Source organism: Clytia hemisphaerica, unplaced genomic scaffold (genome assembly GCF_902728285.1).
Source record: "Clytia hemisphaerica strain Z4C2 unplaced genomic scaffold, Clytia hemisphaerica genome assembly, whole genome shotgun sequence".
Taxonomy (NCBI): Eukaryota; Metazoa; Cnidaria; class Hydrozoa; order Leptothecata; family Clytiidae; genus Clytia; species Clytia hemisphaerica.
Genome location: NW_027104122.1, coordinates 86,660 through 230,838, shown reverse-complemented (window position 1 = coordinate 230,838; position 144,179 = coordinate 86,660). Strand labels below are relative to the sequence as shown.

Here is a 144,179-nt window from a genome sequence, read left to right as displayed (position 1 = left end):
TGTATACCATTGCTAGCAAGTAGCCAATTTTTTGAAAGTCGTTTTATCCTATCTTCCAAAGAAGTAACTCTTGCTTCTCTATATAATTCAGTTATCCTAGTCCATCTAGGTTTCCCTAAGATAATTCTTAGTGCCCTATTTTGTATTTTTTCCATATTGTACATCTGAGCATTGGAAATAGAAAGTAGACAAATATGCGAATATCCTAACCTTGATCTCAAAAGGCTTTTGTATAACATTAATAATTTATTTTTGGACATGTGATACTGATTTTTTAGTGTTTGAAGAAAATTTAAAAGATGGTATGATTTATTAATCTTGCTTGTTACATAGGAAACCAGATTTAGTTGCTTGTCGAGTTGGAGACCTAGGAATTTGATCTTATTATCTTTTTTGAGTCTCACATTTCTAACCCAAATTGACATTTTACTCCTACCGAAATTCACATGTTTGGTTTTATCCATATTGACTACTAGCCCCCATTTACTAAACCATTCAAACAAAAGTTCAATATACTCGTCTAAATTTGAGTCATATACTCTCTTATACCTTTCCCAGGCAGCCAGATCGTCTGCAAACTGGGTCATCTTTGTTGTATCACTAGATGGTTTGGGAATGTCACAGACAAAGAGAGAAAAAAGGATAGGTGAAAGACAGGAGCCCTGAGGTACTCCTGCTTTCAAAGAAAAAATGTTTGATTTAAAGTGAGAGTATTTAATATAAGCCTTCCTGTCTTTAAGGTAACTATGAAGGATGTTTAGGAGGTATTTTGGGATACCTAAAGAGTTTAGTTTAAAAAGAAGAAGAGAGTGGTTGACTTTGTCAAAAGCCTTCTCAAAATCCACAAAGACTGCATGCATTCTTTCACCCTTGATAGTCGTTGAGTAAAAGGAAAAGATTATCTACTGTACTTCTTTTAGCTCTAAAGCCAGACTGCTCCTTGTTTAAAATGTTGTTATTTTCAGCCCAATTGTATATTCTATCTGCAAGGATTTTCTCGAAGATCTTACCAATAGTAGGAAGAAGGCTAATTGGCCTATGTTCTGAGATCTTGTTTGTGTTCACTACTTTGGGGATCATCGAGATTTTTGCAGTTTTTAATCGGTTTGTGTAATTTACGATGCGCGATCCAACGATTCACGATGCGCGATGCACGATCCATGCATATATTATGTTAATTATTCGAATTATGCACGAATAAGTTTTCATAATGCTAGCTGCAAATATCATATAACAATATCGGAAAAACAATTAAAAAAAGAAGGGGAAATAATTTATCATAATCAGAATGATTAAAATAACTTATATCTTCTGTGATGAAAGAAACAAAAATTGATAGCGAGAGAAAGAAAATGTTCGCCGCATGCCTCACTCGTTTTTAAAATGAAAGAAAAAGCCTTGACGTCATAGAAAAGTTTTAGCGCGAAGAATTTATTAAAACACAAACTCATTTTTGTACGTTCATTATTTTTTTAAGAACAGTGAATAAGGTAAATAAGGAATCATTGGCTACATTATTACTTTTGTCATGTTCTTATAAAAACCAACTGAATTGCAACTGGTGCTTTTATGTATTTGATCTTTTTCTTTGTTTGATGATCAAGTTAATTCATTTGATCTTTCTCAAAAAAGGTGAGTTTATACACGCGCCCTTCATTAAAAAACATCTTCCCTACTTTACCACAACATTGTAAATTTTTGTTTATAACCCTGTCTCAATCCAATGCATTTGGTTGGTTTAATCGGAGAAACGTTTTTTTAAATAAAGAAAGCAAAAAGGTTACAAGATATTCAATTCAAAGCATGGGCAAAAAAGTTTATGTTGTGATTTGATTTGATTGTTGAGGTTAAAATATATACACGCATACTTTACATTGATTACAGGAATACAAAAGAAGGAATTAAAATTATGTGATTACTAAAACCTGTAAATGCATAATTAGAATAATTAACATAATATATGCATGGATCGTGCATCGTGCATCGTGAATCGTTGGATCGCGCATCGTAAATTACACAAACCGGTTTTTAATGAATCTGGGAAGATGGAACCAGTCATTAAAAAGAGAAGTAAGTGGTGATATAAGGAGAGGAGAGAGTGTGGAAAGAAGTTTATTTTGTATGGCATCATGGCCAGGTGCTTTGTGGACTTTGAGGGACTTTAGAACATTGTCAACCTCTTGATGTGTTATTTTTTCTTCGACTTCAAATCTAGTCAAGAGAGGATCAAACATGTGATAGATAGAAAAACGTTCTCTTCTATGAAAAAGAGTGTTCTCAAACCAGTGGTCGACAATATACTTATGCCTTCTGTCAGAGGAAATATTTGGTTGGAAAATTTTTTCTTGTCTTTCTTTAAAGGAATTAGCTATGTCTTGTTTATCTTTCACCTTAGAGCCATCTTCTTTGACAAAAACTTTATCTTTATGCTGTGTGTTGCATTTTTCACCATCTAGAATTGTTTTAATATATTTCCAGGTCTTTTTGGTTGTTTCTCTAACATTAATTCTTTTCTTCATGAGCTCGAATCTTGCATCATCGCTATCTCTTATATGTTGTTTGATCTGTCTGTTTAATTCTGTTTTTCTGCTTCTCAAAAAGATGTTATTTTTATTTTTTCTTAACAGATTGATTATACTTCTTCTTTCTTTTATCAATTTTCTGGTTTCAATAGACATACCCTGGTTTTTACTTGGTATCAACTTAGTTGGTACATGTTTATCTATGTCTTGAAGGATGGAGATCAGTTTGTTCGTTTTTTCTTCGACATTCTTTGTTCCAAAAGTTTTGTCACAAGAAAATTGATTTATGATCCTAGCAGCAGTCTCAAGGTTAAGTTTATGGTAAAGTTTAACAAAGTTTGATTTTTTAGGTGCTGTAGGATCAAAGAAAGAAAAAGAGACAGGTAGATGGTCAGAACCAATGGATTTAAGCGAAGTAATGTGCTCAATTTGAAAGAATCTAATAGGAGATGTTATAACTTGTTGTATAACTTCTTTAAATTCACCTTTTTTGGTTTTAAAGTTTGGTGGCATCACATATGTTTCAAAGTTGTTATCATCATACAATTTCCTAAAAGTAGTACCTCTATGATTGTCTTTTATACTGCCCCAGGTATGGTGTTTAGAATTTAGGTCTCCGACTATGATTGTATTTGGAAGAAAGAGAAGTTTTAAAACTTCAGTATCTGCTGTAAAAGTAGGTGGAAAATAGCAGCAACAGAGATGAAAAGATTTTGACATATTTAGCGAGTCAGGAAAAATTTTAATTAAAAGCATTTCGTATTTCCCTATTTGATATTTCCTTATCTCATCATGTGCAATATCCTCTCTAATTAGGATGGCTGTCCCTCCTCCATAAGATTTTAAAGTTCTTCTATTCTTTCTATTGTTCATGATAGCTGTATAGTGTTTGATTTTGATGGTCTCTTTGTTAATTAGCTTTGTTTCGTTCAAACAAACTATGTCAGGTTTTTCTTCAGCTAAGAGAGTTTGTAGATCTTGTTTTTTCGATTTAAATCCGTTAAGGTTTAATTGGATTATTTTTAAGCTCATCATTTTGGAGATAGGGACATCGGTGGTTCTTCAAGAATTAAAGAGGTATTTCTGAGTTCATCTAGGGAATTCAGGAAGTTTTCTTTATCAAATTTGTTATGGTGTCTCTTCATGATGGATTGAAGATGAAAGCAAATGTCAATGTGTGTAGTCATTTTCTGTTGCTCAATAGCATAGCAAGCTTCAAAAAGAATTAAAGATAGAGTTTCGATGTCAACCGATTTTTCATATACTGAAAGAATTTCTGAAGAAAGTTCAGAAGAGAGATGTTCTTTGGTTACATAGTTGTCTTTGACTTCAGATAGAGTATGGCAAATGATTTTATTTTGTTTTTCTAAATTGTCGATTCTGGATGTAATAGAAGAGAGGCTGTTACTGATTTTGCTAACGGTTTTCTCTAAAATATTGACGTTTGTAAAAAGGGTTTTGGTGTTATCAGAGATTGTTCCTAGCAGAGTAGAAATTTCAGTGACTTGTGATTGTATTGAGTCCATTCCTTCCATACAGGTTTTTACACTGGTTTGTAGGGTGACAGATTCTTGACTAAAGTTTGCAACTTGTGCATATGTCTTTTCAAGTTGGCTGTATGAATTTTTACTTCTTTAACAGAATTATTGATTGCAGATATCTTGGAAGACTTTTGTCTGTCACTACGTGTGACAGTAGCTTTTTCAACTAAACTTTTATAAACACTACATCCTCTATAAAAAGACGAATGGTTTTTTTCACAGTTCACACAACATTTCTGAGAACACTTCCTTCTACAGTTTTCTTTACCACACCAACTACATAAAGGATTTTTAGTTTTACAAATGGATTGAACATGACCAAATTTTAAGCATTTTTTACATTGGATAATGTAGTTTTCGATAGGATCATATTTCCTGACAAAGTGCTTACTAACAGAATTGTTAGCCTTTATGGTAAGTGGAAAGTCGTCTTCTATATCAGATTGTATACTTTGGTTACATAGTATTCCAAGTGGTCAAAAACAAGTTGGAGGCTGACAGGTGGACCAGATTCTGGTTCTTTTGCTAGTTTATTTATGCAATAACTATCCAGAAGATTTGATTTTTTGTCGATATAAATTGATTTAATTTTTTCACTCCAATTGTCTTTGTCCAAAAGGAATTCTATTTCACTAAGGGAGTGGTCAGAAAGTATCTACTAGGGGGGGGGTGGAGGATTCTAGGGGGGGGTTCCAAATTTTTTTCGAGGGTTTAGGGGGGGGGTTTCAATTTTTTTTTGAGGGTTTAGGGGGGGTTCCAAATCTTTTGGGCAACTCAAGAGAAAATGTAGGAAGTCTAATTTCATAGTTTTACGTTTCAAGATTTCAAAAATTTTTCGGCCTGACGGCCGACAACTCAGAATTTATTTTATTGGATATATGTACATGTCATACTAACATTATTTGGGCATCATCGCCTTGCTTTTTGGGTTTTTAGCATTGAGCTAAATGAGGGAAGTAGATTAGTGGCTTTCACAGCTCATCAGAGTGGTTTGAAAAAGTACTTTTTAGAATGAAATTTAACAAAACAAAGTGTCTTATAGCTAAAATGGTGGTGAAAAACATCGACATTTTCTCCCGTCGGCGCAAACCATGGTTGTGCCTCCTTAGTCTCTACTAATATCTTATAAATTATATATACACAGAGCTTTGACAGACCCTGGAAAACCTGAAAATATAGGTTTATAGGGAAATTTCAAATTTTCAGACTCCTTTTAACAACAGAATAGCTTGTATTTTAGGGTCTCGAGTACCTGATCTTCAAAATTTTCTCCCTTCGGGGCCAACCATGGTGGCCCCTCAGGATATTTTGAGTAATGCCTCTGTAATGTAGGGAGATTATGTATCAGGGAAAATAAGCCGTAATTTTCTCCCAAAACTTTGGGAAACTCAGAGAAAATAACTCATTGATTCTTATTTTAACCCTGGACTATTCCTATAGGAGATCTACCATTTTGATTGACTTTTACACCACGGGTTTTTTTCTTTTGTTTACTTCAGAGAAATTCCGTCGTAACCATGGAAATCGACGGAAAAAATCCCGTGGTGTAAACGTCAATCAAAATGGTAGATCTCCTAAAGGACTATACTCAACTTTACAGGGCTAAACTATCTCCCTTACCTAATTTTGACATAAACACTGTCATACAAACAAATAATACTCTTTGTACCGCATCTGTATGAATTCTTTTTTTGCGTAAAAATTTTTCTAGTGGGGGGGGGGGGTGCGAAAAAATATTGGGCCTTATGAGGGGGGGTTCGAAATTTTTTTTCCAGGCTAGGGGAGGGGGTGCGAAAGTATTTTGGGATTTTTCAAAATATCCTCCACTCCCCCCTAGTAGATACTTTCTGACCACTCCCTAATGTCTATTTCACAAATAAGAGTAGTGGTTTTTGAGTGTGCTTCATTAGCAGAAAGGAAAGAAAAATTTTTGACGTGGGAGTTTAATTCCACTAGATTATAAGGTTTTTCAAAATTGTGTTCATGGAGAATGACTTTGATCTTTTTCTTCTTTGGTGGTTCTTGAAGAATAAGTGGATTGGGTTTAGATCTATTCGTTTCAAAGCCAGATTCCAGAACAACATTTTCTTCAGAAGAGTCAGCAGGTTTTTCTTTGGTGTTTTTAGAAGAGGAAGAGGTGGAAGATGATTGTGAGTTTGAACGAGGTTTTTTGATTCTAGAAATACCAAAGTGGACTTTTTGTTTTTTCTGCGTAATGAAGTCAGTTCTTAGATCTTCAATGCTCTGACTTACATCTTCGAGAGGTGATGTAGGTCCTCTTTTTGTACTATTAGACATAGTAAGAAGAAGTATGTAATAGAAAAGGTAATGTAGATAAGTTTAGGAGAAAGTAATCCAGAAGTAAACTTGAGTGACCAAGACAGAAGTCTGGTCCAAAACAATGCACAAAAATAACGAAATCTGATGATATGACTGCACTGGTAGCGCCAAACCGGGTTCTAGACCGACTTTCAACAATTTTTCTGTAAAGTGTCTGAGACACTTTTAGGCTAATTTTTTTTATGAAAAACAACTAAAACGTTGCAAAAAAGCAGAAAAGTATATGGGAAACAATTAAATATAGTAGAAATAAAAGTATTTTTATGGTTTTGTGTACTAGTAATTATAATATATATGTATATCTTGCCAGAAGCAATTTTATACGATTTGAGGTTAACGGTTTCAAAATCGTGTGTCAAAAATTTTAAATCAGTAACTACAAAGAGTTACTGGCTATAAATTATACTATAACTTTGTTATTATGTAAGAAAAGAGTGTACAAAGTTTGAGAACAAATCTTTGCCTACTCAAGAAGTTATTTATAAAAAGGTTGTTTCGTGTAATCTTTTACGAAAAGTTATTGTACCGCTTTAACTTTCAAATAGGTATAGTTTGTTATAAATTACAACACACTGAATTCTTTATAGTTGAATTCAGATCACTAACAGAACAGGAGGCCTTGGACATGAATACCAAGGAGACAATCACCCAAGATGGGCTTCTCAAAGAGTCGATTAGGGTTTCTTGACCCAAGGGGCCAAGAAGTCCTAAAAACCTTTCCACTTGTTTTTGTGTTTACTATTTCTAGCCAAAGGAAATAGTAATGTTTATCTTTTTGTTATAGAAACACTTTCGTCAAGAGAGATCGAAAGTTAAAAAAAAAAACAGTTTCTCAGAGCACGACCGCACGCACCGACGGCAAAAAGAAAACTGATTAAATTAAAATTTTGAAAAGGGTCCAAACATTGAAATAAAATTTTTCCAGGAAAATTAATAATTTTTTTTTCAAGTAATAAGAGGGTGTTTTAGAATAGGGCGAGGAGATATGTATTACAACTATCAAAAGTTGAATTTGAACTTCCATGGTGCAGAGCTAAATTTTCACAGCCTATTTGGGAAAAAAGCGGAAGAGAAATTCGGGATAAGAAAATTAAATTGAAAATAAATTAGTTTTAGTTTCTCATGTCAAAACTGTTTTTGAAATACAAAGGGAATACAAACAAAATATGAACGTAGTAACTGAATAAAGAAAATAAATTCTTTTGTTTTCCGTTTCCCCTCCTTTTCTTACATATCCTTTTAGATGTTTAATTTCAAGCCAGTTGGATTACCCTCTTGCATTGAAAAACTTTTAACAATAAGCGATCACTATAGATAAAAATTTTTCCAATACCTTTTCCAAGTTTGTAAATTTGTGAAGAAAATTTTGAGGAAAACGATTTTTTGCTAACAAGCATATCGAGGATTTGACCTTTTTCGAGGGTTGCGTGCCCTCATGTAGAAAAAAAATAAAAAACGATAAAAATAGAAATTTTGCGGTTTGCAAAAAAATTTCAAATTTTTCGCAGAAACTAATTTTCGCGAATGGGCCTTTTTCAAATTTCCAATGGGACTTATTTTCGCGGATGAAACCCAAATCAGCAAAATCCGCGAAAATTAATCACCGCGAAAATTTATCCCATTAAAGTACTCTATCGGCAGACACGAAATGGAGCCTCACATTACTTCATAGCTTTCCAGCTAAGGCTTGGTACCAATTTGATTCATCGTAGGGTTTCTACTCGCTGAGGCCATCCACATTGTAAGAAAGCACTGTTGGAGAAGGGTTTCACAGAGGAGGGTAAGGTTTTTTGTCTCAGCAACTTTTCAAAGCTTTTGGACCATTTATTAGAAACTTTTCGTATTTATGGTCCCAATTGATTAAATGGCAGAATTTCACTCTCGGACGAGGTGATGTAGGCTTTTGGCAGGATTTTGTTTCAAAAGGTTTCCCACGTACTTATACAAAATCTATTGGTGGCAAAAGAGATTAAAAAAGCAAACTAAGAGTAAAGACGTCAGGATTTCTTTTTTAACCATGTTTTAATATCAAGGTAAATAAAAAGAATTAGTTAACGTAAATATTATACAGAATAGCGTGAAAATTATCTAATGAAGTTAGCCTAAAAATATCAAATAAGTAAAAAATAGAGGCGAGTGGCTAGCAAGTGAAAATTAGGAGGTACAACAACTCATATATTTTTTCTCAACAAGTTGCACAACTTCAATAAAAAAGGGTAAGATACAAGTATACTGGATATAAAACGTAATATAAATCATCAAAATAACAAACTGATTATTTCTATAAATGCAAGAAAAAAAGAAATTTGCAAGGATGAATAACTAAGACAACTGACAATGTCTGGCATGTATTGGTCACCATATTGTGAAATCATTCTAAAAATAGTTATATCTTTTAACCGTACATTTACTTTCATGATGTTCTTTGTACTTAAGTGTTTTGTGTCTCTTTAAGCAGTGTCTGCAAAGCCATATTCTGACGTCTTTGCCTGGTGTACTTTTACAACGTGATTCATGCTTTTTCAAAGTCCAGGGATAAACGAAATGGTTGTTGCAATGCTTGATTAATTGAATGTTCTTTTTTTTAATGGAGAATTTGTTTTTGATTACTTGTAAAACTTAAGTCGCAATGACAACATTTTTGTAGTACGCCAGAAAGGTGTTTTGATTTCTGATGGTACTTCAACCCGTTTTGAGACTTGAATTGATCAATCCGTACAATACCATGTTAAACCTTCGTGGGCAACTTTAATATGTTTATTATGTTCATAATTTCCGCGAAATCGCTTGTCACATTTATGGCAGCCGGCAGTCCCGTCATCCTCAGCTTTATGTTTCATTAAGTGATCGATTGATGATTCATGAGAAATTCGTTCACCACAAAAGGCACAAATAGGCATCATGAATTCTATTTTGTGTATTCTTTTTCTATGTTTTTGTTTCCTGAGAAGAGAAAAAAGCCATGGAATATTAGATCATAAAACAATGTGGATAAAACTCCTAAAATTTTCCAAAATATTTTTGTCTCGTTTCAATGCTCCAAAAATGTAACTTTGTTAAGTTCAAGAGTCTTCGAATTTTAAGGCAAATGATCACGTTTATGTGATTATTTCAAGACAGTCGTTTCATAAAGTTAAAAACAATATAGAATTTGGAATCGAAATACTATCAAACACACATTATTTTACAATTCAATAAAATATTATTCAAATCAGCCATGTTAACCCATGAAGTGCCACTGTCCTGACGTGAGGGGTGCATGTCACTAGTTCGAAACTTTCTAGTCCGACAGTAAAATAGTCCGAATCTATAAGATATATTTACAATTTAGGAGTCTTTTTTCCGACGTCACTTTTGTCCGAAAACGAAAGATTTTAGAGTGTCGATGTTGAATAAGGGTTTTTCAAACTTTAATTCCGCTCCCCCCCCCCTCCGCCAAAAGAAGGGTATCGTAGAAACAGCTAAATCCAATTTCTTGACTCTTGAAAACCTAAGGGGCCCAACCTCAAATTCGAAACTTTGGATTTTTATAAGCACGTGGTTGCTTATAAAAGATGTGCCTCCTCTTCGGCGATTCATATTTCGTTTTATATGTTATTTTGGACTCGTTGTCGGACAAAATTGTTGTCGGAATACTGACGCATTCGTCAAATCCAACGTCGGACATTTTTACTGTCGGACTAGAAAGTGTCGGACTACTAGGGACCTTACGAATCGACGACGCCGCTATAGAAGACGTCGTGAGAACCAAAGGTTTCGAGCGGCGTCCTTTTAACAACGTCTTCCTTTTATATCTCCCTACGAATTTTTCATCGAGGACTTCTATTTTCCCACGATAAAAAAAGCCCGCCATTATAATGCGCCATATTTGTTTACATTTTTAGAAAAGTTTTCGTAGAAAACATCCAAAATACTCATTCCAAGAAAAACACAAGTTTTTAACCATTTCCAGGAAAATCAAGTCAATGTTTGCAGAATGCCAGCTTTGAGAGATGTGAGAAATGCTCTGGTACTAAGTTATGCCTTTGACATGATTGATGATTTTCAATTTGCTGCATTGTACGATATCAATCGTTCAAAGAATCCAGACTTTCCATATTGGATTTATGAAGGTTTTGATCTTGACAAATTGACAGACGACCAAAGCAAAGCAGATTTCAGATTTTTCAAAAATGATATTTATATGCTCAAAGAAGCTTTACAAATCCCTGATACTTTCATCTGCAGAAATAGACTTCATGTCGATGGAATCGAAGCTTTATGTATACTTTTAAAAAGATTCTCTTATCCAATTAGATTTGGTGACATGGTCCCTAGATTTGGCAGATCGGAGCCTCAATTATGTATGATAACAGGAGACATTACAAACTTCGTTTATAACATGCATCATCAAAAACTATCGGATTTCAATCAGCAATGGCTTTCTCCTGCTAATTTACAAAACTTTGCAAATGCTATACATCAGGCTGGTGCACCGTTAGATAATTGCTGGGGTTTTGTTGACGGAACAGTCAGGCCTATATGTAGACCAAATCAATTACAAAGAGTTGTTTACAATGGACACAAATTTCAATCGATTGCTGCCCCTAATGGCTTGGTAGCAAATCTATTTGGACCTATTGAGGGAAGGAGGCATGACAGTGGAATGCTGGCTGATTCGAACGTATTACCTCGTTTGAGACAAATTTGAAGAAAGAAGAAATAATCAAATCCCACTTTGCATCTATGGAGACTTGGCTTATCCTTTGAGACCAGAACTACAAAAACCTTTTCAAGGGTTACAACTTACTCAAGATCAAAAAGATTATAACACTGCTATGAGCAAATGCAGAATTGGGGTCGAATGGGTGTTTGGTGAAATTACGAACTATTTTAAATTTATGGACTTCAAGCGAAATTTAAAGATCGGACTTTCCCCTATTGGAAAAATGTATATAGTTTGCACTCTTTTGACAAATGCTAGAACATGCATGTATGGCTCCCAATCTTCCTCATATTTCAGGATAGATCCACCTACTGTATAGGATTATTTTCAGTAATGAAATATGCAATGTATATTATATTTTAAAATAGTTGTGTTTTATTTACAAGGATAAAAGCAATGTTGTTTAAAAACAAAAATAAATATTAACTGTTAATTTAATTGCATGGGTTTATACTGTATTTACAAGACTACAAGAATGCAAAACAGGAACTAAGAATTATTGATACCTATTTTCATGTAGTTTTGATTACAAATACTCAACTTATATCTTCACTTGAATGAATTTTTTCAGCTTTGAAGTTCAAATAAACAAATGGGAACGCAAATACACTTGTAATTATTCTTTTCATCAGTCATTCAATGTCAAATTCCTTCTAGTAGATAGAGACAAATTTTCCTTTAGAACGAAAGAAAACAAGACAAAAAATCTATTTGCCATAGTTTTATTAAAAATAAATAAATTAAAATTAAAAATAAATTTTGATTTTTTAACAAGACAAAAAATAACCTGCTTTTTCAAAATGTCAAATACTTACAAATTTCAACGTAGAATCATATAAGCAACATCAACTTCAATATTATAGAGTGATAAAAAATGCATCACCAAACGTCAAGTCATAAAAAGCAACACCAATTTCAATGGAAGTCGTAGAAAGCACAGCCAATTTCAACGTACAAAGTCATAAAAAGGAACCACCAAATTCAACGTAAAGTCATTAGAAGGACCAACTCATTTATTTGAAGGGTTTTTATTGTTCATTTGTGATAAAGCTTGAATAAGTTGTAAAGAAATTTGGTTTTGTTGTTGTTGATTTGCCTGTATTTGTTTCTGTTGTTCAATTAAAAGTTGTAATTGCTGTTGTTCACGTTCCATAGTCATTTTCTTCATTTCTAGTTCCTTGTCCTTTGTTTCCTTATCGGTTTCAAGTTTTGCCATCAGAAACGAAAATGTCTCAGTACCAGTATTGCGGTTACCTTTAGATGATGATGGGCTGCCATCGTCAGCTGCTTTCCTCTTCCTTGTTTCTGCATGTGTTTCCATAGCTGTAGCACGAATTGCTTCAGCATCAGCCTTATATTTGTCTTCCTCTTTCTTCTTGTTGGAGGATGTGGCTTCATGTTTCTCGGATGTTTCTTGCATTTCAGAGCTTATCTCCTCCCATACCTGGTCCATTTCCGTTGGATTTTCCACTGACCCAGATTCAGCTATTTGTTGACGCATTTTTCGTTTGTGGTTGTTTATTGCGATCTTCGTTCTGTCTCGAACTGACTTCTGTGTCACATCGAACTTGACCTCAGTGACCTTGCTTAAGTCTTCTGCAACTGCTGTCCAAGCTGAACCGCTATCTCTGGTACCAGGTTTGAAATTATATGGCTTCATGAATAAGAGCTCATGCCCCAACAAAACATCGTGCTTATCATCCCATTTCATGATGCTAAAAATGTGAAAACATATGCCTGATTAATGCTTACATATACAATAATTTGTGTCATTTTACCTTCTTCAGATTGTATATAAATAGCCAGAAAGTTGCACATTTAAATCGAAGAAGTGATATCCAATTTGTTTCCAAATCCAAGAGCAATCAAGGCAAAAGGCATTCCTGTTTGTTTTGGTTTGAAATTTGGAAAATTTATGCCCAAAAATATAAAATAATTGGTTAGTTTTTCAAGCAATTATATTTTCTAAATGAAAATTATCAAACTCCAATGGATTCAGCTTAAAACTTACGTTTTTTTTGTCAAAGTTTCATCAGATTTTACTTCAGCCATGTTTCTTCGAAGGACGACGTGAAAAAGACTGTTTTGAAGGAGTTGACTTCACGAGGCTGACTTTTTGTAAAAGGTGATTCCCGGGCACGCATGCGCATAAGGAGCAAAAATGGCGCATACATATGTGAGCTTTGAAATTGATAATCATTTTCTCAATTCAATTCAAATTCAAAACTTATTTATTCGCCTGCATGTCATTAAAAATTTACATATTTAAGTTTGTATAAATTAGGGGAGGGGAGGCAGGCCAGGAGTCCATCCAATAGACGTTTCCGTCTAATCATATGGAATGGCTACCTGGACGCAGATTTTTTTTCTGTGGGGTTGATATAACTATTCGAGTAACAATATTCCAAATAACAAAGTAAAAAAAAAAAAAAAAAAAAAAACTCAACGTAACTATCGACAAAAAAAAATATAGTTATATAAGTAATCTTTTGTTTTAATAAATCAAATTAGAGTATTTCTATATCTATATGGACTTTCATTTTTCTGGTATGCAAGAGGTCAATTTTGAAGGAACTCGCTTATCTTTTTTTTGATCATATATCCAGATAATGGTTGTAGATCGATTTTAGTATGTAATATTAGCTGGTTCCAGTTTAAAAGAGATTGGTACTTAATCGATTTCAATCCATAGTTTAATGTTTTGGCTTTTGGGCGCTCCAAAAGTTTCAGTTCGTTATTTCTAGTAAGATAATTATGAGACAGAGTTTTGAAGTTTAAAATGTTCGTAACAGCTTCAGGAGAAAGATTAGTGAGAGTTTGATGTACGAGTCGGATATTGAACTTTGTTACAGTATGTGGCAAAGTTGGAATATCCAGGTTAATGAAAAGAGGAGCAGATTCTGCATTAAAATCTGAAAAAGTCAAGATGCGCACGCATCTTTTTTGAAGTTTGCCTATTCTAGAGTTTTGAGTGAGACTTTGCCCCCATACGATTATTGCGTATGACAAATGAGAGTGAAAAATAGCATAGTATAAAGTTTTAAGAATGGTCTGTGGAACAAAGTGACGCAGTTTGGATAAAATGCCATTTGACCTTCTAAGTTTTGCGGATAAATGATCAAAATGGAAATTCCACGCTAGACATTCATCGAGAAAAAGACCAAGATATTTTACACATTTCGAAAATTTCAAGACATGCCCATCAAGATTGAGATTCATTGTATATGGTACAGGTTTATTTTTACTTCTAAACAGGATAACCTCAGTTTTTGTAGTATTAAGAGAGATTTTGTTGGCACGAAGCCAAGAGGAGAGTCTGATTAAGTCAGAATTCACTTTCGTCTCAAGTGAATTTAGATTCGAATCGGAAGAGAGAAGACAGGTGTCGTCAGCAAAGAGGTTTGTTTCGCTATTCAGAATGGCTTCAGGAATGTCATTTATATATATTAGAAAAAGTAGAGGCCCTAGGACAGAGCCCTGGGGGACTCCGTGTCTGATAGATCGTTTTGAGGAATCATGCCCAGAAATTGAAACATATTGTTTCCTCTCAGTCAGGTAAGATCGAAACCAGAGGTTCGCAACGCCACGTATGCCATAGTGATGAAGTTTTGATAGAAGAATTTCATGATCTACTGTATCGAAAGCTTTTTGAATATCAATGAATACCCCGCAAGAATACAACCCTTTGTCAATATTTGACCGAATTTTTTCTGTTAGATTTATTAATGCGTGAGAAGTAGAGTGTTTATTACGGAATCCAAATTGGTTTTTGAAGATGCTGTTGTTAATGTTAAGAAAATTTACAACTCTGAATTTAATTAATTTTTCAAAAATTTTATCAATATTAGAGAGGAGCGAAATTGGTCTAAAGTTGTTAGGATCGTATGGGGAACCTTTATTTTTATACACGGGTATTACTTTTGCTACTTTAAGAGTTGTTATGAACTTGCCTGTCTGTATTGATAAATTGAAAATTTTAGCAAGGAGTTGAGCTACCTCACCAAGAACCGATTTTAAGATTTTTGGTGGAATGCTGAATGGTCCATTTGCCTTAGGTTTAAGAGCATTGATAATTTTTACGATTTCCTCAGCTTGTATCTCCTCGAAAAACAGAGAATTTATTGGTGAATTTACAAGAGTTTGATGAAAGTTCGCTTCCTCATTATTAACATTTATAGTTTGACGTATTTTATCGGCTATTGAAGTAAAATATTTATTCAATTCCTCGCTTGTTACTTTAGGATCAGATGTTACTTGTCCGTCAATATTTAGAGATATTGTTGTGCTACTACGGCATTTTTTACTTTCGATCAATTCGTATACGCCTTTCCAGATATTTTTACTGTTCTTTATATTTGTTTGAAAGTACTTTTTATAATGGTTATTCTTACTTCTTCTACAGAGCTTAACAATTTGATTTCTGTAAAATTTATATCTGATGTGGAGTTGGTGTTTAATAGTATTGTCCTTCTCTCGCGTGTAAGCCTTTAAGAGTTGATCTCGTTTAGCAATAGAGGTTTTAATGCCTTTAGTTATCCAAGATTTAGCTCCCTTTTTAATTTGCTTATTGGTGAGTTTTTGCAGAGGTGCGTGTATATCTATTAGGGTATTCATTCGATCAAAAAAGCTGTTAAAAAGAAGATCTATATTATCCGAGTCAGAATGCAAGATGTCATTCCAATCTACTCTGTAAAAGGATTCTTTGAATTTATTGTTATCAAAATTTTTCCATCTCCTGTAATATTTTGTTTCCTTGCAGGAGTTAAAATGAAAATTCTCAAATATCAGAAATTGAGGCAAGTGGTCAGAAATACCTGAAAGAAGATTTCCTGTTAAAGGTTTGTATTTAGAAGGAGTGAAGAAAATGTTATCAATGAGTGTCCTAGACCTATCAGTGATTCTGGTAGGTAGAGAAATACTAGGTAAAAGAAAAAAGGATTCAAGAGAGTCTACGAAGTTATTTACATGTGGAGAGGTACCACATTCTAGCAAGTTGATATTAAAATCACCCATAAGCACAAGGCGCTTATTTTCCTTGTTAGCTTTTTGTAAGAAGGGAATGAAGAAGTCGTTTGTAAAAGTTTCGATTTTCATTGTTGGATGTTTATAGATACATCCAACAATTACATTTTCTTGCTTCTCAAACAAGAGTTCGCAAAAAGTAGATTCAAGCTCCTTTTCTGAGTTGAGAAGATTAGAAAGGTCTTTTCTAGGTTTGGATTTTAGCTTGTCAGAAATGAAGAGGGCAGTGCCGCCGGCACTCGCCTTTGTATTAGTAAAGAATGATTTATAGCCATCTATCTCAAGCCTGTGTGGGATAGACGAATCTGTAAGCCTAGATTCCGAAATTCCTAAGACTTTGAATTCGTGATTTAATGTTTCTAAGAGGTTATTATACTCATCAAAATGTTTCGGTAAAGAGCAGATATTTAAGTGAAGAAAAGAGAGGTGTGAAGATGTATTAGAAAAAGCAAAGTTAAAGTCGTCACAATCTAGATACCTACAATCAATAGTGTTTAAATTGTACTCTGAATTAGTTTCTCGAATTTCTTCTATAGTTGTTAGATCAGAAAAAGAAGGATGAAAATAGTTGAACCTGAAACTTTCGTCATCGATATCGTGACAAATACTGAAAGGGAATATATTGCAATTGCAGTTTACGCACGCGCTAACTTGCGGTGGCTTAATCGTGAAAGGTAGATTGCACTGATGATGAAACCATTTCTGGCATAAGTCACAAAAGAAGGAAGGAGCTCCTTGAGTTGAACCCTCGCATACCGTGCAAATTAGGTCCATGTCCTAGATATGAAGTTTTGCAAATGTTTTGAATTTTTCAAAAAAGACTATAGTTTAACTTTTGAGGCTCGGTTAAGAGTTTTTAGAGTTTCAGAAGTTTAGCTCAATTCAGCTTAGCAGAGTTTGTTTCTTAAATTTTGATTGATAAATTTGAAGATATCACATTATTATATATAGAAAACACTATTCGTAGCGATGAAGATTTTCGATTTCAAATACCAGTTCTGATAGTTCATTCTCAGAGTAAAAATTGTGGACAAACCTTCCATTTAGTTGTTCTTTAAAGCGTACCTTCATGTTGCCGTGAACATCAGTATAGAAAAACTCCACCAAATCACTTCTTTCGAATCTATTTCGAACATCATTTAAGGTATTTATCCGGTATTTTGTTAGAGATGGTTTAACACTAATCTTCTTGGTCGATTTGCGTTTATAATAGATTTTTTCCACCAGTGAATGTTTCTTGAATCTCACGATTGTTCTTTGTTTGTTGTCTCTGATAGGGCCGATCCTATGGGTCTTGTCGAAGTTAGCATCTATTTCAGATTTTTCGATCCCTAGCTCTTTCGTTAGTGCGGCAACCACTTTCCCCTCCAGAGCCGGTATGGTTTCGTTGTTCGAAAGCGTGATTCCTTCAAGAACGAGACAGTTTCTTCTGCTGTACTGCTGGTTTTCTTCCGCTCGTGTCTTCAGGTTCTCTACTACAGAGGTGAGTACCGCATTTTGGTCAGTGAGCTTGCTGATTTTTAATTTCAGTGGCTCAACAGTGTTTTCAAGAGATTCGACTTTTTGATCAAGAAGTTCTACCTTGTTCTCAAGCTCAAAAATTCTTTCCATTAGTCGTTTTTCGGCTGCAGTACGGGTTACTGCAGGTGATTGCGGTTGTTTTTTTCCTTGTTTTCCCATGATATCTTCTTTTGTTTTGATTTTTCTGCTTTGCTGAATTGACGTTAAAAGTTTAAAAAATGCTCATAAATGTTGTTTTTCTCCACGAATAATTCTTCTTTTCGTCTCGTTTTTCCACAGCACCTTCAGTTCTGGTTATTTCTTCTTTTTATCCAGTTTTTGTTACACGGTAACAAAATTTTAAGCTCCAAATTCCACAAGAAGAACACTTTTTTCTCTGTTTTATACGGCGTCATCTAAAGCGGCGTCGCCGATTCGTAAGGTCCCTACTGACGACCTCCCGACGTGAGATCGGCGGCGCTTTTTTCTGTCATGTACACATTTTTTCCTGAAAATTGCCAAAAAATGAAGTAACTAGACTTCGCAACCCAGGCTACAAAACCAAAATCCTGATTTAGTAACTCCTGGCTTGAACAGAAAATTTGAGTTGCCTAAAAGTGTCTGGTAAAACAAAACTTTCTTAGTTTTGACGTGTACGTACATTTAAAATCAGATAATATTTTGAAATGGAAGGTTAGGAAGTGATGGCATTTAATAAATTAAATCAGGAAATTTACAAAAAAGACTGAAAAAGGTAGTTCTATTGCTATGGTTACAGTCTTTCGTCCTTCTTTCAGCTTCAACTCTTCATGCCTGTAAACAAAGCGGATTTTAATAAATCGTACGAGAATGTATGTGTGTCCCACAAGGTTAAATGTGCATTATTGCCATAATGAAATTTATCACTCGCTGGCTCGACTTCTTTGAACCATTTTAGACGAGCAACCCAAAATATTTTCAGCTCCGTGTCGTCTCCAGATGCTTCGATTTCAAACAAATCCTGGATTACTGCAGGGCGAAACTCTTTCTTGTTTTCCTTTGAGTGCCACCGAGCAATTACATAGCTGTATGGCAAAGAACTACAATATCGATTACAAGCGTAAACTTGGTATCCAAAAGCAACAACTAAAGCACTTTTGCCAGATGGTGAAATTGTTGTCATACCTTTCATATTGCAGTACGATTTAAACATTCTCTTTAAATCGTGGAGGTCTTCGCTGTCGAAAGTTACCCTATGGGCTTTGGATCTCAATACCTCGATCTGCTGCTGGACGGCCCTTATTGGCGTTATTTTTCCGTCTCTGGCGTAATAAGGGCCGGCGTAAGGGGTCTGAATTATATTACGGTCGGGCTAAAAATGAAAAACACTGAGCTTTGTCGTAACAAAGGCCGGCGTTAAATTAGGGCAGGTAAGATATAAAAAGTTTGAAAAAGAGATTTAAAAAAAAACAATATAGCTGGGAGTTTATCAAAAAAGTATTATCCAAATGAGATTGAACGGACTATACAAACCTTCGGACACGCCTGACATGGTTTGACTTTGTCATAAATGTGATTCTGTTTTTCACATTTACATTTTATATCGTTTATCGGGGTGCACGGTTTGTCGACTATTTCATTACGTTTGCACGGTGAACATTTAAGAATTAAAAGTAACTTTTCCGTCCATGAAATCAGTTTTGTGTTATAATTATCACCACAAAAATTATACCATTTCAAATGCGATCATTAGTAATGAATAATGTATGCGAAAAAAAGACGAACGTACCTCATACAGGTCTTTAAAAAGCCAACATTCGGATTGAAATAATTGTCGTCACAGAGCCGACATACGGTGTCTGTTCTACTCGTGCACATTTTGCTTAGAAAGTAACCCACCTGGCAGGGGGTGCATGCCCTAGGTGGCATGATTATTTTTATTTAGTGCCTAGAAGAAAATGAAGATCAAAATTAAGAATACTTTACACCTTACCATGAAATAACGTCAAAATAGTAAACCGTTTTTTGACGCCAATCGTGGATGAACCCACCAGCTGATTGGTTGAAAGTGACGTATTGACGGGATTTATGCCACTTACAACCAATCAGCTATTGGGTCTATGATGTAATGCCAGAAGACATTGCAATAGTCAAAATTATGAATAGAAATCATTAAGCGACTTAAACAAACTAGTAAATGCGCAGCCCTTTCACGATTTAAGCGTTGAGATGTGTATTGTAAACCAATTCACCGAAATAAACCATGTGACAGCAGAGTAATTGGAGAGAAAGCTCTTGATATACTACATACATTTTTGATTAAAAAGACTATGTAGAGGGAAAGAAAAAAATTAACATTCATGATAAGTTTGTACTATGAATAACACGAAAGAAAGTCCGAAAATGTCCATTTTGACTTCTCAATACATGAAAAACAACAACATGAGCTTTTTTTAAATTACAATATTTCATACTTAAAACTAGTACATCATTCAGGTAAAAAGTTCTCTTAAAATAGTTCTCTTACTTCTCTTATACACTCTTGTACTATGAACCATACATGTATGGTCAATCAAAATAACAAGAATATACATATCATACACACAGACTCGTCTTCACTGTAAAACAAGTCGAATCCCTTACAAATGGAAAAAAATCTAAATGCAATCAAGAAGTGGTTTAAACGTAATCCAACTCATGATATGATTTAAATGTAATTCGTAATTCCTGAAAAAAAAGGATTACATTTAAATCACAGCAAATATCTTTGCTATATAATTAAAATGTAATCCAATGAAAGAAAAAAATCGAATTACATTTGAATTACATCAATCAATTTCATGAAGTGTTTTAAATGTAATCCAATTTAAAAGAAAACTCTAAATTACATTTGGATTACATTCCATATTTTCCATATCAGCATTCGATAGTGAAAATAGATCTGGATTACATAAATATTACATGCTTCAAATTGTAAGGCCTGTCTGCCGTTTCTTGCCGTGTCAAATCTAATAGAAGGGTCTCGAATTAGTTTTTTGATTTTTAGCGTTTTATTTGCTTTGATTCCATGTAATATGTACGAAAAATCAAGTAAACAGAACAGAAAATGGTTTCCATAACCTATCGACCTATTTGTATCACACCATTTAGATTATTCTCATAAAAACTTTGCTACCAACTGTAGTCTAGTCAACATTCATAGAAGACAACCTATACTTTGATAGATCTACCTAGTTATGAAAATAAAATTAACCTTTAATAACAAAAAAAAAACCCTTGAACGACGGGAAAAAAGCAGGAAAAAAGCATGAGCCCATCAACCTTGTCTAAGAAAATATAAAATATAACAACCACCCAGAAACACCCGATTTATCAAAGTTTCCATTTGCAAAATTACCATATTTCAATAAAATAAACTTGCCTCAATCCCATCCTGAAAAGGAATGTGCAGGGGAAGGAGGATAAAAGCTCTTTCACCCACCCGGACAGTAGTTCTACCCCTGAACGAAAAGGTAACTTGACCCCCGTAAATTTACCTCTGGACATGGGTTGATTTCCTGTTAACCACATATCCTACATCTCCATGCTCAATCTTTTTTCTGGAAAGGCCCAATAGACTCACTAATTCAATAGTTGATTGTTCACCAATGGGTGAGTCTCTCTAAGATGTTCAGTAGCTGTCAGTAGCTTAGTTAACAATCTCCGCCATTCAAATTCTCCGACTTGATCAGTAACATCAGCGATCCAATCATTTATTATTTTTTATCATTAGTTATTATTTATTGTCTATAACAAAAAAAGATTACCAGGTTATTTTCAGGACGAGTGATAATGTGCTGCTACAATTATAGATTGAGTATATCCCGTATCCCACCTCGAGAAGACTGTGTAACTAGTAAAATACATTTCATGTTAACTGTTATACCGTTCTGTTTGATAGGCTTATGGGGGTAGATATCAATAAATACTATCTAAAAGTATTGAATATTTTTCATGGCTAGCCACTTAAAATACACTATCTTTTTTAAGCACACAGGGAAAGAAGTGTGCTTAGCAAAATTTCGTTTAGTGAACTTATGAAAAATTTTTATTTAATTTCTTTCCACTTATTTTGATTTTTAGTACGTTGGGGATAGAAAAATTATGATACTTTCAATTTTTATTTCGATAATTATCAGAATAATAATTAAAAATTATTACCAGAAAAATACTTATAAGAAGATTGCTGACTAGCAAAATTAAATTGACAGGAAATTTTTGAAATACGCCTTTTCGACCGTAGCTGCTAATTGCCGTGCGGGCATTTTTTACCACCCTAAAACCGTCCTAGTCTTTTTTCGCGCCTGAAGACAATAGAAAAAAGTGTAAAAAAAGGATTGAATCGAGTTTAGGGTGATTAAAAATGCCCGCGCAGCAATTGGCGGCTACGGTCGAAAAGGTGTATTGTATTTAGAAAGGAAACCCACCCTATATCTTCTATTTTTGTAGATAATACCGTTTCAAGACCACTTTTAGCTGATTTCGGGCTCATTCTCGAAATTAAATCCACTTTCAGGAAAATGGCACAACGAAAACGTCGAAAAATGGCCTAAAATTCTATTTCTTCTTAATCACTTTCATTACTGTTCACAAAATCAACTAAAAATATAGTGTCGTTCTTGGTTAGATAAACTTTTTTGTCCAAAATGCTGCCTACTTTGATAGCTACATACTCATCTGACCTAGAACAAAGAACAATAATTAAGAAATGATTTCAGAAGGACTAATCTTCCTGGAGCAACAGATATATATGTTATACCACCTCTAAGATGGACATTTACTTTTTTCCCTTATTTTATATTCTGATGTTATATTTTTATTAATAAAAGAGTAAAAAACGAAAAAAAACGAATGAGGCAAAAAACGAATAGATATACCTTTTAAAAGACTTTATGTGAGATACATGGAAAGTCTCATCATTAAATTTTCCGTAAGGAACTTCATCTACCATCGTCAATAAATTCAAGACAGCCAAAATATGCTCACGTTCGTTTACCTAAAACATGAAATATTATCTATAAATCTAAAACTTCAAATCTTTGGACCGAATAGTTCGCTTAACCAAGATACATATGGCAATGTCATGCTGAGTGAATTAATACATTTAAAATACATCAGTTTCATGCATTCTTTATTTCTTAAAAAGGCCTCAAAGTTAATACAAATAAGTATATGTCCCAGTTTGGTTTAAAAATCTAGCATAACAAAATTTGACATTACACTGTGTCTGTAAAAACACGGTCAAAATTTTGACTACATAAATAAATAATTTTGTAATTAATTTAATAATTACATAATTAAGTACAAATAAAACATTGAAATTTAATAACATATTCAGATTTAGAATCTCTGTGAATTACGAGTAAATTAGATTGAAATCATGTATAGTCTGAAGCTGACCGTGTATTTACATGAAAATTTTATGTACACATACCTGTATAAAATAGTTAATCAAACCAAACTTGTTGTCACCATGAAAATCGAAATGAATGGCAGCGTTGTCTCTTGATGGTGAGCGGGTATATTTTTCGGATTTAAGAGCAAAGCATTTTGTTTGTAGTCTTTGGAATTCATACAAAGTATCTCTAGAATAAAATGCAAAAACCTCAATCAAAGTAACTTTTACTCACGAGAAATAAATCATAAATTTGTTAATCAGGAGTTCTAAAATCTCTAGCAAACTATTCAGCCCGTCTTCAAGGGCTCTGAGATCTCCTCTGAATTCGTTTTATCAATTTGATCGGGAAACTTTAAATCAACTTTTGCACACGATAAAACCTATGGCTAAAGGTTTTGGTATGTAATATATAGTATTAATGTTTGATTGCCTTGATTGACAAATTCCTTGAGTTGAGGAATGTTAGGGGTCTCTGTGAGAGTTGTGAAGGGTCTATGACATTGAAATTCATTTTCAGCATCTCTAAAGTGTTAAAAAAATCAAATAAATGATAAAAACCAAAATTGGAACAATTCTATGTAGTATTACTGTAGATACTGGTAATACTGTTGAAATAAATAATCTAGCATGGTAATAAAATAGTGGGGTTGTGGTTGTTGGCACATTTTCATGCATTTCTCATGAAAGAAAAACGTTAACTCGTAGTTTCTCCCCCTAATCCTAGGGGTTTGTATTTTCAAATATTTTTGTAAGGGGTCGTTTTGCTTTCAGCTTAAATACATACCTTTTTCCAACTAGTTTGTTATAAAAACTCTACTCTGGTGTCAAAGTGCTCATACTTGAAACTAACTCTGAGAGTCTCATGTCTACATTGACTGATTTAACTACCTGAATTAAAGCAAAATATATATGATTAAAACATAAAATGTTTAAAACTTTCATGACAGATGAGAAAAAAAAAGAAAATACAGTATCACAGTTTTATACCTGTTTTTCAATCATCTGTGTTCCATGGAAATAATACTTGAAATCCCCATTCCAATTTTCGTAGTTGAACCCTGACATTGACGCCCAAAGAGGTCCATTAATACGTACTTGACTTGGATAGTGAACTAGATTATGAAAGTTTGCTTTACATTCTGATTTACCTAGTAAGAAAAGTAATAGATAATGTAGAAAAAGATAAACATTGTAAAATCAGTATCTTTTCGGTGTTTTTAGATCTATGCGTGGACTTAACCCTCTGCATTTACTAAGCTTAAATGTATGTATGTAATGTTATATATTCAATGGCTATACAGATTTGAAAGCATTTCAAAGAAAGCCTACCGAAGCCTTTAAGTATCTTTAACGAATCTCCTCAAGAATTTTTCTGCTAAGGATAGATCACTTTCAGTTACTTCCTCTTTTTGAAGAACGAAAACTCCATTAACCAGAAGAAGAAAATTATACCATTTCAAATGCGATCATTAGTAATGAATAATGTATGCGAAAAAAAAAGACGAACGTACCTCATACAGGTCTTTAAAAAGCCAACATTCGGATTAAAATAATTGTCGTCACAGAGCCGACATACGGTGTCTGTTCTACTCGTGCACATTTTGCTTAGAAAGTAACCCACCTGGCAGGGGGTGCATGCCCTAGGTGCCATGATTATTTTTATTTAGTGCCTAGAAGAAAATGAAGATCAAAATTAAGAATACTTTACACCTTACCATGAAATAACGTTAAAATAGTAAACCGTTTTTTGACGCCAATCATGGATGAACCCACCAGCTGATTGGTTGAAAGTGACGTATTGACGGGATTTATGCCACTTACAACCAATCAGCTATTGGGTCTATGATGTAATGCCAGAAGACATTGCAATAGTCAAAATTATGAATAGAAACCATGAAGCGACTTAAACAAACTAGTAAATGCCCAGCCCTTTCACGATTTAAGCGTTGAGATGTGTATTGTAAACCAATTCACCGAAATAAACCATGTGACAGCAGAGTAATTGGAGAGAAAGCTCTTGATATACTACATACATTTTTGATTAAAAAGACTATGTAGAGGGAAAGAAAAGAATTAACATTCATGATAAGTTTGTACTATGAATAACACGAAGAAAGTCCGAAAATGTCCATTTTGACTTCTCTGGTAATACTGTGGAAATAAATAATCTACCATGGTAATAGAATAGTGGGGTTGTGGTGTTGGCACATTTTCATGCATTTCTCATGAAAGAAAAACGTTAACTCGTAGTTTCTCCCCTAATTCCTAGGGTGTTTGTATTTTCAAATATTTTTGTAAGGGGTCGTTTTGCTTTCAGCTTAAATATATACTTTTTCCAACGAGTTTGTTATAAAAAACTCTACTCTGGTGTCAAAGTGCTCATACTTGAAACTAACTCTGAGAGTCTCATGTCTACATTGACTGATTTAACTACCTGAATTAAAAGCAAATATATATGATTAAAACATAAAGTGTATAAAACTTTAATGACAGAGGAGAAAAAAAAGAAAATACAGTATCACAGTTTTATCCTGTTTTTTCAATAATCGTGTTCCATGGAAATAATACTTGAAATCCCCATTCAAATTTTCGTAGTTGAACCCTGACATTGACGCCCAAGAGGTCCATTAATACGTACTTGACTTGGATAGTGAACTAGATTATGAAGTTTGCTTTACATTCTGATTTACCTAGTAAGAAAAGTAATAGATATATAATGTAGAAAAAGATAAACATTGTAAAATCAGTATCTTTTCAGTGTTTTTAGATCTATGCGTGGACTTAACCCTTTGCATTTACTAAGCTTAAATGTATGTATGTATGTAATGTTATAATTCAATGGCTATACAGATTTGAAAGCATTTCAAGAAAGCCTACCGTAAAGCCTTTAAGTATCTTTAACGAATCTCCTCAAGAATTTTTCTGCTAAGGATAGATCACTTTCAGTTACTTTCTCTTTTTGAAGAACGAAAACTCCATTAACCAGAAGAAGAAAATTATACCATTTCAAATGCGATCATTAGTAATGAATAATGTATGCGAAAAAAAGACGAACAGGTCTTTAAAAAGCCAACATTTCGGATTAAAATAATTGTCGTCACAGAGCCGACATACGGTGTCTATTCTACTCGTGCACATTTTGCTTAGAAAGTAACCCACCTCGCAGGGGGTGCATGCCCTAGGTGCCATGATTATTTTTATTTAGTGCCTAGAAGAAAATGAAGATCAAAATTAAGATACTTTACACCTTACCATGAAATAACATTAAAATAGTAAACCGTTTTTTGACGCCAATCATGGATGAACCCACCAGCTGATTGTTGAAAGTGACGTATTGACGGGATTTATGCCACTTACAACCAATCAGCTATTGGGTCTATGATGTAATGCCAGAAGACATTGCAATAGTCAAAATCATGAATAGAAACCATTAAGCGACTTAAACAAACTAGTAAATGCGCAGCCCTTTCACGATTTAAGCGTTGAGATGTGTATTGTAAACCAATTCACCGAAATAAACCATGTGACAGCAGAGTAATTGGAGAGAAAGCTCTTGATATACTACTTACATTTTGATAAAAAGACTATGTAGAGGGAAAGAAAAAAATTAACATTCATGATAAGTTTATACTATGAATAACACGAAAGAAAGTCCGAAAATGTCCATTTGACTTCTCAATACATGAAAAACAACAACGTGAGCTTTTTTAAATTACAATATTTCATACTTAAAACTAGTACATCATTCAGGTAAAAGTTCTCTTAAAATACTTCTCTTACACTCTTGTACTAAGGATTACATTTAAATCACAGCAAATATCTTTGCTATATAATTAAAATGTAATCCATGAAAGAAAAAAATCGAATTACATTTGAATTACATCAATCAATTTCATGAAGTGTTTTAAATGTAATCCAATTTTAAAGAAAACTCTAAATTACATTTGGATTACATTGCATATTTTCCATATCAGCATTCGATAATGAAAATAGATCTGGATTACATAAATATTACATGCTACAAATTGTAAGGCCTGTCTGCCGTTTCTTGCCGTGTCAAATCTAATAGAAAGGTCTCGAATTAGTTTTTTGATTTTTAGCGTTTTATTTGCTTTGATTCCATGTAATATGCTCGAAAAAATCAAGTAAACAGAACAGAAAATGGTTTCTATAATCTATCGACCTATTTGTATCACACCATTTAGATTATTCTCATAAAAACTTTGCTACCAACTGTAGTCTAGTCAACATTCATAGAAGACAACCTATACTTTGATAGATCTACCTAGTTATGAAAATAAAATTAACCTTAAATAACAATAAAAAAACCCTTGAACGACGGGAAAAAAGAAGGAAAAAAGCATGAGCCCATCAACCTTGTCTAAGAAAATATAAAAGATAACAACCACCCAGAAACACCGGTTAGTGTAAAACGCAGGTCACAGGTCACAGGTCGCAGGTCACAGGTCACAGGTCAATAAAGTGCAGACCGGAAAAAAAAATAAGACCATAACATATACATAACATAACATCAATACATAGCGCATTAAATAATAAAAAAGTAATACATGCTATTTAGATATTATAAAATGACAATTGAATAGAATAACAACCTATTTTGACATAGTGACACTTACTTACAAAAATAATGACAAAATCATATAATATGATGCCTAACAAGACAAAAGCACGAAAAATATTTATAATACAGAATGTGATGTGGATGGTGTGAATGGATATAAAATGACACCAAACATAAGCTTGCAAGGACCCTAAGAGAGTGGTTTTAGAAGGATGGAACTAATTAATTATTCAGTTATTATTTCAATGTCTTAATGACAATTTTTGACAAAAATATTAACAGAATCATAAAATATGATGCAAAAACAGACAAAAAAACGAAAAATATTTATAATACAGAATGTGATGTAGATAGTGTGAATGGATATAAAACGGCACCAATCAGAAGCTTGTGAGGTCCCTAAGAGAGTGGTTTTAGAAGGATGAAACTAATTAATTAGTCAATTGTCATTTTAATGACTTAATGACAATTTTTGACAAAAATATTGACAGAATTACCAAATATCATGTCTTACAAGAGAAAAACACCAAAAATATTCAGCATGCCGAATGTGATGATAACAATATGGCTGGATATAAAATTACACCAATCAGAAGCTCGTGAGTTTTCTGAGAAGGTAGTTTTAGAGCGATTTGTTTTATTATATGTAACCATCATATAACATTATAAACATTACAATATGTAATATACCTGTTATACGTATAATATGATTTCAAATATTTTCTGGTCTGTGTTATACACGGCGCAAACTGCGAAAGATCGATAAAAGCACATGGTTAAATTTTGATGTTTGAAATGGTTTTATATGGATGAAATTGCTAGAGAATTATGTTTTTGATAATTCTTTTTGTTTTCCAAACATTTTCCTCTGCAATGACATTGATTAGAGTTAACCTGTCATCACTGACCTGTGACCTGTGACCTGCGACCTGTGACCTGTGACCTGCGTTTTACACTAACCGCAGAAACACCCGATTTATCAAAGTTTCCATTTGCAAAATTACCATATTTCAATAAAATAAACTTGCCTAAATCCCATCCCGAAAAGGAATGTGCAGGGGAAGGAGGATAAAAGCTCTTTCAACCACCCGGACAGTAGTTCTACCCCTGGAAGAAAAGGTAACTTGACCCCCGTACATTTACCTCTGGTTGATTTCCTGTTAACCACATGTCCTACATCTCCCTGCTCAATCTTTTTTCTGGAAAGGCCCAATAGACTCACTTATTCAATAATTGATTGTTCACCAATGGGTGAGTCTCTCTAAGATGTTCAGTAGCTGTCAGTAGCTTAGTTAACAATCTCCACCGTTCAAATTCTCCGACTTGATCAGTAACATCAGCGATCCAATCATTTATTATTTTTTATCATTAGTTATTATTCATTGTCTATAACAAAAAAAGATTACCAGGTATTTTCAGGACGAGTGATAATGTGCTGCTACAATTATAGATTGAGTATATCCCGTATCCCACCTCGAGAAGACTGTGTAACTAATAAAATACATTTCATGTTAACTGTTATACCGTTCTGTTTGATAGGCTTATAGGGGGAGATATCAATAAATACTATCTAAAAGTATTGAATATTTTTCATGGCTAGCCACTTAAAATACACTATCTTTTTTAAGCACACAGGGAAAGAAGTGTGCTTAGCAAAATTTCGTTTAGTGAACTTATGAAAAATTTTTATTTAATTTCTTTCCACTTATTTTGATTTTTAGTACGTTGGGGATAGAAAAATTATGATACTTTCAATTTTTATTTCGATAATTATCAGAATAATAATTAAAAATTATTACCAGAAAAATACTTATAAGAAGATTGCTGACTAGCAAAATTAAATCGACAGGAAATTTTTGAAATACACCTTTTCGACTGTAGCTGCTAATTGCCACGCGGGCATTTTTTTACACCCTAAAACCGTCCTAGCCTTTTTTCGCGCCTGAAGACAATAGAAAAAAGTGTAAAAAAAGGATTGGATCGAGTTTAGGGTGATAAAAAATGCCCGCGCGGCATTTGGCGGCTACGGTCGAAAAGGTGTATTGTATTTAGAAAGAAAACCCACCCTATATCTTCTATTTTTGTAGATAATTACCGTTTCAAGACCACTTTTAGCTGATTTGAGGCTCATTCTCGAAATTAAATCCACTTTCAGGAAAATGGCACAACGAAAACGTCGAAAAATGGCCTAAAATTCTATTTCTTCTTAATCACTTTCATTACTGTTCACAAAATCAACTAAAAATATAGTGTCGTTCTTGGTTAGACAACTTTTTTGTCCAAAATGCTGCCTACTTTGATAGCTACATACTCATCTGACCTAGAACAAAGAACAATAATTAAGAAATGATTTCAGAAGGACTAATCTTCCTGGAGCAACAGATATATATGTTATACCACCTCTAAGATGGACATTTACTTTTTTCCCTTATTTTATATTCTGACGTTATATTTTATTAATAAAAGAGTAAAAAACGAAAAAAAACGATGAGGCAAAAAACGAATAGATATACCTTTTAAAAGACTTTATGTGAGATACATGGAAAGTCTCATCATTAAATTTTCCGTAAGGAACTTCATCTACCATCGTCAATAAATTCAAGACAGCCAAAATATGCTCACGTTCGTTTACCTGAAACATGAAATAGTATCTATAAATCTAAAACTTCAAATTTTTGGACCGAATAGTTCGCTTAACCAAGATACATAAGGCAATGTCATGCTGAGTGAATTAATACATTTAATATACATCAGTTTCATACATTCTTTATTTCTTAAAAAGGCCTCAAAGTTAATACAAATAAGTATATGTCCCAGTCTCGTTTAAAAATCTAGCATAACAAAATTTGACATTACACTGTGTCTGTAAAAACGCGGTCAAAATTTTGACTACATAAATAAATTATTGTAATTCATTTAATAATTACATAATTAAGTACAAATAAAACATTGAAATTTAATAATATATTCAGATTTAGAATCTCTGTGAATTACGAGTAAATTAGATTGAAATCATGTATAGTCTGAAGCTGACCGTGTATTTACATGAAAATTTTATGTACACATACCTGTATAAAATAGTTAATCAAACCAAACTTGTTGTCACCATGAAAATCGAAATGAATGGCAGCGTTGTCTCTTGATGGTGAGCGGGTATATTTTTCGGATTTAAGAGCAAAGCATTTTGTTTGAAGTCTTTGGAATTCATACAAAGTCTCTAGAATAAAATGCAAAAACCTCAATCAAAGTAACTTTAACTCACGAGAAATAAATCATAAATTTGTTAATCAGGAGTTCTAAAATCTCTAGCAAACAATTCAGCCCGTCTTCAAGGGCTCTGAATTCGTTTTATCAATTTGATCGGAAAACTTTAAATCAACTTTTGAACATGATAAAACCTATGGCTAAAGGTTTTGGTATGTAATATATAGTATTAATGTTTGATTGCCTTGATTGACAAATTCCTTGAGTTGAGGAATGTTAGGGGTCTCTGTGAGAGTTGTGAAGGGTCTATGACATTGAAATTCATTTTCAGCATCTCTAAAGTGTTAAAAAAAATCAAATAAATGTTTTTTTTGCCAAATCTTGAGTAAAAACCAAAATTGGAACAATTCTATGTAGTATTACTGTAGATACTGGTAATACTGTGGAAATAAATAATCTACCATGGTAATAAAATAGTGGGGTTGTGGTTGTTGGCACATTTTCATGCATTTCTCATGAAAGAAAAACGTTAACTCGTAGTTTCTCCCCCTAATCCTAGGGGTTTGTATTTTCAAATATTTTTGTAAGGGGTCGTTTTGCTTTCAGCTTAAATATATACCTTTTTCCAACTAGTTTGTTATAAAAACTCTACTCTGGTGTCAAAGTGCTCATACTTGAAACTAACTCTGAGAGTCTCATGTCTACATTGACTGATTTAACTACCTGAATTAAAGCAAAATATATATGATTAAAACATAAAATGTATAAAACTTTCATGACACTCAAGGAAATCAATGAGGTGAATTTTGCGAGTCTGTAGTTTTTTCCGTGTTTAAGTCTAAACAGAGCTTTACGCCGAAAATACATTCGAATTTTCAAATGTAAACAGCGCTTTGAAAATCGAATGTTTTTGAGTGTTCACACGAGCGTGCAAATGTTTTCGAATGTTTTGAAACAATTTATTTTAGTAAGTACGTTCAATCTGGACAGTCTGAAAAATGTTGTTTGTCACTCGATATTTCGAAATCATTGAAATCTTTTTTTCTGAGAGGGGAAGGACTCTGATATTTTCTTTTTCTAAATGTTGCATACCGGTATTATTTTCATTTAACAGAGTCAAAATGTATTTTCTTTCAAAGAATTATGATTTATAATCAGGAAACACTTCTTAGTAATTTTAACTGTATTTTGGATGCACAAGTTTATTGGAAGGGCATTATTTTTGCCCAGAGTTATAGCTTCAGTTTTCATTTTTATTCACTTCTTTGTTGTTTATAATTCTTTATTTTATTCTCCAAAAAGCTTTAGATTTTTTTTGGTGTTGTCAATGATGATGATGTTAGTGCAATTTAAGAACGAAGAAGATGGGAAGAAGAAAAAACCGAGCTTTCTTCAGTTTTGAGATGTTTTTGAATTTGAAATGCGTGCTGGAGCTCAACTGCAATAAAACAAAGGTTAGTTAACTTTTATTAATTGTGGATTCTTGATATTATTCAAGTCGCAGATGACAAGAGCAAGAGAATTCTCTCACTTTCAACTGAAGAAGGAGTTGTGGTACCACCTCAAAATTGGTCGAAATTCATGGAGAATCCAGCCTGACTCAGATCATTATTATTTGCTGGCAAATGCTAAACCCCCTTCACTCTCCTCACTTTAGATATTTAATTTCCCTACATAAGAGCTAAGGCTCTTTCATTTTCTAATATCCCTGTTCTGGCAGAATGTAGATTAAAATGCTATGTTATGCTATTATGGTCTTTTTATAAAGAGAATGGAAGTAAAAGATGGGTATTTTATGCTAACCATCCCTGTCTCACTGAAAGTTTTATCTCTAAGGTTATGGATTGATGACACAAATCTTGATTTATATTATATTTATTTATATTCTTTCTTTTTCTTCAGGATGTAGAAAAAATGGATTTCAGATGGTTTTGGAGTCATTTTTTTCTGGATTTTTTATGTCTGAGCTACAGAAAGTTTAAAATATATTGTGCATTGTGTATCAAAAAGTCACCTTGTCTCGTTCTTCTAAATCTGATGTCTAGTCCTTCTAGTTTAGATACATTCCCATCCTATGAATGAGCTATAAAATATTTCACAAGAAGAATAAAATTCATTTCTTTCCTTTCAATTTTTGCAAGTTTCTTGATTTTTGAAGTTCATTTTGAGACATTTCGCCTCTTTTTCTTCCCCGCCTCCTTCTTAAAAAAAATTCACTTTTTCTACGCCAATCAGATCTCACGTCTTTTTCCCGATCAGCCAATCACAATGGCTTGTAGAGGGCATTGCGTAATTTTTTGTCTGGTCTGTAATTTTGATGTTTTCTCGAATCCAATGAATTTTCTTTAGCAGAGTAATGGGGCCCACTAAACCTGCAAATGCAGCGATTGTATTGGCTATCAAAAAGCCATTTTAGATTTTCTTGAAAGCCAGATAAATTGCGGACCGAACCGTGGGTCGGGGCTATTTTTTCATGGTCCCTATCTCGAATAACAGGAGATCAAAGTTTGGACTTCGAAGATTCCTTTGACAAAATAACTTCCTGAAGAAAATATTTAAGCCATAAAATTAGCCCCGACCCTAGATCAGGTGCCCCTATGTGCAGGCCACCCTAAACAGTTGTTTTTAACCCTTAACTCTCGGCCGAGTCGTTGCTTTTTTTGATAAACAGCAATTTTGGGACCTTACTTCAGTGGTCGTTTACTCGCGGTTTTTGACAGTTTTAACAAAAGAGTTTGCCCTAAACTTCAGTTAAAAGGTTATATTTTCACAATAAATCAATTACACAATATTCTGAACTTGTTTATACGTTTAAATTTGAGCTCAATACTCTTCATTATGAAAATCGCAAAATTTGATAAATTTTACAGACCAGAAAATTCACCTCATTGACACACTCGAGTAGATGAGAAAAAAAAGAAAATACAGTATCACAGTTTTTATACCTGTTTTTCAATCATCTGTGTTCCATGGAAATAATACTTGAAATCCCCATTCCAATTTTCGTAGTTGAACCCTGACATTGACGCCCAAAGAGGTCCATTAATACGTACTTGACTTGGATAGTGAACTAGATTATGAAAGTTTGCTTTACATTCTGATTTACCTAGTAAGAAAAGTAATAGATAATGTAGAAAAAGATAAACATTGTAAAATCAGTATCTTTACAGTGTTTTTAGATCTATGCGTGGACTTAACCCTTTGCATTTACTAAGCTTAAATGTATGTATGTATGTAATGTTATATATTCAATGGCTATACAGATTTGAAAGCATTTCAAAGAAAGCCTACCGTAAAGCCTTTAAGTATCTTTAACGAATCTCCTCAAGAATTTTTCTGCTAAGGATAGATCACTTTCAGTTACTTCCTCTTTTTGAAGAACGAAAACTCCATTAACCAGAAGAAGAAAATTATACCATTTCAAATGCGATCATTAGTAATGAATAATTTATGCGAAAAAAAGACGAACGTACCTCATACAGGTCTTTAAAAAGCCAACATTCGGATTAAAATAATTGTCGTCACAGAGCCGACATACGGTGTCTGTTCTACTCGTGCACATTTTGCTTAGAAAGTAACCCACCTCGCAGGGGGTGCATGCCCTAGGTGCCATGATTATTTTTATTTAGTGCCTAGAAGAAAATGAAGATCAAAATTAAGAATACTTTACACCTTACCATGAAATAACGTCAAAATAGTAAACCGTTTTTTGACGCCAATCATGGATGAACCCACCAGCTGATTGGTTGAAAGTGACGTATTGACGGGATTTATGCCACTTACAACCAATCAGCTATTGGGTCTATGATGTAATGCCAGAAGACATTGCAATAGTCAAAATTACAAATAGAAATCATTAAGCGACTTAAACAAACTAGTAAATGCGCAGCCCTTTCACAATTTAAGCGTTGAGATGTGTATTGTAAACCAATTCACCGAAATAAACCATGTGACAGCAGAGTAATTGGAGAGAAAGCTCTTGATATACTACATACATTTTTGATTAAAAAGACTATGTAGAGGGAAAGAAAAAAATTAACATTCATGATAAGTTTGTACTATGAATAACACGAAAGAAAGTCCGAAAATGTCCATTTTGACTTCTCAATACATGAAAAACAACAACATGAGCTTTTTTTAAATTACAATATTTCATACTTAAAACTAGTACATCATTCAGGTAAAAAGTTCTCTTAAAATAGTTCTCTTACTTCTCTTATACACTCTTGTACTATGAACCATACATGTATGGTCAATCAAAATAACAAGAATATACATATCATACACACAGACTCGTCTTCACTGTAAAATAAGTCGAATCCCTTACAAATGGAAAAAAATCTAAATGCAATCAAGGAGTGGTTTAAACGTAATCCAACTCATGATATGATTTAAATGTAATTCGTAATTCCTGAAAAAAAAGGATTACATTTAAATCACAGCAAATATCTTTGCTATATAATTAAAATGTAATCCAATGAAAGAAAAAAATCGAATTACATTTGAATTACATCAATCAATTTCATGAAGTGTTTTAAATGTAATCCAATTTAAAAGAAAACTCTAAATTACATTTGGATTACATTGCATATTTTCCATATCAGCATTCGATAATGAAAATAGATCTGGATTACATAAATATTACATGCTACAAATTGTAAGGCCTGTCTGCCGTTTCTTGCCGTGTCAAATCTAATAGAAAGTTCTCGAATTAGTTTTTTGATTTTTAGCGTTTTATTTGCTTTGATTCCATGTAATATGCTCGAAAAAATCAAGTAAACAGAACAGAAAATGGTTTCTATAATCTATCGACCTATTTGTATCACACCATTTAGATTATTCTCATAAAAACTTTGCTACCAACTGTAGTCTAGTCAACATTCATAGAAGACAACCTATACTTTGATAGATCTACCTAGTTATGAAAATAAAATTAACCTTTAATAACAAAAAAAAACCCTTGAACGACGGGAAAAAAGAAGGAAAAAAGCATGAGCCCATCAACCTTGTCTAAGAAAATATAAAAGATAACAACCACCCAGAAACACCCGATTTATCAAAGTTTCCATTTGCAAAATTACCATATTTCAATAAAATAAACTTGCCTAAATCCCATCCCGAAAAGGAATGTGCAGGGGAAGGAGGATAAAAGCTCTTTCAACCACCCGGACAGTAGTTCTACCCCTGGACGAAAAGGTAACTTGACCCCCGTACATTTACCTCTGGACATGGGTTGATTTCCTGTTAACCACATATGCTACATCTTCCTGCTCAATCTTTTTTCTGGAAAGGCCCAATAGACTCACTTATTCGATAATTGATTGTTCACCAATGGGTGAGTCTCTCTAAGATGTTCAGTAGCTGTAGCTTAGTTAACAATTTCCACCATTTAAATTCTCCGACTTGATCAGTAACATCAGCGATCCAATCATTTATTATTTTTTATCATTAGTTATTATTCATTGTCTATAACAAAAAAAAATTACCAGGTTATTTTCAGGACGAGTGATAATGTGCTGCTACAATTATAGATTGAGTATATCCCGTATCCCACCTCGAGAAGACCGTGTAACTAATAAAATACATTTCATGTTAATTGTTATACCCCCGGGGGGGTACTAGGGTAAAATGGGTTACGGGGATGCTCCGCTGGTCAGGGTACCTTTTTTAACCTCCATGAGTCCCTGGTAGGGTCGCCAAAACACGAGAATAGAAAAATCAGTCCCTCGTAGGGTGCCTATTTTTGGAGAATTTGGGGAAAAAGTAGAAAATTTTGGAATTTCAGTCCCATTCAGGGTCACTTTTTTCGCAAATTTCGAGTCCCACGTAGGGTCCATTTTTCGAACCTCGGCGGAGCACCCCCGTCGGTCGACAAGGGTAGTACCCCCCCGGGGTTATACCGTTCTATTTGACAGGCTTATGAGAGGAGATATCAATAAATACTATCTAAAGGTATTGAATATTTTTCATGGCTAGCCACTTAAAATACACTATCTTTTTTAAGCACACAGGGAAAGAAGTGTGCTTAGCAAAATTTCGTTTAGTGAACTTATGAAAAAATTTTATTTCATTTCTTTCCACTTATTTAGATTTTTAGTACGTTGGGGATAAAAAAATTATGATACTTTCAATTTTTATTTCGACCACCCTAAAACCGTCCTAGTCTTATTTCGTGCCTGAAGACAATAGAAAAAAGTGTAAAAAAAGGATTGGATCGAGTTTAAGGTGATAAAAAATGCCCGCGCGGCAATTGGCGGCTACGGTCGAAAAGGTGTATTGTATTTAGAAAGAAAACCCACCCTATATCTTCTATTTTTGTAGATAATTACCGTTTCAAGACCACTTTTAGCTGATTTCAGGCTCATTCTCGAAATTAAATCCACTTTCAGGAAAATGGCACAACGAAAACGTCGAAAAATGGCCTAAAATTCTATTTCTTCTTAATCACTTTCATTACTGTTCACAAAATCAACTAAAAATATAGTGTCGTTCTTGGTTAGACAAACTTTTTTGTCCAAAATGCTGCCTACTTTGATAGCCACATACTCATCTGACCTAGAACAAAGAACAATAATTAAGAAATGATTTCAGAAGGACTAATCTTCCTGGAGCAACAGATATGTTATACCACCTCTAAGATGGACATTTACTTTTTTCCCTTATTTTATATTTTGACGTTATATTTTTATTAATAAAAGAGTAAAAAAAGAAAAAAAACGAATGAGGCAAAAAAACGAATAGATATACCTTTTAAAAGACTTTATGGGAGATACATGGAAAGTCTCATCATTAAATTTTCCGTAAGGAACTTCATCTACCATCGTCAATAAATTCAAGACAGCCAAAATATGCTCACGTTCGTTTACCTGAAACATGAAATAGTATCTATAAATCTAAAACTTCAAATTTTTGGACCGAATAGTTTGCTTAACCAAGATACATAAGGCAATGTCATGCTGAGTGAATTAATACATTTAATATACATCAGTTTCATACATTATTTATTTCTTAAAAAGGCCTCAAAGTTAATACAAATAAGTATATGTCCCAGTCTGGTTTAAAAATCTAGCATAACAAAATTTGACATTACACTGTGTCTGTAAAAACGCGGTCAAAATTTTGACTACATAAATAAATAATTTTGTAATTCATGTAATAATTACATAATTAAGTACAAATAAAACATTGAAATTTAATAATATATTCAGATTTAGAATCTCTGTGAATTACGAGTAAATTAGATTGAAATCATGTATAGTCTGAAGCTGACCGTGTATTTACATGAAAATTTTATGTACACATACCTGTATAAAATAGTTAATCAAACCAAACTTGTTGTCACCATGAAAATCGAAATGAATGGCAGCGTTGTCTCTTGATGGTGAGCGGGTATATTTTTCGGATTTAAGAGCAAAGCATTTTGTTTGTAGTCTTTGGAATTCATACAAAGTATCTCTAGAATAAAATGCAAAAACCTCAATCAAAGTAACTTTTACTCACGAGAAATAAATCATAAATTTGTTAATCAGGAGTTCTAAAATCTCTAGCAAACAATTCAGCCCGTCTTCAAGGGCTCTGAGATCTCCTCTGAATTCGTTTTATCAATTTGATCGGAAAACTTTAAATCAACTTTTGAACACGATAAAACCTATGGCTAAAGGTTTTGGTATGTAATATATAGTATTAATGTTTGATTGCCTTGATTGACAAATTCCTTGAGTTGAGGAATGTTAGGGGTCTCTGTGAGAGTTGTGAAGGGTCTATGACATTGAAATTCATTTTCAGCATCTCTAAAGTGTTAAAAAAAATCAAATAAATGATTTTTTTGCCAAATCCTGGGAGAGAATTCATACAGTCAAAAGGAGTAACTCTCATCATCACTTTTATAACCAGATACTTTCTAGTCTGTGATATCTGAGTTAATTTTGGCTTATTACTGATCATGCCTTGTAGTGACTAAATTCCAACCTCCCATTCTGTTTTGAAAATTTATCAGAAGCTGAAATTCAACAAAGAAAAATCGAAAGAACAAATAAAGTCCACTTACCTTCGAAGTAGTTTTGGTAACAGTAGTAGTTTTCTCTGCAACACCAGTAGAATTTGTTTCGACACGTTTAGCAGGTTCATCTTTTGTCTTGCTTTTTGACGATTCTTCCTTTACTTCGACTTCTTCAACGTTCACTTGTTGTGCCTCTTGTGGCGTTGTTTTGATTATATCCTGTGAGTCCTGGGAGAAAATTCATACAGTCAAAAGGAGTAACTCTCATCATCACTTTCATAACCAGAAACTGTCCGGTCTGTGATATGTGGAGTTAATTTTGGCTTATTACTGATCATGCCTTGTAGTGACTAAATTCCAACCTCCCATTCTGTTTTGAAAACTTATCAGGAGCTGAAATTCAACAAAGAAAAACGAAAGACCAAAGGAAGTCTAAGAGTGTCAAGATTTTTTTACGTTTGTGCTTCTGGGGTACCTTTTTATAATATTTCGACTTGCCAAGTGCTTCAAGATATCTCGCTAAACTCAACTTTCGTGCTCATAAATTTTTTAAACCGCATGGCTTCATTTTAATCAGTTTACAAACCTCTAAGATTTCAATAACACCATTATGACTTCTTGATACCAAATTGAAATCGATTCCAGAGGCCTGTAAAATCAAATATTAGGAACATCAGTATGACAGCTTAAAGTTTAGGCTATCCCTAAAAATGTTTCGATTGTTTGGCTTAAAAACTACACTATTCGAACTCAGAACCTGAATTGTTTGCAGAGAGGTATGAACTCCCCTGGTACCCATCCCCCTTCTGTAATTAAATCTAATTTCATCTCCCCTTTTTTTACAGAAAGTCCATTTCGATCGAAGGAAACTCGCTCTATGCACCACTTACCAAAATGATAAAGAAAGAGTACAGTGTATATTATACAGTCACAAGTCAACAATTTCACACTAGCGTTATTATTAACATAATACCTTTTTGCCATCCATTATCACATTTTAAAATCTAAATGTTGCTATGTTGAAAGTGCTTATTTAGTTTACTATCAAGTTAAACGATAGTAGTGGACTTGAGACTGAGAAACAGACTGACTGAAACAAACATTTCCAGCCCCCCAGTTTTTTTTGTAAATCTTGGTACCCCTTCCACAAAAGCCCCACAAAAAAAGTTGGCATCCCCCTATTTAAAGGAAGTTGCATTTATTATGACCTAGATTAAGGGAACCTTTTCTGGCGAAAACTTAATTTTGGCAAGCATTTTGGCGAATAGTCAAATTTTTTAATTTTCACAAGAACTTGTGATAGTTGTGCTCTCCAATTTAGAACTTTCATGCAATATCCGAAAAATTAATCAGAAGCTAAAATTCAACAAAGAAAAACAAAAGAACAAACAAGTCCACCTACCTCCGAAGTAGTTTTCTCTGCACCAACAGTAGAATCAGTTTTCTTGGTTCCTTTAGCTGGTTCATCTTTTGTCGTACTTTTTGATGATTCTTTCTTCACAACGACGACTTCTTCAACGTTCACTTGTTGTGCCTCTTGTGGTGTTGTTTCGGTTGTGTCCTGTGGGTCCCGAGAGAGAATTTATACCGTGAAAAGGGGTAACTTTCATCACTTATAAAGCAGATACTTTCCAGTCTGCGATATGTGAATAATTTTGGCAGATGAGAGGCTAAATCTGTTCTATTTTGCCTTATCACATTGGGGAAGTGTCTATTTTGCATCTATTGTTTTATTTTCAAAACAAAGTCAAAGCACATGCGTGCATTTTTATTGTATAGACTATTAGTCGTTGTTCTCTGCAAAACAGGGGTGGTACAGTCCATTGAATTTAAAGCCCGAAGGGCTTGAAGTGAATCTTCTATGTAGGATTTGAAGCCAGTTATTTCCTCCATAACCATGGGGTTGCACAGCCAGTGTAATTTCACAAAAAATCGGCATTTTAAAAGCTTCACTTTTTTTGTCTAAGAAAATTTAAATTCAACGGGAAGGGAACTTTCGGTCGGGGTTGTGCATGGTGTAATTTGTCGTTTTTTTTTAATTTGACATTCTCGTACTTTTTTGTTTTGTTTTTGTTTTTATAACCAAAACGTACTTCAGAATTTGGAGATGACATCTGGTTACATTCTGGAGACAGCATTGTTTGGTTTGTATTAGATTCAGGAGACGCCTAAAACAAACAAAATGAAAATTGGATTTTTGGAAAATTAAGCAGATATTTGACAATAAAAATTGGATATCGAGAATTTTTCAGTGGAACTTGATGATAATAAAAGGCATTTTATTTTTCCCTTTTTATTCAGTCTTTTATGGCTTTAAGATGTTATTTGATGATATCATGTTCACCGTTCTTTCTCTTTAATTAGAAAACATTTCTAATTTCTTTTCTAAACTGCGAAAGAGTGACATTGTATAGCAATACAACTGATGCTAAAACAAGATTCCACAATCCATGGACACTCCAGAAAAATGAAAATCAAACTTTAAAGGTTCTCGGACATCCGTTCAGGATGCTGGCACATCCAAAATCCTCTCACAGACAAAACTTGTTTTTTTCTGACATATAAAAGTGTTTGATAAAATGCAATCTTCTTTTCTCTCAATAGAACGTGATGTCTTTTGACCAATGAAATTTCGAGAATATTACTAGTGCAGGATAACATTTGGAGAATGTCAACTAAAAGTTCAGGGTTTAAACAATTTATTCCTGCTAAAAAAGCAATTCCAAATTTAGACAAAGAATTTCCATAAAGAATTGTAAATATTATGTTGAAAGTATGAAAGTGTGAATTCCTGTCTAACTAGTAAATTCGTAATTAACTTCCTTAAAGATAGTACCTAAGGAAACTAATTTCTGAGGGAACTAAAGTTAGTGTTTTTTGCGAATGTAGCCCCAAACCGCAAAATCTAGCTCCCAAAAAGTTTAACAAGTACAAAAACAATGGCTAAATAATTTACAGAGCGGTTAAACTTTTTAACACGTCTATAAATCCCCAAATTTAAATTCTGCAAAAAATCTCAAATTATTATCTCAAAAATTATTCCCCGCAAAAAATAGTTCCCTTAAGGTACTTATCATAGTTAAAGAATGGAATCACATGAAACTGAATAGACCTTTTCGCCTTTCCATCCGCCATCTTGAATTGTATGCAAAAATACAGGAACGAAAAAGCCGTGGTTGGATTTAGTTGGAAAATATGCAAAACATATGCAAGTTTACACAAAGATTAAAAAGACAACAAAGCATCTTATAAATAAATTTTATAATCATTAGAACAATAAAAGATGGAATTTCTTAACCCAAAAAGAATAAACCAGCCGAGGCTGGAAGGTCAGCCAATAGAGCTTAGCTATATAGCTTTAATAAGTAGGTTAACTGATGTAAGAGATGTACTGAAACAGAGTAGACTAAAAATGTTGAATAATGTAAAAAATGTGAAACATTTGATAACTTGATTTAAAATTATTTAAAACAAGCCTGAGAGCTCCTCCAACCCCCTACCCCCCACGAGAAGATCAAAGTATACTTCTCTTTAGCATTGTAGCACTGTTTCTATGACATCAATAGAGCTTAGCTAGATAGCTTTAATAAGTAGGTTAACAGATGTAGGAGATGTACTGAAACAGAGTAGGCTAAAAATGTTGAATAATGTAAAAAATGTGAAACATTTGATAACTTGATTTAAAATTATTTAAAACAAGCCTGAGAGCTCCTCCAATCCCCCCCCCACGAGAAGATCAAAGTATACTTCTCTTTAGCATTGTAGCACTGTTTCTATGACATCAAACAATTAAGCTATAGTTCATTACTATAAAATAAAAGAGAAACATAGTGTAATTAAACTTTTTGTTAATTTTATTCCAGTCAGTTCATGATACATTTTTTCTGTTGAATGTAGACAATATCCATATCTGACCAAAGTGTTATCTAGAAATAAATAAGAAAATTGCCAAAACGTCAGAACCAAAATAAAGATATCCATCAAATATACATAGAAACTGTACTTTTTGTTTTACTTGATAAAACTCCAAGAACACTTTAAACTAACAAGCTACAAAGCGCAAACTCCAGAAAAACACAACTTGCATCAAAATCTTTGCAAAACGTAGTTCATATTTATAACATTTCAACAGGAACTGTATTTTGGTAGACTTGGTCAAATTACAGAAACCATTTGTCAGTTGTCTGCAAGGCCAATGAGGTACGTAAAAACTGACTGCTATTCAGTCAAAGCCAAAATTTGGCAAGCCCAGAAAAACATAATTTACATCCAGTCTTCGTAAATAAATTTTGTAGTTTAGTACCGTCAAGTTACACAACATGCACACAACCATCTTGAAGACTTTGCTGGTCGCAAATGATAATCGAAAGCAAAACTTAAAATTCATAACTATGCAGGGAAGCTCATTTTTCCCCCATTTTGCTTTAAACTCCCTTTTGATTGGTCTATGAATTTGGGCGATCGCTTTACCGCCTTGGCGGAATAAACACACAACCATAATAAATAAATTCAACAGGGCAGCGGAGTAGCAATTAATTTCAACTGGGAGTCCTCTCTTCTGTGCCAAGCACTGGCAGTGTTTTTTTAACTTTAAAACAATGTTAAATGAAGACCAGATGGATCTGTTTGTTATGACTTTGCAAGTTGTGACGAGAGTGTGCATGTTGTGTAACTTGACGGTATAATTCATTAAATTCTAGAAACCATTTTTCATAACTTTCTGCAGTCCGCTTTCTGCAAGTCTGATAAGAGATGTATAAACTGTTATCGCCATTCATTCTATTCCATCATTCAGTCAAAACGTGCGCCAAGGTTAGAAAAGGTTAGAAAAACACAATCTGCGTCCGGAACTGCGTGAAAAATAGTTTGATCAATTTCAACAAGAACTGTATACATTAATATTAATATAATTGATCAAATTCCAAAGACCATTTGTCATAATTTTGCAAGTCCAATAATAGGAGATGTAATGTCATCATTTGGTTCCCGTCATCTGACCGACCCTGGTTTACGGTCAGCAGGTAGAGTTGGAGAGTCGAAAAGCTTTCTCGCTGCTTTGCTGGATTTCCACTGTCGACCTCTGCACGCTCTGTGTTTACAAGTTTTCAAATCGAAGTAGCGAGCCGCATGCTAATGGAGAGTAAACCGAAAACCAGTTTATCCACGGTTTCTCAATTTCTTAATTCGGATCAGTCCACATGCCCATGGATTCCCTTTCAACAGGATGTAGCTGCTTTTTAAAAGAAAAATATTTTTGACCGACCGACCGAATGACCCCGACTTTTTAAAGTAGAAATGACGGGAACCAAACAATTTTTGCGATTCGCCTTATCAAACACGTCCAAACCAAGTCCAAAAAAGCACGGTTGCATCCAGTCTTTAACAAATTTAGACAGTAGCTGTACTTTTGTAAACTTTATCAAATTCCAACAACATTATAACACCATCAATCCCACCTAGAGGCAAACAAGAAAAATATGTTTTTATTGCAAAAACTAATAAAAAGCAGCAATAAAAAGTATCAGAAAATTCAACATAAACAAAAACTTGAGCAAACGGCTTTAAACCTTCAAAAGATGTAGAAAAAGAATCCACTTGATGAAAATCATGTGTTTGATTTGCCGAGTTAAAAAAATAAATGACATAAATAGAAGCTTGCAACAGATTTTACACTGGAAATACTTTGGTACAACACTGACTTATCACATCTGACTTATCGCTTGAGCCGCCATCTTGAAACACCACTTTATGAAAACAACGCACGCTAAAAGTACCCAAAAAGTTAACCCGATCGGAAGGAAGAAAGTTTAGAAATCAAAGTGAGATCGGGAAATCGGATTTTTTTTTTGCCGTCTTATGATGATTATTATTTATTATTATAATGTAACAAAGTTCTAGGCCACGAGGGCATCTGGAACTGATCGTGATTATACGTATTTTACAATTGTCTTGTGTTGAATCTTTTCGGGTGTTTACTCCATGCAGTGTTGAGTCTTTCTTTGAAGACTTTGACTGTCTTTGCCTCAGCGACATCTTTTGGCAATTTATTCCAGGTTGGTATAGTTCGATAAAAGAAGGAATTCGTTTGTACACCACGGAGTCCATCGCTTCCAAAGTTTGGAATCATCTCAAAGTTGTGCCTTCTGTTTGGTCGCGTTCGACGGGCTATCTTGTTTGGGATGGTATCTTTTTCGTAATAGTTGATGTGCTTGTAAATTTGGACCATGTCACAAAAGTGTCTTCTAAACTCGAGCGTAGGAAGATCTAATTCACGCAATCGTTCTTCATAAGACATATCACGACATTTTTGAACAAGTTTTGTTGCCCGTCTTTGAACTCCTTCAATCAGATTTACGTGTTTACGTAGAAACGGAGACCATACTGACTGAGCGTACTCCAGATGCGGGCGAACAAACGCACAATACAATGTTTTAAATGTACTTGTACTCATATTTACAAATCCTCGATTGATTATGCCAAGTATCGCGTTTGCTTTTTTGACTTGCTTTGCAATGTGTTCTTCAAATGTAAGTTCTGAGTCAATGAGGATTCCAAGATCTTTTTCTTCAAAGACGTGTTCCAATTGGCGTCCATCTAGGGAATATGGATGAGCATGTTTGATGTTTCCAAACTTTCCTAGCGTCAGAACATGACACTTTTCAGGATGGAATAGTAATAGCCAGTCTTTCGACCATTCTACAAGTGTGTCTATATCATTCTGAATGGAAACAGAGTCTTCGATGCAATTGACTTCTTTGAAGATTTTGGTATCATCAGCAAACAGTAGGATCAATGAGATGACCTTTTCAGGAAGATCATTGATGTATAGCACGAACAGCAATGGTCCCAGTACACTACCCTGTGGAATACCACTCACTACAGGGTCTGTAGTCGAGAAGGACTGGTTCACTTTTACTGATTGAGTTCGACCTGTTAGAAATGACGTTATCCATTTTAAGATTGAACCGTTGATGCCATATGCTGATAGTTTCTTGCATAGTCGACGGTGGGGTACAGTGTCGAAAGCCTTCGCAAAATTGAAGTAGACACTATCAACAACGTTTCCTTTAGAGATGCTCTCATAACATTTATCCAGATAGTACAAAAGCTGTGTCACGGTTGAACGGTTGTTAATGAAGCCATATTGTTTGTTCGATAAAAGATTATGATCAGAAAGGTGCTTCATGATATGTTTCCTCAGTATTGATTCCATTAATTTGCACACTACTGATGTCACAACCCGTTATCACCGTTAAATCAACGATAATCATTAATTTCGCAAGAGTCTTAAATCAATGATTATCCGTGATTTTTAAGTGCCGTGTCCGCCGCCTTGCGCTCACTCCTCCTCATTTAGTTTGCGCTTTAATAATGGTATCCTAGTTGCGTAAGATTTCCCTGTATTCTGCTCATACTTCATTCAGTGCCAATCGACTGTGCTCTTATATCCAAATTGACAAACACACATTGCTAGTTATCTCGTTATGGATTCTAATAAGCAAGAAAAAGGTTTGTTTGTTTTATTTTTTTCAAATTTCATCACAGAAGGATCATCAATCAGTGGGTATATAATTATCTGGACATCTGATATCATCCACCAATCGATATAATAATATGGATATCTAATAATATGGATCAGCTTTAGCTAGTGCTAGTGCGCTAGTTAGCAGGATGATATGGATTGGTCATTATGATATGGAGATCATTGTTGTAGGTCGATTGATCATCGTTAGGTTGATGGATCAATAGGTCGACAAATTGGTTGGTTGACGTATTGGTTAGTTCCAGACGATCTCAATCAAACGGAATCGACGGTCGAACCAGTCGAACCAAATCGAACGCAATCAACCGATTGAAATTCGATTGTCGAACGCAATTGAATCTCAATCGAACGTCAAAATTCTGGGTAATATTCGATTGGTTCGATTGTTGTTTGACTGGTTCGATCGTCGATTCCGTTCGATTGAGATTGTCTGGCTTTATTCTTGCAGCTTCCCAACATCCAAGCTCTCAAACATCACAAGCCCAATGAAATTACTTTCGATTTCCCGTAGAAATTATGCGATGAACTATCCGGGGGTCAATGAATCGACGATCGAACGCAATCGAACATCAATTGAACGCAATCGAATATATATCAATCAAATCTGAAAATTGCGGTAATATTCGATTGAGATTCGATTGCGTTCGACAATCGAATTTCAATCGGTCGATTGCATTCGATTTGGTTCGACTGGTTCGACCGTCGATTCTGTTCGATTGAGATCGTCTGTTTAGTTGGCTGGCAGGCCAATGGATTGGTTGGTTAAGGGATTGGTAGTCAATGGATTGGGTATAGGTCAGCGGATTGGTTGGTTGATGAATTTAGTAGGTCAACGAAGAAGGTAGGTCAACTAATTGTTTTTGGTTGACGAATTCTCAATGGATTGCAGGATTGGTAGGTATATGGGTTTGTTAGTTGATGGATAGGCCAATGGATCGTTTGGATTGATAGGTCGGCGGGGGAATGATGGTTGCTCAATGAATTGGTGGGTGGGATAGATGAATGGATCGGTCAACGAGTTGGTAGGTCGATGGATTGGTAGGTCAACAGATTGGCTAGTGGATAGATCACTAGGTGGATAAATCGTGAGGTTGTTTGATCGTTTAGTAGTGCGATAATCAAAGCGCTAGATAAATGCCCACTGAAAATTGAAAAGTAGGAATTTATTGAAATATTTCACTGAAGCATCAAACTTTTTTATTTTTTTATATAATTATGAATTAAAAGTTTTAATTTTTTTAGAAATCATAGGATAATTAAAGTAAATTTAAAATGATTGAGTGAATTGGGTGGACGGGCATTTTGGAATTATGCTTTGTCATACTTCTAAACAACTGAAACCATCCGGGGATAAGTACCGTGAAGTCAAAATACAGGCTAACATGCATAGCCCTCAAATAAATGACCTGGCTGTTCATTAAAAAACAAAGTTAAATCAAAACAAAAATGGTAGAGTAAAGCTGCGAGCGGAGCTGCATAGTTGTATTTTAATGACCAGCCAGGTTTTTATTTGAGGGCTATGCATGTTAGCCTCCACTGATGCAAGTTACCCAATCTCTTGGTATAGAAGCAACAAAGCCAATTTTGTATTCGTAAGAATTGAAGATAAATAAATTATGAATTAATATTACATACATTATTAACGCCCCTGTTTTTTAGTTTTGTCTAGTTTCCAATCTCGGAATATGATGAACCCTCGACTGACCGAAATTACAATTATAAATTATTGTGGAATTGAACATGTAAGGCGAATGTTGCACTTTGTTATGCACTGGTTAGGTTTATGGGTTGGTAGGTTGATGGGTCGGTAGGTTGATGGGTCGGTAGGTTGATTGGTTGGTAGGTTGATGGGTCGGTAGGTTGATTGATTGGTAGGTCAGCAAATTAGATGGTTGATGGATTGGTAGATTGATGGGTTTGTAGGTTGACAGATTGGTTTGCGATGAATTGGTAGGTTGATGATTGGTGGTTGGTGGATAGGTTGGTTGATAGATTGGTTGATGGATTGTTGGGTCGATGGATCGTTAGGTTGATTGATCATTAGGTTGAATGACCGCTAGGTTTATGGAGTTTCTGTATTTGCTTGGACGAGTAAAGCCTACAAACTGTGACTTTCAACCAATCAAAAACTGCAGTTTGATTCTGCAAACACACCTAAACCATGCTCTGTAACCAGAAAATAAGATGAAAATAGCCTTATTTTGTTGTTTATTTTTCTGAGGCCATAAAAATGTGCCTTTAAAATTCCTTGTTTTTCTTCCTGATCTCTCACTTACAACCTAGAAATTCCCAAATAAAAAGGAGTAAAAGAAAGATATATTTCTTTCAATAATTTTTTTTTGAAGTTTCTTTTTGATTAAGTATTTCAAGTAAAGTAAAGACTTGTTTTAAATATAAAAATCAAACGATGTGTGAAAGAAACTGGTTTTAAACTTTGAGTACAAATGTAGATGATTCAATTAAATTGAGGAGTAACTTATACAAATTTGAAATTCTTTTTTAGGTTATTTATGATGTATTTTATATTTGTCAGGAACAACTAACAAGAGAACCTTGAAAGAAAACCAACCATCATCAGTTAAAGGTATACATCATTGTTTTTAATGTGATGTTCTTCTTCTTAAAATCTAACCATAAGCCGATATCGGAGAAATACAAGAATGTCTTGCTTTCCAATTCTTTCCCCTAAACTCCTTTAAGAATCTACATGTTACTTTTTGTACATTAAAGAAGGGTATAATTAGTTATAATAATCATTTTTAAAACATTATTGAGAGACCTTAATAAAAATGAATCAGGCCCTTTTTTGAAGAGAAGGACGAAAGGGTGAGTTTTTTACATAATATTGAGAAGGGAGGTTTTAAGATGGGCTTTGAAGGGTCCAATGACACCCATTATGTTTCAGTAAAATATTTTTCAACCTTTTTTCAGCTACAAGTAAATACAGTAATTCAATAATTTACTTGTACAAATTACTGACCGATTAACAATCTAACTAACTAACTGACATGACATGACATGACATGACATGACATCAATTACTAAAATCACGATGACTTTAACATTGGACAATTCGACGTTGGACAATTGACTGGGAGACTTTACAAAACATTTTGACTTGGAATGTAAGTTTTGAATTTCAAAGTAAGGAAAATTTAAAACGGTCGAAAGTTAATCGAGTACCCTTAATAAAAGATGAAGCTTTGAATGAAGCTCAAATTGTTCACAATTTGTTTGTAAAACTTTTGATAAAAAATAACCCTTGTGTAGAGTGGTTGGCAAACGACTTCTCCAACTCCAACCCTGACCCTGACCCTAACTGATAATAATGAAACTCCTGTCTACAGATCCACAGATTGCAAAATAGGCTTGCATCCTGAGGTATGACATCGTTTGCTGACCGTGTATATCATGTGGCTAGTTGATTCATATAGAAATAATGTTTACAGAAGGTTATTAATTTTACTTTTTAGATAGTTGTACAGTAAATTTGGAAGGTGTTGATCAAGGTGGATCGTCTTTAAAAAAGCAGAAATTAAACAAGGTAAAATGATACGGCTTGATCTTAGAATGCTAGCCATTTCTATATAGGAAAATAATTTTGAACCTCTTTTATTAATGTGAACATTCTTTTAAGATTTGAAGTTAAAATTTTTCTCAATTCACGATTTCCTGTAATTTTTTCTCAGATAGAGATATAAAGATATAAATACTTTATATTATTTTAGTTCTAACTGTCACCTCTTTTCCTTTCATCTAGTCTTGTCAACACTGTAAAGAACCGCTGAACATTAATGCCTGCCAGAAATGTGGTTCTTGTGGCAAAAAGCAAAACAAGGTGAGAAAGATTCTTTTGTGAATGTATTCTCTTAAGTTAGGATATATAGCAAGATTTTCAGTTCTCTAATTTGATCTTTCAATATAAGGCTGTCTTACAGCAAAATGTGTGTATCCATAATTCAATAAATTCCAAAGGGGTAAAAGGAGTCGAACCCTCGATATCATGGTAGTAATTTCAAAACTTGTTAAATATTTTTATGGCATTCTTTTCCAGTGTTGTCAACATTGCAGAGAGCCCATGCCCAGTAACGCATGTAAGAAGTGCAGTCTCTGTGGAATGCAGCAATCAAAATTGACAACCACAACAATGGATGACATCCCAAAAGGAAAAGTTGACCTGTGCCAACAAAAAAATATTATCAGAAAAAGAGTAAGTTAAAATATTTTTTGTTGAACCTTTTGCTGTTTAGAAAAAATAGCCTAGAAACTTTGCAAATGAATGGGTCCTTTTTTGTTCTTTTTCATTATTTACCTCCTTAGTATAGCCAATAATACAGTAAACTTTTAAAGGTTTTATAGATAGATAGTAAATGAGCTTGATTCTTTGAAATTTTTTAAATAATTTCATAACTAAAAATGTTATTCTCAGCGTGTTTCTCTTCTTATCTCTAGTTAAATACCCTAAACAAGAGGTGTAACAGCCATTGCGTTGTGCTTTATTTGAGTGGCGAGCAAAGGGTCCATGTCGATGGATATGCGACTCCTGGCTTTGCCACTCATTTTATGGAAAGCCTGGTGGTGGAGAATAATGTTGTTTTTGGTGATGTTATCAAGGAGACATTAAAGATGGCATATAAAGGTATACTTTTCACTATCTAACAGCATCTGTTTTCCCTTAAAAGATTTTGTTTGTTTCAGCCTTAAACTTATTTTCACCGATGTTTTTTTAGATTATCGTAAATCTCAATCTGTGGTTACAACACCTTCTGATGAGGCTGAAACATTATCGGACAATGTTGAAACACCTTCTAGTGAGGTTGAAGCACCATCTGACGTTGTTGAAACACCCTCCAAAACTGTTGGTCCTGGTACTGAAAGTAAGTTCTTCCCTTTTTGTTGGAAAAAAATTCGACATAAGTGTGTTGCTTTTTCAACCGAGCTTAGTTATTTCTCGCATTTTTTCGATCCTTTTGCTAATAGGACAAACGTAATCGTGAACCGTGATGCTTTGGGTATTAAGTAATAATCATTGTTAGATTTGCCTTTGGAGAACTGTTCTTTTTTGTAAACTTGCTTTTATTTATTAATCAGGAATGTCCGACGAAAATAACGCGATGACAACGGTGACTCTTTTGTTCGAAGGTACGAAATGAAATCCTGCACTGTTCAGATTCGTCGTTTTACCATTACTTTTAGTTTTAAAATAAAGTTATCTTTTTTAAGAGCCTTCTGATGCGTTAAAAATGATACCGTTACAAACTATTTGCTTAGCTTATGAAAATTTAAAGGCTATAAATCTGCTTGTTTATCAGACTCTGATGTACCCCAACGTTGTGTGCCAAATGAAACCGGCGAAACCACGCAAAATGTGATTGGTAAGTTAAATGTGTTCTCTGGTTTTTGATAGCCGAAAAAATCTTCACCTCTATGTGTCAAGTCAATAAATTTTCTATAAAAAATACAAAATTTTAGCAAATTCAAATACTGCTCGTTTTTTTATAATGCTAATTAATTTCTACTAACCCGTCTTTCATTATGACGTTAAGCGTTTATTAAAATTTAGAGCAACCCATTTTCTTGCTCAATTTTTCATCTACAATGTATTGATTTGATTTTATTTCAGTGTCAGCAGAAAGTACTATTGAAGAAGTGCAGTGCCCCACTCAAACCGAATTAAGTACCCAAGGTAAGGAATGTTAGAACGAATTGGTTGGAATTGGATAAACTTATCTATATTGTTCTGTTACGAAATTTGTTGTTGTATTCGTTCATCCAAAATATCTTAAAGCTTGATCTTGACGCCACACCATTTCTATCTTTCTCGTCTATAAAACTCCCAAAGGATTTGTTCGCAACAGCCCTTTTTTTAATTTAAACTTAAATTGACGTCCGTCTTGATCGAACTTAAAATAATATTACTCTGACAATTGTAACAAATTTATGTTTGAATTTACTACAGATTCTAGCCTAATTAGGAGGGAATACCAATTATTAAGCGAGTATCTAATTTGCAATATTACAACTTGCAACTGCTAGACGGATTGATGTGTTTTTACCTGTTTTAACAAAGAAACTTTCTTTTTAGGTTCAAGCCGTGTCGAAGCTTCAAATATTGTTGAAGGTGTCATAGGTGAGAACATTCTTCTTGTCGTATTATATCAGGGAACGAAAAAAACAGTACAATAAATAGATGATTTCGGCTATGATGCGTTTTGTTTTGAAAAACTCATATAGTTCCATGATTTATGGCACCAGGTAGAAATTTAGGGTGTTTAGTAGTAACTATGAAATAATTTTTTTTCAAAAGAGTTTTGTAGTTGAAACTTCGTTATGTTTTTTTTTTATTCTATTGATAGAGGAAAGCCTAAGTTAAAATTTGAGGTATAAATTTTTGAAATTGGTTCAGTATTTCATGAAGTTAAAAGCTTTACTTTTCAAAAAAAACTTCTCTGAAAGCATTAAAGTATGCCTAATTTGATAACCCTTTTTAAAGTATTTTTTACTTTAAAAGTTTATAACTTCGTAAATTCTGAACCAAATTGGAAAGTTACAGCTCAAAATTTAAGTTGGGCTTTCCTCTATCTAATATAATAGAATTTCTAATGAAAATAAAAATTAATCAGAAAACCATTTGGGTGGCTCCACGTTGCCACCAAACACTTAAACTTTTTTTGGGTCACCCGGTACACAAAAATGAAAAATTGTGTTGAAACTTTTTGATTCACTGAGAAAGTTTCACATTGTAAAAGCTTTTACCCTATGTGTTATGTTCCTAAAGTGAATAAAAAGGAAACAAACGAAATCATCTATACAAATTGAACGTTATCGATTTCAGGAAATGGCTTTTATCTAATTTACTTTTGCAATTTCGATTTTAGAACTCTCCAAAGGTGCTATTAAAAAGGGGATGATCGTCCCAGTATACGCGGACCCCTCTCACCAAGACTCGTTTTGGTTATTCTTGTTAACTGACGTATACCCTCGGAAAATTGAAGGTATTTTCTTGGAGAAGATTAAAAACCGTGAATATAAACTTGGCAGGAAACAATCGTTGACGTGGAACTGCATAATTCGGAAAAAACGAAGTAAGGCAGAATTTTACGTGGTTAAATTATTATACGACAATGACCTCTATCACCTACCCTCAGCTGCAGTACAATTTTTAACGGCATTTACAGAATAGGAAGTTTTGTAAATAGATTTAATCCTGCAAAAGTACTAAAAATTTATAAAATGAGGGTCTCTATAGACTGGCTTCCTTTGTATCGTCTCTTTATATTATGGGCCTATACTAAGTGTTTTTGAGGGCAATAACGTAAAATATTGAGCGACGTCAAATCGTATCATCCTGAGCTTACGAGGACAATAGGTTTTAACATCGCTCAATATTTCACATTATTTAGGTAGGTGATTCATTAATTAAGCTATGATAGTTTCACTAAAGTCAAGAAAAATTCTTTCTTTCGTGCTCTTGTTGTACTCGTTAAATTAGTCTATATTTCTTTTTTCAAATTATACTATTATTTCATGTTAAGCGATTGTTTTTTGCCAAGTTTGTATTTACAGTTTATACACGCTTCTATCAAGGTCATAAATAGGAATATTATATTGTATTCTTTGCATTGCATATATGCTGACGCAAGCAGAATTTAAATCAGAATAATCTATTCAAATTTCGAAAAGGTGATTTTGATCCTGACAGCGATAGTAAATGAGTTTGATTCTGATTGGTCCATTAGATTAGTTATACTGCTATTTTTCATATTAATTTTATATACTATTTTTAAATAATGAAGAGAATCTTCTTTCTTGGTAGTGCTCGATATTTTAAATAGAGCTGTATACTTTTTTCGTATTTAAATATATATATTTTTCTAAAAAAGGGTATATTGCTCGTTCGCGCACCTAGAAGGAAAGCTGAGCAAACTAGTTTCTTTTGTTTCAATAATTTAAATTTGGCGCGAATATAGTTTGGCGGATGCTAAAAATTTAAACCTCTAGGTGGCGTAGAAATGGCAAATCAAAAAACAATTAAACTTTGGCAGACGAGGGAAAATTTTGGTGGGAACTTGATTTAGAGGATTATGGACAAAACCCTAAGGTATACGATGATAATATTTAAATTAGTAGTTTTGATTAAACCTGACATTTGTAAAACATTATATTTTATAACCATAGGACATTTCAATTGTTCTTCATGATATGACATAAACATAAACATAGCATTAAAAGTAATATTTCGTTCTATTCTTGACCTCAAATTTATATTCATTACACACTTTATTCTGTATCGGATAATGGTGTCATAGGGTATTCGTTATGTCACTTAGGGTAGGAATTCTAGACATTTACCGTGTCATTCGATTATGATTTGAAATATTTTCTTTGGGACACACATCTATCTATTTATAAAGTAAAGATAAGGCAAATAGTTCCCCATCCCCCCCCCCTACAAAGACTACAATATACAAAAATCTAAAATAATGAAGAAAAAAATAGTATTTTTAGGAAAAAAGTATTACAGCAATTGGTAAATAGAGGTCTAGAGGTGTGGACTGGGAAAAAATCTTAAAATTGAGCCCTTCTAATATTACACTTTTTTTTGTAAGAACAACGAGGCTCAAAGTGGACAAAATAAGAACTGGCTTGAGACTGAGATGACTAAATTTTTGTTGGACAATAGGGTAGATGAAAAAGATGACACAACAGGACTAGAAACCAGAAAAAGTTTTATTAAATTAAATTAATATTTGTGGGAAATTTCCTAGTGTATCAATTAAATCTTTTTTATGTTATAGTTTAAGATTTGTGGAGACAATTTTAACAAATCGACCTGCCAAACAACATAAATATACTCTCTGAGAATGCAATTTATTTCTAACATCCAGACAGTGTCATTCGAACTTTGGTTGAGTTCATCACCGTGAAATTATCTAATGTCAGCGCCCCTGATAATGTTAAAAAATAAATCAGCTACCTTTTTGTCTTAAAATCATACCCCGTAAGCAGTTGGGCCGTCGCTAACTTTTTTTACCTAATTGGGTGTCCAATGATGGTTGAAAAATGAACAACATTCAATTGAAACGCAATGGTCCATCAAAACAATGTAAACAAAGAGGTCAGCAGTTAATGCCAAATATTTTGATCAAAAAGTGGATGAAGTCGAGTAGTGTTTTTTTATAATTTAATTTGTTACATGTTTCTTTTTTATAATTAGGTGCCTACCCCTTTGTCACCAAAACCTGAGCCTGTGTATGCTTATAAGCGTTATACTTATGAAAGAGAAATGTATTCATGATGCAATCAGTACAAAGTGCTCCTGATTTGCAATTTTTCATCAAATTTTTGAAAGAAGAGAGCTTAGGAGGATTTTGACTAGTACCTAACAACCTTGAATTAATTTCACACACAGCACAAGTAGATATGATGCATGATTACAATGAATATACTATGGATATTTTTAAACGCTTTCTGAATATATAGTAATAACATAAACAATGTGGGGATGTTTATATACTCTGAATAGTTTACTACGAGGTTTACTAGTCTTAAGAGGTAACAAAAAAAAAGTAATGTCTTAACCTAAAGTTTTCTTATCTATAAATGATTTGACAGTATGTGTTGTTGGTCTATGGTCGTTGGCAACTTTCCTATTAGGATAATTTCAGAATAAGTCAAGCATAAACAAAATAAGATTTTAATGACTAGACTAAATAATGTTTTTACTGTTCCTAAAGGGATTTTATTTTGTCTCAATTTGCCCTAAGTTCCAAAAGATTCTAATAATTAGTTATTTTGATGGTAAACTCTCTTTAGTGCAAATCCCAAAGATATAAAAAACTTGATTGTTAGACATAATGACAAATTCAATTTATATGAGCAAGAAACTGAAAGAAAATGTCAGTTTTTATAAAAAAAAAATAATATTCTCAGAGTTGAAGGGGAAATATACTTAAAAACATTCTTATTTTTTGCGAGTATAAAATTTGCTCCGTTTTGTGGAAATTAAAGGGATTCCTGCATAAAAATGAAACTTAATCCATTAAAAGCTATAATGAAAAACATTTGAAAAAAGTTATCAACGGCGAATCTATCCTAAGATATTGACATCCAAAGTTCCAAATTCAAGACATCTGCACTCTGTGGAAGCCATATTGAAATGATAATTTCAAAATTTGATTTCAAACTTTCTGGTATCCTTAAAATCAATATATAAATGGCTTTTTAAGGTATACAAATCCTCTAAATGTCATGCGCCCAGTGGTCAATCATACTAAAATTATTTAGTTAAACTACAGGTATCCTTCAATTATTTTAGTTTGGTGACTAACTGTAATGAATAGAAGTTTTCCCAATTCAAATTTTTTTCATTTTTATATGGCTTCCACAGAGTGCAGATGTCTGAAATTTGGAACTTTGGATCTATCTATCTATTTAATTAAGTAGCATTAGGCGTGAGCCCATATTCGCCACATATAAAATTTAAAATAAATATTATTGTTATAGTGTACAAGTTTTATTAAAATTAAGGGAAAGAATATAAATACTAGAGCAAGAGTTAAACAAAGGGACTAAGGCTATAGTACTTAATAAGAAAAGTGATATGAAAAATGAATTAATGTACTAAGTAAAAATTTTTATTGATATACAAAATAAAATAAAATAAAACTCCTTCCTATTATTGAGTAAACCTCAGAAATAATGCAAGAGATAAGTAGATGCTAAGCAGGAATGAATGAATTAATGGCACAAAGATTGTTCTAGGAAAAGGTGCTAAGACTTGGCACAAAGATTGTTCTAGGGTAAGGTGCTAAGACTTGAAAGTGGAAGTATAATATTTATGTTAATATGTTAATATCTTTGGATAGAATCACTGATTAACAATTTTCCAAATGCTTTTCATGATAGCTATGCCCTGACAAAGTTTCTTTTTTTTGTGTCGGAATCCCTTTAGTGCACACAAAAAATATTTGGAGGAGTTTTTACTCAAATATTCATTAGTCTTTGTTTTTCCAATGTACCAATGTATCAATTTTTCTAGAATTTCTCCGTCCCATCCTTCCATAGTAAGTCAGGGGGCATTGACAGGTGAATAGTACCAAATCTCCACAATTCAATTTTCATGAAAGTAAAGTCTAAGAAAATATCAGTTCGGCTATCAACAATTTATGTTTTTCTACTTTCTATGAGTAGCAAACATTTCAAAATTAATCCATTTCTGTATTATTTGATAGATAATCCTGTAATCTCATCACTACTTCAATATTTCCAGACTACCACGTGTTGTGACTTCCAGCCTCCTATTAGCTTTTGTTGATGATTGTGACTGTCATATTGTATATCATTCTCCGTCACATTAATTTTGTCAATATTGTTTCCATTTACAAATATAAAGTAGGAAATCCAACAAGATTGTGCATAATTTTCTTTTGGACTGGGACACTGCGCATTGGAGTTTTAATCATTGTACAACCTCGTTCTCCTTCTCCTATGTATCACTGTTCACGCCACCATCATATACACCTATAAAGTTTATAAAGAAAAAAAACTTTAGCTGAAAGCTTTATATAATATTTTCATTCAAGTTTTCTCATTGACAGATTAATTGTTTTGGTTCTTCGACTTGACTTTGTTAATAATTTAAAAAAATATACATGAGGTTGATATGATGATCAACAACTTATGACTTACTAACTTATACTTATAGACTTATAGAGAAGCAAAAAAGTGTTATCTTATGATCACTCACCGGTTAAAATAATCAGTTTGTTCCTTTCCCTCATCTCTCAGTTCAGTCTCTGTTGTCTGTTAGGTCACTGTCCCCCCCTTATACTCTTCTTTTTGGCGCGTTATGTTTGCGCAGAGTCAGCAATATATAGGGCTATTAGGGTGCGCCAGCCCGGCAGGGCGTCGAAATTTAGCTGGGGCGTTCAGAGACTAACGCTGGATTCATTGTGTAATCCGGATTTCCCCGATTTCAAATTTAGATTTAAAAGAAACAAGAAAAAATTCAAGGATATTATTAAGCTCATATCAAACACTCGAAATCTGCAATTTAGAGCAATTTCATCCGAATTTGGTCATTTGAAAGGGATTAGAAGGGACAATATTTCCCCGATTTTCCCCGATTTTTCCCGATTTCAAAAACTTAAAACCCAATTATTTCACTATCCACTGATTAAAAAGGTAACATGTTATACATTTTTGAAATCCTTGTTTCATGAGCTATCAGAATATACCAAAATTCAAAAATCGATTTTTTCAAAAAATTTCTGAAAGTCCTCGGGGTTTACAGTTGTCTCAGAGGACTTTCTTTTCTCATCTGGGGATGTTTTTGAAAAAAAAACGGTACCTTAAGATTAAAAGCTTCCATTTGATGTCCAACGTGACTTTATCTTTTCTAACAGTCAAATTCGGAAAAAAAATCATTATAACCGTGGGTTATTTTTAAACCACATACATACAATTGCAAGATCATGAGGACACTAACTAACCTTAATATAGTCTGAATCGCAAACTTCTAGTAATAATAACCTTTGGTGGCATATGAACTACGATTATATAGAGGATGACTAGCATGACCTTGCCGGCTGACGGGGATGTGCCACTGGAGTTTGAAAAATGGACCCGTAGTATGTCAGATTTGGGCCCTGACCTGACAGACGAAATTTTGTACCCTGTGGAAAGACACAAAAACAAAAACAACTTAGTCAGATACATTTTGTGACTTTGCAACCCTGTCCGATATTTTAAATAAAGCCTGAAAGCGATCCTTACCAGCGACACGTCCCTGTACCCGATTTTAAGTTATTCCGATTCTTGGGGAGATTAGTTCCCTCTGCTGCTGAATGAAAATACGCACGTATATTTTTTTATCAATATCTATCATTGAGAATCTTTCAAAAGACGAATTTCGAATGTTAGTTAGCCAATTATTTAACTGTGATCAATTGTAAAAAGGTAGCTCATAACTATTACAAAATCACTTTTTAAGTAAAGTTTAACCCGGGAACACTTTGGCTTAGATTAAACAAAAATAAAATTTCACCCTGTTAATTCACAGTTCTTTAATTTTTGCTTGTGTGTTTAAATATTTTGTCTTTTTTATTAAAAAAAATTGGGGTCCCTCGTTAACAGCTGAGCATGTGACAGGGATTTTCCAGCACTGCCTAAGGAGTACAGTGAAGATAACAAAAAGCAGGTTTAAGGGCTGGGAACGAATTTGACCGAAAGTTACATAATTGAGAGAAGAACAATTCCCTGAAAATTGAAACAAAATCATATGTAAAACACTTCTTACTAATGTCTTTCTTATTTTGATAACAAATTTGAGTTACAAGATATCAAATAAAATTTGAATTGCAGATCGAAATCCCTCAAAACAACATATTTACAAAGGTTTTGCTTTTTTGGACAAAAAATTAAAAATGGTAGTTAAGGCGAGACCAATTCAACTAGTTGTTTTAGAGGTGGCAGTTTTTAAATGTGGGTCGGTCGGCAAAAAAATATTAGTAGAGTTAGTATCAATAAAGTTTTTTTAAGAGTTTCTTTCTTTTCTAAATTTGTTCTTTGAGGCCAATGTATTTAAATAAAGCTATAATTTAATGTAAAATTTAAAATGCTATTTTCTTATTTCTTTTAAACAAATGTAGGAACCATGAAATCAAAATCTTTAGTGATTTTCACTTTCCATTTTATTTTCATTTCACTTTTCCAAAAATATGGGTCGGTCGGGCGTCGAAAAACAACTAATTAAATCGGCCTCGCCTAATAAGGATTTTTAATAAAATGTTATTTCTATCCCCGAGAAAAGTTTGATTGTATTTTTCATTTTATTTACATTTTTTAAACTTATTAGCATGTCTGTGAAGTATGCTACTAGTTATTTGACTAATTTATACCAGGTTACATACAATACACGGGTTCCGAATCAGAGAAATCTATGTTTGTATAGAAAAAGTCGCTGAAAATTTCAAGAAAATCCGAAGGGTCTGATAAAGTAAGATCTATCGTTCACAACAATGAACAAATTAAAGCACGATGGAAAAAGTAATTTTTCAAATAGCCGTTTTTGGGTTTCTTGAAATTCTCATTGACTTTTTACATGAAAACATCGATTTCTCTAATTTAAAACCCGTGTATTTCTGAGCAAAAATCACCCTGAGAGCATTACATCAATTTTGATCGAAGAGGGTAACTTCACACGCATGATTGAAATACACTAGCAAAATCCAATATAATATATAAAATCCGCGAAATAAAATAAAAGTTTCTGTTTTTTTAGTCTAAGTAAGAATTCTTTTTTAAATTAAGTTTTCATATCGTCGGCCCTTCACTTTCCTCGTCATCGCTATTTTCTTCATTTTCAGGATCAGAAAGTTCACAATCAATATCTCTTTCACCATTAAAATCGTCAAAGTCATCAGAATCAGGATTGTCTGTATCGCTAACAACGGTTTGTTCGATTACTGGCGTATCAAAGTCCAACAGGCTGTCAAAATTGTGAACACCGTTGGGTTCGATGATTGGCAAAAATGTTCGGATGGCGCTTTCAAACTCCCTCCGGTAGTATTCGACACCTTGCTCCTTTAGGGACTTCAATCCTTGTCTTGATTTGATCTGTAAATAAAAATAAATTGAGTTTTGAAGCTTTAATGTATCAAAATATAAAATTCATGCCGCCGGAATGCAAGACCTTCATATCAGAACATAAGTAACTCAAAGTCTTCTAACTGATTAGCAGTGAGGCAGTGTAAGTACTGCTCTCTATTTTTGAACCCTTTTCCCATAGAACGTTGCTAACTAGAATCAAAATTGTAAAAATTTTCGGAAAGAATCTGTCTTACCCAATCTCTTTCAAAATTCTACCTACACCTTTTTTGCCTTCCCAATTAAAAAAGTTTCTATTTTCTCCGTGCACCTTCCTCGTTGTGCTTTCTTTCAACACAAACTATGAAGACTTACTGTAAAAAGATCTTGGCCTGATTCCTCTTTTAAGTTTGCTACTACATTTGGGACTAAAAAATAAAAAATAAAGAATAACGTTAGTCGTTTCACTCCTAAATATTCAAACGTAAAAACAATGATGATAAATCATTGAAGAGAGGATGGATAGTGTAGTTTTAGAAGTATATTATTGTTATCATTATTTTTACAATTGTAAATTCTATCTTTTGTCTTTCCATATTTCTGTTGATGTTGTTTCAGAAACAAGCACTGGTTTCGAGTTTACAATCCAAAACTTCTCGGAAACAGGCTTTCACGTGCTACATAATCAAATTAAAGCTTCAAATCTGTAAAACCGAATATGTAAAGCCTCAAAGCTGTAAATACATCTTTAATTATTTCTTACTTGTTTCCTTTGATTCTTCCATCAATTTTTGGATCTTTCCTTGCATGAAATTAATAGCATTTCTCATTTCGCTAAATAAAATTTGCTTTTCTTCAATGTAACGTTGCCTTTTAAGATATTTTTCCACAATTATCCTGCGTTTAACAGCTGAAAAAAAAGAAAAAAGAGACTCCTTTAAATAATCTGAACTTCAACAAAGCCAACTTTTCCATAATGAGATCTAGAGAAAACAACACGTAATAGGCTGTCTTGAAAAAGAATAAATATCTCCTAATTACCTTCAGAATAGGAGCTATCGTCTAACCAAGGTAAAATTCCTTTGCCGAGATGATTATGCATTTCCTTATTATTTGTTTCTCCGGTCAACATTAAATAATCACCAAACATATCAATTTCTGCTTTCTTTAGAGCGGCCAGTTTTGATCGGACTGTTTTCCTTTTTTTACTTGTATCTGAAATAGAATCAATACCAACAAAAAAATCCTAGAATGTAATACAAAAATGTTCTAACATTCATAGGATGCATGTGTAAATAAGATTTTGCAAAAATAATAACAATCTTTAAATTGCATGTAATTTGTTTACTAAATGAAAAAAAATAAACAACAGAGGCAAAATACCTTTCTCTCCAACTTGAGCATTCAACAAGGTTTTTTCAATTTTGGACTTTTCAATTGCCTTTTTGATTAAAGGCAATAAAATCCCTTGGGAAGGCTTGTGTGTGCATTCTAAACAAGAATTTTTAAGAAACTAAGAAGATCTTTTCATTTAGCTGACTTAGAAGAGCGCTAGGGATGTTACATATTGGAAATGTCTATTTTTGGACTTTTGAAATTCAGTAAAAATTTGTTTGTTAGGAAAAGCTGGCGAATGTTTAATTCACAACAATTTCAATTTTTCATAGCAATCTCTTTTTAAAAATGTTTAGCCCGAATTGTTGTTAACTTCTTCAAAAAAAGAGCTCAAATCTTAGTTTTCTTCAAATCAAGCTACAGTAATTAGCAATTTGACCCCCTATTTGACTAACAGCCCTAATTCAACCCTCCCTTAAGCATCAATTAATAAAACAAAAATAAAGAAGTCGTACCAGTAAATCTTCGACTTTAATCTCTTTGGTAAGTCAATCAAGTTCTTGTAATTGATCCTGCTTATCAACCCGATAACTTTTACCATAATCCATTGTCTTGGGGAATGATAATCTGCTACAACTATGTGATAGTCAGGTGGAAGGTGAAGCTTTTCCACCAGAAGAAGAAGCTTTTCAGCGTCGGAAGGTTGACGAACCACTCTACTTCTCAAACCTAGAAAAAGTTACAACAAAAGAACAAAAGGTAGAAGTAAAGCAGAGTGAAGCCAAGTGCAGTGAAAGCCTGTAAAAACCAGTAGAAACTGCAAAAGATGTACTAACGGGCATGGTGTTTTGGACTAACTGCTTGGACGGTACATTTGTAGCGATTTTTATAATTTATACTGATATATAATACATATTGAGCAAAGGTCTTCAATTGAGGACAACGCGCCAAATCCTAATATCAACACTGTTACCTAATGCTTCTTTTTGAATTTCATCCTTCCATTGCATTATGATTTTAGTTGGATGTTTGTCTGGCAAGTCACCAATCATTTTTAAATTTTCTTTATTCTAAAACCAAAGAAATTATAGATTAGGAAAAGACTGAGTCCTTCTGGCAATTGACGTACAAATAAATACGCTCAATCATCTCTCACATGAAGTATCATGTCATGCAAAAACCTTTCAACGTAGCAAATTACCGTATCTTGTTACCTTGTAATATCTCTTGACCAAATCTGGTACAAGTTTTTTGATTTTGGATTTGTTCCAGTGAAGAACTGCTTCTGTTAGTGTTTCTTCTCTTCCTGAAAAATTAAATCAGAAATAAATAAAGGAAAAGAACAACTGTATTACTATTAGTGACATAAGGGAGAAACGTACTTGAATTAAATATATTTGACTTAATGAACAATATTTACTTTCAGGTAATTGATACTTTGTACTATTTCCAAACCGAGAAAGATAACTGAACAATTGCTCTGTTTCCTCTCCTGTTGAACGTCCGGTGCCTTCCAACCATTCACCACTCCAAACAACCTAAGAATTAAGGCATAAATATAAAAAAACAGTATTTCAAATTTTGCAACATAATACTTGTCTTATCGTTTCGCTCAGTTTCGCTCCAATCTACAGCCACCTAGATGGGGGATGGTTACAGAAAATTACTTCACTGTAGTACTTTAAGTTGATTCAAGGTCCAATGAGGGGGGCGTGAGAAGTCAAAGTACATCCACAAATAAATTGACGAATTAATTACCTGGCATTCTATAGAATGACCCTTAGCGTGCATTATTGATAACGCTGGCTTGATTGACTCCTTAATCGAAGCATCATCACGAACCATGAACGGCCAAAGCTTGCACATAACATCTGCAAAACAAAATCTAGTGCCATTTGGAATCATAGATTCCTTTGATCAAAAAATAGGGATAGCCAAATACTTCGCCTCTGAACATATTAATGGCTTTTTTGCCATTACACGACGACAAGTTGCCACCTCTAACCCTGTCTCATCGAGCTTTGCCATCTTTCTTGTTACATTTTGTGCTGCCGTCCATGTCCCACCACAAATCGCGTCATTATTATCCTAAAAAGCAATACAACACAAATTTGCATTACGCTTTTTTAAGGAAACACGTTTTGCTGAGCAGGCTTGATGTTTTTAAGCATTCATCTTTTTTCCTGAAACGTTTCTTAGATGTTTCTTAAAATCTAAAAGTATTTTGTTCATTTCTGTGAAATTAATTTTGGAACCCAGTGACTTTCAGTTAATCTATTTTTAGGTTCCAAAGCTTGTTACTCAGGCGAAGTTTATTAATTGCTTTTAATAGTTTAAAAAGCAAAAAAATTATGAAAATGGAGAGATTTAGAATTTTAGCCTGACTACGTTTCCTCAATGTTTCTTAATTTTTTGCTATTTTGAGCTTCTTATTATTTATGATAATGGTATTGATTAGATAAAAAATTAATAAATAGACCAACATTCTTAAAATTATAATACCTTGATTTTTGTACAAACGATCAATAAATTTAGAAACTGATTCATTAGGAATAATGAATATCTTCTGTCATAGAATGATTGTCGCTGCCTTCTAAAAAAATATAAATGAAATTGAGTTGCATCTTTTTCAGGGGGTCAAGCAGTTAGTACTTAATAATGTCTATCGTGGATGTCCATTTTTCAAATGGAAAATGCAGTTAATACTAAGTGTTCTGAGTAAAAGGGTGTGGAAGAACTTTTCGAAATTCTTAATAAGAACATTTAGTATTTATAGTTTTCAAGTGCATATGTTTAACCTCCATCCTTGTTAACCTAAGATTATTGCTAACAATTTTCCATCCTTCTTTATTCACTTACATTCCCCTTTTGTAACGATAAAGCTTTACGTTTCCATCCACATGTGAACTATGGGGGCGAAGATGATATGCTGGACATTCCATCCAATCTTTGAATTGAATAAGGTCTTTTTGATCCAACCACAAACACCATTCTCGGAACGCCATCGCAAAATTAGTCGGATTGATGGTAGCTTTCTAAAAAACGATTGCAAAATGTTAGCTAGATCTGCTTCTGTATAGTTTGGTACTAGTAGTTTGGAATTAAAACAATTTACAACGATATTCCAAATAACTAACAATTGCGCCTTGGTATTATAGTCAGATAATCAATAAAAACAAGAAAAACCTTTGATAAGGCTAGCAACTATTCGAGCAGCCCCATTTACATTTATAAGATTAAAAAATTATGATATATTGGGCAATAGAATAATAAAAACAATGGGACCAAAAGTGTTTTGTAAAACCAATAAAAACGTACGCTACAAAAATCATCAGAAATTGAGTTAAGGCACTTGTAAGTGAATAAATTTGGTAACAATTACAATTTTAAGAGGAGATTCCTATAATTGTTGACTTTGAAATTTCTAAATCAAATTGCTTACCTTTCAATGTAACGACAATGCAATACTCATCTGTAGCGATCTTGGTGACCTCCTTACTGCCACAAACTGAACAAACACATTTAAGTGGTGGATAGCGAACTAAAAGTTAATGAAAAAAATTAACAGATGTTCCCTCCCTTTTTGTGATTTTGAGAAGGCTCTATGCACTATGATTAAAGTGTGTATATTAAGCTGTTAGATGTATTGCATTATACATTTTCTAATTATAACTGACTATTTGAAAAATACTTGTTGGTATTATTTCTTTCTTCTCATCCAAACACTCCAGAACATCTAGGTACCTGCCAGAGGACAATCTATCATGTAATGGATTTGCCAAGTGGAAGACATCGTCACATACATGACAAAATGATTTGTGACAATCCATGCAATAAAGATCACCAAGTCGATCACAACACACATTACAAATGTTCATCCAAAACTTCCCTAGCCTGCATTGTCCTCCAAATATTCTTCCTCAGCAAATCCCAATATTCTTGGCAGGATCTTGATCTTTCGAACCATGACTTCTTCTTCTTTTTTGTTTTGACAAAGTTAAGAAGCGTTTCTAACCAACTATTCACTGAAATAAATTAAAATAGTTGATCGTTATTACTCTGTTACATTATAAAACCAAAAATGTTTTTTTTGCCAGTTTTTCCCCTTTTTTATGAGGGTGGATTTGATCTTACATAGAGTCTTATAACAGTGAAAGTTTTAAACAATGTTTTTTCCTTAATTGTCTTCAAGAAGGGATGATGATATGATATCTACTTTTTGTATCACTTTGGTGGATTATGTCATTTAATTCTTCATTATCGATGGTGTCCACATTTTCTGCAATTTGCCAGTTTGAATTTTCTGCATCAATATCCAAAACTTGCTCATCTGCAGTGATTACTGATGAAAATAACAAGAAAGAGTGGAAATTTCAATACATACAAGACACACAACTCTATTTAGATTTAGGTACCTCAATATTACCCAGTGCATAAAATAATGTAACTGCACATTTACCAGTATTTGATATTCTTCTTTTCATTCCATTGTTATGTTTTGGTCTCTTCAGCTTGTAGATCCTTTGACCTAGATTATCCAAAAAAAAGGAGAAAGAATGCATGCATTTAAAATTGAACAAGACAACAAAGCTTAGCTAAAGATTAAACCTTTCAAAAGTTTTTGTGTAATAAAATTCAGGTTGAAAAGTTTGAAACAGGGAGAAATCTCTTTGGTCTGTATTGATGACAAAATTTAGAGTTTCAGTTGTCCCGCACAAACAAAATATACCAACCAGTTTCAGCAGATCTCTTGAATTCAACAAAGCAAATCTCTGATTTTTTCTTGGGTTTTGCTTTAGCTTTAAATGATTTGTTAACTGCCGCAATTTGTTTCATCAAACCAAGACCTAAACAAAGTGATGTGTAGACAAAGAATTTTTGTAATTTTTAGGTTTTTAGCAACCTTCAAAATTTTCCATGGGATGAATATATCCTCTTTACAAAGAAATAATAATTTTTCAAATCCAATAGTTTTAGTGATTAAGATGATGCTATCCAGTGATCTGCAGTGTTAAGGAAAATGGAGAAATAGAAAAAATAGAGAACAAATTATGATAATGCATGTTGTGTCAATTATTTTTTACTTTTTGTAAGTTTGATATAAACTACATATGATCATATTGATAAAAAATTATCTAGGGTGGTAGATTCTACCCCCTGCTTGCCATTAAGAGGGTTTAACTTGTCTTGTCTGAGCACTGCTTTAAAGTAATTAAACAAAATCAAACCTTCACAATTTCATATCTTGTATAGCCAAGGTGATAAGTCAATAGTAGTAAGTTTAGTTGCAAAAGAAATGGTGAAAACATGCTTTCTTTGCAAAATACTTTTTATATATTTCCAAGGCAACTAAAATACTTTGTTTTTCAAAAGAAGCCTATTCCCAAGGGCAAAAAAAACATTCTTGGTTTTATCTAAAACATCAGACATAATGCTACATGGATGATATGTTTTTTCTTGTCCTTTGACAGTATATAATTGATTGCTTATCCTTAGCCTTGTGTTATTGTTAGCAATTGATAACTAATCAATAATAATATATCAATAATCAATTCTAATTGATTGAAATTTGTTTTAAATAATATATATTTCCCTATTTGCAGCACTGTTTATACATGTAATAGCTTTTCAGAAACATCAGACGTTACATTTACAACTTAAAAAATTCTTGAAATTTATAAATTCTTGACCAGCAATCATGATCTAGATAACTGATAAATGATAGATTAGCACTATTGATCACCCAATAAAATTAACTAATAAATATTAATTAGACAAACCTTGATTATCATTGCCGATTTTTAAAATCTGAATGCAAATCATTTAATCATCAATTATCAATCTCATGTCATATCATGTAATCCAGACTGTCTTAAAAAATCCGAGTGTTTGATTAAAATTCAAGGAACTTCTGCAAAGTATGACAACAGAGAAAGTTTAGCAAACCTGACAAATATTATAGTTCCACAAAGTACGACCAGTAAATTAGTGTGCAGAGACTTTAGAGCTTTGAGTAGTGGCCATCAGTTTAACAGGCACATCATGCACATTTTTTTCTTCAGTTCTTAGTTTCTATTAGTTTGACAACAAAAACTTAACAGAAATTTATTGACCAACAAAGTTTGATTTTTTAAATTCTAAAAAATTGGTATATGATTAGTTCCATTAAAAAGTTATGTTTTTTAAAGGAGGTTAATATTAATCTTAGAGATTTTTAATTAATCTTTAAGATTGAATAGAGCTTTCGGGATTCTATGACATCGTCTTAGAAAAGTTCAGGTTTCTTGGACAAAATATTTTTTGTGGTTAAATTTAAGATTGGACATTATAATAAATTATTAAATCATTCTTGTGTAAATTTAAATTACATAAAACTCTCATTTTTTAGATTGAGATATCGGTTTTCATGTTTCATATCAGACCAGATATCGGTCTATTGCTCTTTTTGGTTGAGGTAAACAAATATTTTGGATTTCTTTTTGTTTTCGATCAAAGATTGCTCCACGTTCATATCTATTCAATACCATCGAAGGGTGATATATTGCACTTTTCTGCCATACTTTTTACTCACTTTATTTCCTTTGTTTTACTCAAAATTCCAGTCATCAAATTTTAAATCTCTTGTTTACAGATTTAAACATGTGATCAATTACAATCTAAACCTTACAAAAATTTGCCTTCGTCTTTAAAATGTACATATTGGCGATTTGGTAAAATACACCGTGCAAAGTATGGCAGAGAAGCACAATGTATCACTCTTCGACGGTACTAAAGAGCTTGTATATAATTCAAAAAAGCTGAGTTAGCAAACAAACATTTCTCAAACTTTAAGACACAGTATGGTGTTTTATATATATGCAGTAATGGTCATACATTAATCAAATAATCGTAATTCAAATATTGATGTGTACCTTAAAAGAGAGTACCATGGAAAGGTGATATCGTGAAGTCGGGTAACTTGCATCAGTGGAGGGAAACTTGCATAGCCATCAAATGACTGATCAATCAAAGCAGCAAAATTTCAAAACAAATGAACTAACCAGCTCTGCTCGCAGCACTACTCTACCATTTTTGTTTTGATTTAATTTTATATTTCAATGACCAGCCAGGTCATTCATTTTAAAGGCTATGCATATTAGCCTCCACTGATGCAAGTTACCTGATCTCCAGTACATTGCACTATCTGCCATCATAAACCTTTGCACTGTGTATTTTAAGGAATATAGCTGTAATATAGCAATATATTGTATATTTTAAAAACGAAAGTGAATTTTTGTTACAGTATGTGTTTTGATTTGAGTTAATCTTGATTGATATATTGACTTTAATCTCATAATATCCAGACGGTGTCAATCGAACAAATCGAAGACCGAATCAATTGAATGCAATTGAACACAATTGAATAATTGCAATTCGATTGTCGAACGCAATCAATCGCAATCGAATATTACCCAGGATTTGCCGTTCGATTGCTTCGATTACTCAGCGAACATAATCGTATTCGAACCAATGGAACATAGTCAACGATAATCGAATCGCAATTATTCGATTGCGTTCGATTACGTTCGATTGGTTCGATTGCGATTTTTGTTCGAAGTTGTTCGATTGACACTGTCTGGTAATATCAGATCACAATCTACTATCATGCCTTTCAGTGGTAAATGCTCGAATGCTTGTAAATGCATTATGCCCAGGGGATGTCAATCGAACACAATTGAATTTGATTGTCAATCGAATCAATCGAACTCAATCGAACTCAATCGAAATGATTGATTGAATTGATCGAACCCAATCGAAGTGATCGTTCGGACAATCGAAATCAATCAAAGTCGTAAAAAATGTAAAATTTCGATTGGGCTCGATTGTCTGATCGATTACTTCAATTGAGTTTGATCGGGTTCAGTTGATTCGATCAATCGTTTCTGATTGGCTTAGACTTAAATCTAGGCTTTCATTGTCGTAGCGTAGAAGGAATAGATCTAGACTAGTTACCTCGTTGGCCCTTTTTACGCCGGCCCCTTTATTGCTGGCCCTTATTTATTACGGCAGCAACGAAAAAATAACGCCAATAAGAGCTGACGTAAAGGGAGCCAATAAGGGTAGAAAGGAGACGATCACAGCGTTATTGCTCAGACTTTAATCCTCAAGCACAAAAAGGAAACTTAATCGAAGGCAATCCGATTCAATCAAAACCAATCGAACTCAATCGAAACCAATCGAACTCAATTGAATTGATCGATCGAATCAATCGAGCTCGATCGAAGTGAATCGAAACCAATCAACCGAGAAAAAAATGTCAATATTCGATTGGGTTCGATTGTCCGATCAATCACTTCGATTGAGTTCAATTGATTCGACCAATCAGTTCGATTGGTTTTGGTGTTTGGTTGAGTTCGATTGGTTCGACAATCGAAATTTTCGATTGACATCCCCTGGATATGCATAAAAATTAGGCACTGTGGACTGTGGACTGAGGTTTGATTCCCACTCGCAGCGGTTCACTTGGCAGTCAGTTCAAGGTGACTGGGCGTTAAAACTGGGCGTTAAAAAACAATCACAAAAACTTGTTTTTCCACCACTCGACGCCTCATTTTCACAAAATGTGACAAATGAAAATGTTGAACACAAAGAAGAAACTACTTACTTGTCTTTCTTGGTTGCTTTGACGGTGATGGCTGTGAGGAACACTGCTGCTCACCATCAATTATTTGCTGCCATAAATAAGTAATAATATGTTGTATTTAACTATCTGTTCCTGTATGTTTAAAAGAAATTCAATTTGAAGGTAGCCATTTTAATTTTTTATAGAAAGTTCAAATCAAGACAACAAAGCAAAGCTTTTCGAGTTGTGCAACAATGAATAAAACTTTGTTATCTTGATTTTATTTCATCCAGCAAATAAGATAAGTTATAAGTTGTACTGACAGACTGACGGTGTAATAATTACTGTATAGTTTTTGCTTTCCCTTTGTGTCCTTGGGTTAGATACCCGGGTTTCTTTTTAACCGTATAGCGGTATTATCATAGTTCCGTAGTTTTGATCATTAAATCAACTAAAACCATTGATTGAACGATTAAAACGAAAAACATGATAATCATTGATTTAACGTTCGCTACGATGATGGTGTTACGGACAAGTTTGAAAACTAGAATGTAAAGAAATAATAATTAAAGGTTTTGTTTTTAAATAAGAGTGATATCGTTTGCTTACTCATGACTTTTAATTCGCAAAGCTTTTTCACATTGGATTGACACGAATGTGGAGCAAGATTAGTCAGAATAAGGTAAAGAAAAACATTTTTTGCTTATATCAGCATAACATAACAGTAGGCAGATACTATGGTATGAAACGGGAACACTTATGTAAAAATAAAACCTTTAATTATGATACACTATTTAGGCAAGAAAATACTTGTGATAAGATTTTTCAAATGAGAACTAAAGTTGAAAAGAGTTTGGGGTTAAAACGATTCAAGACCCTAATTCGAGCTGATCTTAAAATACAATTCTAAGAGCTGTATGAAAAACTTAGAAGTAACTCGAGAGTATTTAACTCTAGATAGTCAGTCAGAAAGAAAAGACACTTTTTTATTCTGCTACTGACAGTTTCATACCACTTCAGGTAACTCTAGATATAAACTTTCCCACCAGGACATTTCTCACCACGCAATCTTTATCATATAATTCAAAGATAGAGCTCTGTTCTGTTCATTGTAAAAAAGACCAGAGGATACTTTGGCAAAAATGGGTGCTGGATATGTGCAGACGGTAAGGGTCGGTTTTTTCATCTTTCAAAGTCTCTCTACGGGTAGGGATTTTTTCAAAAATCAAATATATCAAGTACTTTTTAAAAAAAGTCTCTCTAAGGGTCACCTTTTCAGCAAAAATCAGCCTCTGTAAGGGTTTTTGGAGGTCCCATCCGCACATACCCCTTATCTGCCAACCCTAGTACCCCCTCCCCCCGGGAAAGGAGACTATTTGATAACATTTCTTTACTAACAAGCTAAAGAAAATAATCTTTACCACTTGGTAAATTATGGTAAGTCAATTGTCTGATTCTTGCTGGTGCTGGTCCATAAAAGTTGTCTCCTCTGAACACATTGACACCCATGTAATAGCGAGCTCCTTTGTTTTCAACTTGATGAACAGTTCGACCGTTGATTCGAATGGTGTAGAGGTATTTGGCGGCCGATTGAGTTTGCGAAATTTCGACTGTAAACAAAGAAAAGCAACCGTTTATTATGAAATATATTTAGTATATTGTTGCCATGGTGCATTGATATCTATCTAAAGTTAACTAGAACACGAATTATTTCGCTTGTCTATCACGTTTGACTCTTAAGCTATTGTCTTAGATAAAGATAGATTTGTAGGTAATGACAAAAGAGTCCAGGGGTGGGCACTCAAGGTAAACGATCTACCATACGTAGGTCACACTAAGGGTGTACAATTGGAAAATCTGAACGTTTTTGCCTTAAAATGGTTCAAACTTTTCAAGAAAATGCACCGGTTCGATTTTTCGCCTGAGTTTATTCAAATTTGGCTAGATTTTCTTTTCTAGAGCGTCTCCTCTCCGGGGACAAAAGGTATCGTTGGTTACTTACCAGAAGCCCATTGGTGAAGAGGCAACGGGTGGCTATTGAAACAATAGTTGACATGGTTATTCAAAGTGGTGCAGATATGGAGCTTCGTTGTATGTGGTACAAAGAAGACAGCCGGAACACGATCACCAACCCGTTTGAAATCTTGTGTGCCGGCAGTAAATCGAACCACGTTTGTCCAGTGTGCGATTTTGTGGATAGGTTGGACTTGGAAAGAGACGTACCACGTCGGGCTCCATGTTGGGAGATGGTCAACTAAATAATTTCGACTGATCAGAACACCTGTTGAGTATAAAAAGGATATTCATGAATCGCATTCACTGTTTCACTAGCGAGTTTATGTATTTGCTCTTTTGAGGACGGTAAAGTGACTGAAGCGATTTGGAACAACCCGCACTTTTGACCCGTAAAATTAAGGACGGTAAAAGTGCTGAGTTACCATCGTCCTCAGCTGTTCAGGATCTAGTCAAATTAGAACCTTACCGTCTCCGTTACAGAAAAACACACATATATAAACTGGGTAAAATATCGGGCTGTGACGGATGTTGATGGATAATGCGATCTTAAAGAGACCACTACTAATAGTTTTGGCACTAACATATAGGGCAGTTTCTTCTTTTGCCGAGTGCATAAAAATCTAAAACTGATAGAAATAGTTTCACAAACAAATGTTCAAGTAGATAAAAATCTATATATACCTTTGTCCACATAACCTCCAGAAATGAATTGCGTTACACTAAATAATAGGGTCAAGTGAAAAGTCCACATTGTTAGTTTTATTCTTTTTCAAGCTTATTGTAACTTTCCAAAGAAATGAATGTCATCTTTTGGAAATTCCCAACTTTTATAGTGATTCAATCCCCTTATATTAAATTATACAATTTTAGTAATATTGATTAATTATTTTTGTTGGCAGTGACACACGGAAGAGCCTTTGGACAATATGTTTAGCCTTTCTCTTCCTAATTGACCGGGGAACTTAGAAATAAATTGACTTGCGTCAAAATATATTTATAAGATATTTTTAAGCAAGTTTACTTCCTTGTGACTGATGGTTGTGAATGAATGCTAACAATAAACTTTATGCTTTTGTTGGTACACGTTTTTTTATAAGAACATCCATTTGAAGCCTTCGGATGTTCTTAACTTTTTGAGTTTTAAGCCGAAAAATGTTCTTAACATGTTCTTATTTTCACCAATTTTTGAGTATTTTTGTTCATTTACATAAGAAATTGGGTGTTCTAGGGTCTACAAAGCCTTAAAATGTTCTTAACTTTTTCTTAACGATTTGGCCCTCAAAGCCTTATGTTCTTATATAGTTTGTTCTTATAAAAAACGTGCATTTGCTCTAAGGAAGACCATGAAAAAATTAAATGGAATAATCAATCTTAACCCTCGACCCAGGCCTCAACACTTGGACAATCAAAAAAGTTAATTCAAAAAGTTTATGGAGTGCGTATATGAGATTCCCAATGTTTTAGGTTAGTCTAGAGATCCATACTCTCTAGCCAAAATTACACCACACAATAATCCCATCAAAAGCTACTCAGTGAGAGTATGGTATTTTTGACCCAGTTTGAATTTGTTTACATTTGGTTTGAATTTCGTGCCAAAAAAGCCGTTGATAAGGTAGCCAATCAGATTCGTAGCCTACTAAATTACAGATAGTAGTAGAAAGTGTAGACCGAACCTCTAGTTTCAATACAAGGAAATGCTAGAAATAGTCTTGGCTTGAATAAAAGCTGCAGTTTATTATTTTCAAATCTTCAATTTGCGAATGCCCATAAGGAAGGAACGATAAGTACTTCCGGTAAGTAAGCAAATTATTCTCCATTACAAATATTGATTATAAAACAAAGGAAATCTTTATTTTCGTAATATTTTTTGTTGGTTCGTATTGAAAAATATTTTACAGAAATAGCACGTGATACGTGAAGATTGATACGTGAGACATTTCCAATCAATATTACCCACCACACCGTTGTATTTGAGACCCATATTATGAGGTAGTGCGGTTGTAGCTTGTAACAAAAGCCCGGGTGGTGGATACTAGGTTTGTGAGGTGACGGGTATGTCCAAGCCAAACATAAAAAATCGGCCCTTAGAGAGAGGAAAAATTGGTGTTTTTAGAACCCTTAGAGAGACGTTTTTCAAAGTTTTTATTGATTTTCACGCAATTTTTGTCCAATTTTTGGAAAATCACGACCCTTTGAGAGAGGAAATTTTGAATTTCGTGATTTTTGTACCCCTCTGAGAGACTTTTGAGGGTATGAAAAAGGAATCCTTATGGCTCGCACATACCCGGGACCAATTTGCCTAAGTACCCCTCCCCCTTCCGTCAAATTTAGATTTAGGTGTCTCAAAGAAAGTTTATTGGTTCACTAAAGGGCGGGCTAATTCACTAACTCAAAAGTGCGTGCACAAATTCTTGTTGTGCTCCTAATTGTTCAACCACATGCTTCAATTTCAACAAATGATCTACCGTTGTAAAGATAATTCATATCAAGGCATTTTTATTTTTAAAATTATTTAAGAAAAATGATTTCTGAGATTTTTGAAAATAAAGATGAAAAAATTAAGAGGAAAAAACTTTTCATCAGTTGATGCTGTTAACTTCATTTTTGCTTTAAGGTACTTGGACAATTATTTTTCACATTGAAATATTGCATCAAAGATCTAAACCGTCTAGAAGGACACCCGTTGAAGAAAAAAAACAGGGTTTCTCGATTCCAAATAGCTACATTCTACAATCATGGACAAAATATTTGACACAAAAGGGATTTCACTGCGAAATTTTAAACACCGCAAATGATTTTAAAGCGCGTAAAAGTAGGATTGGAAAGTAGAGTTTTAACTATGAGTTTTAACATTAGACTTAAGACTTGGAAGCTGCCGAACCCCTCCAAAATCGAAATATTCAATGAATTAAGTGGAAGTACTGAAATCGCAATCCTCGCCCGAACTTTAAATTCTGAAAAACGTAAAAATACACTAAAATCTCAATATATTTTGACCATGATTGTAGAGGCTGTAAAATTCGATGCAATAATTGTATATATTTTAAATGGTTGAAAAATTAAGACGACAATATTTCACGCTGTCGGCGGCCGAGTAATGTTTTTGATGAGTTTTGAAAAATCGATCGTGTACTAGGTACTCATTTATTGTTTTTTCGAAAAGTTGACCCTGAAGTCAGACTCTAGCAAACATTTTTCTTCGTATCTATGAGATCACATTTGCGTAGCAATTGGTTGTTGGTTCGATCCCAGGCCGGGGTATATCAAAGATTCCCAAAATGGTACTTGATGTCTCTCTGCTTAATGCTCAGCAACTAAAGAGACGAATCAAGGGCAAGCGGAGAAATCCAGGGAAAGGAGTGGTGCCCTCCCCTACCTTCAAGTAGACAGCTAGAGAAAAGGGAGTCTTCGGGTCGCCCTCGACTGCGGTCGCAAACTTATGAGTTAATTTGAGATTTTATGAAGAGGCGTGGGTTTTGAAGATGAATGAATAGCAACAACTTACTAATATTTTGCAATAGCTAGCCTGAAATAACATTCCAGATGCACTAACTGGTGAAGATGTTTAAGAAAAGCTTGGACGAACTAAGGAAGTATCTATTAGCTATTTTTAGAACAAACTATCATATCATCACTATTAATTTTGACTACTTACGCAAGACTTACTCAAATGTTTTATTCCAGAAATCATAGGGCTCAATCATGCAATCGTTCAATCCCGCAGCTTTAGTTACGAATAAAATAATGGGATGCTCCTATCTAATATCCATACAAGCGGATGAACGAACTATCAAGTCAAAAAGAAATTTAATGCAACCTTTATATATGGCCAAATTAAAAGTATTTTATTTTATGAAAAAAAACTACATAAGCCAAACTCCCTGGAATAAATGAAATGAAATTTAGTACCCCTTTGAAATTCTTTAATAGTTACCCCCGGAAAGGTTCGTCCATCCCATTTAGGGATATAAAATGGAATGGCGTCATTACTTTCTACACATCAAAGATATACTATAAGATATTTCTTTTCCTTGTTTGCTTAAGAAGATTTCTTGAAAGTTTTTGTATTCTGGCCGTTGGGCCATCATTACAAGGATATTTTGTTAACTATTACCTTATGAAGATTTTTTTTTAAATATAAATAGTCTGGATAGATTATCCAGAATATTTTACCCTGCTAACTGGCAAAGTCATTTTGGTTTTATTTGAATTTAAAATTCATGATAAGAAGATTTTTGGACAAAAGTAATAAAATGAAGAACTTTGTTTTTAATTTCTTGCATTCATTCTTCAATCATTATTTCTAATCGTCATAGCACACATCCACACTATTTACAATTAATAAATTTTACAAATTTCTAAACTAAAGTTAATTTTATTTAATTCGAACACAACCTCATGATAAGTCGTTTGTTTTTTAATGTCTTTTGTTTTCTAGCATAAGTTTCTGAAGACGATATTCCTCAATGAAGCCTTTGCAGTAAGATACCAAGGATCTGCTGCCCACATTTGAACATTCTGAAAAGAGAGTGGGTTCGAGTTCCAAACTTCAGCAAGAAAATTATTATTGACCAGCACTTTAAATTTGTATTTCTTTGCCAAACGATCAAAGACTTGTAAAACTTGAATATTGCTGTAGCGGTTCGGTGTTAAATTATAAAGCGTATTGAAGCAATGGTTAGGATTCTTGTTGATGGCATAACATACATGAAGCTTACGGGTTTTGCCGTGAAACCAGATACCTGGGATCCGTTGCCCGATCCTACCATGGTTGCCACCGGTAGTCATATGAAGGATACTAGCCCAGTGATGGACGACAGCGTTTTCAGGCTTGATGTCGAATGAGAGATACCATTCTCTTTGTATTCTTGGTATGACACGGATCATTTTCCCTTTTAAAAGTTTAAAACCACCTTAAATAGAAAATATAAATTTCAATGATATTTTGGAATTTTTATTCAAAGATATTTTGGAAGAAGACTTTACTTGCCTATACACTTTCTCACAAGGTACTATTGGACATCCTTTATAAACATCCCTCTGAAGGTAGTATCCGAGGGCAATTGAGGGCAAACCGACTAGATTGCTGCATTTATCCTTGTCTTAATTCCTGAGCAGAGCGGAATCAAACTGAAAACACCTTCATTTCACGAAATCTTATAATCTAATAAAATGATAGATTTTATCTGCCAATGGGGTAAAAAAAAACGGACTAAAAGTCGATGTGGATTGATATTCCCATATCTCTTTATGGCTGGGGATTTGAATTCCGTTGTTTTCTAGCCATAAAATTCAGTGGAGATTGGAAAAATCTTTCAGTAAGGATTTGCTTATCTTATTATTTTCAGCGGGGGGGAAAAATTGAAGTGTAATCTTCCACTGGGACGATATTTTGGGTTCCCAGTGGGTCTGTGATGATGAGAAAGGGATGTCAGAAAGGCATCAAAATCTGTTTAAAGTCTTAAATATGACCCAATTGCTTTATAAGAGACAAAAGATGCATAATCAGCGTAAAAGATTAAGAAAGGGCTTGACAGCCTCGTTTTTAATTTACCTTTTGATGACGTCGTTACTACCACGTTTTTTACAAACGCCTCTGCTGCAAGGTACCATGGATTGGAAAGATAAACCTTAGCACGATACAAGGTAATCGGTTTTGTATTCACAATCTTGAAAACTTGTTTCCCATTGATCAAGATGCTGTAATGGTATTGGCTACCAACCAAATGTTGTCGGATGTTGATATTGGTGAATTTGTTTTGTGGAAGATCTGTTTTACCGTTCCAGCAATAATTTTTGTTACCATTGATGGCTGAACAAATATGTAACCTGTTTGTATTTGGCCAGAAGAAGACAGCAGGGATTCGGTTACCGTAAGCCGTGATGTCATCCCATTCGGTCACGTGAAGAATGCTAGACCATTTTTTGACTTTACCGAACGGTTTAATGTTGAATGAAACTTGGTATTCGGTAAAATATGCTTTGTAGCCTTTAATGATGGTGTTACGGGTGAGTTTGAAAGCTGAAAGTTAAAAGAATTATATTGGAATTGGTTGGTCTTAGTATTATTAGAAATCTTCCTATCATAGTAGAAGTAATTAAAATGATTGTTTCAATACTGATAGTTTCATGTCTTATTCAAACAATATAGAAATCTTCATAAAGGTTTATTGACAAAGTTATGAGAACAATCAAAGGGACATTTAAAAAAAAGTCATAAAAACTTGTCATTTGACGCATGTCTAGGCTATACTTAAAAAATGAATATCCATCTCAATAACCTTTCAGATCATCCCTGGTAGAAATTTTAGTGAAAAGATTGAATAAAAGTTGTCTGATTCAATTAAAAAATATTTTATACCCCGGTAAAGTCTTGGTTATATATGGTATTACCATTAGAATTAGGCCGGATAATAATTGCGAAAAAAAGGACTTTTCAGAACCGAATTGACCATGAACTGGCTATGTTGATACCTTCCTCTAAAGCCTTACTTCTTGGGGAAAATGGACTAAAATACTCTCTTAAATATCTCACTTACCACTTGGTAAATTATGGTAGACGAAATTTCGAATCTTTGCCGGTGCCTGTCGATAGAATGGATCGCCACGATATACATCAACTCCCATGAAATAACGAGCATTCTTGTTCAACACTTTAAGTACTTGTTTTCCATTAATACGAATCTGGTAATAGTACTTGACTCCTTTTTGGAACTGAGCTATCTCTACCAGAGCCCATTCATGAAGCGGTAAAGTTTTCGAGTTGTAGCAGAAATTTTTGTTCCCGTTCAATCCTGTACATATGTGAAGCTTCTGTTGGTGTGGTATAAAGAATACTGCTGGAATCCTATCCCCGAAATGTTTAAGGTTTTGACCGGACGCAGTAAGATGAAGAAGATTGGACCAATGTGAGTAGCGATAAAGAGGTTTCACTTCAAATGCGACGTACCAAGTTGGTGACCATGTTGGAAGATGATCAACCTTGTAATTCTTTGTAACAAGGTAACCTGCATGAAAATATATAACTAATCAATCAAGCACAAAACAAAACACTTGGTGAGAAGTTATCAATTACTGTTTCGTTCCGCTAGTTAAAGGGGCCAATCTGGATGAAAATAGATGACTGATGTTAAAGTTACTTTTTCCAGGGACGGACTAGGGGGTGTAGATGGAAATGGTAATCGTAAGGGTACCTATGACAAGGTAATCTGGAAAATTGACAACCTTTCAAGAAACAAACCAAAACCAAATTTGGTGATTTGTGATCGATTATTTTTTTGTGTGACTCTAATAAAATAAGGACCGGTTAGTTAGGACTGTACTGAGAAATATTGCCCGTGCTCAAATAAGGACCGAGACAAAACTCGTACATACCTAGACTATGCTATAGTCTAAGACGAGTTTCATCTAAGAGGAACAAACGTGAAGACGGGATTTTTTTCGGGGGTAGCTGTTGTCTTGTAAACACAAACTCTACCCGCTGCGCAACACATTACGTTTTATAATATACAAACTATATTATATAATGGCAATATATTATACTGACGATAGCATTGTCTAGTACAGACCGGGTTAAAAATCAAGCTGGTTAACAAAGTAAATAACTTTGGATCTCCAAAGTAATCAAAATCGTCTCCAAAATAAACGTACTTATATCCTCGCTTTTGGTGAAGACACTTTAAAAGTAATATACCTTTTTCCCCAGTGCCAGCTAAAATAACATGTAAAACAACGGCAAAAATACAAATTTGAAGGATCGCCATCTTGCTTTTTACTTCACAGCCTCTACCTAACTCATCAAATAGCAAACAAAAGTTTGTTTTATATGCTTAGCCCCACCCAATTATCATTTGTCTTCTGCTATATTGAATGTGCATGATATAGTTATAAAAGCAAAAAGCTTTCAATATCTAAATTTTGCATTGCTAATTGGTTTGAGAATTTGTTTCAAAATAAATTGGAGAAAAATATCGAGGGTCACAGAGGCTTTCCATGAAGGTGAATAGTCCTTATTTCATTATGCAATTAATTTTAGCTTTACTAGCTTCCTTTTCCTATATTTCCCGATATTTTTATGCCGGGAAGTAATACCTAAGAGTCAACCATATGCGATTACCTTCGATCAACTTTTCTTACCTATGGGGCCCTCAGCGGTTTGCGTGAACGCGTGAATGCGTGAATGGGCTTTTTCACTTCTGTGAATGCGTGAAAATTAAAAAAAAACTTGCGTGAATGCGTGAATTGGAAAACTTCGCGTGAACAAAAATTACGTGAATTTCGAAAAAAACATTGCGTGATTGCGTGAATTGAAGGTCTGCTGGGGGGCGGGCTATTCTATTGTTTGTATCCAACAATCTTTATCACACTACAGTGATATTAGAGTGAAGTCATTTGATGGTTTTTAGAGAGTCGTCTCAGCACGGGACCTCTGAAATACTCAGAAGGAATACTAATTCTTTTGTTGGTGCGACAAATATAGGCCAAAGTCTGGTACTTTAAGATAGCTTGAGTCGCTTTCTTGTTTAAATTTGAGATACCCTTAAGCTAATTTGATAAAAAACCTTTTATACTAATACTGTACTATACATGGAGTTATTGACTCGACTGAAATCAAAAGCTAAACCAGCTAATCATCAATTAGACGATCCTGTCTATTATTACTGAAAAAGGGAATAATTCAGGAGGCGGGGTAAATTTGAAAACGGAGTTTAGTTCGGGGTGGAGTAAGCAGTGGCGGAGATCGAATAGGGGATTACAGTGTTTGTTTCAAACTCTACCGCCACTATTTTTCCCCCACACCGCCCTGACTTTCTGACTCTGCACATATACATTTTCCCGCATTTACTGACCCTCTAAACGGATGATAGCATCGTTTAATCATAAATTTAAAGTGGCTTCAAGTCTTCTAAAGAGGCGGAAGTAATTATCGAGTTTTTAAATAATACTTTGTTTTACAATATTTTAATTGCCATGCTTTTTTAAGAAAGAAACAGTCTAATTAAAATGAAACTTCCAAGGAAGTCAGCTGTGTTTCCGCTGTTTCGGAAAAGTGGGTGGAATCTTAGTCCGGAAAGGAATCTTAGACGACACGACACAATTTTCATATTGTCATTTACTCTAAAGCTAGATACCTGCTACTGAGAGGAATAAAAGTCCTTATCATGCCCAAGGTTGGTAAAAATTAAGCAGACAAGCAAGGAACGTACACGTTTTTAAACTATATAAGAATATAAGGCTTCTATGGCCAAAATGTAATGAACAATTTAAGAACATTTAAAGGCTTTGTGGACTCTAAAACGGCTAATTTCTTAAGAAAATGGACAAAAATAATCTCAAAATGTTGAAAATAACAACATCTTAAGAACATTTTTAGGCTGAAAACGCAAAAACATAAGAACAACCATAAAGGCTTCAAAATTTTGGATTTCCTAATAAAAAAACGCGTATTGTCAACTCTAAGGTGTCTAACTGCTACTGAGAGGAATTAAAGTTTTTCGCGAATCGAGAATCTAAAAATTTCGCGTGGATTAAAGTTCGCGAATCAGCCTCTTTCTCACCTAATTCCTTTCATTTTCCTAGGATTTTTGACCGAAATTCGGATTTTTCGCGAGGACTAAGTTTCGCGAAAGGGCCAAAATTTGCGAAAATCGCAAAAATCAATCCACGCCAAATTTAATCCACTTTAGCAGTACTAGTGTTTACATTTCACACTAAATTGTAAAAGTCGAGAAAAAAGGGCCGCGTCCGAGGCACTTTCCATAGAAAACATATGAAATGTCACACCAAAGTGGTGAAACTACGTAGGACGTTTATAACACGGAATCAAAAGCACCAAGTGTCAGTATAGGAGACGTTTTATTTGTCAGTTTGACCTTGAATGAACAATAGCAATCAATTAATCTACTGTATCACCCATTGAAAAGGGGTCAGTCAGTAAGTGAAATTTCAGCAGCTTTAACAACTACTGAAGTTTTCTCTTTCTGAGTGTACTCATACTCGATCGTACAGATTTTATCTTGGGTGTTACACGTTTCTTTTAATAAGAACATCCAAAATTTTAGGCATATGGGGTAAATGGACGAATAATATTAGTCTTCGAAAGATTTATTTTTTAGAAAACAACCATTTTTGAAACTGATTTCGTTGTAGACAGGCGAACTAATCATGTCAGAGGTCAGGAACAGGAACAGGGCGGCGGGTGTTTGCTAAAATAGGAGCTGTGAGAACGAGCAAAAGTTGTTAAAGAGGCTGTTGACCAACAGCTGCCGACAAATTTTCTTCCTACGCTTACCTTATTCCTACGCTCACTTTTCCCGCGTGACAGCGCTCCAGCCTGACTGTTACTACTTTCGTTGTTGGTTATAACTTCTTGATTGCTGTGGGAAACTGAAATTTAAGGATTTTCAAAGCCATGGTGCGTCAACTTCATATGCAATTTTCTCAAATTTGGGTAAAATGAAATAGGTCATGTTTGGGTTCGTTGGAAAGCTCTTTTCAAGATCTATTTTCTCAGCGTATCATTTCATTGAAACCTGTCCAATTGAAATGACGGATTCCAGGTCCTTGTTGTCACTGTTTGTCGTTTATTTTGCACACGTTAGTGATTCATAAACTATCAAGTTATAATAATTGATTGGCTTCGAACATTTTTATTTATTTTTGGAACTCAATGACGTCAAAATTACCAAAACCAAAACAGAAATCACCAAATCAAAATTTTAGACCCTTGATAAATGAAGATATCGGATGTATTTGTTTATTTATCTAACCCTGCTGTGAAAGTTCTGTTTTATTAAATAATCAAATGTCATTTATCAGCAAAATATATGATATAAAACTTTTACTTTTGACAAAATTCATTTCAATTGTCAGCTCCTTCAGGGAGCATCGACGCGGACAACAACTTTTAGAAAAAGTTTTTGAAAGGTGTTATTTCTCAAGGACTCAACATGAGATTGATTTTCGCTGTTTTGGTTGTCATACAACTTTTTCAAAATGTCGTTTCATGTAAGTACTTTTGTTACGCAAAGTTTTTACCCAATTTTACGCTACTTTTAAGCCCATAATCCCCAGTTGGCACACAACGTCGTTTCAACGTTCATCTAACGTTATATGGACGTTGTGAGCATTAGATTATGTTAAAACAGCGTTGTGTGTCAGTAGCTGGGCAGCTTCTTGTAATGTCGCAACGTAAATGTCTTGTAAATGCAGGGATATGTTATAGCGGAGCTGGATAACACACATTTGAAAAAGCCTTGTTCTATCTCTGTCCCTGACATTAAAATTTGATATGAAATTTAACCTTTTTAATTACAAACTCGTGAAATTTGGATTTCCTCTTAGCCAATGATTCTGCTGCTGCATTTGTCACCCACAATTAAAAACTTTTAATTATCAAGAGGGTCTGTAAAACATTGGTGAATGACAATTTAAAAAAATGAAAAACATTGTTTTCATTAGTAAAGTTATAAGAAATTTCTTCTGTAAGATCATAAATAGTACTTTTTCATTTGAAATACCGCGCTACACCGCGGGGTGCCTCACTTTCTACCTGATATTTTAAGATAGCAAGTCGGTATGTCTGATTATGGAAAAAAATTCAAGTCAATTGAAACAATATTTGTCAAAATATTTACATCCGAAATTTTTAAAGAGAAATCATGAAAGCTTCTCAAATTCATAACACACGCTGATAAAAATAGATTTCATTTACAAAGAAGCTTTTGGGGTATCTTTTGCAAATATTATTTTGATGAAAAGCGGGAACATCGTAGCAAAATATATGCAAACGTTTTGCATGAATACTTTGTCTGCTTCATTTTTCTTATAAAAACAGAACACTCAAGGGGACAGAGATGGATTTCTATTATGAACAGTTTACAATAGAATAGACAAAGGAGCAATCCGCTAAGGAATTCTCGTCCTTCATCCAGCTCCGCTATAACATATCCCTGTAACGTCGTGTGAACACTAAAAACTACCTTGATTTTCACGAGGTGTTTGGTTCTTTCAAAGCTTTGTAATACTGATTGAGTTAAATAAAGGAGCTGTATTGGGATGTAGATTCCCTGCCGTGTTTTGACTTTCAAATAAATTTCCTTCCTCTTCTAGTCGATATATGGAAAACCATTGAAGAGAGCAACAAAGATTTTTACAAAAAGCAAAAAGGCCTAAGCGGTAAGTCAAGGTTATCTCTTCCTGATCCGCATTAAAATCTGTTGGCTTCATTGACCGGTAAGATACGATGTAACTTCACATTCGTAAAGTTAATGAGATTTCACTCCAGTAGCGTAGACAGGAGGGGCAAAAAATTTGTGTAGGAGAGCAGCTTTTTATGACACTCTAATTACTAATTGTCTATTCATAATGTAAAAAGATAATTAGAGGGTCATAGGGCCCATCCTGTCTACGCTATTGGACTATACTGGAGTTAGATCGTGATTCTTTTTTACCAACCAAGCTGAAACTCTGTAGGGTTGGTTGAAAATAAAGTCTCAAACGGTAAAAAGTTATCTTGATTTCGCAAGGACTGCAAAACTACTACGAATGGACTAGGAGGAATAACAACCTATGGATTGCCTATATTTTCTTCAGATAATTAATTTTCTTAATTTTCACGCATGATACCGTTCCAGACAGACTGGCGTGCTAGTCTAAGATTCAATATTTCATAATGAATGATATTTTTCAGATGACAATGGTCATCGACTTGTTGGCGGAGATATCTTCATGACAACGCAAGATTTTTTGAAGAATCGAAAGGTGTTATCCGCACCACCCCAAAATGCACCCAAACAAAAAATCCCGCCCGTCTTCGATTTTCATAGAAAGTATTGGAAAAGAAGAATCCCTTATCAAATTGGTTATGAATTTAACACAAAAGGTTGGTTGAAATGTTTTAAGTTTTATAAATTCTCTTAAAGTATTCCCCAGACCAGTGTTTTGAGTTTAACCGAAAAAGTTTACTTGTAACACTTATCCCCTTGAACTGTATATACAAAAGTATTTGGGGGAAAATAGACTAAATAGCCCAAATCCTTTCCTTCGCTACTATCGACACTTTCTTCGTTAGTAAATTATGAGAAATTTAATACCTTTTTAGTGTGAATCGACTTTTTTAAATTCTAAGAGTATTCTAGGAGGCAGTTTAAAAGAGGGATTTTAAGAGTAAGTTTCCAGTCGAAGTTACGGATTTCTTTCCTGGAGATGAAATCTTTTCTTTTTTTCTTCAGAACGTCAAGTTATTCAAGACTCAATGAAATACATAGAAGCAAGATCGTGTTTGAAATTCAGTAATTCAAAAACTTCTAGTGATAAACATTGGATCCGATTCTACAAAGGAGCAGGGTACTCTTTATTACTTAGATCTTTCCTGTGAATACCCCCTATCAAAAGTAAGCTTTATTTTAGGGCGTTTAACACCCCTGTCTCAGTAACCCGGTTAGAATTCTATACCAGTCAAGGATGTAATTTGGCGTAAGTTGGCTATTTTGCCAGTACAGATAAAAAGTCTGTTTGCAAGGACGTTTATGAATTGACAGCTCTGGTTCATTGCGGGATTCTCAAATTTAGGTCTCACTTTTTAAGTCGATAATGAATTCAGTGGGCTACCCGATAACCAGTAAACGTAAAGTATTCCTCTTGAATTGTGTTCTTTATGTGTAGCAAATTACTTTTGCTGGTGTTTTTGTGGTTGCAATAATTAGAATCGACATTATTTTTACGGTAAATGCTCCTTCCATAGGTGTCATTCAGGGATTGGTCGATCCTATTATTACGATTCCAAATCAACTGACGTTTCTCTTGGCAACGGATGTGTAGTAATATCGATCATTGTCCATGAATTACTACATTCACTTGGTTTGTTTATATTTCACTTCCCTAAATTTATTCGTGCCTGTACAGTTGACTTCTCAAATTCGATCTTCAATAGTACACTATTTTTTTATCGTTGGTTTATTTCGAATTGCAGAAAATTCCGAATGATAGAGTTGAGAAAAATAAGACTTTTTTCGGATATAACGAATTGAAACCAAAAACCCAGTTCAACACCAAAGATTTGAAACGTTTAAAAAAGTAGACGTTACAAAGCAAAACGGATCGAAAGTATTTCTCTCTATTTTCTTGCTCCGAAACATTCCAAAACCAATATGAACACTTCCTATCCGTAACAAAGGTCATTCCGAAACGTTGACAAACCGTAAAGTTTGAGCATAGTCTTAATGTTTTCAATACACTCTTCTCGAGATACGTAAATTTATTGTTGTCCTCGTTTTCAAACAGATTTCATTGCTATGAAATTATACATTTAAACCAATTTAAATTCCCAAAAGGCAAACATTAACTCTAAAACAAAAGTACTTGAAATTCAAAATGTCTCATGAGGTGTAAATAACACAATTATCATTATGAATATGTAATTTTATAGTAATGAAATCTGTTTGAAAACGAGGACAACAATAAATTTATGTATGTCTAGAAGAGTGTATTCCTAACTGTCGGATTGTAACAGTGCTTCAAAATTAATAGCTAACCTTTTAAGACCAATGATATTGTAAAGGAAGTTGCCAGCGGAGAGCAAGATTGTTCGTTTAGCTTTCTCTATGCAGAAAACTTAATTTCATTCCAGACTTTTCAATGTCGTTTTCTTTTCTTCAGGATTCTTTCATGAGCAAAGCCGAACAGACAGAGACTCCTACCTTCAAATTTATCTCAGCAAAGTGGATAAAGGTAAATAGTTTGATACTTCACTACAGCCTGTTCCAAAATAATGGTAATCCATCCATTTTAAATAATTCTTATTGATGGGAAATAAATACACGTAGTTTTATAAGAACTAACTATATAAGAACATAAGGCTTCGAAAGCCAAAATGTTAAGAACAAGTTAAGAACATTCTAAGGCTTTGGGGACTCTAAAACACCTAAATCCTTAGAAAAACGCACAAAAATACCCACAAAAGGGGGGAAATAAGAACATGTTAAGAACATTTTTAGGCTTAAATCTGAAAAAGTTAAGAGCATCCGAAGGCTTCAAAAATTTTGGGTGTTCTTATAAAAGAATCTTTTAAGTGAATTAAATTAAACAAAAAAATGGAAAAGAAAGATCTTTACCTTTGAAAACAAGTTTCCAATAGGCTCCAATCTTTCCACTCAAAAATTTCTTTTCAATGACGCCACTAATTTCAGTAGTATATTTCCCAAAGAGAATCGTCTTCGTCTTCGTCACAGGTACAAATTAGACTATAAGCATTACCCAATATGGATTTCAAGTGGCTCCTGTATCTTATACGATTACCTTTGTATATAAGCAAGATATGAAATGTATATATGTTTCAAATGTATTATGACCCAATTTAAGGTTGGCATTCAAACTTCGATAAAAACGAAGTCGGTATGGAAGCTTACCACGGCACACCTTACGATTTGCGATCAATTATGCAATACGGGAAGAGTACTTTCCGCAAAGCTTCCGCATCCGGAAACGTCATGGAATCGAAAGGAGACCCCGACGCACCGATCGGGAACAGTGATATGTCCGATTGGGATATCACGGAATTGAATCGGAGATATCAATGTCAACATGTCGATGAAAATGGAAAGAAACATGTAGCAAGTGAGTTCTTTATATTCTTCCAGTAGAATACAATGACTAACCTTGTGCTTTGCTATCGCCACAAAACAGAACAACCACATTCTAACAATCACACTCGAACAGTATTCCAGGCTTGAATTACCAAAACGCCCCTGTATTAGTGACCCGGTAAGATTCGCCCCGGTGGATAGCTCGTGGACAAAAAGTGCGAAAAATGGCATAATTTTAGCACCATTGGGCGGGATAATGAGTTACCCGGTCAAAAATTCACTTGGTCATAAAGTCCTCGCTTTCCCCCTTCTCTTTTGGGCTATAATTTGTTTTCCATCAAATTAAAAATGTGATATCAATTGTTTATTGAAATTTATTATTTTAAGTCATGAGTGGGTGGAGTCAATGGGTTGGTTGGACAAGATGTATGGAAAATTGGAGAAAAGAATGCAGCAAAGCAAGATACCGGTTTTGTGTGGATTCTGATAATTGTCCAGGTGGAAATAAATGGGGAACAGATGAAATTGTAGAGCTTTGTACAGCCGCAGAATGCAGAGGTAGACTTCATTACCAAAATATATCTTAACAGATCGATATCTTGAGTTTTGAAGAAAATAAGTACAAGGCATAAACATTAGCATACTCTGATACTCTTTTCGACAAACTAAAAATCTCTGATTTAACTAAACTCATATCTTGAACCAATAATATATGAAATTGAAAAGTCCCTACTTCAAAAGATCAAAAGTCTGTTCTGGTCATAAATATGAGATAAATGTTTTGATTTCAGCTGACAAGGAGGCTGTAGATGGAGTTTGGGGCAGATGGAGTGAGTTTACATCTTGTAATGGAAAGTGTGGGTGGGGCATTCAACAAAGAACACGAAGATGCAATAATCCACCTCCACGTGGTAAAGGAAAAAGATGTTTCGGAAATTCAATGGAACGAAAATTGTGTCGTAAACAAAGATGTAGTGCAGGCCGTAAGTATTCTAATTTCTTTCAATCAGATATGGTCCAGGACAGATTCTCCCTTCCTCCTAGTCTGAATCGCAGACCTCTATAGATACATTTCCTATGTATCCATAAGGTACCTTTTTCGCTAGAGGATGAACAGAAGCCTACCTTTCCTCTTAGCCCTTGCCACCGACAAAATTTCTTCCTACGCTTACCTAACTCCTGCGCTCAATTTTCCCGGATGATACCGTTCCAGCCCGTCTGGCGTGCCAGTCTAACTTTTAACTCCTCCTCCGGAATATGAACTACGGAACAACTACGATTATCTGGTACTCAATGTAGAAGTTTTCTTCCGACACGCTAAAGCTCTGAAGGTCGGGAAAATTTTAACATCTGGAACCTTTGGGTTACCATTTTTCTTTTTTTCTGCAAGGTTTCTCAGGCAGCAGAGATTTTCATGCTAAATTCATTCAGGTGCAACCGATAGTCAAGCAAAAAGCGTAAGGACAGCTAGACACGACTGTGATGCGGTACATCAAACGATGACTACTATAGGTCTCCGATGGTATATTGGCCCGCTCCTTCAGAGCTTTAGCGTGGGTGGCCGCCAATACGCCATCGGAATATCAGATAACAACTACGATGGGGCTCCCCCACGGGCTGGCGTGACACGTGAATGACCGTTTTTTCTGTCGTGAATACGTGAATTGAACTTTTTCGGCGCGTGAATACGTGAATTGAGATATCAACGTGAACGTGAAAATAAGATTTTTCCAGCGTGAGTTCGTGAATCGAGATTTTGAGCGTGAACGTGAAAAGCGAATTATTGTCTAGAACAAAACTAAATAAACCTAAATCTAAAAAATTTTCTTGCTCGCTTCGCTCGCATATAATCTTGGATATCATACTGACGTAATGTTATTGTAAAGTTATTAAAAATAATCAAAACTTTATAAAATTGAACGAGAGAGTCTTAGAGAAAATTTTCTCGGTCGACGCTAATGATGATGCTCGTCTTTCTGTAGTCACTTATATTGTTACTAAATGCAGTACACAAAATGATACCGCATTAACTTGGAGACAGGGAACGGTATTTGCTCTTTTAATGATTTACATAAATAGGTAGTTCTAATAAATCTTGTATAAATGCATCATCAAACATTCAGAAGAAACTCTTGTGACGCCGCACCGTGTAGGCAGGTTTTTGCCAGTAAATGGTCAGTGTTGAATATAATGAAAGATTTTGAATGAATTGTGTGACCAAGAAGGCATACTTGGGTAACAATAGCGTGTTAAGACCGTTTTATCAGGAATAAAAGAAGAAAAAATTGTCATTCTTCTTTTCCAAAAATTTCCTTCTAGGAGACGAAGGTCAAACTAGACGACCTTTAGTTGCACCACCTCTTTGAAGCCTGAGACTTTCCAGTCCATGATTTTAGGCCAAGCCTCGATTTAAAATTTACCCTTAATAGATTTTAATACGGGTCTGCGACGAAGAAAATCGGAGGGATATCCTTAAAGCTATACCTTAACATTGCATTTGCCACCCTTAACAAGTAAATTCAGACAGGGTCTATATCACTGTACGCCAGAGAGGTAGTTCTTTGTAACTTTGGCGTGACAGACCTTAAACATTTCCCTAAAGGGTCGACGCTATCGAGAATAAAATCACAAAACTGCAGAAAACTTCATTTTGATGAAAATTGTTGGTATAAGAATAGGTCAAACAGCTTTAAAAGAGGCCATAAAAGGTCATATTTAGCCCAATAAGTTCACAATCGTTTAACAAAAGAATGAAAAGCAAAATTACCGCGTGAACGTGAAAATGTTTTTTTTCGCGCGTGAATACGTGAATTGGCAAAAATTTGCACGTGAATACGTGAATTGAGGGTCGACTGGGGGGCCTCTACGATTGAAATTAAAGTTGTTTTTTTTATAGATTCATAGTATATACAGTTTTCACAGCACTTTCTCATCAGTGCCCCGCTCGAACTTTTTCCCTCAGTGGGAATGAACATCTCTATCGGAATCCCATCGGAGATACAAAATCTCTTTTTTCTAGCTCTAAATGGCTAGTGAGGGTTGTGTTGGTGTGCAATTTTTTCACAATCAGTTTCCCATGCCATGGTGATGAAGTCATAAAGCAATTTCCTAGTGGGTCCAATATTTCAGGGTATTTTTTCCACCGGGAACTTTTTTTCAGTGGAACAGGGTTTGTTGCACAGTAGTGTATTTTCTAGAGTTGTAGATAATATTTATTTTAGTCTGTAAACTCAGAATAGTTTTGAACCCAGGGGGTACTTAGGAAAAATGGGTGTTAGGTATGTGCGAGCATACGAGCATAGTCCCTTTTTCACATCCTCGAAATTCTCTCAAGGGAGTACAAAAACCATTAAAAAGCAAATTGAGTCTCTTTAATGGTCTAAAATTAACGAAAATCTAAATTTTTCTCTCAAAGGGTCATTTTTTTTCAAAAATTTTGAAAAAAATTGAGTTAAAATCGACAAAAATTTTGAGAAAAGTCTCTCGAAGGGTCGATTTTCGATTTTTGGCTCCGACATACTCATCACCTCGTAAACCTAGTACCCCCTGGGTTTTGAAATTCATTTTTATCCTACATTATTACTCCCCCTGATAGATCATGATAAATCTCTTTTTTGCAGCTGACAAACTAGACCAGAATTTTGATTATGGTTTTGGGGCATGGACAGCCAAAGAGTTTTCACGTAAGAACGGACGAGCATCATACCAATTACCTAAAGATGGACCCTCTAAAGATCATACGTCTCAAGTATCTGGTAAAGCTGGTAAGCTTGTTCAATTTTTTATTTTATCAAGTGGTGCAAGTGGCTTTGGGCATGATAAATAATCAAAAGATTACTACAGTCAGATATCCACATTATTGACCTTTACAAAGCTTGCAATTTTAATGAATTTCTTCTTCGACGGAATTTTTGGCGAATTATTGTGATATAATACGGGGCGCTTTTTACACAAAAAATGACGAATTTTTTTAACCGTGCCATTGTCAGACCCCGAATAAGACCCCAGATTAAGATTGGCTAAAGAACTATTGTAATGATAAAGTTCTAACATCAAGGATTTATTGCTAATATAAGCTAAATACACGGGTTGCAAAATTATATCAATGCAGTCAAAACACGTGATTACTCGAAAAAGTTCACGTGATTTTATTCACATGTTACTTGCTGTACAACTTACAGCTGATAACTTTATTAGTGTCAATAAATTCGAACCAATCAGAAATAAATGTCATGTAACAAGCACGTAAAAATTTCGAGTAAAAGCGGGATTTTTCTTCAGCCTTTAATCTTAATTGGTTTGTTTGCAGGTTACTATGCAGCGGCGATCAGTGAAAAAGGTTGGTACCGTGATGGGAAAGGAAAACAGATCATGGCAGAATTATCAGCCACTACTACAAGAACACACGCAAAAGCTTGTTTGTCATTCTATTATATGTTAAATGGAGCAGATATAGCTGATAAAAATGCAATTAGTGTATATTGGAAGACTTCTACGGGTGTCTATCAAAATTCACCTTTTATGAAGGCTGGTAATATGGGGAAAACATGGTTCTATGCTGCAGTTGATATGAAGAATGTTGCAGCTGGTACTAAAGTAAGTAGCCTATTTCTATCCCAACACGCGATTTTTTAATCACTCGGTGTCGAGGTCGTCGTTTGGTACAGGCGATAAAGTAATGGGATAATTTCAATAGTGTGGTCACTTAAATCGAGGCAACTTAGGGAGCCAATTCTCTAAAGGTTCCCTTTTAAAAGAAGTAAAAAAGCAAAAGGGTGTCGAAATTAGTAATTAGAGGCCCCTAAAGATCTGCCATTGAGAGAGGAGGGGGCAGTTGCTCCCTTGCCCCCTTCTGCCGCCACGCTACTGGTTGGTTTTAGCTTAGTCTTGTTATCATTCAAAACAGTAAAACAATACTTTTATAACTATTTAATATAGAAATGCCTTGAATTAGAACACCATGAACTAAAGACTACTGGACTTTCATTCTCAGGTCTACATTGAAGTCCGTTTTGGTAAATGGCGAGGATCCGTTGTTGCTGTCGATGATATTGCATTTGACAACAACGAGTGCCCAAAATTCCTTGATTGTAAGTTTTTATTAGACAAAGTCCTATATGCGTTAGATCCAAACTCTCTGGGATCGCTAAAATGTTATCCTCCATTGGTAGCTTATAAAAGCATTGTGTTGATGAGACATTGGAACCTAGGAATCGCTTTCATTCGAAATAAAACTAGCTAAAAATCTTCCCTAATTAGGTTGAGCTATTAAGTTTTAAGACTCCTTTTGTTAGAGAAGTTCACTCTCAGCCTTTTACTGGTCACTAGTTTCTTTAGCAGACCACAAACTTTGATCACCCATGTTGTGCTTTTTGCATCTTTTTGATATCTTCAATCACCCTCTCTATGCTGCAAACATCATATTTCAGTTGTTTTTTTATCATATTTTGAACATTCTAGCCACAAAATGTGTAGATGACCCCTCGTTTGATTGCAAGTCTAAGAAAAACATGTGTGCTTTTGATTGGCGTGCCATGATTCCAAGATGTTGTCAAACTTGCTCAGGTAATGAGTCATGAATTAAGTAATGAAAATATTTCCAGGAGCCCCCCCCCCCCCCACAGCAGACCTTCAATTCACGCAATCACGCAATTATTTTCAAAATTCACGCATTAACGCAATTTTTTTTCGCGAAATTCACGCAATTTCTGTTCACGCTAAGTTTTCTAATTTACCCATTCGCGGGGCTTTTCTCAAACTTTCATGCATTCACGCGAACCGCTGGAGGGCTTACATTCTTGTGAAGAGACAACTAAGAATCAATCGAAAAAAAAATTTTCATCTAATTTTTACTTACTCCAAGGGCCTTTATACGTTTTAAAATAGGGTTCTTAATATTGTAGGGTCGTCTTAAAGCTTAACAATCTTATAAATATTGGTTGTTGAGATGTCGGTCTCGTAAAATTTACAGCTCAGTCAAAATCTGGTTTCTGTTGTTTAGACCCTTCATTGAAGATCACTGGGGAGACATGTCTCGATAACCCAACTTATGCCGGTAAATGTAAAGAATGGACTGAGAAAGGAGAATGTGCTAAAAACAAAAATTGGATGGCAAAACAATGCTGTGTTTCTTGCAAATCTGGTAAGTGACACTTTAAATAGAAACACCGTCATTTTAGATATATGACGTTACAGTATAGTTCATATTGAAAATTTAAGACGTTAGATCTCTTCCTTAGCATAGGCCATTTCACAGCCGAAATGGATCATGGGTAATCAGGACTGATTGCTCCCCGAAAACGGTTTCCCGTTGGTTAGACACAAAACTATTCAAAAAATTTACAAAAGCTTTGGACCAATAGTAAGTCGTCTTTAGCGCGCAGTGGTCCTGATTAACCATTATGCTTTGTGACTGTGAAATGACCTATGTATTACGCGACTTGTTAGTGGGCTTTCTTCGGTAAAGCTTTACATCTAACAGAATAAATCTTTAACAGTTTCTCTTAGACTTTTAGTATTCATTGTTAATTATTTTAGCTCCCAAAACCCCAGTTGAAAAAGCTTGCGTGAAGGATATTGAAGGTGATGTACCCACAGGAAAAATGACGTCATCAAAGTGTGAAGGTTGGGCAAAAAAAGGATTTTGCACAAGTGACAAATATAAGAAATTCATGTCAGACAAATGTTGCCAATCTTGTAAAAATTTGAACAGTAAGTTATCCTTCATAATATCATACCGTCACCTCTGGTGGTGCTTTTCATTTTCAAATAAAAATAAAACCACCTTTTCTTTCAACTTGTACCGGTAGTTTCATTGTACTGAGATGTTCATGTAGGAACGCAATGCAGATATAGATACTAATAAGAAAAATTGCACACGACCTGCTTTTTTGTCATCAAATCTCCTTAAAGGAAGAGTTTGATAATACTTTTGGAATATCACATGCATCTCTATAGCTAACTTAATGTTCTCTTTTAGCTCCAAAAACAACTGCTAAACCTGAAGTGGTAAAGGATGACACCTGCACTAAAGACATTGAAGGTGATGTGCCTGCAGGAAAAATGACGTCATCAAAGTGTGAAGGTTGGGCAAAAAAAGGATTTTGCACAAGTGACAAATATAAGAAATTCATGTCAGACAAATGTTGCCAATCTTGCAAAAATTTGAACAGTAAGTCGGATTTGTTCTATCTTTTGTTGACTGAGATTTCTTGATTTTTTTCATAGAATTGTTATTTCGTCCTGGTGCATAGAAACCTATAATAGTCCACACTGCTAGGGGAAAGAAGAGATAAGCCAATATTTCAATTATAATTTTCAGGTATTCTAAAAGCAAAATTTCAATGTAAAATTACTATGAAATAGGGCGTTCTCTAAAACATATTCATCTGTCCTACACCTCAAAAATAACGATTTCTTCTATAGAACCAGCATGTACAGACAATGCATCTTATAAAGACAAATGTGATGGATGGGCGTCCAAAGAAATTTCCGAATGCGCTGTTAATTCTTGGATGCCAAAGAACTGTTGTGCTTCGTGCAAAACACGTGAGTAATAGTATGTTATGATAATGAAATATATCGTTTATTCCGTTAAATAAATACGGCAACGTTATTGGCCAAGGGATGAAAATAGCTTCAACTACGGATTCGGAGCAATTCGAACTCGTCGAGACGAATTATTCTACTTTTCAACGAAATTATTAGCTGTCCAGTTAAAGCCTGATGAAAATACTTTTCGTAATTCAAACGTCGAAAAGATGAGTTGAACATTGATATCGAACTAACACTTGTCAATGCCATTTCCGGCGGGGGTTTAGCATCTGGAGAATTGTTTTATTAGAATGAAATTTAATACTGAAGGTTAATGATGCTTCGACCGTGTTAAAATAATTAATTTTGGGCTGTGGAAACTCCTCTGAAATACTCACGAAATCCAGGGCGCAAAATCTGACAAAAAATAACCTCATCGTACCCAATCGATAGAAGTTTTCTTCGGCGAATTCAAAATATCTTCCCTCCTTCTATAGATTGTGGCAAAGATAAACACGATTCGGAGAAATGCAAAAAATGGGCCAAAGAGAAATTCTGTACAAAGGATAAAAACAAAAAGTGGATGGCTCAAAATTGTTGCTTCTCATGCAAGGTAAGATAGAATCAACTTCAAATCACCTTGAACCAGAAAGTTAGGCTGCTCTGTAGTATTAGTTAACCTATTCCTCAAAAAGCAGCTGAAACTCGTAACAAAAACTGAAAGTAAAAGAAAACGAAGTATGGATCATAATTAAATACTGTACACCTTTTTTTTAATTACCAGCAATTTTGTTGCAGCTCGGCTGTTCTTGTTTTTTGGCACTTGAGCCTTGTTCTTACTTTTTAGTTGTTCTTATCAAGTTCTTATTTTTAGAAAAAAATACAGCCGTTTTACCCTATATTTACTACTTTCGCCCTTATGTTCTAAAATCTCTCTTGTAAAAATAAAGTGCGCAATGTTCCTTGAAATCAGCACATTTTTCTTTCTTTTTAGAGTTATGGCTTTGAATCCTAAGTTTGAAATGGCTTGAGATGTCAATCCACTTTATTGTAAAAATAAATTCTGATTTCTATGTGATTTATGGTTACCGTGAACATCACAGTATATCCAGCCTGAGAATCTACTCAGTAAACACTGCATATCTAATTTACAGTGGTAAACTATATAATATATACTGGACGGAAAAAAGAGAAACCCCTTTCACAGACCGACTGGGACCCCTTCCCACTTGGAGAAATTGGCCAAAATATCGTCCCCGGTTGAAAATTATCCGCCAATTTTTGTCCCCACTGAAAATAATCAAATAATAAACCAATCCTCAATGCAAAATATTTACAATTTTTCCCATCCCCAATGAAGTTTCTGACTTGAAAACAAAAAAGAATTGAAATCCCCAGCCATTAAAGAATATCAATCAATCAATACCCCATCGAGTTTCAGTCAGTTTTTCTATCCCCACTGTCTAAAAAAACTTTACCGGGTCTGTGAAAAGGGTGTGTAAAGAGCTTTCCAATAATGGTCTTTCCACGTTGATTGGAAATTTAGTAAGGTAATCTTACTATCTTTCCAAAAGATCATCTTACTAAATCTCAAACTTTTAAAGTCCAGGAAATACGTGGCTGGTTTTTTATATTGAGACTGTATTGTGTATTCATGATTTTTAGTGATTATATTGATTACCAATAAATTGTATATATTTGCAAGATTTCTTAAAAAATAGAAAGATGAAAATTATTACGGTAATACATATATTGTATCATGAAAATTCCTGTCTTTGAATTCGTGATAGAAAACCATCCCCGCACAATAGACGATATCGGATTTAGATAAATGCAATGCATTCTGGTTTCTAGGGACTCTCAAAGGAATTATAATCTATTATAATTGATCTATTATAATTCCTCTGAGAGTCCCTAGAAACCAGAATGCATTGCATTTATCTAAATCCGATATCGTCTATTACCCCCGTGATCCCTATATTGTGAAAAACATCCTTCGTTATAGTAGAAAGACATGTCTTTGAACAATTAAAGTGTCATCACATCTTAGATAAGTGTTATAAAAGGTACTGTGTAACTTTTGCACACCATTTTGCATTCACACCTGCCTTTTATAACCAATTTTTTGACCCTGCAGATATTTTCACAGATTTTAGAATGTCAGGTCCTATTCAAAACATGTCATCCTCATACGTAATTATTAGAAAGGATGTTTATCTAAAGTGTGTGGCTGTTAACTTTCTGTTTATCAAATAATCAAAAAGGGAAAATTTATAATAAGATTTGCTGACTTCGGCAAATCTCTTTTTCGAACGATCCAGGCTTCCTTCTTGAAGGGTGCTTTAGTACCAGTTATTCGTACTGTCGACGATAAAGAGAAACAGAAGTATGAAGATAATCTTTATCTTTCTTACTACCCTGCTGACAGTCCAAAATGTTTTTTGTTGTAAGTATATTTTTGGAATTGCTGTTGATACTTCATGTCCTAAACCTTTACATCCCTGTCTCAGTGACCCAGTAGATTTTTGGTGCCCTTGGTAAAAGGGTAAAAGGATGAAAGAATTTGATACGGTGTTCTGCAAAAGCTTTCCTCTACTTCCAATAATTTTGTCATCGAAGCCTTATGCTCTTATATAGTTTTTTCTTATTTATAAACAAATCCGAATCTGAAAGCCCGGTTAACACCCTAATTTAACCTTCGGAGTACGTTTGTAACATAATTCATAAAGACATGCAACTCCACTCCTTATTCTAGTCGATATGTGGAAAACTATTGAAGAGAGCAACAAAGAATTCCATAAAAAGCAAAAAGGATTGAGTGGTAAGTTTTGTGGATTGTAAACTCGAACCCAGTCCCATTTGACTGGTTCTGGTACGATCCGGGTCAAAATATTTGAGAAAAAAGGGAAATTCCTACAAGATCTTATACTCAAAAATGATTTGGAAGCGCTCTAAGCTAGGTTAGCAGGGTAGAGTTTTAACTCTCAGTTTTAACATTAGGCTTACGACCTAAAGATTTCACTTCAGGATCCAAAAGTTAAGAATGGTCCAATAAGGCTCAGAATATAGCCTGGAAGTCGATGAACCCCTCCCAAATATTCGATAACATTTAGAAAATTGGCCCAAAAGCGACTTTCTTGCCCGAACTTTAAACTTTTAAAAATGAGGAAATAACTAAAATTCTCAATATATTTTGAACCGGATTGTAGAATTGATTAGTCCTTTAGAAGGCCATGGTTCAGCTAAAATAACTTCACTTTCTTTTGTATAACCAAGCTGATAGTCCCCAGGTTAAAACTAATCTTCATAAATCGATATTCTAGATGATAACGGTCATCGACTTGTTGGTGGAGACATCTTCATGACAACGCAAGATTTCTTGGAGAATCGAAAGGTGTTATCAGCACCACCCCAAAATGCACCCGCCAAACAAAAATTATCACCTGTTTTCGATTATCATAGAAAATATTGGAAAAGAAGAATTCCATATCAAATCGGAAATGAATTTAGCTCAAAAGGTAGGTTCGATTCCTATATAGTTTTATTCTACCAAATTTCAGTGGATCGATTTTCACCAAATTCCACATTTCTGCAAATCGTGACCCGTCGAGATAGAAAATAATCCAAAACACAACAATGATGATTTTTTTGACATTCGTCACCCACATACAGTGGCTGATATCATGCAACCCTTTGACCGATTTGCGAAATGTGAAAATAAGTTTCCTAACCACTCAAATGGACATTTTTTTGTAAGAATATCTACAATTGATTAGGCCTTTGGATGTTCTTAACTTTTTTAGTGTTAATCGCAAAAGTGTTTTTATGTTCTTATTTTAACGATTTTGTGAGTATTTTTATTCATTTCCCTAAGCAATCGAGTGCTTAAGAGTTGGCAAAGCCTTATTCTCAAATTTCAGTCATCAAAGCCTTGTATTCTTTTATAACATTTTCTCTATCTAATTTCAGACCGTCAAGAAATTCAAAAATCTTTGAAATATATTGAAGACAGATCATGTTTGAGATTCAGTAATTCAAAAAGTTCTTATGACAAACATTGGATTAGGTTTTACATTGGATCTGGGTAAACACGTCTTTTAAACATTTATAAAGAGAACTTCAAATGCAAACAGGCCAGGGAGTGGTCCGAAAGTATACAAGGAGGGGATGGAGAATTTTAGGATGTTTTCCCACCCTCAGGGAAGGGTCTCAAAAAATTTCATATATTTGAGGGGTTCTATATTGGGATAGGGGGTGCCAAAAATATATTGACTGGTTAGGGAGGGGCTTGAAACCTTTTTGAAAATATCTAGGTGGGAGTGAGATTACTTTTTGGAATTTGTGAAAATATCCTCCACCCCACCCTATGATGACCACTCCCTTACAAGGCATAGTGTATAGTGTATTTTTCACCACTTTTCTAACTTTCTGGGCCAGTATTTGCACCAATGTGAAGGGAAGGTCAAGATTATAACCAAAATTCTCGTTTTCCATTTCCATGCAACAAGACAACCATTTTGCGAAAGGTCTTTATTTGCGAACTTTTCACTTTGAAATTGAATGCTTAACAATCAGGTTCGTAAAAAAGATCTATATACTCTCTGTTAGACTAACAAGCATTTCCCTTTCTTGGGACACAGGGGCGTAGGAAAAGTTTTTATATTGCGAACGTGTTGAGCCCCCATACAAAGCATAAGCTGTATTAAAATACAACGAAATGGTTTACTAGTCGAACTCTCTTTACATTCAGGTGTTATTCTGGGCTTGGTCGAAAATATTATTATGACTCAAGATCAACGGACGTTTCTCTTGGCAACGGATGTGTGAACCAAGCCATTATTGTTCATGAAGTACTTCATTCTATCGGTGAGCGATTTGAAGCTTTCCCCTAACAATCTTAAGGCTGATCTCCGCTTGCGCGCGCTGCGATCGCACTTTTTTGAAAGCGGCTTGATGCTTTGCTAAATAATTGACTACAGTACAGAGAAAGCCTCCGTGTTCTTGGTCAAAAGAAAAATGTAACAATTCCATTAGCATGATCTGACGTAACAGTTGAAAAAAGTTGAAATGTATTCAACTTTTTTTTCGAGCGTGCTACATTATATGACGTGATGACAATTCAAGAAATGACTTAATCTTTTTTCCAAGCAAAAAGGATTGAAGCTAAACTATGCTATAGTCTAAGACGAATTCGAATAATAAAATAATCTCAATCACGCAAATTAGTAGTCAGGCGGAAATTTAGTCCGCATGGGTGAAAAATAGTCGGAGGGCTCAATGTCTTAGACTATATCATTATCCTTTTAACTGTAAATTGTCCATCATCCCCCAAGAAGGCTTAAAATGCTATTTTTTGCTTGGTATGTATAGTATGTTAACTTAAGTTGAATTCGGATCCTACCCTACAATCGGCGCCGAAATATATTGTCACTTTTGGGTATTTTAACGTTTTTCAGATTTTAAAGATCGGGCAAGAATCGCAGTTTCAGTACTGTTCAACTTTGTTTCATTAGATTTTTCGATTTGGGAGGGTTAAGTGGCTTCCAGGCTACATATATTCTCAGCCTTATTGGAATATTTTTGAGCTTTTAGGTCTTGGTCCTAAGTCTCGTGTTAAAACTCGGAGTTAAAACCCTACTTTATATAAAAAAAGCACTTCACTTGGTAATCTTGCTAGCTGGTCCGTTTTCAGATTTACTCTTTATTGCCTTGTAGGATTTTCCCACGAACAGAGTCGTACAGACAGAGATAGCTACGTTAACATTTACCTTTACAAAGTGGACAAAGGTATAAAAATGGGTTTAAAATTTCATAACATTATAATAGATTTTCAAAGTCCTACAATTCTGGATGATTATGGTTTACACTAAAAATCTCCAATGAGTTTTTTAATAGTTTTTGTCTGGTTGAAGATAAAAAGACTTTTGATTTCTCCTCTGGCAGTCGGTACCACTACATGAAAAAGGAAACTATTGCCTTAACGGAAACTATTTCCCGAACGGGAAGGTGAAAATAATTCAAAATAGGAAACTGTTCCCAGATTGAAAATTCCATCACTTTTCTGTTTCCCGTTTTGGTCAAGAACTTTTCATCGTCCCCGAACGGGAATTAGAATTTTTGTAAACAAAGCAGATTTTTGTTTCCCGATCGAGAAAAAACTTCCAAATAGAGAAGTTTTTAATTGGGAATGAGGATAGAGAATTAAGAAGCGATTAGCCGGTGGGTTTCTTAACTACCTGGTGAAAATTATTTATTTTCCTTCCTTTACAAGAGGGACAAGTTTTAAACTTTCCACAGGTATTTCCGAAGTGCTCAGAGGCCACTTTTCTGATCGGGACACTTCCCGATTTGGAAAGTCTAGCCATTTCGGGAAGTTTTCCACCTTCCCGTTTGGGAAATATTTTCTGTTAAAGCAATAGTTACCTTTTCCATGTAGTGCTCCCGACTGTCTGGTAATTATACAAATTTTTATTTTAAGTGTTCCACTCAAATTTTGATAAAAATGTTCCTGGCCAAGAGAATTATCATGGTACCCCTTATGATCTTCGGTCTATCATGCAATACGGGAAGACTGGTTTCCGTAAGGGATCCGCAACTGGAAATACCATTGAATCAAAAGAAGACCCCGACGCACCGATCGGGAACAGTGATATGTCCGATTGGGATATAACGGAATTGAATCGGAGATATCAATGTCAACATGTTGATGAAAATGGAAAGAAACATACAGCAAGTGAGTTATCTATATTTATTGTCTGTTACCTCCTGGTACACGTTTTTTATAAGGAACCTTAACTTGGCTCCGAGTCTAGAGCTCCTTATTTTTCAGAGCATTTCAGCTTCAAAGTTCCTTATCGGAGCTCCTTCTTTACTTCGCTACAAAGCTCGGACTGACTTGATGCTTTGCTAAATAATTGACTACAATACAGAAAAAGCCGTTTATTAAACATTGTTTAACCAATATTTTTTAAAAAATCAATTTTTTGTTTAAGTATTTGTAAATATTTGTAAGTTAGTTTAACTCTTACTATTCCTTAACTTGTTTTCGTATTCTCAGCCTGAGCTGTTCCTTGGACAATTCCTTAATTTTCGGACAATTTCCAGCCTCAAGTTCCTTATAAAAAATGTGTACAGTATGGTATGAGCTAACTAACATCTAAATAGCGCTACAAGATGGGAAATAATATAAATTAGCAGATAGGTCAGTGAATTACATTTTCGTAGATGTGGCAACCTGTTTGCTGTCCTTTGCTAGATTGAAGGACTTTTTATTGAAATATTGATGCAATTAGCACAATTTATTCCCCCAAACCATGACATGCTTAGTTTTATGAAAAACTATTTTCATTTTCAGTTATGAGTGGGTGGAGTCAATGGGTTGGTTGGACCAGATGTATGGAGAACTGGCGAAAAGAATGCAGCAAAGCCAGATACCGGTTTTGTGTGGATTCTGATAATTGTCCAGGTGGAAATAAATGGGGAACAGATGAAGATGTTATCGAATGTTCGCCCGCAGAATGCAAAGGTAATTAAAATACACCTTTTTGACACATTTTTCTATTTTCTATAGGTGCAAAAAAAGGACTGGGACAGTTTTAGTGGGATAAAGCGGACAAAAAATGCCCACGCGGCAATTGGCGGTTACGGTCGAAAAGGTGTATTTGTTGATGGCTTCATTATTCTCCAAATCAGCTGTCAGTTAAATTACGAATGCAGAAAACTTTTAACAGAATTTGATTTTGTGCTTTTGAAAACACAACCGTGAGGGGAATATCGTCATATAAAAAAATCGAAAACGAAGATGAAAATTAAGAGGAAAAAGATCAATCCCAGTGCTAGCATAGCTATCATTCGTTACATAACTGAAGAAACCTCTAAAAAATCATTCACTGCAAACGAATGTAAATGTATATATTTTCAGTCAAAATATATGGCGTTTGATTTCTGACAGGTTGACCTTATTAAAAAGGCCATATTTTTTGTTGTTTTTGGAGTCAACAAGTGACCATGTTTGGTCTATATTCTTTGATTGAAGAAATCTTTTTTGAAAATCTATGAACAATCTCGGGCTGCTCGCCTTGAATGTAACTAATTAGATCAAAGCAAGCGCATATGACTGTTTTTTCTATCTGACACAGGTGACAAGGAGGCTGTAGATGGAGTTTGGAGCAGATGGAGTGCTTTTACATCTTGTAGTGGAAAGTGTGGATGGGGCATTCAACAAAGAACACGAAAATGTGATAATCCACCTCCACGTGGTAAAGGAAGAAAATGTTTCGGAAATTCAATGGAACGAAAATTGTGTCGTAAACAAAGATGTAGCGCAGGACGTAAGTCGATCATATCTAGATGGGATTGTATTTTATAAGTTCTAGTAATACAAACTCTTATACCCGGGGGGGGGGGCATTCAAGGTAAATAACCTACCATACATGCACTGTAAGGGTCAAAATCAGCAAAGATGAGAAAAATTGTATTTTAAAAATCTAACCATAAATATGTACTGCTCTAAGTGTCGATTTTTCGCTCAAATTTTGCAAAATTCTCTTTGCATTTTAAGGGTCTGATTTCAATGGCCTAATTTCGGCTGCGCGTATAGTCGTTTTTTAATCAAGTGAAGCCCCCCCCCCGGACTCCGCGATAAGAAAATACTGAATCCATTTGAGTGCGTCTTCAATGACTTACGTTCTAACTCTTTTAACTAAGTGGATTTTTTCTAGTTTGACGCTAATCAAGAGCCTTCCCAGCTGGCACATAACGTCAAAACAACGTCCATGTGGCATTCATAACGTCCAATTAACGTTACTTGAACGTTAAAACAACATTGAGTGCCAGCTGGGTTTATTCCACTGATGTTATCTTTTTTTCCCTTCACACAGCTGACAATTTGGACCAAAACTTTGATTCTGGCTTTGGAGCTTGGACAGCAAAACCAAAACAATTTTTTGCCCGTAAGAACGGACGAGCATCATACCAATTACCTAAAGATGGACCCTCTAAAGATCATACGTCTCAAGTAACTGGTAGAGCTGGTAAGTTTGACAAATAAAAGTTAGTACTAGTAATCTCATGGTTGTGAGAGAAATTCGGGATAAATTTCCCGAAGTCAATTTTGAAATTTTTTGAAATTTCCCGAGTGCAACAAACATTTCGAAATTTGACCGAGGGTAATGTATCAAGAATTTCACGAAAACAAGCATGAGATTCCTGATTAATCTCATGGTTTGAATTGGATATTTTAGACAGATACACGGAAATATTTGATCATTCCTTAAAAAAACAATAGAAAATCATTAATTGAAAAATACAACCATGCTCGCATGAATGATCCTTGAACAATACAAGATTTTCGCATAAAAGATAAAATAATTCAGTTAAAAATACAATAACTAAAAATACAAGTGAGGGAGAGAGTAAGAGATGGACAAAATTAGAAATTAGAAAAAAATTATGCTGAAAATATGAAATCATCATAGTGGCGAGATCAAGCGTCGCAGATTCTGTTCAAAATTCTTTACTCGGCCTATGTATATTTGTTTTAGGATATTATATTGCATCATTCACAGAGAAGGGTTGGTATTACGATAATAAAAGAAAACGAATCATAGCGGACTTATCAGTCACCACTACCCAAACACACGCAAAAGCCTGCTTATCATTCCACTACATGTTAAATGGTCTTAATATAATCTCCAAAAATGCAATAAGTGTCTATTGGAAAACACCGAAAGGAGAATATATCAATTCAGCGTTTAACAAAGGAGGCAATATAGGGAAGAATTGGCATTATGCAACTGTTAACATGGGAAGAGTTGAAGCTGGCACCAAGGTAAGCAAACATTTAATAATAGTAACACATGCATAAGTGCAATGCCATCGAATTTGTAGCAAGCTACAAAAAACTGCATCGAAAAGAAGACTCGCAACTCAACCTCGTCCCCGTGTATCCCAGGCTTCAGTTATGTTATTGATGGACGCCAGAGAATAAACAAAAAAAAACTGACAACACACAGGGATCCAGGTTACTTTTACGTTACTTGTACTGTGATTGTGTGATATTTTTTTCTTGTGCGAGGGTATGACTGCGTGACCTACTGTTGGCTATATCTTAAGTGGCGCTGGCTATCTTCTAAAAGCCTAATGAGACCTAATGTCTACTTTTTCTAATTTAACGTTATGAAGTGGAACAACTACAGTGGAGTCTTCATTGCTCGAACCTCTATAACTGGAATTAGCGTATAAACAAGGCCTTAAGAATCGAAGTGCTGTCTCGGGATTGAATGACAAATTTTGGTTGGTTGATTTTGGCTGCTGCACGTTTTATTTTGTTCAAACTTTCAAGTTTTAATAATTGTCTTGCGAACTTGATTCAGATAACTCTCATCCTTGTTGTTGCAAATACATCCTGTAGATGACTGATGTTGTTTTTTCTGAAAGCTTAATTTCCTAGTGTGACTAACTGTCAGTTAACAATGCCTTATAAACCTTACCGCTCTATAACTCGAAGTTTCCTTAACTCGGACACATTTTCGGTCACTGTGCGTTTCGAGTTACGAAGACTCCACAGTGTATATCTTTTGTTGGAAATATTTGTTAGCAACTATAGTTTGTAAGCTGCACCTGTTTTATCCATGACCGTTTTTCTTATCAGATTTACATTGAATTTCGATTTGAAGAATGGCGTGGGTCAGTTATTGCTGTTGATGATATTGTATTTGACAACAACGAATGCCCGAAATATCTTGATTGTAAGTTATATTGCATGAAAATTATAGACAGACGGAACAGAATTAAAATTCCATAATTAACTACCTTATAACTAGCCTATACTAGACGTACACTAGCGTTTTTTTCTACACAATTAACACCAAGAAACAACATAACATTTCCTGTTATCTGGTTGTCGGTGAGGTAATCGCTACCCCCCCCCCCATTATAAATTTGAAACAGACGAATTTTGCTAAAATACGTCAACTGATACTTTCGAAACACGTCGATTCTAATTAAGATCTCTTAATCGTTACTCTTCATTCTAGCCACAAAATGCGCAGATGACCCCTCGTTCGATTGCAAGTCCAAAAAGAACATGTGTGTTTTTGACTGGCGAGTTATGATCCCAAGATGTTGTCACACTTGCTCAGGTAAAGCGATTATTTGTACACCCCTGTGTCACAGACCCGCTGATCCAGCTCCACTGAAAAATTCGGTGAAAATTTCGTCCCCGGTGGGAAAATACTCTGGAATTTCAGCCCCACTGGGAAATTGACTTTAACTTGATCCCCATTCGATATTCAATGTTTAAAAATTGTACTTCAAAACCATCCCCACTGGAACTTTTAACTTTGGAATAAATAAATAATTACTTCTATAACCCCATTGGGATTTTAATAGGAATCCCCACTGAGGAAAAAATTTACATCGGGCCTGTGAGACGGGGGTGTATTTGTCAATATATTCAAGGTATCAAAATATTTCAAGGTTTAAAATTATTTAGAAACCCTTCACGACTTTGATAGAAAGTTGAGTTTGAGAGGCAAGGAAAAGCGAGTAGAACATACTACTAGCTGTCCCAGTGTTGGCCGAGTGCACCCCTGTCTCACATCCCTGGTTCAATCTCTTCCCACAGTGGGTTTGTGGTGAGGGGATGACCGAATTGACAGTTCAGTGGAATTTTTTCCACTCTCATCTAAGGAAATTTTAAAGAATTCACGAGGGAGAAGCACTTGCAAGTCATGAAAAATGATAACAATTTCTCTGAAAACTTCTCTCGTTTAGATCCTTCATTGAAGATCACTGGGGAGACATGTCTCGATAACCCAACTTATGCCGGTAAATGTAAAGGATGGACTGAAAAAGGGGAATGTGCTAAAAACAAAAATTGGATGGCAAAACAATGCTGTGTTTCTTGTAAATCTGGTAAAAAATCTCAAATTATTCAGATAGAAAATTTTCACCAAACTAACTTTATAACTAGTCCTCTGTTGTAATAGCGGATTAGAGGAAGGTTTATTTTCTACTCGAAACATGTAATAGCCTTTTCCGGGCAAAAACTAGATTCCCCTTAACGCGAACCTCTATAGCTCGAATATCTCAACAACTCAAACGCAAATTTATGTTTCCCGTGCGGGTTTGAGTTATAGGGACTCTAGGCTTCTGCTCATCCTCTAGCGAAAAAAGTTTCTTTCTTTCCCTATATCAGAGGTCAGACTATAGAAACTCCACTTTATTTATACAAATGCTCAGCTGCTACAAGCTCGTACTGTTCAATAAATCATTTATTGTTTTATCTCACGCTTCTTAGCTCCGAAAACAACACCAAAGCCTACACTACCGCCAGTAACAACCACCACAAAAACGCCAGAAACGAATACTTGTGTTGATATTGAGGGTGATATGGCCCCTGGAGAAGTGACGTCAACAAAATGTGAGCAATGGGCAAACAAAGGATATTGTGAAAAATATAAGAAATTCATGTTAGATCATTGTTGTCGATCGTGTGAAAATTATTACAGTAAGTTGTTTCTGGTGGACTGTCAGTCATTTGGGACACTTCCCTGGTAAAAATTCTTGATAAGATCTGAAAAGATCGTTGAAGATCTTTCAAGATCTTTAACAAGTAAGAATCTTATAAAATCTTTGTAAGATCTTACAACGATTCTTAGGCAATCTTGAAAATTTCTTCCAACAAAAAGATCTTGTAAAGAAATCGTTAAGAATTGTCAAGATTCTTCCCGCATATTTATAGTAAGATAATTATTATTTCTTATTAAGTTCTTAAGTAGAATCTTACGAAATCTTGAGCCATAAAATATTTTAAGATTCTTTGCGTAACTTGTAAAGTTTTTATAAAGAGACTTTCCAAATCTTAACTAACTATTACGTGCAAAGAAGCTTTAAGATTCTTAGTGGTTCTTATCAAGTTTGGGTTAAGAATCTTAAAAGCACGTAAATTTCTGGTTATGATTGTTTTTCATAAGAAGGAGTCTTTAGACTCAAGGAGAGCAATCTCTTAGGATAGTATTTACGAAACAGTTTTTGGTCAGCTTCGAAATACGGTAAGTGGTTTTTTTCTTTTGTGTGTGTGTTATCATTGACTGTATTAATGAAATAGTTGATTAATGACGAGGTCATCAGTTGAATTCTGTCACTCGAGCGAAGCTTTCGGCCCTTATTCAATAATTGAACGGGGATAGTAGTAAAATTCTGTCAGCGACCGTAGTGCAGTGGAAGAGCATCCGTAACGTGTTCAAGGTTGTGGGTTCAACCCCCGGCCGGGTCACACCAAAGATTCCCAAAATGGTACTTGATGCCTCTCTGCTTGATGCTCAGCAAGTAAGTGGAGCAATCCCTCCCCTACCTTCAGGTCTGTTCAGGTAGATAGCTATCGAAAGTGGAGCCTTCAGGTCACCTCCGACTTACTTTTACTTAAGATTCCGTCAAGATCTTGAATCACTGTAAGGGACAAGAATCTTATTCAAAACTTATAAAAGAGTCTTATCAGATCGTTAAAGATCTTGAAAGATCTTGGCACGTTCGTAGTAAGAAACACTGCATGAAAAGTTGTCTTCTCTAACGCAAGATATATGACGAAAAGTTAACTTTTCTCTTAATTTTCTTGTTTTGAAATCATTGAATTTTCTTCTGTGCGAAAACAAGTAACAGTGAATCTTCACTGTTTCTCGAAAAGCCTAAATTTTCTAAACATCGACATGATTAACTTTTCGATGTACAAAATGATTACATTTTTAGCCACGAAAAGTACAGTACCACTTTTCTCCGAAGCGAAAATATAAGACTTTCTCCACGCAGTGAAGATTCACTTTTACTTATTTTCTTGTCCATGGAAATGTTATATTCAAAATTGAGAAAAGGCGAACCTTTTTTGTAAAAGAAATTACGAAACTTTTTTAATAAAAGGAAAGATTAACAATTTATTATTTACGTATTTTCGAAAAGATGCAGATATCTAAACCAGGCTGAAATAATCAACTTTTCGTTATTGAATATTTCCCCGCTATAAGGGGAAATATTAGTTAAAAAGGCATTTCTCCGATCCTTGGCTACTTACGCCCTTTTTGCGCCCTTAAAGGGGGCGACAATCCGCCACCACATTGCGAAGTTTGTTTTTGTTTTCATTTGTCTTAGTTATTCAGACAAAATCGCACGGATTTACCTTGATGTTACGCGCATGTTTTTGAGTAATCAAGACACGAATAATTCAGATCAAAATACAAGATGGACGAAAATTCACTCTTGGCTTTTTAAAAGTTATAACTCTTTTCTGACGAACAAAAAACATACAATTTTCATCTAATTGGCGACCAATAATTACATGAAATGTGAGGCTAACACTTCAACCGTAATCATCAGTAATTTCAAGAGTTTTTCATCATTGATTACAAAGATATCCATGGATTACCTTTTACCAAACCAACCAACTTAAAGATTTCAGAGACATTTGCTTGACATGAAGAAAACGCTACATCCCCATAACTTTGGACATTAAATGATTGGCAAAATGGTATTAACATTCTATCGAGATGTGAAACTGGTTCAAGTTGAAGAATTGATGAGAAAAATGGGCAGTACAAGAAATATTTTTGCTTTGAAATACAAACTCTTTAATGGACAATGTCTCTGGAACAAGTTATATGAGATTTGTTTACCGAGTGACCCCCAAAAAAAGTCTTTAATTCTTGGTTCTGAGGTTTTGTGGATTTTCTAAACTTTTGAAACTTGTGTGATTGTTTTGGTACGTGTTTTGGTTGTTTTACTGACTAAAGACACTTTTGAATGTGTGATTGTTTTCTCTGACTAGAGATACTGTGAGCGTGTATTTAATAAACATATTGCATCTTGGCTTTTAATGCAGGAATTGTCAGTCGAACCCACTGGGTGAAAACATACGATCTGACGAAAATGCAATCTCGAAATCGTAAGGATCGCGTTCGTCTATAAGGACTGGGGATGACAACAAAGTTGCGTGATTGTGTTTATGAATAGGGCGCCGTATCAGTTTTTGACTTTCTGGCGCACAACAAGATTCTTGAGTTGTGAAATTCTCAGATGTATTATTTTCAAGTGCCTTCAGAGGTTTACCGTGCACGTAAGAAAATTATGAACAGCTGTTATCAGGTTACCTTCAGCTGAAACAAAATGGTAGCTTTTTTCTGAGAAAGGAAGATAATTTTTTGTGCCTTCCACCACATAAGTTTGTTTTCACGTCAAAAGTCACGTGATATTTTTATCTTGATCACTCCGCCTCAACTGGAAATTCCCCTATGCACCCTAAAAGTAATCGAGTTTTAGAAAAACAGTAACAAACCGTGTTATGTGGTGGCGGATTGCCCCTTTAATAACGCCCACGCCTCTCCCGATCGATTTGTGCAGTGAGGCGGAACTCTTGTCTATAGTGTAAAACCTTTATTTAGTCAGGATTAATCAATGTGCGATTTTTATTGAGGAAATTTAACTCACCATGTGGTGCATGTTCTGGACTGTTTTGGTTGTCAACTCGACGGAATTGGAAACTTTCTCTCTGGTTATTTTTCAGACAGTCAGACAGCTTTAAAAGTGACTTTCAGGGATCTTTTTCCTAAGGATTTTTGAAATTTTTGGATGCGATATTCTTTTCTTTTTTTTTTTTTCTCCTAAAAGTGCCATACAGTGTGCTGGTGATTAAGGAAGCATTGATCACCAACAGTGTGAGTAAACAACAGTGCTTGATCACTAAAGAGGTACACGGCAAAAATATAAACCTTGTCTGCTTGAGCAGATTGATTTACATTCTCGACAAAGAGGTCGATAAAACAAACCTTGTCTGCTTGTTGAGCAGATTGATTATTTACACTCTCGACAAAGAAGTCGATAGAAAAACTATTGTCCGATATTTCGTACACGGCAAAAATATAAACCTTGTCTGCTTGAGCAGATTGATTTACATTCTCCACAAATAAAAGAAGTCGATAGAAAAACTATTGTCCGATATTTCAGGTTGACATATATTCTTGACAAAGAGGTCGATAGAATAAAGCATCTCTTCTTAAAGAAGTCATTGCCAAAAAAATGACAAAACGGTCAAAATGCAATTGTTTGACCTTTGCCTTTATGATTCCAATAAAAACTGCTGATTTGGCCTATCCCATTTGTGCTGGTTTCCTTAATTTTTTAATAAACTTAGCTTTACTGTTCTTTTGTTATACATTTTTTAATATACATTATATACATATATTCATTGTAACATCGTCTCTCTAAGAGGAAAAAGAATTCGGCCACTCTTTGTTGTTTGTAGTTCTGACAGGAGAAAACATTTTATTTTTTCTTACTATATATATATTAATATACATTTTGTGCTTAATCTGAGGTTTACATTCAGTGTAATTTTTAAAACACATGACTACAGTACAATAATATGCAACGTTCCTCACTTTGACATTTTCTTGTTATGAACCCTCGTTACGCTCTTTCTTTATAAGAACCATGAAATTTGAGTTAAGCCTAAGCTTGTTCTTATTTTTTCGATTGTCTAGAATAATAGACCTATTGTTTCAGTCTAAGCGTGATTGTTCTTATAAAAAAAGAGTGTATGCTGTTAACCCTTTCAGTACCGAGCCCTTTTTTCTATTTTTTTAGCCTACACTTTTTTATAAGCGTATCGTAATGCCCGAAGTTTTTATCATCTTATCCTGGAGATGAGCTTACTTTTTTAAATACAGTAGAGTCTCCATAACTCGAACCTCTATTACTCGAACGTCTCCTTAACTCGAACAAATTCGTTGGCAGCATGAAAATCTCCTAATAAACTCATATAAAAAAACCTCCATATATCGAATGTCCCTTTTTTGGCTCCATAACTACAATTTTGTTTTCCTTTCCTGAACTTGAAAAATATAAGCAATCTGATTGGCTAAGAGACAAACCATATTTCTTTTTTGAAAATTTTGATGTTTTGGGCCTGGGGTCGAGTTTTCATTTTTTTCAAAATCTTAAACTGCTACAATCAGACCTTTAAATAATAAATAATTCGAAAGTTACATTTTTAAGGCTTCACTTTTTCTTGCCTGAGAAAGGTTAGAGATTGAACTCTAGCCCTTCGGGCTTTAAACTCAATGAGTCCATCTGCAAGTGTAAGGGGGAAATATTTAGTCGCATTTGTGCGAATCTTGTTGATAATATATATATCTGGGTAAAAAAAATGACCCGTTTGATTTCATAACATTGAAAAATTAGGCGGGAGATCAGATTTGATAAGATATTGAATTATTAAATATTTTTGGATAATTTTCTTCTTTAAAATTAAATTCAATATTAAATAAATTCATAGTTATATCTATTTACTCATAATTCGTATTCTAAAAATCTAAAGTATGCTTTATTTACATAAATTGACTTAAATTAATAAGATAATAAATAATTCATAATATATATAATTTTTTTTTAAATGACAAGAATTGATATGGTATAGAAGGAGCTTATAGGGTTGGGGATATTTCTGACAAAATTTGACATTGTAAAGCACCCGTAAAGCACTATTCGAATTTAAGAGATAAGATTTAGGTTACGGTTCAAGAAATTGTATTCGTATAAAAATGGATGAACTAACTAACAAAAGAAGTCGAACAATTACTTCTTCAGTTGCGTATCGTGCTTCTTTTCCCGAGTGCTCTCCTATTCTCCGTCTGATCTGTTTCTTTTGTGGTGTTGTCAAACAACAATCTTTACTTCTTTTTCTTAATACGAATTATTTCTTTGTCTTCTGACGAGACGATGTTCATTTTGTGATAAGTTTTCTCCACACGTCTTTGACATTGCAGAGAATTGATATTTCGGCTCCCTCCGCCGAGCTCGCGATACGTTTTTCGACTTTCTGTAGAGAGAAAATGATAGAAATATACTCTACTTCTCAAACAGGATTATCAAACAGATTAATTGCCCATTTATCTTTATTTCAAATTGAAAATAATCCAAAATGACTTGAAGATTACAAAAAAAAACATAATAGCAAGAAAGAAATAACGTGTTTTAGACAGGTTATTTCAAAAATAACTTGAACGAATGAGTACTTACATGATCATTGCAGGGCCACTTTAGCATTATTGACGTATAATCATCTCCAAGTCTCTACTTCTTACTTTTGTTTCACTCTTTGGCTTACTGTAAAGTTCGTATGAAAGCGTTTTACAAGATTTCGTGACAAGTCAAGGGCTTTTCTTTCCCTCTTTTAATTTCTGCCAATTAAAATCTCTTTATCAACATTTTTCTATAAGAGACTTAATTGGACTGCGATTGAAAATATCATGATTTCTCCACAATTATAAATGTGTTAACACAGGGTCCCAAAGGGAGTGGTGTTGGTCAGTTCAAACAGTTAATTGTAATTGTTTTTGATGAAACCGCCGAAATTAATTTTTCAGCCTTTGAAATATCGCCAAAAAAGAGAAATTACGAATCGCTATTTTCTTCCATCAAGTTAAAGCATTCGAGTTTAATTTTAACAAGTTTAATTAAAAGTCTGTCCAGATATAATTGGCAGTGGAAACAAGAATGCCTGTAACTTTTGATAGTCAAATATAATTATGGAAATTTTTTTTGCTTGTTTTAGAGAATTAAAAGCGCTATATTTGAATGTATTTTTGGTTGAAAAATTCGCGATTTTTAGCGGTTAAATTTGCGATTGTAAAAATTGAGCTTTTTTTCTACTTACGCTATAACGTTCATTTTTACACCAGTGGTAGTTCAACCTTAGGTTAAGAAGTTTGTTAAATTTCAAGGCGAACAGAAAAGTCCTTCGGAAGATATGGGACCCGAAATACCCCTTGGTAGCACTTTTCTGTGAAATATCAAATCTCCAACTTATTACTAAAAACGGGGGTAGTGATATGATAAAACAGTTTTTCGATCATAACACATTTTACGATCTCTTTAATGACCTCATAGCCAAACTGTGTTTAGTGTTTTGTGAATTAGCAAAGTTCTTTTAATGACTTAAAAATAACAAAGGCAATATAAGTTCATGCTTATCTTTTCAATAAAAACAATTATACTGTGATTTCACTTCGTTTCGAAATAATCAATGATACCAATAATACCAATGCACCAACACTTAAAACACTTTCCAACTTTTAATTGCACTGTTCAAAAAAGATAACATAGCCCCCGTTTTTAGTAATAAGTTAGAGATTTGATATTTCACAGAAAAGTGCTACCAAGGGGTATTTCGGGTCCCATATCTTCCGAAGGACTTTTCTGTTCGCCTTGAAATTTAACAAACTTCTTAACCTAAGGTTGAACTACCACTGGTGTAAAAATGAACGTTATAGCGTAAGTAGAAAAAAAGCTCAATTTTTACAATCGCAAATTTAACCGCTAAAAATCGTGAATTTTTCAACCAAAAATACATTCAAATATAGCGCTTTTGATTCTCTAAAACAAACAAAAAAAATTTCCATAATTATATTTGACTATCAAAAGTTACAAGCATTTTTGTTTCCACTGCCAATTATATCTGGACAGACTTTAATTGAACTGTTTTATGAGCTCTTCATACACACCATTGCCCCAGGCTTACGAGGGTTAGTTAACGCAAAAACTTAATACTACATGTTTTTTATAAGAACAAACTATATAAGAGCATAAGGCTTAAATGGCCAAAATGTTAAGAACAAGTTGAGAACATTTTAAGGCTTTGGGGACTCAAAAACACCCGATTTCTTGGGAAAATGGACATAAATACTCATAAAATGGGGGAAAATAAGTACATGTTAAGAACGTTTTTTTGGCTTAAAACTCAAAAAGTTAAGAATATCCAAAGGCTTCAAAATTTTTGGATATTCTTATAAAAAACGTGTATTCATGAAATATCAAAGCGATTTCTTTTTTTATACATTCCTGATTCGTTCTGTATGTAAATCTCGTTACACTTACTGACTTTGAAAATTATTTACGGCTGATTTGCGAAATTCCCAATAATTTAATGCTATCTATAATGTAAAATACAGACTTAATTGCAGCCTGCTAGCCATAAGCGCATCGTCGCAAACGCTGAGAGGCCCAAAACAGTGAATCGCTATAAATTCAAAATACTCAAACGAAACAAAGGTAGCTGCCAAAGCATTATACTATTTTCATTTTATGAAAATCTCAATTAAATTGTTCTTCATTCCTTCTACAAAACGCCTTTTCACTTGATTCAAATATGTAGGGAGTAAAATTTGCCGTGCATTACATTTTTCAACTATAATGAAGTAAATCGAGATTTAGAGAATTAAATAAAATATCTTTGTTTAGGCATAATGGCTAACCATTGTTGCTAGACATTCGAAAAAAAACTTTGAACATTTTGAAAATTATCTCAAAATGGAATGAAATGAAATGAAAGTCATATATTATGTATTTGAAGAAGATCGATTTGAGTCCAGTTTCCAACCCTTAAACAAAAATCGTTTCTAAACATCTCCAATTAGTCTCGTTGTAGATAATCTGGTGAAGGTGCTGAAGCACAATGCCTCAAAGCCAGAAATGGGAGGATTTGTAGAGCTTTGTTAGTAGATTGAAAAAATGTATAGAAAATGTTTTAAACTAACACGAGCAAACGTTTTTATGTATAGATTTTAGCGGTTTTTTGTAAAGATTATAAATTCCCAAGAATAAATTCAGGTCAACTTTTGACAATGCCCTCACCTAAAATCTTTATAATGAATTAATGAGTTAATAATTTTATTTTAATGCGTATAAAATGCATTAAAATCAATAAGCAATTGAAGAAGTAATCTTCATACACAACTATTTACTCAACTCCATTGAGACACCACTGTGTCAAGACCCGCAGTTGGATAAAATCCCAATGGGGATAGAATTTTTATACTTTTTGAGTTCAAAAACTCAGTGGGATGGTTTCGAATGCAGTTTCTTAAATATAATTTTTCAATGGGGATGAATTCAAAGTCGATTTCCCTGTGGGGCTGAAATAATTGGGTATTTTCCATCAGGGGATGAAGTTTTTGCCAAATTTTCCAGTGGGTTGGGGTTCTATTACAGCCCAGGCGGAGCTTCTCCTACTGTGGGGATGATAGTTTTTACAGGGCATTTTTTCAGCGGGGACAAAATTTCAGCCAAATTTTGCAGTGGGCTGTGATATCGGCAGTACCGTGATGGGTTAATCAAATATGGGACAAACTAGGGAGGAAATATTTGAAGTTTGGATTTTTCAAAGTAAAAAGTGTAGGACATTTTTTCTCTTTTCGCCTAGAAACTGCTAATTCTAAGATGCGAAAAAGCAAAGCGGCACCTAGTTTGGTCAACAGAGGACATCTCTTCTTTTTTCTGTCATACGCTAACAGACACAGGGGTGTTTTATTGGACATTATGACATTTTCTAACTAAAATATAATCTTTTCAATCAAGAATCACTCCTAAAAACGACATTATCATCTTGCTCCAAAAAAATTATAACCCTTTTTTTTTTTACTTGATGATTGTATTTTCGATAAATTCGGCATGAAAATTTGATATTTACATGAAAAAGCTTTTCGTTTAAATTTCAAGAAGAAAACTTTATATTTTCTTAAAATACAAACAAAGAAAAGATAGTCAATCTAGAAACATGCAATATTTACTTTTTAATGAAAAACGACAAAAGGAATTAACTATCTTTTCGAAGCAAGAAATAATTAAAGATAATCTTTTTTCAAGAACTTAAAGAAAAAGAATCTTTTCTTAAAACTGTAAAGAAAATTCGATGTTTCCGCAATTGTACGTTCGAAAATATTAAGTTTTTAAAGACAAGAAACTGGAAAGACTTATATTTCATGCAGTGAAACTGAACAAGCAACATGCTGAATGGACCTACCTGATGATGAAAGTTAGATAGCAATGTGAAAAGAAAAATGAAAAAAAATCAGTCAGAAAATATAGCGTTTAGCGAAAATACACAACGCAATAAATTCATCATTGATTGTTGATGGGGGGGAGAGGGGAGGGTTGTAGGGAAATTATAAATAGGAAGTTGTGGTTGCAAAAATCAGTTTTATTGGCCCAGCGCTAGCGATAGGGCCTTTCATTTGCAACTTTCCGTCCTCATCCTGCCTTCCTTCCGCTGTCTGTCCGTCCGTTTTGGTAGAAACAGCGCTTAAAACCAGTAACACACTTTTTAATTTTGCCGTCTGGAGAGGGAAAAGCTTGCTAAAGTCGGATACTGGCTATAAAAGATATATTTTCTGATTCCGCGCTCCTTCAAAACAATTTTTAAAACAAAACAAGATGGCGGTCGAAGCGAGGAGGTTGATTCATACTTTCTTGAACATTTTCTTTGCTTTAGTGGTCAAGAGACTTTCAAACCAAAGAAATTTTGTAATGATTTTTCTTTATAAACCTTTTTCAACATTCTGTCATATCTTATAGTCTTTGCTCAAGTTTTAATAAAGTTTTATGAGTGAAAATTCTACCTAAAAATCACCTTCATTTTTTAGCTTCTTGTTTTCAAAAAGATTTTATTTTTAGGAAATAATGGCTTCCGATATAGAAATAAATAAACTGAAATGCAGCTGATGTGTAAAATTGAATAAGATTGGAACTTTTTTCTTGATGCGACACAAGAAAACAGTCACTTCTGGATATGTCGCTGTTTTACCAAAACAACAGTCAGTGGTGGGACGTGCGTGCTATGATTTTCAAACTCAACACATAATTATTACAAGTTAACTGATTCTGGAATTTGGTAATGGACACTAAAATGGAGCTCGTGTGTAAATTCGAACAAGATTGGAACTTTTTCCATGATGTTACGCGTGAAAATGGTTATTTCTGGTTCTGTCTCGTTTGACGATTGGTGGCTTGATTTTTCAAACTCGACACAGAATTATTTCAAGTAAGCTGATTATGGAATTAAGTTATTGGAGACTAAAATGCAGCTCAATGTGTAAATTTGAACAAGATTTGGACTTTTTTCATGATTCTACGTATATTAAATACAATGGTCTTTTCAAAAATGGTCTCGACTGCGGTCGAGCAATGATGATGATGATGAAATAAAATGGCCATTTCTGTTCTGGATCTGTCGCATTAAACGATCGGTGGCTTGATTTTTCAAACTCGACTCACATAATTATTTATTGTTTAAAAAGTATAAACTGATTCTGGAATTTGTTAATGGACACGAAAATGCAGCTCATGGGTAAATTTGAACTATATATTGAAACATTTTTCATGGTTGCAACGCATGAACAGTGAAAATGATCATTTCTGGATCTGTCACATTAAACTGTTAACTCACATTAACCACATGAATTTTATTGGCCTGGATATGCAGACTGTAAACTATTTCACCGTCTAGTTTTTTAAAGATTATTTTTCTGGTTTACAGTCTGGTCCAACTAACATGCCTGCATGGATATTTCTCCCTGCATATGTGAGTGCACCTAATTGGTTAAAAAGCGCCCACTCACTATATATTTGCGGGTATTTTTTATATTTTTCTATGGGCGCGCATAATTTATGGAAATTTTCCACCTAGGACATTTTTATTCCAACCCCCTGCCGCTTATTAAGTTTTGGGATTTTTGTATTCAACCGTGAACCTTCGCCTGTAGACCCGGTTGGAATGGAGACCATTCAATAAAGTTTCAAGCGTCTAACTATTGAGAAGTACCGCGGTGACTTTGAAAATATTTTTCCTGTCTTTGATCAACATGGTCATACATTTGCTGTTTTGCACGCTCGTTTTCAACACGTTACTTTTCGCTGGGCCTTCACGCCCAACGGGCTTCTTGTTGACAATTGAATCATGCTTGATGGTGAGCATTGTTATCAATAATGTTTTTGTGTGAAAAACATAGAAATATAAGGAAAAAATCCAATGAAAATCTGCAAAAACGGCGATTTCCGGCATTTACAATTGGAAAAAATTTGTTCTCAAAAATCGAACTCGGCCATGTTTTTAGCATTGCGAATACGCATCTTTCTGCAAAAAATCAGAAAAAACTAATGATGAAAATTCGAGAAAATGTCAAAAAACCGGTTTTTCCGGCATATTTCCGGCATTTTCGGATAGAAAAAAATTGTTTTTCGAAAATCAGGCTCCGTCACATTTTAGGTATTGTCATATTGCATCAGTGAGCAAAATTTCATAAAAAAATATAAAGTACAGCTCGAGAAATTCAAGAAATACTGTCTTTCCGGCGAAAATAGGTTGTTCCGGCGACTTTTAAAATAGTTCCGACTTCAAAAATCAATCTTATTGAAAATTGAAACATGCTTGATGGTGGACATTGCTATTAATAATGTTTTTGAATGAAAAAACAACCAATTGTAAGGAAAAAGTCCAATGAAAATCTAGAAAAACGGCGATTTCCGGCATATTTCAGCCATTTTCCGCCGGAAAAAAAATTTTCTCAAAAATCTGACTCGGCCATGTTTTGGGCATTGTTAATACGCATCTTTGAGCAAAAAATCAGAAAAAACTAATGATAAAATCTCGAGAAAATACCAAAAAAACAGTTTTTCCGGCATATTTCCGCCATTTTCGGCCAGAATTGATTTTTTTTCGAAAATCGGGCTCCGTCACAATTTAGGTATTGACATTTTGCATCAGTGCGCAAAATTTCATGAAAAAAATATAAAGTACAGCTCAAGAAATTCAAGAAATACCGTTTTCCGGCGAAAATCGGCTGTTCCGGCGATTTTTAGAAAGTTCCGGCTTCAAAAATCAATTTTATTGAAAATTGAAACATGCTTGATGGTGGGCATTGCTATTAATAATGTTTTTGAATGAAAAAACAACCAATTATATGGAAAGAGTCCAATGAAAATCCAGAAAAACGGCAATTTCCGGCATATTTCCTGCATTTTCGGCCGGAAAAAATTTTTTCTCAAGAATCGGACTAGGCCATGTTTTGGGCATTGTTAATACGCATCTTTGAGCAAAAAATCAGAAAAAACTAATGATGAAATCTCGAGAAAATGCCGAAAAACCAGTTTTTCCAGCATATTTCCGCCATTTTCGGCCGGAAAAATTTTTTTTTCGGAAATCGGGCTCCGTCACATTTTGGGCATTGCCATTTTGCATCGTTGCGCAAAAAATTAGAAAAAACTAATGAGCCGATCCCGAGAAAAGCTGGCAACAGACGAACGAACGAACGGACGAACGAACGAACGGACAAGGGTTAATTTAAAGGACTACCTTAGGTAGGTCCAAAAAGAATAAGCAAAGTTTCTTGATAAGATCTTTTCAAGAACTTTTCAAGAATTTTTACCAGGGTTTGTACGACGAGTGAGTGTTTATTTGAAGTCTAAAGGAATATTTAGAATCTTTACAGTGTCTGTACAGTGTGTCCCGAAAAAGCGGACATCCGCAAAACTTATCATCTAAACTGGGCTTAGAATAATTGATTTAAGAATTCTTTGTTGAATCAATAGATATCATATTCCCAAGATGGTTGAATAGGTCTTTGAAATTGAAATATTAAGTACCTTTTATCGGGCCTTTTTATGTCAGCCCTTAGTGTTATTTTTCCCTCGCTGGCGTAATAAGGGCCGGCTTAATTTATCGGAATCGAATAGACCTTATCGGAGTTTTTGATTTTTCTAAAAAAGCGATGCATTGTGGGATTGTTTCGAGTGTATTACAATAGAATCCCCTCGAGGAATTATTAAGAGATTTCTATTGTAATACACTCAAAACAATCCCACAATGCATCGCTTTTTTAGAAAAATCAAAAACTCCGATAAGGTCTATTAGAGTCGGGAAAGATGAGAAAAATTTAGCTTTGGCGTGATAAGGGTCGGCATAAAAAGGCTGATAAGGCATCCAGCGGAATTGCTGTTTTGAAACTGTTTTGCACAAACTACTAACAATAGCTGTGCACACAAAAACTTTTTATGACCTCTATTCCTAATCTACTTCAACAGAAGAACCAGCATGCACAGACAATGCATCTTATAAAGACAAATGTGATGGATGGGCATCAAAAGAAATATCCGAATGCGCTGTTAATTCTTGGATGCCAAAGAACTGTTGTGTTTCGTGCAAAACACGTGAGTTGCTTTTTCAACACAAATGGTATTATCTGAAAGAGTTACTTGCTAGTATTAAAGCTAGAAATGTAGTGTTTCAATCATAAAATATGACAAAATCTTTTTGTCAGTTATATTGAAGAGATTTAGCTGACAAAAGTTTTGATGATGAAAAAGAAATTTTCAAATATCAACATCGTTAATCCTGTGCCTAAACTATAGAACTTCCAAATTTCATCCCTTTCTCAGCGACCCGGTTAAAATAGTTAAGAGAGATCAGATGATATATTCGTCAGTGGTGAAAAATTTCGGGCTAATTTTCCAATAATAAGGTGGGTGTTGTATTTATACTTGGTGAAAATGACATAAAATTATTTTTCTCATAGATTGTGACAAGGATAAACACGATTCGGAGAAATGCAAAAAGTGGGCCAAAGAGAAATTCTGTACAAAGGATAAAAACAAAAAGTGGATGGCTCAAAATTGTTGCTTCTCTTGCAAGGTAAGATTAAGACTTCGGCAATTTGCTAGAAATACCTTCTCAGAAATCTTTCGTCGACTACTATACGACATTTTGAATTCATAATATTCAAATTTCATAATTATAAAGATCGGAATTAACGAAATTGTTATACGCCAAACTTGAGTTGAGAACATGGAAAGCATCGTATTTTTTGGCTTCTACCTTTTTTTAACTTGTATTTCCAATTTTCAGACTTATGGTTTTTAAATGGAACAGAAATATGGTTTCGGATATGGAGTCGTTGTCAAATCCTTATGATTTATGTGTGTTAATTTTTTTTGTCTAATTTTATGTAATTTATTGATTTTTGAATTGATTATTGATTCCTAATGAAGCTGTATATATTTACAAATAGTCTTAAAAATTACAAATAAATAATTAGTTATATGAATTTCGCTAAAAACGATATCTTCGATTGTGTTTCAAATAGAAAAAGGTAAACGAAGTCTGTAATGGAAAGTGTATGCAAGTATACGAATGTTTCCAAAAAACCTTTGGAAAATAACAGAGTTCTGTTAGGCATTGACAAGATAAGATGATTTTCCATATCAGTAAAAATGACTAAAAAGAAATCTTTTACGATGAAAATTATGGCCAATCTTGAATTCAGTGCACAAAAGGCTCCACCATTACACAAAAAAAATGCAATATAATTAAGATCACATTACACCCCTGTGTCACTGCTCCTGTGGAAATATCTCCCACAATGGGGATGAAAATATCTATTGAAATTCCAGGGATGGTTTGGGGGTGTAATTTCTCATTTAAATTCAAAATTTAGAGATGAATTCAAAATCAGTTCCCCAGTTGGGCTGAAATTATAGAGTTTTTTCCAAGTGAGTGCCAAATTTTGGGCATCACATCTTGAAAATCATATAAATCATATCACATTTTGGAACAAATCTTAAATTTTCTTAGAACTGGAAATGAGATAGTGAAGATTTTTTTTTGTATTTTGATGAGATTCAAACTGTAGGATTTCCTTGCCTTTGAATTCTGTTCTAATTTTCTAGAGTAAATTGAAGAATTCAAACCCTAACCTATAACACAAAAACATTAAAACTAATAATTGAAAAAATCTAAATCTATAAATTTAAAAAAATGTAACAAAGTTTCAACGGTTTTCTTCATCGTTTGTTTCTTTATCCACTTTGCTATTAAACGTTCCGTAAAATGCATACAATAAAATACCGATTACCATCCAAACACCAAACCGAACCCATGTTATTGTCGAAAGTTTTAACATGAGAAAGGTATTAGCGTAAATAGCAAGAATTGGTAGCGCGGGAACGCAAGGTGCCATGAAGCCATATTTAGTACTTGATTGAGGCATTGAATAAATTACAGCCACGGAGGCTATTATCAAGGTACCAAATATAATAAGTAAAGTTATGGTCCATATTTCTTTACGAACAAGTTGATCAAATGCGAATAGAATGATACTATTGAATCCGAAAAACCATAAGAAAAGACAGAGACAAGCACACGTGACTGCTCTCCCTGTGGCTAACGTTGGCTCACGTCGACCTGGATATTGGTCATTTTGCATTGGTGTGTATGTACCATCATTGATTTGTTTGAATTCTTTTAATTTTTGTTCGTTTTCTTCTTCCTCATTTTCTGCTGAGTCAGGATTATGTGTTGGTGAATATGTATGTCCACCTTGTTTCTGTTCGGGTAATTGTAAGAAATTCTCATTAAAAGATGTCTCAAGCATGTTTTTCTCGTCACCACTCACTCGAGGTGTAACACTGGGCGTCCGCCCATATTGCGCCTCGTTATCATCATCTTCGCTACCAATGGTGCTTCCGTCATCAGCTACCAGTGGTTTCATTATTGAATTATCTCCATAGTATTCATCAGGTTGATACCTGAGGATCAAGACACATAAAGATACTAATGTGTATGCTAACAGAGTTCCAATGGACATCATCTCCACAAGTTCTTCCAAATCGAATAGTAAAGCAAAGAATGCGGTCATAATTCCCGGATAGATAGTCGCGTTGACCGGGACTTCAGTCTTTTCATGAATCTTAGTGAACATATTAAAGAGGAGTCCATCTCTCGCCATCGCGTATATAATACGTGGTAAGGGAAACAAATTACCTAACAAACTTGAACTTAAACCACAAATAGCACCAATAGATATGACGTAATGTGCCCAACCTAAGCCTCGTTGTGCGAATGCGGCAGGGATGGGGGATAATTTATCCAGCTCATCATAAGGTATCATCATAGTTATGACAGTAGACACACCAAAGTAACACGTGAAGATAATAACAAGAGACGCGACGATAGCGATTGGGATTGATTTAGAAGGATTAGTTGCTTCTTCTCCAGTTGTTGCGATAATATCGAACCCGACAAACGCATAAAAACAAGTGGCAGCTCCCGACAAAACACCGGACGCACCGTACGGGAAGAATCCTTTCCCTTTGGTCCAATTCGTTGGCTCGATGTAAAACAAACCGACAACGATAATGAAAATAACGACTATGATGTTAAAGATATTGAACATGACCGTAAAGCGTGCAGACTCACGGACACCGAATGCTAACACTATTGTCACGATAATAGTAAAAACAAAGGATAATATATCTGGGTAATCACCTAGATACGGCGTGTTAAACGCACCGATATTCTCTAACGTCCAATTTCGTACGTGAAAACCAATCGCGTAATCGAATGATCCCGATAACGCCGCCGCGTCAGCTGCTGTCCCGATCATATACTCCAAAATCAAATTCCATCCAATAAAAAACGCCCATATTTCTCCGACAGTTACGTAACTATACGTATACGCGCTACCGGTCGTCTGCGGTACCCGTGATCCAAACTCTGCGTAACATAAACCAGACAGGATTGACGTAAGGGCAGCAATGGTGAATGATATAACAACGGCAGGTCCAGCGATGTTAGCGGCAACTTGCCCCGTAACCACGTACGTACCGGCACCTAACGTGGCTCCAATTCCCAAATGTATAAGTTGACTTGTACTCAGACATTTTGAGAGTGTTTGTTGGGCAGTTGTTGATTTGGGGTTGATCTTCTTGCGTCGAAAGACAACACTGAACCATAAGGAAGTTAGAGCTGTGAAGCTCATTACTGTTTATGCGGCAAACGTCGAAACAATTCTTTTAATTTTAACTCATACCTAAGAAATTAAATGAAATTAACTATCAATGTCCCATATATTTGCAACTTCTCAATTTCATAACCAATTTGACTTGCTTTTAACTCATCGTTATGTGTTAAGGAAAATTACAAATTGAAAATTTACTTTGGTTTGACTCAGCAGCTCTCAACAGTGCTCAGTTAAGACTTTCAAAAACTTAAGCAGACTTTCTTAAGTAAATCAAATTTAATCAAAAATGGATCCAGAAAACTTATCAAAGGTTTACATTGGTTTGTAAAGTTTAGAGAGATTAAAAAATTAATCCCCCCTGAAAAGTTTAATATGAAAACAAGATATATGATACAAATAGATATTCTGATCCATTAAAATGTCTGGGCTGAGCTACACAAACCAGGCTGACCTACTGCTTTTTAGTCTGGATATTTCTCATTATTTATCACTCATTATCTTTTACATAATTGAAAAATGCAATTCAAATCTCAAATCTCCAATCTAATTAAAAAACTTCGTTCAATATTTGAACTTCCCTGTGTTCAGTCGACGAGTGCGGACGAGTGGGGACAAGTGAACACAAAATATCTTACTCTACACCATGGAAACCAGATCAGTGGAAAACTCAGCAAAAACGTAACTCCATTTTTCATACGGCATGTATACAATAAAATGATAATCAAAACCTTATCAGATTCGAAAGTTGATGCGAAAAGCAGGTGAAGTAGTGTCTCAACACCTATCTACCAATTAACTCGTTTTTAATTTTTCATTCGAAAATGAAATTTGCATATGCTGTAAAGATGTAGGACAGCTGAAACTATAAAGTCTATAAATCAATTTTCGTTTCTTCACTTCTCGAGCAAACAATGATTTCTTTAAATTGTAAAAGAATTTTAAAAAATCGTGTAAAAAAGAAACTATTTGCGAATTTTTCTTTCTTCAAAAATTTTATGAAAATGGTATAGCCCAATATAATTTAAATCCAAAGTTATTCGAACTAGCCGCGATAACTTTCTTGCCTCTTTTTTATTTAGGATCCATTGTCATTTATTTTGTCTACCACTGCACTACATCTGCACTTAATATATAAAATTATGGTTCGAGTGAAAATATAATTTACTCGTTTTCTAACATTTTACTCTATGTACTCATACTACATCGAATTCAGTATCTGCAACGAAAAAAACAACACTTTGTTGTTTCATTGAATATTTTTCTCACACCTACCAGCTAAATAAAGACATTCTTATGTGAAAAATTCTAATCAAAACCCATAGAAACCAACTGATCATGTTCTGCCCCCCATTATGAGAAGAAAATCAATTTTTTCCGTTGATCTAGAAAAATCAAAATTAATGCGATTCGAATGTCCGTTTTTTTCCAACGATCAATTTACACACTTTTATGCAGAAGTGGAGTATTTTTTAGACTTTGTGTTTTCGGCATAATTGAGAACAAAAACAAAAGAGCTTTTCGAATTAATAAAACATTTTGTTCGACCTAAACATGTTCGAAATTTATGATTTAAAACATTTCAAAATTGTACGATTACTGAATCCCTTACTCCTGGGTCAACCAATATGATTTTCCATAGGTTCGTCAAGACTTTATTATTATAAGGGTTATTAAAAATTCTGTTTTTACATTATCAGTGCCATGCTAGTCTTTGTTTGCTTTGTTTATTTTCATGCTTGTTAATAAACAAAATTGTCGAAATTATCTTCGAAAATCATGAAATTGTTGAAATTGTCTGGGAATTATTGCCGTTTAACGACGACCTTGATTAAACAAAGAACAATAGAAGAATGACTTTGAAAATAATGGTATCAATCTTTGACAATTGAGAACAAAAGCAAAAAAAAATAATACAATTGATTTTTACATAAAACAACTTATAACTTCTTCTGTACATTTTTTTGTTTCATCCTCTTTTTAATTATATATTGTTTATAAATATTCACATTGTTTGTGATCTGATTGTAAAAAATAACTTTGATAATAGTTTATTAATATCTAAGGAAGAGGTTTCATACACTGGGATGCATCTTCTCACAAGAATCAATGAAAAAGAAGATTAGAATTATCCAACCTAAATATCTCGAACTTTTTTTTATCTGTTTGTGAAATCTTTATTCGAGACTTAATGTGTAATGATACATGTTTACTCTTGGTGGAAGAATACTAGGAAAAATGGAAGCAAATTTGGAAACAAATAGAAATAGAAAAAGTAATTGAAAAAATATTAACTGAAGTTGAAAACGACTGTAGTTTCTTTAAAACCTTTGGATGAGAGAGCTAGTGAGATTTCTTAGTTAACCAATCAATAGATTTAGAGTCCAAACTATTGTCCAAACTACTAGCAAAAACTATTGCCTCTCTTGACTTACTTAGGTATTCGGGCGGGTTCAGAAAACAGGGATGCATGAGTCACTGCTCCCCAAGGTTTAGATCTACTGGTACAGGACCGTTCAAATCGGGCGATACATATTATACGATATGTCATTAACATTTGTGAGTAAACATCTGGTTACGCCAACGTTCAAAATACAGAAACTTAGTAAAGATTTAATGACGTCTGCAAAATTAATAATCTAATTACGAGGCTATTAGAGTGCATGAATATAAATCATGAGTTCCCTTAGCTACAGCCATTTCAAAACTACATAAATTCAAGGCTTCAATATGAAGTATAGTATAGATAAGAAAACAAAGATTAAAAAAATTGAATACATATTGACCCACGATAACTCAAAAACATCAATCATCGTACAGTATAATGGCAAAATAAATTATCTTGAAAAAAATTATATATTTTTTTAGAATTTGCAAAAACAAAGAGATGTAGATAAAAAATGATAAAGTTAAGAGATTAAAGATAGGTTTCCATCACGGCTAAAGTTCTAATTTCAAAGAGAGAGAGAGAGAGAGAGAGAGAGTGAACCATCCTAGATCATTAGGAATTGGCCTAGAAAAAATTAAATATTAAATAAAATATCTCTAGGAAATTACTACGCGTAATAAAGCAAAACAATATAGCACTAAAAAATAGACATTATGTAAAACTATTAATCATTCTACGCCATTCACAACGATCTTGCGCCAAAACAAACCAATTATCTTTACTGATATTAGCACGACGAAGTGCTTTATACATTCCACGCCCAAAAGTAAATTCAGGTGCGCCCCTTGGTCTACGATTTTTGACCCACGAAGATAACAATTTCCTCGGCATTCTTTCAAAAGACATTCTAGAGACGTGGCCGAGCCACGACAATTGCCTTTTTGTAATATAAACATCAATCGAATGGATATTTAAATTTTCAAGCAACTCATTACTACTTATCCGGTGTAAATAAACGTGTCGACGATTTATTCGGTGCATTGAACGAGCACATCTATGATGAAATGTTCGTAATTGATTATAAAGATTTTCCGTTAAACACCAAGATTCTGCACCATACAGAAGAATGGGAAGGATGAGGATACAATAGGCAGCACCTTTGGCTTCATACGTTATCGATGGGTTTGAGAATAAAGAACTACGTAATGCACCAAAGGCATTACCTGCTTTTTTGATTCGACAACATACATCTTCGCTATCTTTACAGTCGCGGGTAATCATGGTGCCGAGGTAACAGAACTTTTCAACTACAGGGAAGAAATAACTTCCACCAAAATTGATATTTGAAAGATCAGTATCATCAAAAGTGGCAGCGTTTCGGTAAGATTTCTCAGGAGCGGATACGAATAGAACTTCCGTTTTCGCAGGTTTGTCTGGATGTTCTAGGTCACCTTTATGGATTTCCATACCGAAAAGATCGAAATGTTCAATAAGTAGCGGTGAGTACTCAGCCAAAATCTCGCGAGATTCGAAAAGTACTGCAGTGTCGTCTGCATATTCAGAGTCTTCGACTGGGAATTCGGAACCTTTGGCATTGTAACGACGACCCGTCATCTGGAAATCATTTTTTGTGTGGAAAAGACAGAGTGGTCGGTTCGTTTTCTTTCTCCAGGTGATCATGATTGCAGCGATGAAGATGGTGAACAGGGCCGGTCCTAATATGTCTCCTTGTTTGACGCCTATTGTGCATTTCAGCGTGTGGGACACTTCGTCGACTACGAATTTCACTTGGAAGGATGAATGAAGTGATTTGAGCAGCGAAACGAGCTTCTTTGGCGTACCGAATTTCTCAAGGACCATCCATAAAAGTTGGCGAGGGACCCTATCAAAGGCTTTGACAAGGTCTAGAAACAGTATCCAAGTCTCTTGATTATGCTCTCTGCGTTTCTTTATTGCCAGCTTGACAGAAAACACCGCATCTACGCAACCCCTATCTTTTCGAAAACCGCATTGAGTTTCATGATCTAGGCTCTCGATAAGTGGTTGAAGTCGACTGTGAATCAGGATAGCAATTACTTTATAAGAGGATTCTAAGAGCATAATGCCTCGATAGTTCCCGGGCTTTCTTAAATCCCCCTTTTTAGGTAATATCCTGAGGAGACCAGTGTTCCAATCGGTAGGGCAAATTTCGTTCACCCATATATCAACGATAATATCTTTAAGTAGATTAAAACATACGTTGTCCTCAAGTAGAGTTTTGAACATTTGAGGTGTAAGAGACGAATCTCCCGGTGCTTTGTTCTTGAGGCGACCGATGGCTTTACGTATCTCATTGTCATCTGGGATATAATCAATATTCGGAAAAATCGGTCGTTGTTCTAATAGGTCTAACACAGATGGATCGAAAGTAGCTGGTCTGTCGTAGAGATTCTCAAAATGGTCACGGAACACATTAGCATTTTCTTCAGGGCTGGTACATCTGTCACCGTTCGGTTTCATCATCATCGTTTGCTTGCTTGGGGGAGGTTTTTCCATTCCCCTTTTTAAAAGTTTAATGCTGTCCCAATATGCCTGAGTACCGGTACGAGTAGTGTCTCTTTGATTTACTTTATCACAGACACTTTTAACCCAATTGTTCTTTGCCCTTGAGATGGCAGATTTCAACTGCTTCCGAGCGACACGAAGGTTTTCAGTGGTCCTTCTTGTAACACGATTCATTTTACATAGTATAGCAAGGTTTCTCTTTTCAATCAAATTTGACAATTCAGTTTCATTTTCGGTGAACCAGTCTGGACTAACACGAGCTTTTTGTGGCAATACAGTTGAAGCAGCAGAAGTCATAGCAGTAGTGAGAACTTCGTATTTATCAACAAGCGGATTCGAGTGTTGTATTCCATCATGAACTATTCGATTGAAATCTTTACTAGCATCAATGTCATTCAGTAAAACATTACTATCGAGCTTTCTCAGAGGATTACATTGTCGGGATTTTCTAAAGTTCAACATGATTTTCAATCTACATCGAATCGCAAGGTGATCGCTATCAACTAACGGTTGTCTTACTGATGCATCGGTAAAACGGCAAAAGTCTGATTTTTCGGATATAAGGTGATCGATTTGATGTGGTAGCTTTGAACGTGGATGAGTCCAAGTTGCATAATTTCGTTTTCGGAAATATGTTGTTATTGCGACAAGGTTCAACGTTTCGAGGAAGGTGAGAAAGCGAACACCGGCTTCATTGCGATGCGGTAAGCCAAATTTTCCGATTGATGGTTTTTCCTCCTCAGGTTTTCTCTCATAGCTAATACCGAGAGATGAGTTACAGTCACATCCTATCAACAAGATATCCTCCTTTGCTTTGTTACATATACATTGTTCAAGATTATCAAGGAATTCTCTCCAAACATTGTCTTTTGCAGCGCCAATTGGAGCATAAGCAGAGATCAAATAAATGCTAACGTTTTTTCCTCGTGCGTCTTGACAAAAACTTTAATTTCAAAATTCAATAACAACTATAATTATTTTTTAAGTGTTAGAACTGTTATGTAGTGAAAAATCAATTCCAGCCTTGAGTTTAAACTACAAATTCACCAAAGATAAAGAATCCTACAAGACCAAGAAGATAATTTAATATTCTTCAGTTGCTTCCAACAAATAAAAATCAAATCCAACATAACACAATGCAAGTATGTGACCATAATGCATTGCGTTTCAACTATTACCTTAAAACAGGTGGATAATTCATAAAACCAAAACAAACCAAACAATCTTTAACTCTTCTTGAGATGCAGTTTAGCCTTGTTTGGAAACTCACTTCAATACTGCACTGAGACTTTTTTATACATCCCCAAATTTGTCATTTGTTATCACTTTGCAAACAAAAGTGCATTCATGTTCACTAAACGGTAATTATTATCACAGCTGTTTGCAAGATGTGGTATTTTGGCAACTAAATCTTGAAAACGAGGCAACTCAAAAGAGTCTAAATAAAGTTCCAACAGAATTATCATGCCAATCTCCCAGCATTTCTATCAATATACACATCAAGAAAAATAATGAACGACGAATCGGAATTCCAACATGAATTTGATAGCATTTTAAAGCGGAATCGAACAATTGATAACGAAATCGTTTGGTACAAAACACAAAGAGCACATCATTCGATACGGATGATAAAACGGGCTTTCACTTAAAACAGTCATTGTCATATACCGAGCTGGCAGTCACACATGAGCATGGTCGCACTCATGGGAATCCATCATAACACCATTCCGTTATTTTTATTATTTGTCCGGTAAAAATATTCAATTAGATCAAGCCGGACATCCTTGAACGTATCGTACATGCAGTTGATCATCTTCCACCTCCCCATCATCAATAAACCAGTCCTGGTTCAACGCACACCATTTCTTCCAGTAATGTTTACACTTTAAAAACCAAAACCATAAAAACGCAGCATCAAGAACGATACCAAACCCGTTGACCACGTAGAATATTAAACACGCCGTCGATTCACAATAGTCGCTAGCGTTCACGTAGATTGAGATAATGTTCAAGAATAAACCAATAAAGAATACGGTGAACCATATCAACGGAACAGGTCTGTCTTCCGGTTTCCGCCACTGTTAAGGAAAAGAAGAAATTTGTGATTTAAAATAATAAATTCAAAAATTCTTTTGGCTTCCTTTTACGCTTTTTAAATGGTTTGTTCCATAAAACAATAAAGATAATATGATACGAATATCACATTCATGAAATTTGGCAACTTGGACTAAGCTTGCTAATTTTAGAGCATCTTTATCTGTAAATTGTCAATTAAATTATCCCCCAGCAATGCTCAAGACTTTAAATAATTTTTTAAAATAAATATTTTTGCTTAAACTTAGATTGGGTTTGGATCATTAACTAAGAATGCCGTAAGAATATTCAAGGATTATCTTCCCCAAAAAGTTGAGAATAAACGTATATTAAAGAATGGAAAGCCACCATCCTATAATGTAAAATCATGGAAAAGTGCCCCGATAAATTTGTTCAATACAAAAATACACCACGACTCGAGTGTGCCACAAGCACAGAGCTAACAATGTCTGAAAGTGATGTGTATATTAGGTCCCATAGAGGCAAGAAATTTATGAAAGAATTCCAGATGCAAGTTCACACACAGTCAAAGTAATTTCTGTCTTGACGGAAAAACATTAAGGGACCATTATCTTACTAGTAGTATACGATGATTGATTTTCCGTATTTTAACGTCTGACTTGCATAGTTCACATTGGTGTTTGACACTTTTCTTAAACCACGTGACCAAACATGAAGCATGCACATAACGTGTCGAACCAGCACACTTGCATGGTGCTATCAGTTTCTCTTCACCAATACTGTAATCAGTACCAAAAAAATAAAAGTTAAATACTGTCAAATTTTGGAGTATGCCAGGGGGGGGGGGTGAAGCAGTTAGTACAAGACATCATGCCGGTTAGTACCGTGGTGGTGTGCCATATGAATTGGATAAAATCACTTAGTACTCAGGTGTACTAACTGCAAAAAAGGGTGGTCCCCTGCTAAAAATTTGCCAAATTTTGGTACTAACTGTGTAAAAAATAGGATTTTGTGAGAAAATTTAAAAAAAAGACCATATTTTACCAAAAAGATTTTTTGGGAAGTAGATTTTTTTTTCAAATTTTCGCAATTTTTTTTTTTAAATCTTAAAAACAATTTGCTGGTTGCAATAGAAATTTGATTTTCTAAAATGTTGTTTTTTCCTATTGAAAGCTATGGAAAATTGAATCATTTTTAAGATATTAAATTTTATTTTATTTGATTTTATTGAATTTATGAAGGTCAAAAGCCTTTTTCAAGGCTAAATTCAGTTAGTACTAACTGTACTAAGTGTACCAAGGTGGTGGTGTTACTAACTTCTTCCGAGAAAGCAGTTAGTAGGCATGATGTCTTGTACTAACTGCTTCACCCCCCCCTGAGTATGCAACAAAAGGAAATTTATTAGAAATCGACTTGCGAAGTTTACTTGCGTTCTCAGGTCAAAACAATAGAGCCTTTATTTCCTAACTACTTCCTGTACACCTTTTTCCATAAATCCAACTAACTACCCGTGTTATAAAAGGGTAGACCAGCGAGCTTTTCGTTAGTATCAAAGAACTTCATTGAAAAAAAAAAAACCTAACCAAATAGCAACTAAGATGAGTTCTTACCAATGGCATATCCTACAGAATACTGATTCTGAACTTTGTGAAGTTTCTGCACGAAACATGAAAGACGGCTGACTGTTGTAGATTAGCATTTCCAAATCACCCTGTGAGCGAAAAAAAAACTATCAATATTTCCATCTATCAAATCTAGGTTCAGTTTTTGGTCAAAATTCTAAATGGGAACATCAATTGGCTATCAATTATTATTTTCTGTATCATTTGAAGTGCTACAAACCTATTGGTATGAAATTGTAGCAATTTTATTGCCAGCGAACAGACCAGATATCTATGCAAATTTCAAACTTCATTGACATACTATGCTACAGAGTACCAAGTTTGTACCATAAAACATTTTAAATAAACAAAGTTATACTTGAATTATATGTCGCCGTTGACAAATCAAAAGGTCCAACCTCAAAATTATTGCCTGTGAGAAATAAGAATTTTTCTGTTTGTCTGGGCATAAATTTTGAGATTGACCCTGTTTCATGTAGATGGGACCCTCCTCACTATGCAAAAGGGGCAATCTTAAATTTAAGGCCAACTAGACAGAAAAACTCCTAGCTTTCTCAGACACTAATTTTGTGATTGGCCCTTTTGATTTGTCAACGGCGATGTGTTGATGATAATGGTTATCTTTAGGTTTTGACCATAAAACTTACAGCATCTAAGCTTGGTCGTTTGGGCATCATGAGAATTTGACCATTGATATTTCGTAGTTCAATGTTTGGTGCATTGCCCAATGGAGAACCTTGACCTCCAGAACAACTGGAATCATCACAGTGCATTATCCTGAAAAGAAGCGAATTATAACAGAAAGGTTAGCACAATCCAATGCTGACACCAAAAGTTAATACTATTATTCAGTTCATGATAAGTGTTGATCAGCTTTCATGTAGAAACCACGTCATTGAGGCTAGAGGAATTCTCTTGAGAGTGGTTACCATACGGCAACAAAAGAATTCACGTTTATCGTGAACTATACTAATTTCTTGACGAATAATACATGGCATACAAAAAACTTCCAAAAAATTTTCTCAAGTGCTTGAAGTTCTGTAAGTACCGGGTGCAGCAGAAAAAACTTTGGACATTTGGCGAGCCACTGAGGCCGAACAAAGTCTTGTTTAGACTCAAAACCACTTTTATTAGAAAGAGGACATGCTAACTTAAATTTTGCGGTATAACTTTTTAAGTTTGGTCAAGTAGTTGTCAAGTTATAAGCTTTTGAAGTTAAAATTCACTTTTCGAAAAGTGTGAAAAACACGTAATAAAAGGGTATTAAATTAAGCATTTTTAAGCGTTTTCGATAAGAATTTTTTTCAAATATTTCTAAAAACTGACTATTTACTAAAAACTGACTATGTTGTAAACGAAAACTGCTTTTAAAAGTATTTTAACAATTAATTATGTCGTAAAAGTCGTTAAATAAGTCAAATACTGAGCTATTTTTTCATTATTTGCATAAATTTAATACACCTTTTTTTACGTGTTTTTTACACTTTTCGAAAAGTGAATTTTGACTTCAAAAGCTTATAACTTGACAACTACTTGACCAAACTTAAAAAGTTATACCGCAAAATTTAAGTTAGCATGTCCTCTTTCTAATAAAAGTGGTTTTGAGTCTAAACAAGACTTTGTTCGGCCTCAGTGGCTCGCCAAACGTCCAAAGTTTTTTCTGCTGCACCCGGTAAATTATCATCACCTACAATTTGACGTGCAACTTTTTGAACCTGACCCACTAGTTCCTGACTAGTGGGCTTTTAAAGTCAAAGATAACTTTTCAAAAAGTAAAAGAGGCATCATATTTGTACAACGTACAATTAACTAGAAAACTGCTTATCAATTGACTTGTTTAATGAGTTTTATGACAAAAATGATTTGAAATATGACCAGTTCCAATTTATCTTAAAAATGCATAATCTAATACCTCGCTTTACGTATTTTTTAAGCTTTTTCGAAAGAGTGAATTTTGATTTGAAAACATCATGAACTCAAATCTTAAGTTAAAGATATCTACTTTCAAAATATCAAAACTCAAATCACTTAGGACGCTTTTGATGAGACATATTTTCGTCGAAAAGTTTCCCCGGTATATCTGACACGGACCAAGAGTTTTAAAACACCATGACAGGGATTTTTCTAAGCACTTTTTTATGTCCGTACATAAGATTCTCTAAGAGTAAGTTTTTGAAACTCCATCCAAAATATAAAAGATATTTTCTAGCAAAATTAAACTTGTTTGTTGTTTACAAACCAAATTCTCTAATATCATCTACATATTCAAAATATTTTTGGGAGCTGCACCCTCTGAACACCAACCAAACCCCCAGCTTCATCAATATATCGATGATAGCTTTGCTGAGAAAATTCCCTTTAAGGCATATTAGAAACTCAATCTAAGTTTACAAAAACGGCCCAGCTCAAGGTGCTTAAAAAAATCCCTGTATGATAAATATCATTTCATATGAGAGCAGGTATCTTTATAATTCATTCAACAAATGAATAGTTTAATAATTGTTTATATTGTAAGGAAGGCAAATCTATGAGTACTGAAAGGTACTTAAACGTCACTGCTATGACATCATTTAGAGGTCAAGATCATTGGCACCCTAATCAAAACAATACTCATTTATAAACGACGTCATAAACAAATTTACGTTTGTTTATTTATACTCACCGACTTTTTCACTTAGTATTTTCAACTTAACTGATTTTTTGGAGTTCAATCCATACATAAATAAAAGAAGGAAAAAAGGGCCCTAAATAACACCAACCCAATGCAATTATTTGGGTTTTGTGGAACTTACATAGTTAACATAATAATAAAAAAGTCATCCAAAATACCTGTTTGCAGTGAATATCCTCGTGTTTGAAGCATCCAAAGGTGATGCTTGAGCATTTGTTGTTGCCTGTACAACACCACCCTCTTTATTATTGATTGAAATTTCCAAAGGTTCATTATAGAAATTCACATCAGAAATGAAACCACAACTACGACTACGACTTTTAGTGATAGTACTGGGACTACCATCATTGTTAGTGTTCGTATTGCTGTCTGTAAAGTTCTCTAATGATTTCTGTATATTGTTCGTCCCTTTGTCTTTCCTCAACGAGCAAGCATTCAGTAAAGGGACTTTCGATAATGGTACAAGTATTCTATTTTCTTCTTTCTTATCACGATTCTGATTGGACGATATTACAACATATTCCTCTGTTTGTTGGATGGACGAAGTTGGTGAAGAGGAAGCCAAGAGAAGCTCCGTCTCGGCCATTATAACTGGCTCTAAATATGATTTTATCAAAGCTGCTTTAATTGTCTTTGCTTCCAAAAACTTTTCCAAATTAATTTGTTTTTATCTGAAATTAAAAAAGATCAATATAATGCAAAGTGTTATTTTGGCTGCAAAGCCTTGAAGATTTTCGACTTGCAACATTTTAACACTCGATAATTCCAAACACCTGTTTTCAATATTTGCAATTTATTGACTAAAAAGTCATTTATTTGGACTGTCAATAAGGTTTCCGAGACTATTATTAAGTAAATTCAATAATTCAACAACAATAATTATAGGCTGTTTTTAATTTATCATTTACTATACCAGAAATGATAAAATATTATCCATAGAACCAAAGCATTCACGTGGCCATTGAAAGCTCAAGCTTCTAAATTTAACTATCAAGAAAACTCCACTCAAACTAAGTTTTTCCGAAAAAGGCCAAAACCCTAATTAGCTGACGTCACACAGTAAGAATTTTAAAATAAGTTGCTTTTATAAAACCAATTAAAACAACCATTTCACCAGAGGGGCTGGTACAAACATCTCTCTAAGACACTGTGTACTAAAAGGGTATTTTAAAAAAATTCCATTTGGTATTTTGGTACTGATGTACTCTAATTTTTTTTTGGGACATTTTGACATAGAAAACCTTTTGGTCTTGAAGATAAATTTGTCTTCTCTAAACCGTTGTAAAAGTGCTTATTTTTGCAACAAAAATTCATTTCGCATACAAATTGATACATTTGAACGATGCTACTTTATGAATTGAACAAACATTAGACTGAATGCAAAAATAACATAACTTATTTTATGAGAAAATCTTAAATTTCTTTTTGAAAAATTAGGAATCATTCTAAAAAAGATTCATATAACAATCACTTATTTTATTACCAATGGAGTTTAGGAAAAGCTTTAAAAAAGATAGCATAAAGTCCAAAAAATTTTTGTTTTCTTTAAATAATAAAAACGACCTGACTCTATTGCTTCACAAGCTCTTTACAAACAACACTTCAACATCAGACCTCTGTATCTTTTCAACGGTGAAAATTGAAGCATTGGTTGAAGAATGACAAGGAAAACAAGAGTTAGTGCAGAAATTCTAATGAGAGCAAGTTTTTCTAAGAACGAGGCAGGCCCAATAGCTTGAAACTTAATTTGTATCGTCAGAAATAGTTTTAAGTATAATGAACTGAGTAAAATCAATAATGGTGGAATTATGCCAATTTGAATTTTTTGGCATATTTGGGAATTGGGAACATAAAAAACACTACAATTTGATTTTAGAGGTATTTTAGAGGGTGCTGTGTAGATTGTAAACAACTCTCCACTATTTTTCCTACTTTCTCTATTTCTTTATGCCCCTAAAAGGGCTGCTATGCAGCCCTATGTTTAGACACAGGGTACGAGTGCCCCTAAGAGGGTCTTTGGCCCTATGTCATGACTCTCGAGTCCAAACCTGACCGTAACTAATAATAACAGAACCCCCATCCGAACGGAACCACCATTTACCCCCAGTCTAAATGTTTCCGCAGATTGAAAAAAGTTTTGTATTAGCAGTCATTCACATTCTAACCGACACCATTTTAGAGCCACCTAACCTGGTAGTTACCTGATAGTTCAGTTCTGGTCTATCCATTTGAAGTGACTGCAATAAAATTTTTTGGCCCTACTGGCCCAAGAAGCCAGTTAGTCTAAAATAGTAGTCCGAACTTTAGTCCGAATTTCCTGAAAGAAATCCCAACATGGTCTGAGCCTCTACCTCTTCCATTCCTAAAAGACAACCACCTGGTCCCTTTAAGATTAACCAATGTGACCTCCAACTTTTTAAAATCTCAATTCGAAAATTTTCTTTTAACATCGCTCGAAAAAATTTGGGATATTTTGCATTGGTAAACTTCAAAGGTGTCTAGTCACTGTTGTATACATTATGAGGAATTGAAAGATTTTATATATGATGAATATAATATCTTGTATAGAGAATATTTTTTCTCAAGAGTGCTCGATTCATAGTATAGCTTTTTATATATGAAAAAGAAAAAACAAAAACTGTTTTTTTGAACTAATAGTTTCACAACCTTCTTCTTCTTATGATGAATACAAATATTTCTGTCAAAACCATGAAACTAGGTGTAAAAAGTTTTCACAGGTGCTTCAATGGGCCAGAGAAAACTTTCTTTCGACTTCTTGACTACTGTTAGGGATCTATGTTAAAAATGGATTTTTGGAATCATATACTGATTACCCCTTCAAAATGTGCCAAAACATGTATAATTTCAGAAAAAGTAGAACAAATTCGGTAGAAATCTTTTTTGACTTCCCTACCGGGGCCTTTAAGGCCACGCCCACCTCGGAATCTCACTGCTAGGTTGCCTATTCTCAAAAACCTATCAAGTTACCCTCATTTGAAAGGTAATTTAATGTAGATTAAGAAAAACATCATGACTATGCATCAAAAATGAAGTGATAAGGTTGTAGAGTACATTACATTGCTCTTGAAAGAGGCTTTTTTAGTGTAATCGTGTAATGTCTTAAAAAATTCACACTTTTGCAATTAATTCATACTTTCATTATATTTTTTGGAAGACCTACATGAAATAAACATAAGTGCTTATTTTCTACTGATATCATACATTTTGAATCTACAGGATAATTTTAAAAATTTAAAGGGGAACTCAACAAATTTTGGATTTTTTTGTTTCTATCCTGAAATGGTTTGTTTCAAAGATAAATTTCAAAATTTCAAGGTTGCAACTCTCCTTTCACTCTATAAATTTGTTTAATGAGCTTTTAAAACGAGGCTCCCCTCTACTAAAATGAAATTGTTTATCAAATAAAAAATATGCACTTTCAGCTGTTTTATGACGTAGCTGCATTCAGAAAGAGGAAGATGCTTATCTTCTCAGGCTAAAAATCAGTGAAGACAGGCCCTTCAGTAGAGGGTTTGTGACTAAATTTTTCTGTTTCTTGTTGGATTTTTTATTGTTATTCAGCTAAATCACCCACAATTTACCAGGAATACTTTTCTATGTATTTATAGTCAGAAAGTCTGCCGTATACTATCTTCGCTTTCTGATTTGAATGATGGCGCTGCGATCCACCATCAGATTATCAAAGGCAAAAAATAGTTGAGCTCCAGACCCTGGACTAATGTATTTATTTCTTATTTAAAACAGAACTCTGAAAACATACTGTAGTCATAACTGAATTTGTTCTGTTTTCTGAATACTTTGACGGCATAATCCAAAGAGAAGTCGATCTTTTTTAAAAAGAAAGGGGGTGATTTTTTGAACATATTTTTAACTGAAGTTAAGAGAGATTTTTCATGATTTTTATTTGAGAGATCGAACCTATATATTTTCTTTCTCATTTTTATACTTAATATTACCAAAAATCAGGAAAAAAATAAAAATGAAAAATTTGTTGAGTTCCCCTTTAAAAACTATAAAACCAAGGATAAAGGAGCTCTTTGACAAATAAGAAATTTCGTTGCTCTAATCGAGAACAGTCGAAGTTAGAAAGTCCGCCAACCTCTCAAACCTTATACTATCCAAAAGATATTTTACAGAGTTTGAAGGGTACTTCCTTTGCTATTAGATTTTAAACCTAATAAATTGAAATTGAAGTATTTTTGACAACATCTTATCCTCACAGTTCCTAGATATTGGACTTTAATTTTAGTTGCAATTACTTGAACTTGGTCGACAGATGTCTTAATTATTTCAACTTTTTCAGGGAATGTCCAGTTGTGTCTGCTTTTATCAGTTCGTGTCATGTATGAAACTATTACTGGTTGAACCTTTTCTACTACACGTTTTTTTTTTTTATAAGGAACCTTAACTTTGCTCTGAGCCTTGAGTTCCTTATTTTTACAGAAAATTTCAGTCATAAGTTCCTTATCGAGTTCCTTACTACATAGGAAATTTTGAACTTTTTGCCCCTTGAAAAATCAAAATTTGGTCAAATTAGTCCCAATAAGGTACATTATTTTCAAATCCACTTATTCTCAGCCTGAGCAGTTCCTTAACAATTCCTTCTTTTTTGAACCATTTTCAGCCTCAAGTTCCTTATAAACGTGTTCCTTATAAAAAAAAAACGTGTACTCCTAAATGTCATTTTGTCTCATTACCAATACCCTCATGCCAAAAGGCAATAACATGCTCCCCAATATCACAAGTCTTTGGACTTTACTGCTCCCCAATATAACAAGTTTTTTTGACTGTATTGTTTCATCCCCTTGACCTTGTAAAGGAGAGTTGAGTTCCAGTGTTAGTGATTTACTATCATCCCTCTTACCCACAATTCCATGTATAACATTTCTAAGATCTTTAATAGTTGTCTAAGAGCAACAACGTGCTATACTGAGGTAAGAGCTCAAGTTTTCGACACACTCTTCTGTGGAGAGGTTGCGATAATCTTTTCTCAAACGAAAGACTGCAGCTGTTCGCTTGAGAGACATGCATGTAATTTTGGCATATTTCACTTCATTATACATCATTTTGTTCTTAAGTTTATCATCCAAGTTTGTTTCTACGTACTTCTAAAGTAATTTCTTCTTCTGAGTTATATGGGCCTGAGATAAGTCTCCAATAATGAGTACTTTTTTGACCCTTCACTCGATCTTCCCTTTTCTTTTTCAGTAAAGGCTTCAGTTTTCTGCTCCTTGACTTTATCAGTCTATTCAAGTTTAATTACCTTGACTTCTTTGGAGGGTTTTATAAACTTTTTAAAGTTATTTGGATTTGTTTGCTCAAGAATGTCATCTTTTTATTGAGTACCAAGTTCTTCATACATGTACTTACTGCAGCTTACTGAGCTCTTGAGCTGAGCTATCCTATGACAAAAAGTCTGATTTACTCAACTCTGTATGATTTTTTTGAAAGTATTGATCAAAGTATAACGATTTGGATAGGGAAATGATAGTAAGAGCTTAATATACTCAACATGCGTTTTTAGAGGGAAAATCACAAAATCATCATTTTTTAGCAGGCATAACTTTTTATAACTTCATTTTTAGCCACTACTTGTGACCTTGTTTGGAATCTGCATGAAATTCTCTTTCCAATGAGGGGTCACATGACTATCTTTTGACAAAGAAAAAAATCACTCCTAGGGCGGCCCCTTTGAGCAGTCGGTGGACCCTAAATACCCGGGTAGGGAAACCAAAAATGGTTCCTACCCTAAAAATTGATGTTTTTTCAAGTTTTTATAACCTATGGCACATTTTAAGAGGGTAATCAGCATGATCTGTTCCTAACATAAATCCCTACTACTGTAGAGGAAGTAATTTTATTGCACCCAGTTTTTGATCTGAAAATCAGGATTTCTTATAGTCTACACAATAGACAGCTCCAGGCTTTTAGTCCTTACTCATGGTCTATAGGCACTACTGGGAATTTGCTTTTTAATGGGATTAAACATAATATAAATTTTAAACAAAAGAAGTATATCAATAGAGATTTAAAATAAAAGAATGTTTACAGTAAAAAAAACACAGCCGATTGGCTTAGGTTTGAAACTCTCTATTGTTTCATCAAAACCTCAGTGCGCATGTGATGTATCCGGACCATTTAATACTCAAAACAAGAGCAGTGAGCATATCCCAAAGAGTAAGAGTTTTATGCTCAAAACGAAGGAAGATATGACGTAGCCTAGATTTCTCATCAAATTCCAGAAAGGTTTCTAGGGAAATCAAATATATAACTTATAGAGGCTGAAATCTCACTCAAAGGGCTCTTGGGCTTAATATTTGTAAAACTGATTTAAAAGTATTTATATGTACGTTCAAATAGTCATTCTTTATATGAATTTATTCTAAACAATATTTTGGGTCTTCATCAGGTTTACAAATGTCCAGTTAAGATCATTTTTTTGACGTCAGATGACATCAATGCAATGACCTCAACCTTGATATGCGAGAGCATTGGTTTTCAATTAAATTAATTATATTAAATGACTTTTTTTTAAGATTTTTTAAGCCTAGGTTAATATCCTTCTAAATCTTAAATCCTGAAAATCTTAACTATGTTACTCAAAACCAAATGAACTTTGATATTCAAAACTGAATGGCTAATTCGAGAACGGATTAAAGATAGCAAATGATTTTTAGAAGTTTCTGATGAGAAAATGATTAAAGCAACGGATTAGAATAGGTGGATTAACTTCTCTCGTTGCTCCCAAGAGAGATCCATTGTCTTCTCATTGTTACAAGAAAAATCTGTAAATGACTCTGCGCACTCCTCGTTTAGTTTTTTCATTGTTTTTATAAGAACAATTTTCCAATTTATACAGTTTCGAAAACGAATTTGTCCTATGATTCGATCAATTTTGATGATTTTGCAAATATTTTAAATCCTGCACTTAAGTTTTAGCATCAACAAACGCTAGACCAGTTTTAATGTAAATTTTTAATCTTTTGTCAATGGCAATCTTCAGATAAGTGAAAATTAACGTATGGTCTATAACTAAGAAACTATCGATGGGTCACGAATGAGTTGCATACTGGTGAAAGAAGACTGTATTTAAAATTAGGAAAATAAATTTCAAATTATTTGGCTAATTTCTGCATTGGATAGAAAGGGCTAAAAAAGTGCATTTTCTTATTTAAAATGTACCACGTGATACGTAATGACCAATGAAAATGTTGAAAGTAATGATTTTTTAC

At 34.3% G+C, this 144,179-nt stretch overlaps 9 protein-coding genes, 2 long non-coding RNA genes and 1 pseudogene across 12 annotated transcripts; 5 read left to right on the top strand and 7 right to left on the bottom strand.

The window, feature by feature from the left end:
- The first annotated feature begins 10,475 nt into the window (after window positions 1-10,475).
- LOC136813530 (uncharacterized) lies at window positions 10,476-11,442 on the top strand (annotated as a pseudogene).
- Window positions 11,443-11,643: 201 nt separating this feature from the next.
- On the bottom strand, window positions 11,644-12,788 carry LOC136813529 (putative uncharacterized protein DDB_G0274435). The gene has a single exon (XM_067070046.1). It carries the CDS (start codon window positions 12,766-12,768, stop codon window positions 12,118-12,120), a length of 651 nt encoding a protein of 216 aa, XP_066926147.1. The 5' UTR covers window positions 12,769-12,788; the 3' UTR covers window positions 11,644-12,117.
- Window positions 12,789-46,088: 33,300 nt separating this feature from the next.
- On the top strand, window positions 46,089-54,609 carry LOC136813545 (uncharacterized). The gene is made up of 12 exons (XM_067070059.1): window positions 46,089-46,340; window positions 48,908-48,958; window positions 49,848-49,918; window positions 50,135-50,212; window positions 50,429-50,584; window positions 50,827-51,013; window positions 51,105-51,251; window positions 51,466-51,516; window positions 51,687-51,749; window positions 51,998-52,060; window positions 52,460-52,504; window positions 53,253-54,609. The coding sequence occupies exons 1-12, from the start codon at window positions 46,316-46,318 to the stop codon at window positions 53,555-53,557; spliced, it is 1,242 nt and encodes a 413-aa protein (XP_066926160.1). The 5' UTR covers window positions 46,089-46,315; the 3' UTR covers window positions 53,558-54,609.
- A 124-nt stretch (window positions 54,610-54,733) lies between these two features.
- LOC136813546 (uncharacterized) lies at window positions 54,734-58,621 on the bottom strand. Its single transcript, XR_010847492.1, has 2 exons — window positions 58,124-58,621; window positions 54,734-57,897 (listed from the first exon to the last, which is right to left on the bottom strand). It is a non-coding gene; the product is annotated as an uncharacterized lncRNA (long non-coding RNA).
- Window positions 58,622-59,659: 1,038 nt separating this feature from the next.
- Window positions 59,660-66,530, bottom strand: LOC136813560 (uncharacterized). The gene is made up of 15 exons (XM_067070065.1): window positions 66,515-66,530; window positions 66,043-66,323; window positions 65,741-65,839; window positions 65,158-65,333; window positions 64,801-64,891; window positions 64,057-64,386; window positions 63,719-63,836; window positions 63,513-63,604; window positions 63,272-63,368; window positions 62,897-63,027; window positions 62,347-62,440; window positions 62,005-62,178; window positions 61,727-61,873; window positions 61,339-61,391; window positions 59,660-60,993 (listed from the first exon to the last, which is right to left on the bottom strand). Exons 6-15 carry the CDS (start codon window positions 64,201-64,203, stop codon window positions 60,691-60,693), a joined length of 1,356 nt encoding a protein of 451 aa, XP_066926166.1. The 5' UTR covers window positions 64,204-64,386; window positions 64,801-64,891; window positions 65,158-65,333; window positions 65,741-65,839; window positions 66,043-66,323; window positions 66,515-66,530; the 3' UTR covers window positions 59,660-60,690.
- An 11-nt stretch (window positions 66,531-66,541) lies between these two features.
- Window positions 66,542-73,721, bottom strand: LOC136813544 (uncharacterized). Of its 2 annotated transcripts, XM_067070057.1 has the most exons (7): window positions 73,598-73,721; window positions 72,903-73,181; window positions 72,322-72,510; window positions 70,943-71,444; window positions 67,032-67,145; window positions 66,758-66,826; window positions 66,542-66,640 (listed from the first exon to the last, which is right to left on the bottom strand). In XM_067070057.1, the coding sequence occupies exons 1-4, from the start codon at window positions 73,665-73,667 to the stop codon at window positions 71,320-71,322; spliced, it is 663 nt and encodes a 220-aa protein (XP_066926158.1). In that variant the 5' UTR covers window positions 73,668-73,721; the 3' UTR covers window positions 66,542-66,640; window positions 66,758-66,826; window positions 67,032-67,145; window positions 70,943-71,319. The 2 variants fall into 2 exon arrangements, with proteins under 2 accessions (XP_066926158.1, XP_066926159.1); XM_067070058.1 differs by lacking the exon at window positions 67,032-67,145.
- A 3,546-nt stretch (window positions 73,722-77,267) lies between these two features.
- On the bottom strand, window positions 77,268-80,757 carry LOC136813543 (uncharacterized). Its single transcript, XM_067070055.1, has 4 exons — window positions 80,610-80,757; window positions 79,456-79,923; window positions 78,471-78,938; window positions 77,268-77,829 (listed from the first exon to the last, which is right to left on the bottom strand). Exons 1-4 carry the CDS (start codon window positions 80,677-80,679, stop codon window positions 77,351-77,353), a joined length of 1,485 nt encoding a protein of 494 aa, XP_066926156.1. The 5' UTR covers window positions 80,680-80,757; the 3' UTR covers window positions 77,268-77,350.
- Window positions 80,758-83,865: 3,108 nt separating this feature from the next.
- Window positions 83,866-95,715, top strand: LOC136813559 (uncharacterized). Its single transcript, XM_067070064.1, has 16 exons — window positions 83,866-83,923; window positions 85,028-85,093; window positions 85,608-85,799; window positions 86,149-86,263; window positions 86,661-86,776; window positions 87,575-87,646; window positions 88,277-88,531; window positions 88,888-89,058; window positions 89,292-89,483; window positions 92,121-92,264; window positions 92,810-93,096; window positions 93,494-93,590; window positions 93,961-94,065; window positions 94,502-94,642; window positions 95,038-95,211; window positions 95,480-95,715. Exons 1-16 carry the CDS (start codon window positions 83,866-83,868, stop codon window positions 95,713-95,715), a joined length of 2,421 nt encoding a protein of 806 aa, XP_066926165.1.
- A 210-nt stretch (window positions 95,716-95,925) lies between these two features.
- Window positions 95,926-97,771, top strand: LOC136813542 (uncharacterized). The gene is made up of 3 exons (XR_010847491.1): window positions 95,926-96,048; window positions 96,531-96,646; window positions 97,028-97,771. It is a non-coding gene; the product is annotated as an uncharacterized lncRNA (long non-coding RNA).
- Window positions 97,772-98,169: 398 nt separating this feature from the next.
- On the top strand, window positions 98,170-122,954 carry LOC136813541 (uncharacterized). The gene is made up of 18 exons (XM_067070054.1): window positions 98,170-98,479; window positions 98,789-98,854; window positions 99,357-99,551; window positions 100,003-100,117; window positions 100,784-100,899; window positions 101,749-101,820; window positions 102,512-102,766; window positions 103,388-103,558; window positions 104,172-104,363; window positions 104,913-105,065; window positions 105,576-105,862; window positions 106,685-106,781; window positions 107,070-107,174; window positions 107,809-107,949; window positions 108,335-108,544; window positions 121,936-122,061; window positions 122,427-122,542; window positions 122,756-122,954. Exons 1-18 carry the CDS (start codon window positions 98,422-98,424, stop codon window positions 122,768-122,770), a joined length of 2,490 nt encoding a protein of 829 aa, XP_066926155.1. The 5' UTR covers window positions 98,170-98,421; the 3' UTR covers window positions 122,771-122,954.
- Window positions 122,955-123,532: 578 nt separating this feature from the next.
- LOC136813539 (probable cationic amino acid transporter) lies at window positions 123,533-125,723 on the bottom strand. Its single transcript, XM_067070053.1, has one exon. The coding sequence runs from the start codon at window positions 125,664-125,666 to the stop codon at window positions 123,678-123,680; it is 1,989 nt and encodes a 662-aa protein (XP_066926154.1). The 5' UTR covers window positions 125,667-125,723; the 3' UTR covers window positions 123,533-123,677.
- A 5,800-nt stretch (window positions 125,724-131,523) lies between these two features.
- Window positions 131,524-137,593, bottom strand: LOC136813538 (uncharacterized). The gene is made up of 5 exons (XM_067070052.1): window positions 137,085-137,593; window positions 134,903-135,032; window positions 134,244-134,344; window positions 133,250-133,412; window positions 131,524-132,656 (listed from the first exon to the last, which is right to left on the bottom strand). The coding sequence occupies exons 1-5, from the start codon at window positions 137,510-137,512 to the stop codon at window positions 132,348-132,350; spliced, it is 1,131 nt and encodes a 376-aa protein (XP_066926153.1). The 5' UTR covers window positions 137,513-137,593; the 3' UTR covers window positions 131,524-132,347.
- Window positions 137,594-144,179: the final 6,586 nt, after the last annotated feature.

Coding starts and splice junctions, on each gene's coding strand:
- LOC136813529 (XM_067070046.1), bottom strand. CDS start 12,768: ATGAAGCCATATAATTTCAAACCTGGTACCAGAGATAGCGGTTCAGCT.
- LOC136813545 (XM_067070059.1), top strand. CDS start 46,316: ATGGATTCTAATAAGCAAGAAAAAG. Junction 48,959..49,847: donor CCAACCATCATCAGTTAAAG/GTATACATCATT, acceptor TTTACTTTTTAG/ATAGTTGTACAGTAAATTTG. Junction 51,517..51,686: donor GGTGACTCTTTTGTTCGAAG/GTACGAAATGAA, acceptor CTTGTTTATCAG/ACTCTGATGTACCCCAACGT.
- LOC136813560 (XM_067070065.1), bottom strand. CDS start 64,203: ATGATTCCAAATGGCACTAGATTTTGTTTTGCAGATGTTATGTGCAAG. Junction 63,028..63,271: donor AATTCAAAAAGAAGCATTAG/GTAACAGTGTTG, acceptor AACTTTTTCTAG/GTTTGAGAAGTAGAGTGGTT. Junction 61,874..62,004: donor CGATAGCTCCTATTCTGAAG/GTAATTAGGAGA, acceptor CTTTTTTTTCAG/CTGTTAAACGCAGGATAATT.
- LOC136813544 (XM_067070057.1), bottom strand. CDS start 73,667: ATGTGGACTTTTCACTTGACCCTATTATTTAGTGTAACGCAATTCATT. Junction 73,182..73,597: donor TGGAGGTTATGTGGACAAAG/GTATATATAGAT, acceptor TATACTCAACAG/GTGTTCTGATCAGTCGAAAT. Junction 72,511..72,902: donor TCTTCACCAATGGGCTTCTG/GTAAGTAACCAA, acceptor CTTTGTTTACAG/TCGAAATTTCGCAAACTCAA.
- LOC136813543 (XM_067070055.1), bottom strand. CDS start 80,679: ATGGCGATCCTTCAAATTTGTATTTTTGCCGTTGTTTTACATGTTATT. Junction 78,939..79,455: donor CTACCATAATTTACCAAGTG/GTAAGTGAGATA, acceptor TTTAACTTTCAG/CTTTCAAACTCACCCGTAAC. Junction 77,830..78,470: donor AGTAACGACGTCATCAAAAG/GTAAATTAAAAA, acceptor TTTCTATTTAAG/GTGGTTTTAAACTTTTAAAA.
- LOC136813559 (XM_067070064.1), top strand. CDS start 83,866: ATGAGATTGATTTTCGCTGTTTTGGTTGTCATACAACTTTTTCAAAAT. Junction 92,265..92,809: donor TCAAGTATCTGGTAAAGCTG/GTAAGCTTGTTC, acceptor GTTTGTTTGCAG/GTTACTATGCAGCGGCGATC. Junction 94,066..94,501: donor ATGTTGTCAAACTTGCTCAG/GTAATGAGTCAT, acceptor TCTGTTGTTTAG/ACCCTTCATTGAAGATCACT.
- LOC136813541 (XM_067070054.1), top strand. CDS start 98,422: ATGAAGATAATCTTTATCTTTCTTACTACCCTGCTGACAGTCCAAAAT. Junction 98,480..98,788: donor AGTCCAAAATGTTTTTTGTT/GTAAGTATATTT, acceptor TCCTTATTCTAG/TCGATATGTGGAAAACTATT. Junction 103,559..104,171: donor TTCGCCCGCAGAATGCAAAG/GTAATTAAAATA, acceptor TATCTGACACAG/GTGACAAGGAGGCTGTAGAT.
- LOC136813539 (XM_067070053.1), bottom strand. CDS start 125,666: ATGAGCTTCACAGCTCTAACTTCCTTATGGTTCAGTGTTGTCTTTCGA.
- LOC136813538 (XM_067070052.1), bottom strand. CDS start 137,512: ATGGCCGAGACGGAGCTTCTCTTGGCTTCCTCTTCACCAACTTCGTCC. Junction 135,033..137,084: donor AGGATATTCACTGCAAACAG/GTATTTTGGATG, acceptor GCTTCTTTTCAG/GATAATGCACTGTGATGATT. Junction 133,413..134,243: donor TTCTGTAGGATATGCCATTG/GTAAGAACTCAT, acceptor TACTGATTACAG/TATTGGTGAAGAGAAACTGA.